We start from the raw sequence: 109,580 nt of genomic DNA on the forward strand, positions 1-109,580 counted from the left end.
ATCTACAAAATATTACGAACAAACAAAATTCAAAATATACATTTTGAAGGGAAATGATCTAGGAATATTCTAAACAGAAAATAAACAATCTGCATAAAGCCATTTTTCACACAGATCAAAAATACTGCAGACCGAAAACCTGCTTCACCGCTCGTGCCATGCGGTGAAGCACAGGTAGACGCCACAGGTTTCACAAAGAACGTTCGTTTTTTTTTTTTTTTTTTCAACTTTGCGTTCCTCATAGCACTTGCGGGCAGTTTTTCCTTTTCGGCATCTTTTGGGGTGGTGCTGCGCTTTTTTTGGCATACGTCGGCATACGTGGGCATCTTTTTCGGCATACGTCAGAAGGCCCAAGATATGCATCCAAGCAGTATTTGTTGGTATTTTCGCGGATGGTCCTGATGACCTCTGCTGTAAAAAACAGTAAAAAAAAAATCGCGCGCCGTCGTGAAAACGTTTTGCGCTGCTCCGGTGTGCCCGGCCGAGATGCGCGCCGGGCGGCCTTCTTGGTGAAATAAGCTTTCTGGCTGCCGGCGGCAGCACATCCTGTCCAAGCGCTGTGCGTATCGTGCAGATAACCAGGACATCTCAAAGGTCCGTGCACCGAGATCGGCAGATAAGCGCTTCCAACGGACGAGACCGCTCAAGGCCGAAAACGAAACTTATCGGTACACAGCTGAGGATGGCCCGGGCTGGCTCGAAGCATCGTCGCTGTCAGCGCTTGAAGATGAGCTGGTGTCGTCTTCGGACTCATAGCTCGACTCAGCTTCACTAATTCGTGAGCACGTTGAGCACGCTTTCCAGCGGAACGTATTTCCCGCGACACAGCCCCGCGGGTTGACAACGCCATGGGAGCGGCCGAGAGATTGCCGCGCGCGCCGACGCTAACGCCCGATGCGCCCCTCTCGCGTAGATAAGAGAAACGAAAACCAAAACTGCTGCAAACTGGCTAAAAAGGCCAGATCAACAAGTTAGAGACGCGACGGACCTTCAGAAACGAGCTGTATTTGAATAATATTGCGCAAACTCTGAAGCAAAGCTCGCTAGTGAGTAGCAGGTGTCGTTTTCATGTATTTATCACAGCCAAAAATTTATTACCTCGCAAAACTGACGACACAATTTGATAATTGACTTCTTAGGAATCGTGTGATACCAAAATGTTGATAATACGGAGCACAAACATGAGCTGCGCATTTTTTTCTCGAGTGTGGCAGCCACGCCCCCTTTTCCAGTAACACATGCGCAATTCGTTCGCGAAAACTTCGTCAAAAATCGCAACGTTGTCAGAGCGGGAAAATTTAAACGGATTGTAGAAGAGCAGTCCCAGAACTAAACGCGAGATGCTGCAGCATGCACGGGAAAAAATTTTTAACGCGTCGAAATCGGCAGCTTTTTCGTCGATCACCGGTGATCGATTTGAATAGGCCTGGTAACGAAAGAGTTAAGCCAGTTACACGCACCCATTGCATTGCAATGAAGGGCCCGGTCTCCAGATAATTAAACCTTTTATTGTGTATATATTTTTTTACCTGTACTTAGGAAGGCACGAAAGAGTGTCGCATATTTTGTTTAGGTTGAATAAATATCATTGACTCTGAGTCTGTGCTTTTTTTTTCTTCAAACGGTTGACAGGCACGAGCTGTGCAAGCACCCTCCTGGCAGAACTGCGTTCTGGCTTTTGTTTCGTATGTCAGGCCTTGCCCTCGAGTCAGCTGCATTGATGCAGGGTCATCTGCACTTAAGTGACTCACTTAATATTAATCAATCAACTACAAATTGCATTTGTTGTACCCATTCAATAAACGTGGCTACTTGGGTGCATAATGCAGGTGCATATATGTAATGCTTTGGTGACTGAGGGTAACAAAAATAAATAAAATATTAATCAAGCATTTGGCTACAGATCTTCGTTTCAAATCTAAACAATTTCCACAGTGTTCGAAAACAAGTGGGGTGGCTCACTCAAGTGCCGACAACCCTGTAGGTCTCCTGTGAACTTGCGTGACTAATATGCAAGAGTAAACAAGTTGCTGTCTGGAAAACTGAAATAATGGTTTCCCTGTTTGCTTTTTCGTTCTGTGGTGCTGATAGCATTGGCATATTTACCACCATGTGCTGTGTTGAAATACTTTGTTTATTAATCAATTGTATCGCATGGTGAAGCAGGCAATGGCGCGAATGCAGCAGAAAGCACCCAAGTGCGAGGAGTTGGTTGAGTGGTTACCGCAAGAAGGTACAAACTGGTATCGTTTCCGGTACCTCTTCCTGTAACTATGCATCTAACCTCCTGCACTTAGACACCTTGTGGTGCATTCACGCTGTGAACGCAAACCAGCTTGACCAAATCGCTGTCCTGATTTCAGTATAGGTGTTTTTTGCTGCGGTGTTTCAGGTGTAAATTTTGTTGATTTACAGGCATAGGCATTTCTGTTTGCTTAATTGATGTTGGCAATTTGAACGATAAGTGTGGCCTCTTCATGCAGGTGCATATCTTTTGCCAGCTATTCACGGTTCAGTGAGTGTGGAAATTCCTGGATTATTTAATGCTGCTTGTGTATATATGAAGATACAATCATTACATTACCCAGTGATCAGATGTTATTCAGTTGTCACGAAGGAAATGCGACGAGACGAGCTAGCACAAACGCCAGCTAGCACTAACGAAAGTATAAGCCGGTGTGGTCCCATTGTATGTTGTGTGTGTAATTTGACTGCTGTAAAATTTTCCTGCATTGTGTGAGCGACTGATGCAGTGATAATAAGGGGATATGACTGCTGCAAGTTTCTTCTTCAGTTGCTGTTTTTGTTTTGTGGCACTCAACAATAATAGTGTTGGCCAAATCGCGTTCATGATTCACTTGTTGTCACAAGTGTTTTTGTGGAAGAAATGTTGCAAAAGTGATGCCCAATAAAGAATAAAAAAACCTTTTGCATCGTCTGGACCCTTTGCTGCGAGGGGCTGTAGACTGGAAATGGTGGTCGTGGGCCCAGTAACAGGTTCAGTCTTTAGAAAGCTGCGTGTTGCATTGGTAATCGAGCCATCTGTTCTTTAGATTGCCAAAGTACGTACCATCGTTGTCTGGTCAAAAGAAAGCATCATGGGCGGCACCTCTGGTATGACTCTGCATGAATGGAATTGCCAACCTAGTAGTATCATGATGGTCGATGCATCTTGGAGCAAACATGGACTTCACAAGACCACACCAGCAAGGATCAGCGAGGAGACTGCATTGGCCTAATGTAGGATGCATGCATGCTTGAAACATGTGGCATGCTTGTTGATTGTTATTGCTTATTCAGGTGGGGAATTTCTTCCAGACCTGTGCGATCAGACGAATGTTCTGGTTGCCTTTTGCATGCCCCACTGCGCAGTTATGTGAATGCAAGATAGATTTTGTACACAGCATAACTAACCATGCAATGACTGCCTGCATGTGAGCAGTATCCTGTTGCCTCTGTTGACAGATCGAGACACCCGAGCCAATGCTGCTTGTGATAGGTAGAATGGTCTCGCAAATGCGCAAGACTTGGTCGAAGAAATGGAGGGGGGGGGGGGGGTGCTCGAGCCTAATCACAATGAGGCATGAAAGACCTAGATAGAGCATTCGTGGCTTCATTCAAGGCAAGTGTTGTCTATCGAAAAGTCGAGTCTTATTAATTGAGCAGCGGTGAACGAATGTCACGTCGAAAAAGAATGTCGGCACTTGGAAAACCAAGGACAGCTGCGCGTGAGGACACCAGCTGCAGAAAACTTGCGTCGCGTGTAAGGCAATAGTGAATGCACTGACTGCAACCTATACTTTTTCTGGATTACAACAGTAGACGACAAAATTTCTTTGCCGTACACTCCTTATTTCCCGTGGACTGTCTCAACAAAAACCTTATTTTACACCCAAACTGGCTCTTCGAATTATTACGCGGGGTGCGAACTGTAACCCGGGAAAATACGTGGCTCATACTGCTTACAAGTACTTAAAAAAAAAAAAGCGTCGTTTATTTATGCGCCTTAATTAAAGGCACTGCCGGCTACATCTCAATGTGTTGGCTTCACCACGACGCAAGACATTGCAAGAGGTGGGCGTCACCACGACACGGACCGTGGGAAAAATTTTTTGCCCCTTTCTGGCACCTTCGCACGAAAAAGATGGGAAGTAGCGCAATTCCTTTTAAATTGCCCGCCAACACAACTTGAAACGAGCGAATCTCTCGCGCTGTCTTGCGCTGTGCTGCGAAATGCACTATTAGAAGAGCGGGTTTAGAGACTGGAAATTTAAAATGCATCATGCTATTTCCCGTAGTTTTCGTCTCAATGTGCCAAAAACGTGCAAAAACTTTTCTCGCGGTCTGTGTCGTGGTGAAGCCAACCAGGGTCGTAGCCAGAAATTTTTTTCGCGGGGGGGGGGGGGGGGGGGGGGGTTTCAACCATGCTTTACGTATCTCCGTGCGTGCATTTGTATGTGCGCGCGCACATGCAAATTTGAAAAATTTCGGGGGCGGGGGTTTGAACCCCCCTCCCCCCCCTGGTGGCTATGCCCCTGAAGCCAATCTCTTGCAATGTCTTACGCTGTGGTGAAGCCAACACTCTTGACACGAGGAGAGCCGGTGTAGTGGCGGGAGCCCGGCTCCACAGGGGATTACGTTAATACATAATACGCCTCATTAAAAGAGCCAAAAAAAAAAAGATGAGATATTTTTGAGCTCATTGCATTTGCTTTTTGCCAAGCAGTCAAATAGTTGCAGGTTTCGAGTACCCGGTGTCAGAGCCGCTGTGCTCTCAAACATCGTCGCGATCACACAACGCAAGAGAGTCAAGAGACTGGCTTCACCACGACACAGACCGCGGGGCAATCGTTTTGACAGTTTCTGGGGCCTTCGGCCTAAAAATAAGGAGAAAAGCCTAACATACATTAAATTTTGCGCCACTACACCATCTGTCCCAATGTGAGCGTGTTGACTTCACCACAGATTAAAACATTGCGTGAAGTTGGCTTCACCACGACGCAGATGGTAGGCAATCTTTTTTTTTTTTTTTTTTGCCCATTCCTTGCACTTTCGAACGAAGAATAAGGGAAATAGTGTAATTCATTTAAAATTTCGCGCCACAAGCGCGTAAGACATTGCAAAAGGTGGGCTTCACTACTACACAGACCATCGGAAAACTTTTTTGCCCGTGTCTTGCACTTTCGAAAAATACGGCAAATAGCGTAATTCATTTTAAATTTCGCGCCACCTCAGCGTAAGACATTGCAAGAGGTTGGCTTCACCACTATACAGACCGTGGGAAAACTTTTTTGCTCGTTTGTGGCTCTTTCGAACGTAAAATAAGGTAAATAGCGTCATTCATTTGAAGTTTCCCGCCTTCACGAATGCTTTGTGGTACCACGTGACTCGCGCGTTCCGTTGCTTCTCCTCTATTGGACAAAAACTTGCCACGTGACCCCGCGCTTTTTAAAAGCGCGCGTTTTAAACCTTTTTTGTGCGTCATGCCCGTTTACATGATGCTAATTTTGTGCGAAAAGACACGTATTCACTTCGAATCTTTGGCATTCGTCAAAATGGCGCCTCTTCTTTTTCATCTGCCATTACTTCTGTTTCGATGAAGCCGCCTTACCGTGACTCAAGCTGAATACAACGAATGACGTCTCAGCGCACTTAGTTGGGGCGTCCTTCTTTTTCTTTTTTATTTTATCGATGAAGGCCACAGGTTAGGCACTACTCATGTTGTCTCATTTTATTAGAACGTGTACACTGCGGTCAGTCGTCGTCATGACAACATGATAAGGAGTCAGGGTCGCGCTGGATGTCGCAGGGCTGGAGGCTCACGGCACAGTGGAAGGTGCTTGGGTGCAAATCGGGCCTACAAAAGAGATAACAAGAAAGATAAGACCGTAAGCAATATTTCTCAATTTAAAGAAAAGGCAGGAGGAGGCGCTTCAACGCATTAATTAAGCAGATTAATTGCAGTTCTTAGTTCTTTTTTTATATATTTTTCACAAGATAGAGAGAGAAAGCACTTTATTGAAGAACAGAGAATTCTGCCGTCGTATATAAAGGCGCCTACATGCTAATCCGTATAGCTACCCCGTGGTGGGTTGAGTCATTCCTATAGAAACCAAATAACCAATCAGCCGTCGTTTCACTAGCCATAGGAAAAAGCATTTCGAAATTTTATTCAGAAACCCAAGACTTACTCTAATTCTCAAAGTATTCTTTCCCTTGAGGCGTCTTCTCGATCTGGGCTACAGCAACAGGATCATGTGCTTAGCCATATGCGAATTTCCCGGTGACATTAAGGTTATTTCAATCAATCAATAAGGAGAATTCCTTGTTTATTATTACCAATCAAATTTCGGTACTTCGGAATTATTTCACTAATTGATCGCATTCCATCTAATAGTATTATGGCTTATATCTATTCTATATAAACTAGTCAGGTCTTCTATTTTTGTTTATACCCTAGGCAACCAATTTATTCTTTATCCTTAGTTTCAAATTCAAAAATATTCCCTTATATTAACCGCCAGTTTGGTGGCCTATCCCCCGTAGTGGTTATGAGCCAAGAAGCAAGGCTCGAGCAAGCAAGCAAATTTGATTCTTATTCGATAAGAACTGATTCAACCCCCCTTTTTTGTTTTCAAAATAATAATTCTGAAAAAAAAAACCTTTTTATTATACAAAACGAGAAATTATTCTCTTTTCTATCTTTTAAGTATATTTTCTAAGCTACCCTATTCTCGGCCAATCCCCCAGGGTGGGTGTGAGCCAAAATTTTACGTCGGCACGGGCGCGCGTGCTCCCGGCCATTCCTTCCGGGCTGTGCGTCGCATTCTGGCAGTCGGTCTGGCGATTTCAGTATTCTTCTTTAAAGAATCATTTTTCTTCGAGACCGGTTAAGACAAAGTTCGAGTCCCCGAGGCGAAGTCCTCGGCGCCTTCTCAAGCATCCTGGCGTCGCATGCTACGGCAGAGAAGTCGCGTGAGTCTTTTTTTTTTTTTTTTTTGCGTTATGGGGCACGGTGTCTTCAATACTGCGCGGCGTTCAAAACGCACGCCCAACGTATTATCGCTTTGCTGCTGCAGCCACTCAAGGCAGTGCGTTAAAAGGTGCCCCTCCCCCCCCCCCCCCCCCCCCTCCCCCCCTCCCCCGGTCTTATTTATGTCCGTTTCATTTGTACGTCGTAGCCGCGTGCATGCATCGCTCAAATAAAATCGGCGAAGAAAGCATGACTGCATCGCAAACCTTGATTCTTGACAAAGTCAGCAATGGTTCGATCTTGTGCGTTTTCAGGCTTCGGGCGGTGTCGTTTGTAGCGACGTTTGCACCGTCTTAATCGCTGTATATTTTTGTTTAATTAGCACGATGTTTCGAATTTCAGTTTCGGAAGTGACCATATTGCTCGCTGGTTCATCCTGAGCGAAGATTTTATAGCGCGGGTCCCATTCCTGGCCCAGCGCGGACGCATGCGAAAACGCCCGCGTACGTAGACATTAGGTGCACGTTAAAGAATCCCAGGTGGTCCGAATCAATCCGCAGTACCGCTAAGGCGTGCCTCATAACCATATTGCCACGCGCGCTTATTTCTTTATTATTTGATCGAACTTCACAAAAAAAAAAACACCACTCGGCGCAGACCGCGCCTCAGTGTTTGTGAAATTTCGGGACTGTTCTAGACGGTTCCAATAAGATTGCGCGCAAAGCACGATTAGTCGAGTTCATTTTGGAGCTCTTGCGAGTCCCAGCGATAACGCTGGAATTTTCTATCATTCATGTATAAAACACCACGCGTTCCACCGAAAGTCAAACTACCGACGGCAGACTGCTACGATCGCCGCTATCAGAGTATACAGTATATATATTTACGTTGACTTTTTATTTCGTGGGCACAAGTCTTGCCCAATAAAGAGTTTCACCTTTGCAGCGTTACTGCCGCCATCCTTACTGCCACTACCAGGTGACAGTATCGTGGTTTTGGCACGTAAAACCATAGGGATTATTAATTATGAGTGACCTTTTTCCTGTGACCCGAAAAATATCATCTAACCATTTGATGCATGGGCGACATCATTTTTTTTTTCTCCCGCCTTCCACCTTTGGCTATAATTTTACGTCCCATCGAACTGGAAACCAAGCGTGGCATGGTAAAAAAATAAGCTATACATATTCATTTATTTATCTAACGCCGATTCGCGTACACGCAATGTCGTGCTTGCAGAAGCGTCTAATGCTACTCTCGCATTCTTTCTTTTCGCAGTCGTCGAAAAAGCCAAGCAGTCGTCAAAAACACTCACGACGCTGTTTCCGAGGGTGAGCCTCAAGACTCTTCAGTTGTAAGCGCGCTTAACATGTGTCAAGCGTTGCTATGTGACAGTTAAAACTCGATCTAACGAAACCTGATTTTACGAAGTTCTCGATCTAACGAAGAAATTTCTATTTCCTGACAGGTAGCCATAGAGTTCAGTGTTCTCATCAACTAGTGGTTGTGGTGCTCAAGTATATAATGACCCGAAGGTCGCGGGATCGAATGCCGGCCACGGCGGCCCCGTGTTCGATCGAGGCCGAGATGCCTGAGGCCCGTGTACTTAGATTTAGGTGCACATTAAAGAACACCAGGTGGTCGAAATTGCCGGAGCCCTCCGCTGCGGCGTCCCTCATAATCATATCACGGTTTTGGGACTGTTAAACCCCAACAATTATATTATTATTATTATTATTATTATTATTATTATTATTATTATTATTATTATTATTATTATTATTATTATTATTATTATTATTATTATTAAAACATGTACACAAGAAGAAGGCGTTAGGCACGGACGAACGCTGGACTTTCAACTGTGCTTTATTGGAAATATACAATGCCTGACAAGACCTCCCACGCATGCGCATTACACGCGCTGGCGTTCTGCTCGCTGGGCAGGTTAGGAGCACAGTAGGCCGTGTTTGAAACGCGCGAAATGTGCTTGACGTCACGGAAACGCGCAAATGCAATTGGATGGGGTATCTATGCGAAATTCTCTCTGGGATGGACAGCAATGCCTGTGAGCGGAGCTTATTCTTAGTTTGCGATCGACTGTATAGTTCACCACAGTTTCATGGAGAATGTGTGCCTTCGAAATAAGAGAGGGTGCAGGCGCATGCGCCTTCCCTCCTTCGCGGGGTCGTGAAGCTTTGGACTAAAAGCGGTCCGGAACAAATTGTGAGCGGCATCACCAAGTGGGATCGAGTGAGTTGTGGTCTACACGCTGCTACCTGAGGGAGAGAAAAATTAGAGAGTAAAGTTAACTTTTGAAGTAAAGAACCCGACGAGCTTTACGTTACCGAAACGCATTTCTATTCCTAGGTACTTTTTATTTAATGATGTGATACGCGAAGACGCGATTGGCTCTTGCTTTAGTAGTATGAAAGTCCCTTCTTAGTGGTGAAACATCGAAAAAGTATAAGAAAACGCCAGGTTTGCACATAACATGCAGCACAGTCACAGCGTAGGCTGGCAGCTTTCATAGACCGAGTCCATTGTAAACTCTCTTAGGGACACTATACTGCAAGTACAGTTGCGAGGCATCATCATTTTGCAAAGTAGGGAAGTACGCACTACGCGCAGGGAACGCCTACGTCCTTAAACACTGCTGCAGAAAAGAGCAATCGGAAAGATTAGTCTGATACGACACTCGCCCCTGAAATGCCGCGCTTTACTCGTCGACCTTATCTGAATTCACGCCGTGTTATCTGAATTACACGATTTCTGCAAGGCATTGATTGCTTGCTTGCTTGCTTGATTGATTGATTGATTGATTGATTGATTGATTGATTGATTGATTGATTGATTGATTGATTGATTGATTGATTGATTGATTGATTGCCTTGTCACTCTCCTCGCAGATTCCGAAGACGTGCACAACCCTTCTGGAGCAGCTCGTCAAGCGCGAGAGCAAGGTGTCGCTGCTGCGAGACCCGCTGACGCATTTCTGCGAGGAGCAGCTGGTGCTCCACGCCCAGGAGTGCCTGCTGAAGATCAACAAGCAGCTCATCACGTACCAGGACATCCGAAGCATGGTAGAGAACCTCATCGGCCTGCACACCATGGTGACGCTACTGCTCAGCTATATGCAGCTCGAACAACGCGCTTTCCATACGCATTCTAGAGCCTCTACACACAACGAACGCTTCCAAAGCGAGATTACCCGTGTAACGAAAAAATTCTTAAGTGCTATGAAGGTACCAAGCGCTCCTTCATAAATGTGTTTGATTGTAGTGCCGTATTTACACAAGCTGTATGTAGACCCGCTTTATGTAAATGTGAAATCTGAAGTTGGGGGGTCGACTTACGATCGAAACTAAAACTAGTACCGCCAGCTACGCCGGTACAAACGAGAAATCGAGGACGCCGTGGCATGGTTACAGCATTACGTCTGCGTTCCACTTGTACCTGTAACATAGACCGTATCCTGTCGCGTATAACACGCACCCTCAGTAACGATACGCGAAAAATTTTCAAAAAGAAAAAAAAAAGAAACCCGTGTATTGCCGCGAAGCTAGCTTCTCTGCATAACTGCGGAGCAGTGCCGTGAAGCCATCTTTGCCCGCCAATTGGTTTCTCCTAATGGTACGCGAAACTCACGCAAGGAGCCCCCATTTTTGCATTGAAACGGGAATGCTGAGGACGCACTTCAAGGCCAGCAGGGTCTGGGCATCAAAGTTCATGAAGATGATTGGCTTGACGATGACGAGTAAGCATGTGTGGCCATCGAGCGACTACGTAAAGAACTTCCTTTCTGAAATGCGCTCGCTCGTTTTTGCTTTTTTTTATTTTGCTGTAAGATTTTAGGGGGGTCGACCTACATTCGAGTCGACTTACAATTGTGCTAATAAGGTACATGCCACTTATTCGGGCGTTGCAAGTTATACGGATACAATCTACGACACGCGGGTTGGATTGCTCTCCACGGCAGCCGCATTTCAGCAAGGGTGATGTGCAAAATATAGCGTTTCGGAGAAGTCCTGGAGTGCTCGATATTTTGTTATAACCATATGATGAATTCATACTCAAGAGCACTAACACAAACACTCGCATAGTCTTAGAAGAATTTTTTCACGTGCTCTCCTGCACTCAAACTTTGACTTAAAAAAATAGTTCTTTCAAATGTGCAATACGCCACCTCAGTTTGGGACACTTTCCATGATAACCTAATTTAACGAAATTATTCAGAATAACTGTACGCGCTTCATTATGTCAAATTGTGCGCGAACTGCGAGTGTTACGGCGATCCCTAAATTACCATCGTTATCATCCCGCCGTAAAATTTGCCGCTTGTGTCTTTTTCACCGCCTATTTCATCATCGTTCATTACACGATGACTTCATCTCTCCTCCCTATTACGCATCGTAACGCATTCACCGACATAGGGTGGCCGTTCCTTTTAGGTACGTGGCACTTTAGGGGCCCGGCTGGTCGTCCATCCAGTGTCTCGTGTCGCATGGTCACGAAGTGGTCAATACAGGCCTAAAACAATGCTAACGATGCTCAAAACCAGAGCAAGATAAACTAACAAGGTATAAAATAATATAAACCACAGAAATAACGCAGAATTAATCGCAACGAGTTACCTAACATCGCGGAAAAAAAAAAAAAACGCTTCTGAAATATTCGGCTGATACCCGCGACGCGCAAGAGAGGGCGCCACCGCCTCGTTAAGCGCGCGATTGCCGATGTGGTGGGAAGCGCGCGATTTCCGAGGGAAATCGCTGGGTTGCCCGTGCTACGCGCTTCCTCAGGTTTCACGGTTGTGAAGCTACATTAGACGCAGGATTTAGAACTACACCAAGACCTACACAAAAAACATTAACGCAGGATTTAGCGCGGCATTTAGAAGTATACACCAGGGCCTACACAAAAAGCACATTAGCGCTACATTAACCGCATAATTAGAGATGAATTAAAGCAGCATTAGCGCTATATTTAAGCGCTGGATTTAGAATTGCCTTGTTTTTTTCTGTACTGATCTCTTGTTATCGCTGGTGCTGTTTTATCGTGAGTATGAACCAACTCGCGCAAAGATTCGTCTTGACCTGTGTTTTTTTAGTGTCTGATACCACTCTTTCCTTTAATGCCTCGGCCCTGGGGGCACAATAAATGAAATGAAATGAAACCAGGCAGTGAAGTCAGAGAAAGCATTTCAGAAGTTAACTGTTGTGTTGAATTGAAAAATCTGAATAAGTAGGAAAACTGAAATGAGTGAGGACGAAAAGATGTCTCGGCGCCGGTGGTGTAGCCGAAATTACATCTTCCACATTACGCGGGCGATGGTTCGTCAATAAAGCTGCGGCGACGGCTATATAATTGTCCAGCCTGTTGGGTGTTTGTACACAATGTTTACTGCATGCAATAAAGTGAGACAAATAAGTGAAACATGCAATATAAGGAAATCCGGAAATGTCGATGTTTGTCGCAATTTCCCAAGGACACTAACTAAACCTAGGGAAGACTCGTCGTTTTGGGCCTACTAACAGCGGATGGGAACAAACATTTAAATGGAGATTAAAGCGAAACAATGAATACATTTAGATTGATAAAGTATACTCCGAGAACTCTAATGTCGTTAATTTAACCACCATAGATGTATCATTAGAGGAGAAAACCAAGGTCAAAGTTTCATTTTTAAATTTCGCGTCGAAATCACCGCACGTGACGTCAAGCATTTAAAAGTGTTTTTCTTTTTTGCATTTTGGAGACATTGGCTCAACGAAAGTTCCTAAAACTCGGTATGTTATGTCTGGCCCCCTCAGAGGACAATGTACTTCCTTTTAGCCTATTAGGAACTACGTATGACCTACTGGATGCCATAGAAATCTATGACGTCACCACGTTTGGTGTGGGAATTTCAAGGAGGCGTGGCCACCCGCGTATTCTTTTTGCGCGCTTTTTCGTTGACCACGCGTCTTCTCGCGGCAAGCGTGCTGACTTTGTAATCGTGAAAGTAATTTACGAATACGAGAAGAATCGTTTTTCTCTTTGGTGTCCCCAGCATATATCTGTGTCCTCTCTTTGTACGCACGGCACTTGGCATTGTTCACAAACGCGCAGTTTGTCTGCGCCGTGTGGATGCGAACGTTTGATCTCGCATCTCTGATGGCGCGTGTTGAAAATATGCGCAGTGCATCAAGCGCGACCCTGACGTGGCGCGGACGCAGGGCGAGAACATGCGCAAGCTCGTCATCATCGTAAGCGAGCTGGCTGCAGCGCTAGGAACGCCTGTGCGACGTGCCCGTCACAGACTGGGTCAACATTGCCGACTCCATCAACAAGCGCATGGAAAAGGTATACGCGTGCTTTTCGGCCTTTCGAGAATAGAGATTCCTCGAGGCAGAGCTCCGCTGACATATTTACTTGGCGTTAGGGACCATAGGAATACTTTAAAGTGATACCAACGCTTTTAGAGGGCGTAAAAGAGCTGGACGGCTAGCTTACGACACTGTACACTATGACGCGGAAAAGACTCGGGGCGTCTTTCTGCCACACACTATAATAATCGTCTTTCTCGCCTGCTTGCCTTGCGTTATCTCCGCAAGCCCGGTATATTTCCCGGTCACGAACGCTATGCGGCTGTCAGTGCAATCGCTGATGTCACAGATGACGTCATGATGGTGTCATCTGTGATATTTGAGGTCGCAATGACGTCACAATGACGCCATGTAACAAGACATCACATGGCATCGTCGCTTGGTCAAAGGCAGGTCGATCCTGAAGTATGCACCACGTGAGGCGCCAAAATCTTCCATAAGGAGGGGGGGGGGATGTACAATGCGATCGACTAAAAACGTCAACGTGATTTAAGGCGTGTCTCTGACACTGCGGCTCACTATGCCTTGCAAGAAGTCTGGTCCCCGGCTGTATAACTTAACGCGTTACCAAGTACGCTGGACGCTTTCGCCTTCAAGTATTACAGAGCGTGCAACATGCCGCCAACATTTTCTCCTTGTGCTGGGAAATGTCTTATTTGCCACAGTTACATTCACTGATGATCAAATAACATATGTTAAGCTACTACAGCAATGCAATTAGTATGTCTCGAGCACAAGATACATATTTTATTTGAGGTGTGCATCGCCTTTCCTTTCTGTGGTAATGTCAGCGTAGGCGTGCGCACGGGTGGATTGGGGGGGGGGGGGAGAGGGGGGCGCAATTCTGCCCTATATCTTCTGTCATTGTTTTGGGTTCAGGATTATGGCCACAGAGGTTTCTGACTTCTGACAATACTGTCGGCCAAGGATCCCTGGTGTTGCATTCCAACAACCGTTTACGCCTCAGGTTTCTTTCTTTTTGTTTTTCTTTCTTCTGTACTCAATAAAATGTCATTATTTGTTAGGCGTAACTAACTTATATGATTCTATGACTGCAACAAGGTGACGCTGACGTTACCGTGCAAGAATAAATGTTACATTTACAAGTTACTCGTATGAAACGGTGACTTAAGCAGCAACTGGTTGCCGGTGAAGCGTAAGTAGTGAATGTACAGAGTCGTCCACATTTAAGCTGAACACCTCATTAGTATTCAAGACCTCATTGAAGCTGTTGTTTAATACATAATTGGGAAAATCATTACTGTGTTTGTCGACACCATGATTAGACGTTCTATAACGGGCATTGCACTTGTGAAGTATAAGAAACGTCCTAGTTTTACCGGTTTGAATACTAATGAGGTGTTCAGCTAAGATGTGGTCGACCCTGTACAGTTGCTTACAACTTATTTTAACAATAAATGCGAGCTCCGCCCCAAAAATGCGGCGTACCTGCCATTCATCCGCAAAACAGTCGTGCTAGGATATTTCCGTTGTAACCATAAGTAGTATTTTTTTTTTTGCTGCTGATGTAAACACTACGCGCATAAGCAATTAAAAGTTCACCACCCCCTTTTAAAATATTATGTTTCACTTAAAGTGATATCGGAATTTTTAGCTGAAACTTGGCAGGAAGTCTAGGCTTCCGACCGTAAATCAGTGACACTGACATGCGTCTATATGGAAAAATCACCTACTTGAAACACGCGAGACGTGCTTGACGTCATGGGAATGAGCAAATGTGGTTGGTTGGACAGGGCATCTATGTAAATTATCTCTAAGTGGGACAGCGACTGCTGTGGGCAGAGCTTACGTTTCTTAGGTTGTAACCGACTATAGTTGCACTGCCCGAGACAGTGATGATGTGACGTGGTTCTGTGTACGCATGCGCGACGTTGTCTTAACTCGTGCAGCTTAATCTGCCCAAGTCGCTCCCGTTTGCGACTTATATACCGAAGATACGGGACTTCGAGAACATCAGGATGCTTGGTGCCGGTGGATTTGGGTGAGTTATACATGCACGTATCGCTACATTAAACGCTAGCACGTTATGTTAAACTCAGTGGTTGCATTAAGTACCGGTACTTCGCGTTAAACGTAGTGGTTACACAAAACACTATAAAACTACTTTAAAGGCATCGCGGTTACACAAAAGACTAGTACATTACGTTATACGCAGTGGTTACATTAAACACTGGTACATTAGATTAAACGAAGTGGTTACCTTAAACGCGTTCGTACATTAGGGTCACAGAACTTCAAAACCTGTATCATGTGTATGTATTAGACACGACCTAAAACTTCGCACTTCACTGCTTATTAAAGGGGCCCTGCAACACTTCTTTAGCATGGTCAGAAATAGCTGCCGATCGGTAGTCGGGGCTCTCGAGAACACGCAAACATCCTAGCACGCGGCCTGGAATTAACAATTAATTCTCAAAGTCGGCTATGAATCGTTCCCTCTTCTCTCGACAAATGACGCCATAAACCCAAAGTCCACGACCATTGGCTGACTTGAGCACGGTGAGCTGCGTAGTTACCGTGGTCGCCGCGGGATGTCACCACGTGTCCGCTCGCCCGCTCGCGATCACACTGAAGGTAAATCGTGCGTACGAAGAAAAAAAAGTGCTAAAGTTCATGACGCGCGCTGCCAAAGAGACGCATCTTCTTGCCCCCTGTCATCAACACTACCTGCGTAGCTTTCAGCGCGCTCACTAGTACGAAAGGAGAGGGAAAGCGCTTAAAGCATGCGACGAATCCCTGTAACTCCACTCGTGCTTGACGGACTCGAAAATTTTTTGCGCCAGTTGATTTGTGAAGCAATAAACTCCTGTAATGAAGTCATTCGATGATTATTTGGAAAACTGCTGCAGGTCCCCTTTTAGGAACCGCGGTTACCTTGCGTACGTGCTACATGCCTTGCCCATGCCCATTTCTTCGCGATTTCGACTAAGGTGTCCTTAACAGCCGCTGGTTCCCTGACCCACTCTGCTCTCTTTTTGCCCCTTTAGGTTATACCTATCATTTTCATTTCCATGGCTCGCTGCGTCTTCCTCAATTTAACTTCCTTAACGCGCATGTTCATTAGAATTTCAGTGGCGGATAACCACGCGATAGGACACCACAATGTAATCGCTTTAGCATGTGCTTTTGTCACTCCGTGGCCCTTGTGAAGAGGTCACGACGTATAGTTAACGGCGTCACTGCTTTGCCGTATACTTCCCGACGCAGTGCTGTGTACTTGGCACGTTACAAGCCCGTGGGCTTCGAGGCCTCGCTGAAGCTGGTGAACATGGACCGCTTCTCCAGGCACAAGCAGGCCGCCATGGACAAGGTGGTCGCCTCGGTGATCCGCAACCCGTTCCTCGTCAAGTACTACTCTTGCTACTGCGTAAAGGTGCGCCGTCACCGCATGACCATATTATCCAGGAGCTTGTCCAGAATCACGATTTTGTGGGGGAGAAGGATGTTACCGGATCTAACAGGGACAGTTGGGCGAGTTATATATACGAGTCGTGTTACCAGAACGGGGGGTGAGAGGGGGGATGAGTGCCTGCATGAGCGTCAGCAGGATTTTGTCTATGGGGGAGGGGCGCTGGTGTGGCTTTGGCGGGGGGCAAGTGTTGGTATGGCTTGGAGGGGGGGGGGGTCAAGCGCCCCTTTTGTACCCCCCTGCCGACGCCCATGATCGCCTGTCTGTAAGATGGGAGGTGTGTGGGTGGCTTAGTGTGGAATCAATTTTTGTGTGGGGTTGGGGGGCGGGGGAGTGTCCGGAAGCGGTTATTAGGGGGGTGTTTGGGAATGGGTGCATAAATCCCTGCATATCATCAGACAGGCAACTGAATGTCTATACAGCGTGGCGCTGCATCGCACGGTGTCTCGCGTCGATCATTCATCTCTTAATTTCCAAGGCTGAAGACTGGGCGTGGTGGTATAGCATCACTGTAGATTGGTATAGCGCAACTAATTGACGGGACACAAGATGAAAGAAAGACGGGACACAAGAAAGCTCTGTTGCTTGCGTATCATTCGTGTGTCCCGTCGATTAGTTGCGCTACAAAATCTACAGTGATACTCTTAATTGCCGTAGTGTAGAATAGTACGCGAGGGCACACACCTGCGGTAAATTTCTATAGGACATTAAGTGTTCCTGCGCATATGTACGACATGATTCGTTGTTCCAGCTTGTGTCTTCCTGAGTATATATTATATATGTATAGCCGGTGTTCCATCTTGTGCCCGTTAGCGTGTCAAACACGGAGCAACATACCGCCCACGCGTCGGCCGCATTTTGGTCTGAACGGAATGCAAGAACGCGTTGCACGTCGAAGAATCCCTGGTAATCATAATTCACCCAGAGTCACGCATTGCGGTGTTCCTCGTAATCACTCTTGATTTTGGCATATGTAACACCAGAAATTAATCAATTATGTGCCTAAAGCGAAGTGGCCTTCATTTCAGAAACGCCAAGATTATAATTACAGTTTAATGGGAACGTACATAACTGGTAACAAATTGCCAGCGTGTTTCGAGCGTGAGAATTGATTATTTTGACACGAAAACATGACATTCCTGACTTCGGAATAAATAGGTATTTAGTTACGCACCATTTAGGATTAATTACTGAAAATGCGAAAATCGACACATTACTTCCTTCAATTTCTCGCAATGTAATATCAAGTGCCTTGGAATAAATTTGTGTAAATTTGACACACTTCTAGACAGTACATCACAATTCGTCTGAAGGGGATACAGATGTGCAGGCAGGGGAGAATGAGTGCCTTGGTAGGGCACAGTAGCACGCAACAGAGTTATATAGGCTCTCAACCCGCTGTGAATTGTTCGCTCCCTGACAGTCACGTGACAATCTGTGACGATAGCGTGTTTGTGGCGTACACAGGAGGCCTACGTGACCATCATGGAGTTCATACCCGGTCTGGACCTGCAGCGTGTGGTGACCAAGGCCGAGTACCTCAAGATCGAGGCCGTTCAGATAATCATGGCTCAGCTAATACTCGCCGTCGAGCACATGCACCTGCACGGGTGCCTGCACAGGGACATCAAGGTTTCCAAGTAAGCGCCGCATTTGACTCCACTTTTAAGGAAAAAAAAAAAAAACAGCGCGAACACTGGACACGAGAGCAGAAGCACACAACACGAGTACTGTGTAGTTCTTTCTTAGGGGCGAAGCACCGAGGCCGAGGCTTGTCCGTATGACGTCAGGTTTAGCAATAGACTAATATCAATCATAACTGTGACAGAACAGTACAAAGCACCAACAAGCACAAACCCTTTATACTAGTCGGCGACTTCAACGTAGACATTATGGACCTTAGGACATAGCTTCGTCGTCGATTCTTTGTCACTTTATGTGACTCAATTTACATTATATGGGGCAACGCTCGGGTAACGCACGGTTACTCACCCATTCGATACCCATAGCTTCGCCCACTTGTCATGATTCACTTCGTGGAGATGTGTGGTTTTTTTTTTTTTCTTTAATCTAGCGTGGTCTAGTGGTTATGGTGCTCGACTGCTGACCCAAAGGTCGCGGGGTCGAATCCCGGCCGTGGCGGTCGCATTTCGATGAAGGCGAAATGCTAGAGGCCCGTGCTCTTAGTTTCATGCGCACGTTAAAGAACCCGTGGTCGCAATTTCTGGAGCCCTCCACTACGGCGTCCCTCATAAGCATATCGTGATTTTGGGACGTGAAACCCCCAACAATTATTATTACTATAGTATTATTAATTACAACACGACCATTAGGGTTCACGGATTGATTTTGAGTGACAAGTAAAAGGTGGTGTGGTGTGCCAAAAGGGAAACGCAAACCCTGTATTAATATCTATTAAGTGACGGTACCTTCTCGATTTTCCCAGCTGTTTGCTTCTCCGGTATCCACACGTTTTTGCTTATTCTTTATTTTACTCTTTCCTTGCTGGCTCCGTGTGTGCGCTGTCCGGCAGCATGCTCATAATGCCTGGCGGAAGGGTCAAGGTAATCGACTTCGACACGACCAAGATCTGCCACGGCCACTGTGAGTGTCCTCGATGCATTACTCAAAACGCACATTCGAACACTACGAACATTCGAACACAAAACGCACATTCGTGTACACTAATTTGGCAAAGGGAAACTTTTCGGGCATCAAGAGGTGGGAAAAAAAAAGAAGAAAAATATTTTCGCAACTTATGAAGGAGGCAGATCGCAATAATGTATATTGGAAGGATAGGATAATGGAAAATAATGTAGATTACAAACGAAACGCTAGCCGCTGTTATGACAACACTGACTTCGGTTAAATACCAAAATGACTTCAGTAAATGTGTGCTATATTCCCGCTGTTACAATGACAACACTGTCTTCAGTTAATGTAGGCTACCTGCTGTTATAATGACAATCATGTCTTCGGTTCATGTAGGCTATCCGCTGTTATGAAAATGATGCATTCAGTTAATGTAGGCTGTATGTTGTTATAATGACAGCACTTTCTTCGGGTATGAACGCTACACGCTGCTATAGTGACAACACTGACTTCAGTCAATGTAGGCTAACGCTTTTATATTGACAACACTGACTTCGGTCAATGTAGGCAATCCGCTCTTATAATGGCAACACTGTCTCCAGTTAATGTGGGTTGTACGCTGCTAAAGTGACAACACTGTCTTCAGTTAATGTAGGCCACCCGCTTTTATAGTGACAGACGTGTCCCCGGTCTATGTAGGCTATCCGTTCTTATTATGACAACACTGCCTTCCCTCTGTCTCAGTGAAATGACGAGCTCGCATATACAAAGATGAAAACCCCGAGTTGGCTCTACGGGGATTTTTCTTTGCATTTGCGTAATGTGACTGGGCATCGAACCTGCGTTCCTCGTGATCGCTAGCGGAACGCGGTGTTCCGTGCACGTACGGCCGCAGTACCGACTGCAGACGTTCATACTCAAAATGCGCGGTGCTTTCATCCCGCAAAACCGCAGTTGCCAAGCACGTGCTGAGGCACTACTTCAAGAGGACGGCGTTCGAATTCAACGACGGCGAGTCGGCCGGTACCATACCTTACATGGCGCCGGAGATACTCAAGAGACGACCGTACGGTACGAACGAGACGATCTATCTTTCATTTTATTTTATTCAGGCGAAGGCCTCATCAAACGCGAAAGGTGACCATCGGCGTCAACACGACTGATGGAAAAAACCATCACGTGGTGACGTTACCCTATGTCACCCTATGACGTCGCATGTCACCTAAATTTGTGACGTCATAATGCCGCCATCATGACTTCATTATGACGTCGTATAACGTGGTCACGTGGTGACGTCATCACCTGACGTCGTAGCTTGGTCAAAGGCGGACCGATCCCGGCGGCACTGCAAGACCACGTGGCGTGCAGAAAGCTTGCAATGCCTCCGATCCTGGAGGCAGGCCAAAACTACGTTGGCTGCATAAAGCTTTCGGGGGTAGGAGAGATCAGTACTGTCGACTGAGTATAAGAAGATAGCTTTCGCCTTCGAGTCGTCTTAGGCAAATGCATGAGGGAGCTGGGTGACCTTTTTACCCTCAGAGTCTTGGGGAATTAGAGGGGGCGGGCGATTTCGACAAATCGGTCGCTTCTCGACCAACACTGACTCTACTCGGTCGCGTGACTTCTGCAACAATTGGTGGTGTGATTTGCCTCCCGTAATATATCCGAATGGAACACGCAGGTCGCTCCGTGGACTGGTGGTCGTCGGGCATCGTCATGTACAAGATGATGACGGGCAAGGTGCCGTTCCGAGGCAAGACGAAGCAAATGCTGCGCGAGCGCATCATCACGGCGCCGCTCAAGTGGCCCCGGGCCACGGACCAGCACGGACACTCGGCCACCACACCGGCCAAGGACATGACGTACCGCATGCTGCGCAAGAACCCCGCCGAGAGGCTCGGCTCGCGCATCTACTCCGACCTCAAGACGCACCCCTTCTTCGACGACTTCAACTGGAAGCAGCTGTACGTCAAGGAGGACCTCATCGATATACCCGCCATCAAGGTAATACACGTCCGCGGGAAATGCAACATCAGTGGCTTCAACCGCCATTATTGTCAACAACCTGCGTGGCCTAACCCTGTTCTTTAAACAATGACAATGGCGAAACAGTTTCGATCGAAAAAAACGTATGGGGCAGACTTTGCGCCCCCCTTTAGGTGTTTAGGGGGGGGGGGGGAGGGGGAGCTAATCACTTCAAGGGGGGCGCAAGGTCTCCGCTTCGCTGTTTCGACAGCGAGACAGTGAAGCACTCTCGTGCCTACTTCCGCTGCTGCTCGCGACGGGTGGCTTCTTACTTCGGAAAGGGCGCGGTGCACATAAACCTCCGCTCCCACACCCGTAGCCGGTCGCCTCGTCTCCAACGGGCCTCTCTCCTCGCGACCAGCGCGGCCTCTCATTGGTGGCTTCCTTCCACCGCCTCCTCTCGCTTCCTCCGCATCGGCACATTCGTTTCGCCAAGCTGCGTAACGACAATGGCGAAGATGTTAATACAACGTTTCTCGAGATGCAGCGCTCTGATTGCAGGAGCTGCAGGAGGAGGACAAGAAGAAGATCAAGGACGCCCCGGACGATGACGATGAACGGCGCCACCAGAAGATCGAAGACATGACCGACATCCTGCCCGAGATGCAGAAGCCGTTGCTTTGCTACGCCTCCAAGAGTTTCCGAAAACTCATGGTTGCGGTCAGTGCATGAACGATGTTATTTTTCACACATGGGTGCCGCCATTTTGGGGCTTTACGAGGAATGATTTTTCTATGTTTGCACGCAGTGGCGTCGAATGAACCAGGTCGTGAAACGCCGAACGCACTGCACTTGCAGTACGTTAGAAAATGGTGAGGGAGACATTAAGATGACCAGTATGTGGCAACGAACTCATTTGCGTAAGAGCATCTCGGTAAAAACAGAGACATTATCAACTTTCGAGAATCATTGAATGAATGATGCCAAATTTTGTTAGTATGAGTCAGCTGCATAGACCTGAGCTAGGTTCCCCATTGGGAAGGGGGGGGGGGGCACAAAACGCACACAAATTGGCCGAGTCCGAAAGACAAGTTTTGCAACGGAGGCAAAAAATGAAAATTAAGCGATGACGTCTTCCCAAAACGTCCTACCTTGGGTCCCCGGCTTTCTGGGGGTAAAACTGGGAAGTAACCAATTCTTGGAATGCAGATGCAGGGGCCCTTAGCCATATTATCGTCAAAAAGCTGCATGGACATAACCCCGGACCACGGCCGCTGAATGAAATTTCATTGAGTGGCCGTGCCCGGACTATAAGCAATGACGGGACAGGTCTGACTGAGTTAAGGTATGGCGCAGACTTGGCGGCACGTCGCTCCTTTTTTGTGAAGACCGCAAAGGACTGCAATACACTTCCCACAGACGCTGTGCTTTACTCCAAACCATGAAAACGATTTCAATGTTGTCATTGAATGTCACTAAATAAATAGCCCGTCCCTTAACGTGAAATCCCGTGGCTGCAGTATTTCGGTAATAAATAAATAAATAAATAAATAAATAAATAAATAAATAAATAAATAAATAAATAAATAAATAAATAAATAAATAAATAAATAAATAAATAAATAAATAAATAAATAAATAAATAAATTTTCACCTTAGATATCTCGAGGAATAGTTTATTTTGTCTAGCTCGCGGCTTGGCACAGTTGGCTATGGAATGACCCAATCTTTATTTTCCCGTCCACCGCAGCTGAAGGAGAAGCGTGGCAAAGTCACCGCGGACATGATCAACTCGGTCGGCGAAGAGAGCTCCGAGCTGAAATACGACCAGCCGAAACGCAACACCGACAGCATGGTTGACAGTGAGCTAACTTGATCAATTTTACATGGAAAGCACATCTATAGAGTGCATCGCGATGACCGCAACAATGTCGACGATAATTCCTGTTAAACATGTCACCAGTACCATACCAGTGTCATTCTAGTGCACTCTACCATTGCTCGCTAACGATGACTGACCCCCTGGCTATACGCTCTTTGAATAACGGCATCGTCCTCATTCAATAAAATGCAATCATTGAGGTAAACCAGCGCCTCCTCTGGCGCTGGTTAAGCCGATCTTTAAGCTATTATTGCGTAAGAATTCCTTATAATCTCAAATATCAACAGAAAGAAAGAGACAATACAGGAAAGGCAGGATGTTACTGTCCAGTTTGCTACCCTAAGACAGACAGACAGACAGACAGACAGACAGACAGACAGACAGACAGACAGACAGACAGACAGACAGACAGACAGACAGACAGACAGACAGACAGACAGACAGACAGACAGACTAGATAGACTAGATAGATAGATAGATAGATAGATACAGACAGACAGACAGACAGACAGACGAAGATAGATAGATAGATAGATAGATAGATAGATAGATAGATAGATAGATAGATAGATAGATAGATAGATAGATAGATAGATAGATAGATAGATAGATAGATAGATAGTCCGGATCTTTTCGCCCGCGGTGTATACACGTGCTCGGGCGCCAGCTCGGGAATTACGTTGCAATACAGCTCGCTTCGATTTCCTCGTATTCGCAGCCACCGAAGTCCGCGAGGGCCCCGATAAAGTCGACCTTCTTCTGTACAGGAAGAAGAAGTTCTACAAGTTCTGGGGCTACGGCTTCTCGCTGCGACGGGCAAAGGGCGAAGACGATGCCTACTACATCTACGTGGACGTAAGCTGTTTGTACAACCCTGACCTTGCATGTGCTCAGAACGAACCAAAGTTCCATGTTATGACCTAAAGGTGGCAGCCGACGGATAGAAACACAATGTGCGGATAGGTTGAAAGAACACGAGCAAGTGCCTCAGACAGGCTGGCCGACGTTTCGATACGGGGAACTACCTTTCTCAAATGCGCCTTGTCATCCTTGGCGTGCTTGTATTAAAGCGGGTACCGGCATAAATTAACGGGCATCGTCGCAGAAACTGGATAACAAAGGGGCCATATTCAGTGTGACAATCCCTTCTGAGCAGACGGTGACGGCGGACAGCCCAGCGGACAAGTCGACCGTTCTCCCGCTGGACGTCCTGCTGTACGTGAATGGCACGTCCGTGATGAACGAGTCCCTGTCCAAGGCGCGCAAGCTAATCTCGCGCTCGGGCGACACCCTGGTGCTGTCGGTGATGTCGTGCAGCCCCTACCGCATCCTCACCACGCGAAGGGACATGTTCACCATCATGCGCTCCGTGCCCAAGGAACAGGTGCGTGCGTAAACTAAAACAGGGTCCCTTATGCATTCGCCTAAGACGACTCGAAGGCGAAAGCCATCTTCTTTTCTTCTCAGTCGATGTACCAATCTAGCAACGAGACAGTTTTGTAGCATTAGCTACACTTGCCTAGCCGGGGTCGATTTCGCGTGGATCCTCATGAGCCATGCTGCGCATGCGCGAGGATCAGTGATGTCACACAGCTGGCTCACCGGAGCCGGCATCTCACGCGCTATCCGCCACCGCCGCGCGCGACTCGCCGCTGCTGGTCTGCGCGTTCGGGAGGAGTGGCGTCGTAGCCGCGGCAGACACACTGGCGCCGGCGCAGACTCCGCCACCGCCGCGCGCGACTCGCCGCTGCTGGTCTGCGCATTCGAGAGGAATGACGCCGTAGCCATGGCAGACACACTGGCGCCGGCGCGCGCGTAGCTATTCGCCTTCGCTGTGCAGTCGCCGTTTGACACTGCGCTGGAGCTGCTCGATAGCGCCTCTGACTGGCGTTTGCAGGAGGGTAACGCCATAGAGAAGGAGAGCGCAAATGCTGCTCAACGGCGCAGAAGAGCCGAGAAGCTTATCTCATCGGATCCCGAAGTAGTTGCCTGGAAATTAGCGGTTCAGCGTACGAAGAATGAACAGAAGAAGGCTAATAATCCTAGACAATCTGGAGAAAGCTAAGAATAATCAGCTGAACGGAAAGCTAAGAATAATCAGCTGAACCTTTGCTAACGCTACCTATATCCTGGCATAGCCGAGCTAAGCCTCTGCAATTTTTTTATTTGAATCTGCAGTGCATGCCGTTGTTGCTCAAATTACGCTGTTTAACTGCAACTCTGATTGTAGACGGGCCGGTTGGTACATGTGTGTACCATATGGTACATATGTTTACCGACCTTTCCCCCAGTACTGCCGCCATCACCTGCCCGACTTTATATCTGCAAAGTATAACACATTACCTGTTGCGCAATTAACATATGTGGTTACCATTTGTATAATTTACGTACATCCGCCCCTTATGTAACGCCCCTAGAGGGGTCATTGAGGAAATAAAATGAAATATGAACGTGAAAACAGCGCGTAAGGACGGACAACGTAATGAAGCACACAGACACAGCGCTGACTAAGCACTAAATTTATTATCGCTTGACAAGCTAATAATAGAAACAGACGCATGACGTCACAGACTCAGTTACGCTGTTGCTTCGCACGTGCTGATGCAATCAGTGGTGATAGTGTGGATATTGTCACGTGGTCGTGACGTCGACGTAGGTAGCATTCAGCGTGTCCAAGATGAAACCTTTATTTGGCCGAACTTGTGGCCGGGAAACGAAAAGTCAAACTACTGCAATGCACACTGTATCCTGATAGCGGCTAACAAAGCGTCGGCCGTCGATAATTTGCTCATGGCTGGGAGGCGCCGTCTACATCACGCATCGAACTTTCCAGTCTTATCACTGGTGGTCGCGCAAGCTCTGGAATAATCTAAACTATTCGCGTCATGCGCGCAATCTTAACAAAGGGATCTAATACAATCGTGAAGCTTCTCGAACACTGCGGCGCGGTCAGCGTCGAGCGTTGCTAACCGTCCTTGCTAGGTCAAACCCGAATACATCGAAATAAAACAAGAAGCGGGCGTGGCAATATATTTTTCTCTTTGATCTGATACATGATCTTGATACAAGTTCGCATCAATGGGTGGTCCCTTGGCGACAGCCTGTCTTTTGTTCTGCTGTTCTTTTCCCTCTGGGGTTGCCTCGCATTAAAACTCAGTTGAAAGTAGCGACTGTCATGCATGCTTCTTTCGTGGTGTCGTCGAAATTGCGCTTTCACAAGCCAGGCTGCATTCCGATAAATGTGGCGTCTATCCTCAATTTGAGCTCATATCTCGAGCGTTTCTCAATCTTCCTACCGTTCTATGCGGTCCGCGCCGCTGTTGCTTCTTTGCTGACCGGAGCAGCATGCGCGCGGCTCGTGTTCGTCACTTGTGATCTCTCTTGCTCTTATTTCGTGTTCAGCGACTGCTTTGATTTTGCACTGACTTCAACGCAGACCTGAGGAATTTACTTCTCTGCATGTGGTGCAATTGTGGATGCAGAGGCAAGTGTGTTTTTGTGGAGAGGCCGTTGGTTTGACCATCGTTAACTTTTGGTGCGGAAAAATGGACGCCTAAGCTTGCGTGCAAGTTTTCCTCGCATCTTCCTTTCTGAAAAGCTGTGCGGATAAGTGTGGTCGTCTTAAGTTGTGATTAAGTTCCTCTGGATTTACTGGCTCTGTACATCACAGCCTCTGCTAAATTTTAAGGTAAGTTTATCAGTTTTCATTGCCTTCTTACGCTGTACTCGAAAATTATGAAAACTCACAAAGCGTAGTGCATTGCATGTTTTGATTAGTATGTGACTGCATAATAATTGTGGTTACGTGATTCTAGCTATTTAATTTTAGCTATTTTAGCTATCGTATTCTAGCTATTTTATTTTTAAAACACCATTTTGTTTTGTTTTTTCTATTTCTTCCAGACATGACTCCCCCAAATTATCGGAAGCAAGCGCTGTACCAACTAAATTATGGCTTTCGTGTTATCGTAGTTTTCGTAAAAATAAAAAAAAAATATATATCTGGATATTTTTTTTATGCTTTGACATTTGAGAGAACACCAAAAGTCAATTACAACTTACGCAATTAACAAATGAAAAACAGTTGGCAATCCGCATCCCCAAGTATGTGTTATGATGATATTTATGTGCCCGCGTGTCCTAATTTGTCGGTTCTCGCCCAGCTTTTACCTTGTTTTTAGAATTACGCTTGTCTTGAAGATAAGTGCACACGGCTAAAACTTCTTGCGAGGGCAATTCTAGAAGACGGTGTACAGTACTCACGAATTGAAACGGGACAATTTAGGACCAGTTAACGCACATACTTTCGTCTCCACCGTCTTCAGTTCGGGTCATATCGGCGTAATTTAGACTCGAACGCGTAGACCAGAGCAACATTATATGCAGAGACCAGATTAGTTGTGATATGATGTGGTTATCTCGAGCGGTTAGCGCATACCAGTCGTTATACTAAAAAATGTGATGTCGCCTTTGAATCCCTGAGCACTGTACGTAATTTTGTACAAGTCGACAAATTAAACCCGACTGATCTGCTTAGGGCATGCAACTGATTAAAATATTAATGTTTTAGTAGCTGTATCAAAAGCAGGCAACGTTTTGAAAACACAATTTTTTAGCGTCTGGTTTTCAAGAAATGTCACTCCATTTCTACTCGCACAGAGACTTATAGCCGCCATTTTTTCCACTATACTTGCACATCACAAGCTTCCGTACCAGCCGCTATTGGTCGAACTCCATAAAGGTTAAATATCATGTCCCCTAAATCACTCAATGCACACGCAGTCCACATGGTCAGTGGCAAGTAGATAATTTAATTTGTCTCGCAAAAGAATCCCAATTGACACGCAAAAATATTCTCAATAAAAACACACTGGACGATGTGTTTATGAAACTGAATAGTAAAAATACGTTCTTTGTGCGCAAAACGTTTCAAAAAAGAGATAGGACAGAGCGCACTCCTATCTGTCTTTTCTGAAACGTTTTGCGCACAAAGAACGTATTTTTCCTTTTAGAATGCAGTACCAACCAGCCCAAGTAGTCATCCTGTTGAAACTGAATAGAATATGTCGATAAGCAGCTCAATTTAAACACAATGTATCTTTTCGTGAAAGTTGATATAGCCTGAATGAAATCACTAAAAAGAAACAAGAGAGCAACTTATTTGCATGCTTTTTAGCTACATGGGCACAGAATGCTTCGATCGTGCATGTTAAAAGAATATAACTGATCTGAATCTTAGCTGCCTTGCCAAACTGTTGTTGTGCAGTGAATGTCTCCATGCATTAAAATAACTTGACTAACAGTCATGTGCTGACCCCAAACAGTAATAAACAGCAAAATGACAGTTCTAGCAATAAAGCTTTGAGGATAACTTAATTTTTCTTGGGAGGGCAGTGAAACAGCTCACAACCCTCGTGTTGAAAACGCGACTGCTACTGCAGACCGTTGGGTGGCACCAATAATCATGGAGCATTAATTCTAGCTGTAGAATAATTTCTGTAGCTTTAATTTATGCCGTCCTCACAAGCGGAATTCATATGTAGCAGTCATCTATATATGGCTATATATAAAAGTACCCATATAAAGCCATATATGGCTTGCATTCATATATAGGCCTCATCCATATAGGGTATATCAGGAATTGGGCATATGAGGCCATATATGGCTATATATGGCACATATAATGGGCATATCAAGCCATATATGCTATATATGGGCACTGATATGCGCAATTCCTGATGTGGCCATATATGGTAATTTTTATATATGTCCATATAAGGGATTTTTGTAAGGGCATTTCCCAAAGCTGCAAAACACCACGGCATTCGGCGTGCAGGTGTCTGTCCGCCGCAGTGGCTTCTCGTGTGGCGGCTCGATGCCCTACGGTCTAGGCCTCATCGATGCCATGGTCTACGACGACAAGGCCAAGCAGTTCACTCGCTGCTTCGTGGTCACGGTAGGTTGATAATGTAGTATAGTACATACAGTCGAGAGGTCTCAAACGCACCTCAGCTAGCGGGCCGCAGTCATGAAATTTAGTCCCACAAAAGCGGGGACAGGGAAGAAGGTTGGAGGGCGAGGGGGGGACCAAATGTTAGCTAACGTTGCCATATTTGACAGGAAGGTATTTCTCATGCCTCATATATATAGGTCATTTCTGAAGAGGTGTGCCGTCATGATTCGAGAAACATGTCGATACCGATCTCCACCTATGACTAAAATCTGGTTGCTCTGACACAGCACGTGGCAGCAATCTCCGGAAGCCTTTCTTTCCAGTCGTCATTTTGACGTCAGAATGCCCGGCGGAGCACCAATAAATTTATTAAAATTGGTTGTAAGCATCCGTTAAATCACCACCATCATCAATTAACACCTTCGTATACTTGTCGAGTGATCTTAACAAAGCGAGACGGGTGGAAAAAGTCGAGAATGTCATGTCAGTACTTTCGTGTCATGTCAGTGTTAAGAGATGAACAATATTGGCAATGCATGCTAAGGAAACGCGAGGTTACCAAGCATACTTCGAGGCTACACATCCTCGAATGCGATAAACAAATGCCCTAAAATATCCTTCAGTATTACATCTCATTTACCTACCAGCATTTATGTTCTGCCACAAGAACTTCAGAGAAATGAAGCTTGTCCTTCGTTCTCTGCCCAAGAAACCAGTGGCGTTGTTCCCAATAAACTAAAAATGGCTCTGAAAGTGATTTACTCGTACAAACTGTTTTTTACAAGTAGTTCTCTTAAAACTGTAGCGTCTCCTTCAATTTTTTCGGGTTGACGAAAGAGGAAATCCTACAAATTTCCTCTTTGATGTTCAAGAGCGATCGACATGCTGTTTGGCGCGTACAGCGCGCCGACGTGACCGTGTCGGGCAAGGGCTCCCTGTACCCGGGCGACGTGGTCACCATGGCGGACGGCACGGCCCTGGAGACGCTGACCATGGAACAGGTCCTCCAGATGCTCGGAGTGGGCAAAGCCGAGGTCAACCTGTCCATTGTGCCGCTGTCGCCGTTGCGCTCCAACCGCGTCCTCATGAGCAAGATGCAGGAGCAGACCATCACCGACGCCAGCGTGCCCACGCGCTCGACGCACGCAGCTGAGGTCAACGTCTGAGGGGCGCCGCTCGAGTCGTGTTCGCGCCAAACTTCGTTACGCATGCGTCGTACACGTCGGGGCCCTCCCCACGCAGCAGTGGTTGCTCATGCCAGCAACTAACTCGACGCGTGCCGCGAACGCTTTCCTGTGGCTGTCACCCGTACGCATGCACCCGTACGCGTGCGCGCGTATGGTTTCGCAGTGGAAATCCTGCGACGCAATTCTTGTGTATACAATGAGCGATTTGTAACTGTTTCCTATTGTACGACTGTCGCGTAAGAATAAGAAAACCGAATTTTGTTGAGAACGTCACAAGCATCACTTATTAGGGGAGGGGGTTGGGGGGGGGGGGGGCAAGGGTGCGCTCGACACAGATACTCCCCGTACTTGCCCCTAGGGGGGCATCGCAAGCTGCCGCGGTGCGCAAGTGGTAACGGTGTTCGGCTGCTGACCCGGATGTCGCTGGTTCGAACCCGGCCGCGGCAGTCACACTTCAATGGAGGCGAAATGCTAGACGCTCGTGTACATAGATTTGAGCGCATGTTAAAAAACCCCAGGTGGTCGAAATTTTCGGAGCCCTCCACTTCGACGTGCCTCATTGTCATATCATGGTTTTGGCGCGTAAAACTCCAGATATTGTTTATATTAGGGGGCCTTGGCGCCCCCACCTGCCATCCCCGGCCGCATGCCTCAGCAGCCTCGATCACATTCGAGGAGGCTGTATATCCAGCTGATTTTTGTCGTAGACATTAGGTACACTGCTGGAATTAACCCATACGTAAATAGACTTCCGGATTTTGACTACGTCAATGGCGGTTTTCTTTCTGTGCCTCTGTCAATGCAGCGTTAGTTCGGTGGTGTACCACCTGTGCGCTCTATGCAATAGAGTATTAGTACTGGGGCCCCCGAGCAATGTGGAGCCCCAATACTAATTCCGTTGATTACGACCTCGTACTATGCACGTAGCACATAAGTCAGTTGCTTCCTAAGGCAGATCATACACGGAGCAGGTGGTCATTTATTTGCAGTGTCATTAGAAATGGCGAGGTATAGACACTGACTGCTCCAGGCGCCCAGCTATGCAAAATGGTTGGCAAGGAGGGTAAAGATATTCGCTAAATTTAGACGTTTCACCTCTTCACCGCGGTCTTTGAATGTAGCGAGGATGAGCAAACACGTGGACACTGCATGGCAGCGCCTGTATTCTCCCTCCCGAGGTGAGCGAGAAAAAGCGAGGAATGTAAAGATAACGTCAACCAGACGAACGTCCTGGTTTGATATCCTACGTTGGAGTAAGGGAATGGGGAATGGAGAGAGAAAGGGAGAGTACACGCACTGCACGCGCACAGGACGCACACCAGGACTACAATCGGTTGCGGATAGAACTGCGTTATAACGTACGAATAGTATAACGGGAGTGTAGCGCGCACATTGAGCGAGCTTGTGCCGGTGAGAGAGAGAGAGAGAGAGAGAAATTATTTGTACAAATATAAGCGACCTTCATCGTATGGTGGAGCCCTTAGTTCAGGGCCCCATTGGCTCGCGCCACTCCACGTGCCCGCTGGATCAGCCGACGCTGCTCCTGCGGCTCTGAGCATGGTCAGCGCAGTCTCCCAGGAGGAAAATGAGGGTGACGGAGTAGGGGGGTAGCCCGGTGGGTGTGGACATTCCCAGGTGCAGTGACACACTGTGAGCTTCGCTCCACAGTAGGGGCAGTTCGAGGGATAATGTGTAGGGTGGAAGAGATGAAGGAAGGAAAATTAGGGGAATGAATTAGTCTGAAGCTGCCGTCACGCAACAGCATCCTCTCGGTTGAGTGATTCACAAGCGTGGTGTTGAGTGATGTTGAGCGTGGTGGTGGGAGGCACGTACGGTTTTGTCTGTGATGTAGCGTTTCGGTGTAGTTTAAAGGGACTGTCTACCGTCCTTCATCGCTTTTCTGTTTTGTACCGTAAAAGAAAGCGTGCCGTCTGAAGTGCCCAACCTTGCAGCGGTTTCTCTGGAAAGTGAGTAGAAATTTTAAAAACACAATTTTTCGATGTGCGTTTGGTCTTCTTCCATTGGCGTCAAACATGCCCACAACGCTGGTTAGTGGAGGCGATGAAGATTGTAGCGCCGGTAAAAACTAAAAGCGAAAACACATGTGATTTCTGTAGGATTACTTTATTTTCGCTGAACACTAATGTAATCAATGTAACAGTCGTTTTCAACGCGCTGGCGGTTGAATGAAGCCTTATTATGCGATTACAGAACACTTGTTTTGCTGTAATCGCAGTATACGCGTTTATTTTAGCACTGCTGCCGCAATCCAAGCCAAGTTGATTCATCAAAGAGACGATAAATGCACGACTTCACAGCGCAGCACATGTGAGACATCCTAACAACAATACAGCGGCACATTGCGACCAGCGCGGTGAGCCGCGCATGACAGCGCATGAGTTGAAGCAGACGAAATCGAAGAAGACGATGATGATTTTGTGGCCAACCCTTCGCAACGGGTGGACGTGTAATCCCCGCCCTAACCAAACATGAAGCTCTACTTATTACCAGTTTTTTCAGTAAAACGGTAGGGAAAAAAAAGACAAAAAAGAAAAAAAAACCAAAAAGGGAGAGGAAGAACAAGAGCCGCTCTGACTAGGCAGCAGTCAAGAATGTCTCGCGGCAACAGCCGCTCGCCAGCATTCCAGGCGGCCCTTTGTTGCTGCGACCGCGGCTCTGTCCACACTACGCCGACCGTCGTCAGCCGTCGTCTTCGCCGGCCTGTTCGAAGCCCAGAGCAGTTTCCAGAGAGGCACCATCCGCCATCGCTGTGCCAATGCCCGCACACCGCAGCACCGCATGTTCGATAGTTTCGTCCTGTAGTCCACACACACGACACCGCACATCACTCACGTCCTTGCTAATAGCCTTTAAGGCGTACAAGTGTGCGGAGTGCACCAGCTCTCACCTCAAATAGTAGCTTGCTGCCAAGGGAGTTGTCGTACAGGTGTACCGAAAGAACAGGGAAATATCTAGGGACTTTAGGTGTACCATGCCAATACTGTTCTTGTGACACCGGTACACCGCTAGCGTCGACTTCTCCGACATGTTGTGGATCCAACGTGCCTCCTCCAACCTCCTTGGTCTCCTCTTCTTCCCGCACTCGTTCCCGCGCCTGTTTTGCCCACTCGGCGGATGAGTTTGCGCTGAGAGGGGCGCGAAAGAGGCCGAACTTGCTCTCGATGCGGTAGAGGCGCCTCGCCCACGGAGTGCGCATACATGTTGCAGACAGGTAGTCAAAAACACGCCGCGCCCATCCCTCTCTGGGCATGCAGAGCAAGCGGCCACGGCAGGCAATTTTGCTGACCGCCTCCCGAGCTTCAAAGCTCGACCAGCCGAGATCACCCTGAATAGCTTCGTTGGCCACAGCACCATGGCAGCCGAGAGCTATCCGGCCAACCTCCCGCTGTCGTCGCTCAAGCCAGTCCCGCGTGACTGCCGAAAGACATAGCACAGCATTCGCGAACGTCAACGCCGGCACATGCACTATATATCTTCCAAAGGTCCCGAACCATCACAAGTCGATTGCACCCCCAGAGACATTGTCGACGGAGGATGGACTGGGCCCGAAGTGCCTTCTGCCGGAGGATTTCCTCTTGTTGGCCAAACAGCTCCGGTCCACTGGAAAGCTGCACTCCCAGGTATCTGCACGTCGCACACACCATTAGGACATCATCTCCGAGCCTGAGAGTGACCTCATCCGCACATGTGCCAGTGAGGGGGACTACTGCAGATTTTTTACAATTGAAGCGGAGCCCAAGGCGCGTGATTTCCGCCTGGGAGATGTGAATGAGGTCCTGAAGGTCCTGAGCAGACTCCGCCATCAACACAAGGTCGTCAGCAAAGGTGAGCCCCGGTAGTCTGCACCTCTCGTCTACTCCCACTGTACTGTATTTCAGCTGGAAACCAAGACCACTACTCAGGAGCTCTCGCTCCATGTTTGCCATATAGAATGTACAGCAGTGGGGATAGCGGTCATCCCTGACGTAGACCTCTTGTGACTTTGACAGGCGAAGATTGCGCACTCCCGAAGTGAGCAATGGCCGCGCTGCTTGCGGCAGCGTCACCGGGCGCCTTTTTGGATGCGTGAGAAAAAGAAATAAAAAATTACTCTCTGACCCAACCGAACGCTGCCTCAAGTGCGTAAAGTACAATTTCAAGTTATACATGTTTGTTTTTAAGCAAAATGAGTCTACCTGCCAGGATAAATTTCTTGTCCTACCAGTAGATTGACCACATCGCTGTTGGGTGACGCTAGCGGTCATTATTTCACGATTTTCAACATCAAATTAAAAATATTTCTTTTTTATGGGGCGAAAGCATGCTTGTTGCCGCCGATGTGGCGAACGATCTTCTCATTTTCACCACAACCAGAAATTTTTTTTCCGAGCGGTAGACAGTCCCTTTAATTGTTCTGTTGGGGCGTCGTCTGGGTTGGACTGCTCTTCTGATGGCGCCCGATTTGTGAGCTCTCAAGCTAACGCATTAGCGCGTTCATTGACATGGAGAGAGGCGTGTCCAGATGATACGCACCCTGCGTAACAATGTGAGGTGTAATGATGTAGAACGCACGTATTCGGACAAATTCGGAAAGTTGTGAACCTGAGTTTACGTAATTTAATGGCCATGGGAAAGTTTTGGAGTTTGCTGCTCAATAAACACCGAGGTCCCGTTCCTTCGTCTGTGGTTTGTTTTACGCCGGTGGCTGCACCAATTATAATTTAATTCACGTTCGTAGCAGCCGAATAACTTTTCTTTATATCAGTTACATTCGCGTGACGTGTGCACGCGTGTGTGTGCTACGAGGTGTACGATTAATATAAATGTTGCACTAAGACGGCCGTTACAAATTAATTTCAGAACATGCCAAGCAGCCAAGGCGACGTTGACGTCTCTACAAAAGTAAATGTCCATGCATTAATATTCACACGAGGGAGAAATCCGCGGGGGACACGGGGAGATTGCGGATGACGTGACCGCGGCGTCACGGATTAGTGAGTGGGCCCCGTGTCCAGGGACTTTACCCGTGTCCTCCAAGGAGCGCCCCCCCCCCCCCCGCGCCTACTCGGAGGACACGGGGACCTTTTTCCCGACAGGACAAACGATCCGCCGGCGGTGGGGGATATAGCGGAATTTCAGGCTCTTGTTTGCCCACATTGTTGCACTTGCTCCTGCAGAGAGCGGCAGTGGGTGTCCAGTGTGCAGCTGGTCGTCTCAGCAGCTGGTGAAACGGGCGGTACAAGCCACTAGAGTAGTCTGGTAACATTGGTCTCCCCCTCCATTCGCCTCGTCCGGGTCAGTGGCGGACATTTGTGGGGAATTCTTCTCGCGAGCTGACGTCACTAACCTCCGCCTTTATCCCCCGAGAATTTGTCCCCCGCGTGAATACCGCTTTAACCGAGTTAACGCGCGCATCGAGTTCAGAATGCCGTCACGATCAGCAATACCAAACGCGGCACGAATTCCAAGAAACAATCACTTCACCTCTCCGGGCCTTTCGGCAATCCCCAGTGTTGGCCATGACGTCAGCATTCGCGTCTTGCATGTCATCCACAAAAAGGACCCGTTTGTCTGTTCGATACTCTTTCACGATACCAAAAACACCACGCTTGCTGCGAGAAGACTCTTAGTAAGCGAGAAATTGCGCAAAGAGAAAATGTTGGCGGCGACGCCACCTTGAAGTTTCCGCACCATTCGCCTTGACGTCACATATTTTGACGGCGCCTACTAGGGCCTACGTAGTTCCTAAACGGTAAAAATTAAGTACACTGTCTTCTGAGGGGGCGATAGAGTGAACATACCAAGTTTGAGGAAACTGTTGTTGAGCCAATGCGCCAAAATACGATAAGTACACTTTGAAATCCGTGACGTCACGCTTGGAGATTATGGCGCGAAATTTAAAAATGAAACTTTGAACTTCATTTTCTCCTTTATTAATGCACCTATGAGGCGCCCTTTCGGAGATGCGCCCTTTCGTCAGTGCGCGTCATGACCTTGAGCACGTTTTCTTTTTATATTCGAATGCGCGGCTTACATTCAGTGTGATGGCAGGCGCGGGAACGTGACGGCCTCCCTGCGCCACCGCAGAAACTATGCGACCCACGATCACGGCCGCCTGGATCACCGGCGCGCGATGCTCAAATATGCCAATGGCCCCTGGCCTTTGGGTTTATGGTGCCGTCATTTGAGTTTATGGCATCATTTGTCGAGAGAAAAGGGAACGGTTTCTAGCTGACTTTGAGAATTAATTGTAAATTCCAGGCCGCGTGTTGTGCTATAATATTTGGCTCGGGTATTCTCGGGAGCTTCGACTACCGATTAGCGGCGTTTTCTGACCATGCTGAGGAAGTGTTGCAGGGCTCCTTTAACACGAACGCTCCGCAGCGCTGCCTGAAGTGGCTTCACTGCCACTTCACTGCCAATGCTTCACTGCCAAAGCCGACACTCTCATTCTTTGTTGCGGCTAGTGTCTGCAAGCGACGCACTGCGTCCCTTGCGTTCTCTCAAATGCTGGAGCAGCGCCTACTATATATATATATATATATATATATATATATATATATATATATATACGGTGTTTTTTTAGACAATACAGATTTTTTATAAAAATGATATGGCAGTCGGGCCCCTGCCTTCTTCTCACACGATGTCTACGTCGAGGCGGGAAAACTACCGCACCTAAACTTACGTTCCATTGAGTAATTAACAAAAATTCGTTAAATAACCTTTTTTAATTATTAACTTCGGGGGCGTTGTTTATACGGAAGAGTAGCAGGACGTGACAATGTATGACATGCCCAAAATTTTAAAAATCGCGAGAAATGCACGTAATTTGAGGTAATAATCACCGAAATTCGAGACCCCGATCTAGGCGAAACCGAAACTGAGCGCGCAGGAAATTCGTCGTGCCTGTCACAGACCGGAAGCTCAAGTGACAATTTTTGAAAAAAAGGCGCGTCGCAGCAGAATGTGGTCAGGAAAAGCGCCAAGTCGTCCCAAATACCCAAATAGACCTCTTATTCTTTGCGTTTGGTGTGTATTGCTTATCTGTTTCTTTCGCGCCGTACCCAAGAAAACAGCACTTTCGACTTTTTCACTGTACAGCTTAAAACTAGGCGGCAGCCACTGCGGCGCTACTGCTCGCAGATAAGCGAACGAGTTCCTTGCAGTCCTTTCGAGTTTAACGAAGAAACAGATACGCATACAAACACACGCATGAACATACGTAGAGGGTGTTTGAACACCCCCCCCCCCTATCTTCCTCCTCCCGAAAAAAAAAAAAAAATCTTGCTGCGCCCCTGCTTCTCGCAAACTCGAAGAGCGAGATTTTGATTGCAGCAACCAATGATGGACTCTGTGTACGTCATTCACTGTACAATGACAATGAGTTGTAAAGTCCACACTTTGCAAGCTCATTTGTCATTACATAGAGCGAATGCCCGGTGGCCATCTCCTCGTTAGTATAGTGGTCAGTATCCCCGCCTGTCACGCGGGAGACCGGGGTTCGATTCCCCGACGGGGAGTCTTTTTTTTTTTTCCTCTTTTTTCTTTCTCGCGTTCTTTGAATTCGCTGTTCATTATCTCACAAAGCATACTGCACACTGGAAGTTCTAGCGTCTCGAAGAGGCGCACATTTCTCAGTGGTTTTCTCATGTGGCGTTTTTCATAAAAACACCGGCGTTCATTTCTTTTTTAGCCTTAGATGTCTTAGAGAAAAGCGTTAGATGTCTCATCAAACGTGAAAACTGACCGTCGGCGTCAACACAAGTGATGCAAAAAAATTGTTATGGCATCAACCTTTGACGTCATCGTGACGCCATAGGTCACCAACATATGTGACGTCATCATAGTCATTATGACGTCACATGTTGGTGTCATCACACGACATCCTCGATCGGTCAAAGGTGGGCCGATCACGGAGGCACTGCACGACCACGTTACCTGCAGAAAGCTTCCAATTCCTGCGATCCCGGAGGCAGTGCAAAACCACGTTGCGTGCAGAAAGCTTTCGGCCAGGATCAATACAATCGACTGAGAAGAAGAAGAAGGATTTCGCCTTCCAATCGTCTTAGGCAAATGCATACCATGTGATTATTTTTGCTTCTATTTTGCGTCGCGGTGAATCTCCGAATGGCTTGCTGTCAAAAAGTTTTCGTCGTATCTGACCTCTGAGATCCCCCCCCCCCAAAAAAAAAAACAAACAAACAAGAAAACCGCATCGTTGCTGTCGCACATTTCAGCCCACGATGTTTGTCGCGCCTGTCAACGTTTATCTATAAACGTTGGTGCCTGTCGCCGTCTGTGGTCAACGGTCTGTGATGGCCTCCTTGATTTTTGCGTCGGGAATCACGGAGGCCATGCTAGTGGTAGGGCTGGTAAAGGTCCCCACTTTAGATAGTGGCGCTACGGTAGCATTTCTTTGAACCACTTGGCGGGAAACGTCAGCTTCGCCGCTCAACGCTTTTACATAAAAAAAAAAAAGTAGTTCTGCCGTGATTCTGCCGAGTTACGCTAGCTGGTTTGCTGCCTTCTTAGATCTGTCGATCGAGGTGGCACTTCTGGATAGCTCTTGGCTCCCTTCTGCTCTGCAGCTTGCCCACAAGAAGCCGCAACCAAAAGTGCCCGCACCTGTCACAATCGCGCTGGTATGAAAAATTATATCTTTCATTTCTTTCGTATGCCCTTCCTGTCGCTTCCAGCTTGGCCAGACAGGTACTGCAAATGCAGAGAATGCAGCTTGAGCAGCTGAGTGTCATGATCCTTGAAGAGTCATAATTCCAGGGGTGGGCGCCCGTATTTTTACCTGGAGAGATCAGTTACTCTGAGAGAACTAGCTGGTTGTCAAGAGGACAGGCGCGTACTTGATGAATCCGCAGGGGGATGTTTCAGGGGTCCGCCGCCCCCACCCTTAACAGCGCCGCCCCTGCATGAGTCCCACACGAGTACTACGAACAAATAATTGTTCGGAAAGCAAACGTCGCCGTAGTTCACTAGCACGATTATTCTCTTAGCATATTTGTTTATCATAGCGGGTGTCGAAATGCTCCCAACAATGCCAACAAACTTTCACTCTTGTTGGTATAACAGCTGCAAGGCTTGCCCTGTGTGTTGTGATGCCATGTTCATTGGTGAAACTACATTGAGGAACGTCATGACAAGGAGGTCTTTGCTTCCACACCTTTATTTGTACAGAATTTTCGGCCACACCCAGAAGCCGTTTGAACCAATACCATTTTCCACTGAAATGCTTTGACAGCAGTCGAAGAACTGTCTTCAATTTCTTCAGTGTATCAATCAAGACACGTTAATGTAGCAGGATTTCTTTACTGAATCTTTCTCTGCGTGAAGTGTACGACTGTACGTACTCTTGTCACATGCAGGCAGTTATTGCCAAGTTTACTAGAGGAAAGTCAGAATTCCCATTTTGTTGCAACCATTGTAAACGAAACAACATAGTCATGTACTACCCATGTGGCCGTGAAACTTCAAGCACGACTATGCTGCATATGCACTGTGTCATTGTGATGACTACTCATAATGCACTTTGGTTAACTTTAACTAATCCTGCACACACATACTTTTCTATCTGCTCAAATAATTTGGACAGTATAACTGCTCTACTTGTGCAATGCTCTAGAAAGGATTAGTAGAGAGGAACTAGCATTTCTATACACTATTAGGTTAGTGGGCTTCACTATTCCATATCTCATTTTTCTCGTCAAGCATTCGGTGTATCACAAGAAGCCTAGCTGCACATATCTGCTGGGCATTTGTGTAGGCTGCTATTTACAAACATTTTACGACTTTACCATGACCTGCCAAATGGCACTTAGTCTATCAAGCCCAATCTGTGACCTTATAAGAACAAGTATACCTCTGGAAGCAAGTGAGCGTGAAAGACCTCGTGAAAAAGAGATACCAAGATGGACCCACAGTGATGATGACTACACAAGGTCACGTGCGTGCAATACTAGGCACAGACACTGTTTCTGACCGGTATCCTCAGATACAGATCAGCGGCAACACGTACTCCTTAATTCAGCCTGTAACGCAAACCTGTAGACTGTTCCTCTGAAGTCCATAGTTTTTCTTTATCCCACATTCCTGAGGCTGCTTGTCGACCTTGCAACATGATTTTGCACTGACATTTGGCAGGACTGCTTGGACTATGCATGCGGCACATGACGACTGAGGTGAAGCACCTTGCCCGGAAGTGCATGGCTGCGAGGGCAGTTGTGACGCGTGGCAGAGCCTGAGACATGTTCGTTGTAGAACCCAGCTCATCAGTGCTTGGCTCTTTTGGCAGTTGTGAGGCACAATAGAATCCTGCAACAGTTGCTCTTGGCACATACGATGTGTTTGAACGTGCTAAGCTAACGTGTGCGGATTATCATTAGTTTCCTTTGAGTGCTACCTCCTTTCATGTATAGTGCATACGCTATAACTCTATGTACCGTCTGTGGTTTGCGGTTAGCACTGTCTCAGTGCAGCTATGTAGTAGCAATAGTACCACAGGCAAATAAACTGCGGTACAGTTTGCAGAGTTTTGCCCCAGCCTTTGAGGTGGTGTGCACCGTGTGGTTGTCGAGGCTGTAGCCTATTGTGCGGTTAAGTAAGATAGCAAGTCATACACGCAGAAAAAACAAAAGGGAGTGGTTCTTCTGCAGCAGCAGAAATGCATTTGACACATTCGTATGCCTTCTCACATCAACATTGACTTCATCAGCCAGAAATTGCAAGTAACTCAAAGAACACTGCCTCACCACAATAGCACACCTGCATTTTCGCTGTTTTACTGTTGCAAGCAGTTTGCAAAGCCTGAGAATATTTCCTGCCACACAAACTCGTGTTGCAGGTTTTGAGTGAGTTGCAGGTACATTGCGTAGTGCACCAGGTGTTGACAAGTTGAGCAGCACGCATTACTGCTTTTCGGTGGCAAGTGTCGTGGTGCCTCTAGCACACACCAAAATGCAGCCGTAACAACGTGAACAGTTCGTGAAGTGTATAGGTGCACGTGACATGGGAAAACAAAAATCTGCACTACACCCGACTGACCTCCAGGTGCACCATTTGTGTGGGTGTGAAGCTTGATGGCTCACGGCCTTGCCACCACAACGCAGATGCAGGCAAGCCCGATGAACCCGCGGGCATATCTCGGCACCTCGTTGCTGCGGCCATCCAAAGTAAGCCTAAATAAGTCATTCGGTAGCCATTGGGTTTTCGATGACTGTGACAGAGACGCCGAAGCTTCGAACAAGCCGAGCGGTCATCAAGATGTCAAATCGCACGTCAGCACCGGCACGCCCGATGGACCCGCAGGCGTGCCTTGGCTCGGGCACTTCACGACTGCAGCACTGCAAGTTCACTGAACAGTTCGCTGTGGCCCTTCCAGTTCATGCCGCCAACTGGCGCATTCACTTGGGTGCCCCAGTGTACTCTGGGTTGCTGTAGTCCACAAACACTCGCACCACCTCGCCAGAGTAGCGACGCTGGTGTGGCATGAAGTAGAAGTCGGGATTCATCTCTTGCGGCTGCCGCCTTTGGGCAGTAGCGTACGGGTTGGTGGCGGGGGGTGGCACGCGGGCGGGCCCACGGTCGTAGGTGACGCTGGCAGCGCGCGGTGCGCCCGCAGGGGGCCCCAGGTCTTCGTCAGGCCGCAGGGCAAAGTTCTCGTAACTGTAGTTGCTGCTGGCTGTGGTGGAGTAGTCCTTCCAGTGGGAGCTTGTCAGCAACTTTTCCTGCAAGGCCATTAAGAATGCAGGCTTTATTACATGTGACAACCAATGCATAGAGTCTCGGAAAGAACCAATAAGCATGTGCGCATACCACGGTCAAAGGGATTACGTGTTTTTTCTCAGGAAAAAAAAAAGTAAGGAAACAAAGCTTATGTCATTTCATGTGCTGCATAATGTAGCGTAATATATAGCAAGTGTTTCAGCCGTTGAAGGGCAGTTAATGTTCAAAGCAACATTCAGTGTTTATAAGACAGGTTATGCCTTTGTATTTAATCTGCCGTTTCTCTAACGCTTACATTTGCCACCTACAAATTTTACGAAGTCATATTCCTAATGCAATGTTTTCTCACTTCTTGTTGTGCAATTTGCGTTACATTGTGTTTATTGCATGCACAGCATTGACAGCAGTATGCACTAAAGTACAGTTTCCTGTATTGGATCTATATGAACCATGACAAGGTTCACGGGCAGTAAACATTGAATATCTTAGCTTTAGTATAGCCACCATCATCCGAAAATATGGTGAGCCACGGCCTCGTCGGTTTTATTTTAGTTTTGTCGTGGCTTTCTCCCGTTTTAGAAGGAAAGGAAATGAACTTAATTCTACTATTTCACCATCTTGGATCACTTGGAAGCTGTGCTTAGCACTGCGAATTTGCAGTCTTACTGTTACTTTGCTCAAACGCTTAAGCAGTTACATAACATCAACTGTGTTTACCCTGTTGGGAGGAGGTGGTTGGGTGCGCAGTTTCCTCCGACAGGCCATAGAAGCTGCTTGTACCAGCAGCAGGAAAACGAGGGCAGCCACAGCACCAACAATGGCGTACAGCTTGATCTGTTCGCTAGACGACTCTTCACCTGATGCGTCAGAACCTGGTTCAACAAAGCGGGGGATACATGTCATTGCTGTGGCACTTATAGGACCTTTGAGATGTGTTGGCATCATGTGCACTGTTACCGCTGTTGGGCATTCATGGTAATCAAACTTTGATATAGTGAACATGGACATAATGAATTATCGGTTATAACGAAGTAAATGAATAGTATTCACATTAAAACAATGCGACAAATATTGTTTATAACAAGTTATCTGTATAAGTAAGCTATTTTTATGTCAGATGTACTTTGCTATGATGAGTTTTGACAGTAATGCAAATGTAGCTGTGGCTATAAAAGACAATGTTCTAAATGAACGTGCCACCATGATTTGTGCCTGCATTAGATGTTGGCCCATTCAAGTTCATTGCAGATATACAGAGTACTTCAGCTAAATTGGTATTGAAAAAACAGACATATGTTCTACGCATGTCGAATTGGCCAAGTATTATTCTGAGCCGTGTGCAGCATGTCAGGACTTTTTTACAATCTGCCAATCTGGGTAATTAACAAAGATTGTTTAATTAACTTTGTAACTATTAACTCTAGCGAAATTTCTACAATACAAAAGTTGCAACACTTGTTCTGAAATGTCGGAATATTTCATCCATGCTAATTTAACTGCCAATCCTCCAAGCTGGGTAATTAGCAAAGATTGCTTAGTTAACCTTTATTATAGTAACTGTAGTGAGAAATATTCAATAGAAAAGTTGTAACGCTTGTTAAACAATGCTGGATTATTTCATTTATGCTAAGATAACTGCCTAGTTTAATATTTTTTCAGCTTTTCTTTAGAGTGCGCGAAATTAAAAATTATAATTGGCGCAAGTTAGTTGAAACATCCTGTATGTATATGCATGTATGCACGTGAGCATGCGTCATGGTGAGAACTCACGTGCTCTGCTATGTTGCAAGGTTGCAGTCACAGTAGCAACGGCTGATGCTGCTACTCTTGCACAAAAACTTTATTTGTAGCTTCAGATCGCTTTTTCACATACTGCCCACTCATTTTGGCCATGGTCAGTGCACAAGAGCACGGGCTACACTTATAAATTAAAGCAGGAAGCTTTCATCATAAACTTGCCTGGGAGGGAGGACTGGCGCACACGTGACTCTGGCGCATCACCCACGTGCAGCTGAAGAGATGCTGGGTTTACGCGCAAGCCTCCGAGAAGCTGTCCCGGCAACAGGGCAGTGCGCAGGCTCTCCTCTACAGCCCGGGAATCGTGATCCGTTGGCAACAGCAGCTGCATTTCGGCCACCACACCATCAGGCTCCCTGTACAGAAAGAAAGCGGTGTGAGATGTGCCTCGGTTGTTATGATGCCCCTACATGTCACCTTGACCTGACGTGGTCTCTCTGCACGTCACTTTTGAATGACGAATGATTTGAACTGCTGCTCACATTGAGCTAAAACTGCTACGAACTAGTCTCAGGGTGTCTACCGACCGGGAAAATCGGGAAAACCGGGAATTCTCAGGGATTTTGGGTAGTCTGGAAATTCTCAGGGAAAACTCAGGGAAATTGTGCTCCCATCAGGGAAAATTCACAGTAACTTTATTGAAAGGCAACGAAAGTCGCGGTAGCGCTGGCTCGATATTTTGTGAACGCATTTTTCAAATCAAACGGCCGCTGCGGCTGCGGGGGAGTGGGGCACCTCGATGCTGTCATCGCCTTCGGAGCGGTGGAGTGGGAGAGAATCAGGCTAATGCGCGGCATGCGGGAACCATGAACCACGACACATTGTATCGCGCAATGTTGTCAGGGTGTTGTGTGACTACGCGGTGTAGTTCTGTATTCTTTCTCGCGCGTGCTGTACGTTAGCGCCCGATATGGTGTTTTTGTTATCGCCGCGTGTCAAGTAACAAGCATGATTAGTTGTAGAAGCGGTAGCAGTAGATGTAACGAGCTTGAGTTATCTTGCAAGCGATCGCGATAGTTCAGCAAGCGGATGTCTTCGACAAGGCTGGTATCTGGCAAGCCATCCCGATCGGCGAGAAAAAAGACGACGCTTGTTGGCTGTTATCGGAGAGCTCACTCGCTCGGATCCCGAGCTTCAAAGATGCTATTTAGGACTCCGTGAAGAATAGAATAAATTTCCAGGCAAGAGCTAGCGTAACTCACAGCAAGTGAAAGCTTTTTTTTTTCTTCTTTTCCCGATGAGGGCACATGCTGAAACAAGTTTTAGTCAGTCGACCGATATTTTGGGGGGGCTGCAGCTCGCAATTACCAGCCACACCACGTGGATGTTTGCTACAAAGCCGAATTACAAAACTTTTCAGAGCCAAGGCATAGCGGCGACCGAAATTCGCGACCCCAGCACGGGTCCCATTGGCTTGATTCGGCGCGCAATGTCGGAAAACAGTAACGTTTCCACCATAATCGGATGTGCCGTAATTCAGGCTGTTACCGTGCTTTCATGAGATCTTAGCCCGCAGCTATATTGGTTTCTTTTTTTGCGATAGCAATTGTATAGACACTCCGACGCGAATTTTATGCCTTCGCCATGGTCTTCCTTATCAAGTCCAAATCGCGATTACATCACCCCGCGCGTCATATGCTCCATGCGCGAGTGAAAGCGCGCGAGCGCTGCCGACGAACGGGGCTTAAGCAGAGATGAAACGAGCCGACCGTCTCGTTCGCGTGATGGGCACATGGAGATAGGAGCCGGCGGGTTGGGGGGGGGGGGGCTGCGTGAGTCCGACAGGAAGTGCGTACTTTGTACCAGCGGGCGTGGTCGCATGTGCCGCGGTATCTTTAGTGGGGATCAGCAGACGGCTCATACCTTTGCAGGTATTGTGCTCTAATTGCAAAACTTCCGTTGAAGCCATAGCAGTGGCGGATCCAGGGGGGGGGGACGTAGCGGCGATCCCCCCCCCCTTAAGCCAGCCCCCGCCCCCTCCCTTCAGTGCCTGTCGTCCACCTCCTTTATCAGGCTGCCTGTTGAGTTTGCCTCCCTTTTGAGGTTGCTTTGCCTGCCACTGCCCAAAAGGGGTAAAGAGAATCTTGTCCCTGCTCTCTACCTCTCTCATCGCTCTACCTTTTCCTGCTTCCCTATGCACATTTACAACGAAGGCTTCTTACGCACCGCCATAATCCCCTCTGGACTGTTCTAAATAGGCGTGACCCACCAAAATGCACTGCTGAGCGGGGGCTTCAGCCTTTGTAACACCCCCCCCCCCCCATTAGGTACCTGAATCCGCCCCTGAGCCATAGATAGCGCACTTCTCTCAGTGCAGCGGCTGCATTTTCTGAAGGAGCGAGCTGCCAGCCTACATTCATATAAAATTCCTCTTTGTTGCTATCGGATTTACTGTTTTGCTCTCGCGGTGAAACTGTGACTTTTTTTCTAACGTGGGATGGTTTTCGATGTTTTGCATTCCTGGAGAGCAAATGGTTCGGCTGGGCAACATGGTAGCAAAGGCGTTGCATTGCTCTGGGCAACGCGCGAGGATTTGACAACAACCCGCAACAGCGGAACAAGCGCAATTCCACAGTATATTAAACCCGCATTTGTTTCGTATATACATGTGACACTCGGCAAGGCATTTAACTGTGATTGCTGCACTTCAGGCTCAACAAAATTGATTTTTTTTCACGCAAAAAATAAAAAAAAGTTTTTTCATGTTGCCATATTAGTTGAGCATTCTTGTGGAATTTTCAGTTTTAATCCTTCAGTAACTATGCCTTGCATGAAAGGTCGAATTTCAGTTTAACGAAGTTTCGATATAACGAAGTGAGTTGCCGCTTTTACCAACTTCGCTATATTGAGGTTTAACTGTTCTATGTACTATTCAAATGGGATTAAGTCGTTTTTATTTTCTAACGTGCGTATTAGAGAGTGACATCACCGAGCGATATGGTCTCTATCCATCTTGACATAAAACAAAGTTCTGCTTCACTCAGGGAATTTTAGCAAAAACACTCAGGGAAAACCTGGAAAACTCAGGGAATTTAGAAAAGTCAACTCGGTAGACACCCTGAGTCTTCTTTTCAACCCAGGTAGACAAACCACTAATCCAGCCTTTTCATATCTCACTGACACACTTAAGGAAAGAAAGGAAGGGGTGACAGAAAGCACACTGGTGTCTCCCCTGGCCTGTCCAGCTTTCCTTCTGCCTTGCCTTCTCATTATTTTCTTAGAAGGGCTTGATGTAATGTCATGTACGGCACGGCTAATCTTTCTTAATTAACTATAAAGCCCGAATTTGCAAATGTCTTGTGTGGTTCAAATTCTTCTGTATAATAAAGCAGCTTGAAAAAAATCTCAAAACTACAGCCAGGACTCTGTCAGGAGGAGTGGAAAAGATGAATAAATGATACAGGAAAGATTACAGTGTAATGGATTTTTAGAAAAAATGTGAGCACATGATATTGCATTTTAGACTGAGCAGAAAGAACGAAGCTGAGTAGATCTATGAAGTGTTTGGAGAAGTGAAGAACATAAGAGTTGTAGAGGGTTAGATGCAGCAATGTGATAAAGAAATTTGCAGGCATGTGTTGGGTTTGCTTGATCCCTGGAAGGGTAGTCTTGGATATCTGACAGGCAACTCTATCCAGCGCAGGAGTTAAAAAAGGCCAATGATAACTTACTTTAATTCAATTTCCTTCACCTCTGGTACTCTTAAAATGCTCTATTTCTCTAAAGATTCTTGCAGCTGCATTTGGATGGACGTTGCTTACTTTCACTTTTATGGAATCTCTCGACACATTAAATACACTAAATGTCTGCACTGTCCTTTCTTATTAAGATAGGCGTAGGTTAGGCCATTGGTGTAGGTTCTATATCTGCACTGATAATGTAACCTTGTCTGTTTTTGACAATAGTGATACAGTGCTGCTGAATATAAATGTGAATGATGTGTAAAATTAAAACATATTTGTTCACAAATGTCACAAGACCCTATTCAGGGTATTGTGAATCCAAGCTATTTTTACTTATGTCACTGTCATCCTTTTTTTGTTGAAGAACTTACCTTATGAGGCGTTTGAGCTTGATCTGATGCTTCTCAGACACTTCGTTCAGGGCAGGTTCCAGCTGAAATCAATAAAGTAATAATCAATAAATTGATAGCTACAACTAGGTTTCGCCAAATTTTCGAAATTTTAACATATTGAATCCGCTCCCCTTCTTTGGTGAATACCACCCTGACAATAGCCACAAGTGTTTTGGAATTTGGGCCTTGTTTAAATGTGACTGCTGCTGCCAAAATTGAGCCCTCAGTATACAGCACGACACCATGGCCATAACGATGCTGCAGCATGGTAATAATCTATTTGCTGAACAAATGACATGTACATCACCATCGATTTCCTGTGTGGGTAAACGAGCCGACATAACTACTTTGAGTATGCCCAAGTGACTTAAATGGACATCAACAACACCTTTAATTGACATGGTCACAACAAAGGCAGGGCAACCAAAGTGGGCAGACATTGTGTGTGGAAAGTGGTGAAAACATCATTGCCAAGTGGGAATGACTGGCAGAAAACCAGGTGGTGAGTGCGATTGCTCTGGCAGGACAGATCTTTTGTCCTGCCAGAGCTTCCTGCTTTGCTGCAGCCAATCTGAACGCGAGGTGAAGAGCCAGCTGGAAATGGCATTTGAGCTTCGGTGATCAGGTAGATTTTCTACTGTACTATTCATAGAAACAATGAAGATCTACTCTGTACCACATGACAAGTCGCACAGTAGAATGCCAACTATCTTCTATTACGAGCTGATCATCTTTCAGACAGAGCTAGCGGGTGGTTGAGAGCTAACATCTGATAGTTACAGGAATAGCTGCGAGATGTCAGGATGCTTGTTAAAGTGCAAGGTGTACTGCTTTTGGGGCGGTATAGGAAGCCAGGCTAGCTGGGTGGTCTGAACCACCTCGCATGCCCACTGCCTCGTCACATTGAAAATCTGCCTGATTTTTGATGCTATCCACTTTCCTGGTTGGCCGACATGAACATGGCTTAAAATGTCGTTGTTTGGCATTGTACCAAATTTTCAAGAGGTACCGTGAGCAACAGATGTCTGTGTCTGAAATAATGTAATAAATTCCCATTTCGTATTTTGTCTGATCGTTAGACAACAGCTGATACTGAATAAATTAATTAAAAGAACAATTTTGGCTTTCGTTAAGGATACTGTATGTGCTGTGAACACTGTGCACGTGTGTTGCGAGGGCAGCATACACATGCAGCAGGCACTTCTGATTGCGACTTTGCTCGGTCGAGATCTAATTCATTGTTCACCTTGCAACAAGCACTGAAGATAGCATCATCTGGGGCACAAATGTAGATCAGTGAATGCAATAGGATAGGCTTCTTATGTTGCTTGAGGCACTAGCACATGTAAATGTTGTGTTTGTAGTGCTCACCCCTTTAGTCAGCTGCTGAGAGAGAAGCGAGTAAGGCCGTGATCCACGCACGCCGTAGCTGGCCTGCCAAGGTTCCAGAACTTGCAATCGCAGGTGGTACTCTTCCAGACTGGGTGGTGCGGGAGTCGTCGGCTTCCGCGGTGGCCCGCCTTTTGGCGTGTACCGTGGTGGAGTGATGCTTGGGCCTTCGCCTCCATCCTCTGCTGGCGTTGAGGCCTTGGTGCCTCCTCCCGGCGATGGGCGGGGTCTAGTACCGGCTATACCAGAACCAACGAAAGTGTTTAGAAACATGACCAAACTGATGCATTGTAAAATGCATACATTTACCATGCTTGCACAAATACTGTGTAAGCTTTGTAACCTTGTACATCAGGCCCTCAACATTTCACATTTATCACTGGCTATAGTCATGGTACGATGAAATAACCCAAGCTGGTACTAATATTTGTGACTGACTGGGGGTGTAAAAATGTCATGCATATAATTCATGGTGGCTGCTTCATAAACTGGTGTGTACATGCAGGTTATACTGGTAATTTATTATAATAATCGCAAAAGTACTGACTGGGTAGGTAAAAATTACATTTTTCATAAAAATGCGCAGAAAAACATGTGGTTTTTAAAATGATAGCATACCTTATACAAAGTAATTTTATTTGTCATCAACAGGTGGTGCTTCAGATCTGTCACTTGGGCTGCAATACTGCCACCTCTTAGTGACAAGTGCAGTTGCTCTGGCTATATTCTATTTTCTGTACTTCGGAATCTATACATTTTTTTTTGCTATTACCTCAGGATTCACCTTCTATGCACAGTTAATGAGAATGAACTGTGCCAAGTGAAAAATCAAGCGGATCCCTTACCTTGTGGATGGCAAGCTGTGAAGCAAACAGGTTCACTAGAAATGAGGGGCCGCTGCTCGTGCTTTCTGATCTTCTTTGAAACGGCATTGAATACACCGCCATGAGTTGGAAATACCAAGTACAGGCATTGGTCTAGGTCCAGGTCGTAGCCGACGTCGTCGGAGTAGCGCTGTCGCGCAAAGCTCAGCGTGGTGCGGCCATCACGGCGATGCCCCGACATGTTGGCCACATCTTGAACTGGGTCCAGCAGAGGAGGCTCGTATCCTTCCATCCAACTGTGCAGTGACAATTTGGCTATCAGCTGTTGTAAAATAATTCGGTTAGTAGGCTTGTGCGAATAGTAAATTTTAGGTTCGAAGCGAATTCGAAGCGAATAGTGATATGGTCGAATAATTTCGAATTGAATTTGAATAGTATATATCACATATTATTAAAAATAAATGAGCATACTTATCATGACCCAGCTAACCCGCACAATTTTTTTTTAATTGAGACAAAGCATGTGCAAATATTCTTTTTGGTTCAAAGGGAAGTGGAAGCAACTTTGAATAGTAGGCAGGATTTAACTTTCGTTAGAATGCAGTGATAACCTGTAAAATACATTACGTTGTAAAATTTACTATACTTAGAGCATATAAGCCGGTATAACGAGCTTTTAACCTTAAAAAATTGTGAATCGATGTGAGGGTAATTTGTTCGTTTAACCCTGAAGTGGGGCTTCCCGGCAGCGCGGATTTCTCCTGGATAGATGTATTCACGGCATAGCACCCCTTCACTGCAGTGAAACCACCTTCACAGGGGGTTACGTGCACTTTATATATTGTCTATTCAAATTTAGAATAATTTCAATTCGTTTCGAAGCGAATTCGAATACTGTAATATTCGTTCGAATATTCGAACTGATTGAATATTCGCACAAGCCTGTCAGTTAGTCTAATTAGAGCAGATTAATTGCTACTGGAACGCAGCATGGCAGAAGAGCAGATATGAAAAGAATAGAAAGGAAAAGATGAGTGCCGTGTCTTGAGTGAAAAATAAGTAAAAACAACACAAAACAAAACAAGGAAAGATCGTGAGTTTTATACCTCTAACAATGAAGCTATGCACATGTGCCACTGATGAAGCCATGCTACAGATTGAACATTTAACAAAGCACAAAGAGAAAGAGGAGAACAAGAGCATTATGTTTCTTTACTGTGCTGTGTGATCAAATAGACAGGCGACGGCCCAATGAAATTTCATATACTTGTCCAAAGTGCTTCACATATATTAATACCCCCTGTGACTGTCTCAGTTGTAGCTACTGACCATGTTTTGCTGATCTATGACAACGTCAATTTGCTTCCAGTATGCCTGAGGTATTTTTGGCCTAGGATAGTACACTTTGCTAGAAATTGTAAGATATTGTGTAGTATATAAGCACGAAAATATTTGAGAATTACAGCATGTTTAACAAGTAGCTCATACTGATAAGAGCAACTGTGAGCTGGTTTACTATGTTACAATTCCTCGCAGCGATTGCTGACAAAGCGCTTTCGTTTGATGCTGTCAGTTCTGTGCTGCTAACTTAAAGGCCACTCACACGTCCATGATGAAGTAACGTCCAGTCTCTTCAACCCAGCCAAGGATAGCATCTGTTTTGGGCTGCAGGAGAGAAATACAACATAGTTATTTGCTGGCTCTTAATAAAATACCCCACGATAAAAGGAGATGTCATGAGACAGAATATTTTAATTTTTTTTCTTGCGTGTAATTTTCAGTTCCAAGGTTTGTTGATCCAATGAAACGTCATTGGGGAAAAAGTGATCATGTGAAGTTTGAATTAATGCGACATTTTCGCGTATTCCAACTGTGCCATACCCTTGCACTTACAGACGTAGAATGCCATCCCTTCAGTAAAGAAATTTATTTATTCATTTATCTCAGAACGGAATGTGATTGAATGATGGACGATTGGGCTTCAACAGCACATTGACTTTAACGTCTCAAAGCTTTGCTGGAGACAGCAAGGAATGCTGTATTAGAGAACTTAGCATAGTCTTCATTACCAGTTAGGATGGTGGAAGTTTCGAGGAGTCCCAGATGATGGCAAAAAACTCATCTTTTAGGGTACTATGCACATACGCCATAGACAAAAGTCTGAGTAATCAATCACCACCAAAGTGTGGTCATTGCAGCCAGAAATTGAAGTGGTGACTTCTTGTTGAACATTATAACCCACTAGGGCAGTTGTGAGATGTTAAATGGAGGTTTTAAAGTGAGACGTGTAATGGTTTTGCAGCACCTACCATGGCCTTGTTTGTAGAGAAACCAATGCCTGTCCACTTGTTGCTACGTGTGGTGATTGTGAAGAACACCTGGTCTGAGGAAGCCTGGTAGTGCCAGCTGGCCGTGTACTCACAGTCGTCAGCAGCGCACGAATCGGGAAAACGCCAGGAGCCCGAGCAAGCATCTGAGCTTCCACCTGCGACAACGGTGAGCCATGTGTTTCAGTGAATCATGCCGTTTGCAGCTTTTGTTATCCAACACACTGATTCTGCAACCATTGGTCACAACTATGGTCACAACCATCACTCACACCTGCTGGTCACAACTATTGGTCACAGCCGTTTGTTCACAACATTTGTCACTACCATTGGTCAGCTGTTTGTCAAAGCTATTCTTAACAGCCATTGGTCACAGCTGTTGGCTATCATCATGACCGTTTGCTACAAGAATTGGTCACGACCACAGCCGTTCGTCACAAACATTGGTCGCAACCGTAGAACACAGTTGTTAGTCACAACTACCAACCGCACAATATTAGAGCAGCACATAAACCAGGGAAGTGCTGGGACCCTGAACAAATGCCATAATGGCTACTGAAGTCACGGCAAGCTGCACTTTAGACAACAGTGCTGGTGGTCACTTTTATTTTCTGACACACTGAATGCCGCAACTGTTAATCACAAAAGCTGGTCACGCGATATTAGGCCACAACGTGTGGTCACGCAGTTGTTGGCCATAGAGCTTGAAGACTTGCAACTTGTGAGAGTGGCAAATTTTTGGGGGAATATTATTGCAACATTGTCAGTGAATGGTGATATGCAAATTTAGCGAATGTTGGGCCTCACTGTTCACCACTGTGTGCTTTCAGATAACTTGAGTTACTAGATTTTGCCATTACTATTAGGAATGGTCAACTATCTTGTTGTACTACTCACTTCTGTCAGGCATGCACTTATGAGTTCACATAAAATGGGTCCTTGCTGACATTATCCAGAGTACAGCACTAAGGTTTGCCTCATAATTGTGTGATAGTTGTGGCACCAAAGCTGCATGATTTAACGTCTCTAGATAAAGAAGTGTTGAAAGGCCATGTTGCCAGGCGGCTCTTTGCAACAGAGGCTTTCTTCTATTTCTTTTAACAGCTATCACATGCAACACTGTTGCACAAGCTGTGACCGTTTTCACTGGTTACATGTACCATAACACACAGATTAAGTTGTTCCAAAAAGACTTGCCATTTGGCCCTTGTTCTGCTGGCGGCAAAGATGGGGGTGGAGGTGGAGGCCTCTTTGGTGGTGGCTCGCGGCAGCCATGCAGGCACAGTGTCGTCTTCGAGATAGCCGGATTTTGTGCGTGACGGCCAATTTTGCGCAGGACACTGTTGTAGGTGCCACCCGCGACAGGGAACACTAGGTGGAGGCAGTGGCCTTCGGTGAAGGCAAGATCGTGTACCTTGTCGCCAGTGTCGAACTTCCGTGCAAAGCGAAGCGTGGTCATGCCGTCTGCATGCTCGCCACTCACGTTGAACAGGTCTGACCGAACGTCATTTGATGGTTCCTTATAGCCGGACAGCCACCTGCAATTAATGTTCAGGATAAGTGCATTGTACTGTACCTTGCATGTGGGACAGCATCACTTCAGTAAAATGATAACAAGGCAGAACTTCAGGGTAGATGCAGGCTTGAAGTGAAGTGAAATCATCAGACAAGTAATGTCGCTGGATCCAACACGTCAACACGTCAAGAAGATGAGTACCGTTGTCAATACGCTGGCTCCAGCGACATTCCTTGCTTGATGATTTATTATCAGGCCTGTGCTGAGACGTGCACGTGCATCTTAATAATGCTCAGTACAACAATGCTTAGTCACTGTGGCAGGTATTATTTGTATTGGTGTACTTTCATGGCATTGGAAATCAATAACTTGCAGTATGGTTGGTTTTACATTTTCATTGTCTGAAAAAAAAAAAGCAATCTGTTATTGTAAATAATTTAAGCCATATGAGGTGCTGCTTTACTTGATCTCAAATGTGTCGTTCATCGCTATTTAATTCAATCAGTACAAGCAAGGAAGGAATATAGTTGTCAGTATACTACAAAAAGAACCTGCCACAGTATTTTAGTTACTGGGGCTCAGCACGAGGTTGTGAGTTTGACTGTGACTGTGATAGCCAAACTTCAATGAAGACAAAATGCAAAAGTGATATTGTACTTAGATTTCAGTGTTTCTTAATTAAATATAATCCCAAACAGTCTAAGTTAATTTAGAGTCTGTCTGTGCCTCATGGTGGTTTTTGCGCATAAAATCTAAGAAGGTACTGTAATAATAAAAAAAAAATTCAAGACATAAGGACCTATCGATATTCATACACAGCTGTGCTGCATTGTTTTCGGTAGCAATTTGAAACACATTGTCACAGACACTTACATGTCATATACGAAGAACCGGCCATTCTTTTCCACCCATCCAATGACAGCATCTGTGTTGGGCTGAAATGGAGATAAAAGGACATTGATAAGAAGAATGACTACAAGTTTAGCGGCTGTTGTGCTATCTGTGAAACACATTTTGGCTGCGTACTCCTCGTAATGGATTGTTACGGGAGCATACGTAGATGTGGTACTTTAGCAGATTCATTCTGTTCCCCACTAAACTTAAACAGCAAATACCTTTCACATTTTTCTCCTTCATAATGTCTACTGAAGAATCTGCTTATACTTTTTATGTCTTTAGAAGCGAAAGCAGTAGATTGAACAAAAAAAAAGCACTTTTTACAATGCAGGGTATTTCATGGAAAATACACTGAAGTTTCAGAAGCATTTCTTAGATCCCATAAAAATAGATGTTTCCAAACTAAAATTTAAACAAATACCTCTCCAGTGATATAAAGTAGGTTTTACAAAATATCATAGAAAACTGTAATCAGGATGAAATACACGATGGGACATTAGTTAATTTTTAAAACACGTGTAGTTTATATGAGACCTACTATATTTGCTCACATAAAACAAGCACTGGAATGCTGGCTAATACTGGCTATTGTTGGCAACCTGCTCTATAACGATGTAATAAAATCACAAACACGTAATGCTATGCCCCCTGACCTCATAAAATACTTCGAACACATCACAGCTTCTTTCGAGGGAATTTTCCCCAAATCGTTTTGACCTTTTTTTGCAATCACTGCTCATAACCGAAACTGAAATTTCACTGCTATGGCTTTGGCTTGCCTGAGACCTACCATGCGGCGGTCCTCCGAAAACCCGAGTCCGGTCCACCGGTCGGCAATCTTTGATCGGATTTCAAAGGACACTTCTTCCGTGTGTGGATTTGCCAACCAGCTAGCGGAATATGTGCAGCTGTCGCCCCGACATGTTGACGGGTAGCGCCATTCACCCTGGCATGGGTCCCGTCGCGTCTCTCCTGCATGATGTTAGTAGTTGCCACACTGGTTGTTACAATGCTTCAGTGCTATTTCCATATCAACTCCATGGAGCAACGCATTATTATCAATATCCATTATTGTTATTGCATTAAAACAGATAAACACCAAACAAAAGAAAGAAAAACAGGTTAGCATTTGTCTCCTAGAAGAAACGTCACGTCCTTCGTCACACGAAGGTCACATCGACACTATGTCAAACTGCGTCACTTCGGATGGAGACGGGATTTATTTCGAGAACATGCACTCAATTAGTCAGGTGTTTCATGTAACAAATTAAGAAAGCCTTGGGAGCAGGCTTGTTGCTATTTCATAAACAGTGTATAAGTGTGAAATTGCAAAAAGGGAACTGTAAACCACTAAGGACAAGTGCAAACTTCCAACTAAGTTTATTCAGAAGTAATTAAGAAAGACTGGGGAAGAGAAAGCACCACACATTATTTTTCTTCAAATGAACATAGTTGAACACTGCTTAATTAACCTATAGTTGGATACAACTTTAGAGGTGCGCAGCATTTCCTCCTCAAAGGTGGATGCATACAAGCCTGCACCAATGGACGCACACACCAGTCTGACATCATGAGCCGGACGGTCGGTGACCACGCTTTCGGAGAACGTTGCCAAGTGCTTGAGCAGGACTATTTCCCTAATCGCGGAGGCGATCGGACACCATGCTTCGGTCGTCTGGGCGGGGCCTCTCCGGACTTCTTAAGTTGTATCCGACTATCGTTGGAAGTTTTCATTTGTCGTTTTTAGTTCTCCGTCCCCTTGTTACAATTTCATACTTCTACACTACTTAAATAATGCTTCAGTCAAAATGGCCCTACATTTATGTATAATATGAAAGTGCACATTGACATAAAAGTTCAAGAAAATGTATTTGGAGACTAACAGTAAGATATGAAAGCCGCACTTTCTCCTTATCCAAACACAACTAGGTTTTAATTTGCGCTGAGCTTTCAAATGTGAGTAATTTTATACATCAACAGAAACATGCCATGGTGAAAATGTTTTTCTAGTTGCTAAGCTACATTTCTTCACAGCTTACTTTATCACAAATATGGGCCTGAGTGAGCCTCCACTCAGGTTCACTGAATGAGGGAAACGTAACCATTACGTGAGAAGTTACTCACCGTGAAAGTTGATGACGGTACTTCCCCTTTGGTCCTTGTGGCCATGGTATTTGAGTTCATCAGTTCGGTAAAAGTCAAGCACGCTAGCGTGGCCTTCGTCAAGGCCTGTCTTGGGCGAGTGCACATAGTTTCCATGTTCCTGTCCTTGTGCCCAGATCAGCAGGGTTGGCGCATTCTTGAGTGGTTGATCTGGTAGTTCGTTGGCTGCAGGAAATTAAAATAACAGATTTTACTTCACCCATTTTAGAGTTTGAGTTTTAGTTTATTGGTGACATAAGGGTTAGTTACATAATACGTGTATGCAGATATGTGAACCAGTCTTACTCACATTTGAAGTTTCTTTCTTCCTTGTTTACCATTGAAAATTAGTCTCAATTGATGCACATGTAAAACACGCTTTTTCTTGGTGCATAAAATTTGTTGCAATTTCCATTCATTTCAATTCCACATGAAAGAAAGTTAGAAAATGTTGGTACTAATATACATATATTATACACATATAGTATATACATATAGTAGTATATACACATAGTATAAACATAGTGATGTCTCGAGGCTATTGCTGAAAGTTTGGAGTAATCAGTAGATGTTAATTTCAGCCAGTTGGCCTTGTCACTAAAGCGGTACTGTTTTGGAAAAAATTATCCTGCAAGCTGTTTGCGAGATCAGTTTTTCATTAATTACTATAGGCTGTTTTTTAAAACTGTTGAAATTCAGTGGCTTACATTATCATGAGATAACAGATTGGTTCACATATCAAAAACAAAAGCTAGTTCAAGCAGTTGATGCTTGATGCTAAATCAGTATTGCTGTTCTGCGTAATATGAGATGAATGATTAAAAGTGTTATGTTTACATGCTTTATGCACATTTTTTCGTGACGCTATTAATCTTCTCACTCGCGGTACTAATGTTATCATGATTACATTTGTCTCCACTATTCATTAAAGCCTCATATCTTTTCCTCTCTATTACCATTCGGTTTGATCTGAGCATTGTAGAATATCTATAACTTGCATTGTATCTTGTAGTTATTGTATATGCCAAGTATTATTATTATTTAACTTCTGCATTCTTCCATTGTATTAATGATATTCATGTCCTGTTATTATGCTTGTACGTGTTTGCTTCTAACTATGTTTCTTTTTTGTTTAAATTTTTGTGAAAAATCATTGTACTGCCACACCCTCGAAGAACAGTAACATTATCGTAAATAAATAAATAAATAAATAAATAAATAAATCTCAAGAAGAACACAGCATGCACCACTGCATGCTGGTCAAGCCGGCACACACACACCCGCTGTTTTACAAGGTACTAAATTAGTGCTTTCACAAGTCATAAAAAAAGAGCATGAATGTTCTTGTGTTACATCATTTACTAGTTAACAGAGAGAAGGTGATTAGATCAAGGGCTCGTTTGTTTGTTAGACACAGCACACTTTTACTTAGCAGAGATAAAACAGCTGCACCAATTGCGCTGAAGTGCTCTTTTACAGCTTTCTGCAACCAAACTGTGCCGAAGCCGTACAGATACCTCAGAGTTCTGACTGTGCCTGAGCTTCTACAATGCAATCAGCATGACCAACAAGTGTTTGTGTTCAGGCAAATTGTGTTCAGGCAAATTCTCTGATACTATGAGGTATCAATGGCCTAGCTGTCACCTCCCTGTCCTTCCGTCTATTTCTTCCTCCTCTGTCAAGAATTTGCCTGAACACGAGCACTTATTGGTAGGGGTGTGCGAATAGTGAAATTTCATCTCGAATCAAATTCGATTCGAATAGCGTCGAATAGTGGCCAAAAATATAGAATATCGAATACAAAAGATTTTATAGAAAATTGAAAGGAAGAACAAAGAATGAAATCTGCTAATGTCTCCGAGCCTACAGACGCTACGATGTGGTGACAGCTTTATTACGCGCTTGTTCGGAAGATGTTTCTTTTTGTTTCACCATTTTTTGGGCGCGCAGGTACGTTGACAGAAGAGCCGCTGTTCCAGTCAGCAGCGACGCTCCTAACCTCTTAGCGGCTAACAGAGAGTGTTGCAGGTTACGGTACCTAGATTTTTGCCCTATGGTCACGCAATATGGCTCATCTGACAATGGTAATGTGCTTCATGGTCATGAGTCCTCCGGGCCCAAAAATCTTCGGGTGCTCGTTCACAGCAGTTTTTAAAATGTGCGCCGGAACGATGGGAGTTTCTGAACGAGTGGTGCAGTATGGCAGCGGCAACTGCACAGCGTGAACAAATTTTCACATGTGAAGCTAATCACCGAGAGTTTCGCGGGCTAAAGTCGGGACGTTTTAAGGCGCTTGTGGCATACGTGACGGAACTATGCAAGTCCGTGCCTTCGTTTCGAAAGCACGGTTCTGAAGGGCTTGAGTTTTCTCATGTGTGTTTTTTATGTGCGGACATGACAGAATCTCTTTTAATAAAGACATGTGCTTGTTTTTGAAACAGGATATCAGGTGGAAGTTTTAACGAAAGGCCTACTGTAACAACGTTAGCATTAGTTTTAGCTGCCCCTTCCTAACCAAGTTGCACCATTGGCCTTTGTCGCCTTTTAACTATTCGTCCTGTCGAATTATTCAAAACTTCGAATGCTAGCTGTCTGAAAGTTATTCGTTTCGTTATTAGTTATTATTCGTTTCGAATTCACTCGAATATTTGCACACCCCTACTTATTGGTCAATCTGAGTGCATTGTAGAAGCGTGGGCACAGTCAGAACTCCAAGGTATCTGAGGTATCTATACCTCAGCATGACCCACAAATGTTTGTGTCCTGGCACATTCTTGAGAGAGGAGGAAGAAATAGATGGAAGGACAGGTAGGTGACAGCTAGGCAAGAGGCCTGGTTTTGATTAACTTGGGAGTTGAACATCCAAGATGTTGTTTGAGCTATCCATTATTTTGAACGAAAAATTTTAGATCTATAGGGATTTCATTGTACCTGGTAGACACTAGAAAATGCAGCGTGACACTATTTTGCACGCTCGATAGTTAGGTCTACAACTCCAGGTGCTATAGCAGAAAGGAACGACCAGAGTAAAGATTGTAGTCACTTCATTGAGCATCTACAGACTTGGAGGGTTGTTTTAAATTAGCTGCACCAATGTTAAAGTTTGCAGCTCCAAAACTGTCCTTTTCTTGCTCAAGTTTGGAGAGGGCATTAAAAATATACTGTTCTAAAAGCAAAATATTTATGCTTAGAAGTACAGCTCCAAAAACTGTTCAAGTTGTCCCACTCCTGATACCAGTTGCCATAATGCAGTCACACTGAGAAAAACATAGGTCACTTAACGAAAACGGCGTGGCAGCATTGCAGTTAGCTTTACATGCTGTACTTAAATGACAACTCACAGGCAAATGTTCAAAGATTCTGCATTAGCCTGGTACATCTCAGGATATGTGCATAAACTATCTAAGTATATGACTCACCTGCCAGTGGCTTGCGAAAGAAGACCACAGTTGTGCCATCCTCTTCGTATGCAAATGCAGCCGAGAGGTCGTCTTTACCACCATAAAATGCATCTGTACGTGGGGTGGACCGGTCTCGAGTGTACATATCCAGGACACGGCTCAGGTTTCCTCTCGCTGCTCCCACTACGATGTCTGTGCAGTCCATCGGATGGAAGTCTGCACGCGGTGTGTAAGGCCCAACAGGAGGGTATCGACCCGTACCCACGTTCAGGCTACGGCCTTCAGCTTTGCCACCTGGTGCTTTCGTTGACCCTTTGGCTCCTGGTTTTGGTTCTGGCTCTGGCTTTGGTTCCGGTTCAGGCTTGGGTTCTGGTTCTGGTTTCGGTGCTGGCTCCGGTGCTGGCTCTGGCTCTGGTTTTGGCTCTGGTTCTGGCTTTGGCTCTGCAGATGGCTCCGGCTCTGGTTCAGGTTTTGGTGTTGGCTCAGCTTTTGGTTCGGGTGCTGGTTCAGGTGCTGGCTCTGGTGCTGGCTCAGGGGCTGGTTCTGGGGATGGCTCAGCAGTTGGTTCTGGCGCTGGCTCTGGTGCTGGCTCAGGGGTGGGCTCTGCAGCGGGCTCTGGCTCGGGTTTTGGGGCACCTTCTGGTTCTGATCGAGGTTCAGGCTTGGGCGTCGGTTCTGCAGTTGGTTCTGGGGCAGGTTCTGGCGTTGGTTCTGGAGCGGGCTTGTGCTCTGAACTCTGTGCTGACTCAGCCTCATGGTGTGAAGATGATGTGGGCTCGGGCTCTGGCGTTGGCTCTGGGGATGGCTCAGGTTCTGGCTTAGGCTCTGGTGTGGGCTCAGGGGTAGCCTGATGCTCCTTCGCATTAGACGCTGCTGGTTCTGGTGTTGGTTCAGCAGTTGGCTCGGGTGTTGGTTCAGGAGCTGGTTCCGGCGTTGGTTGGGGCTCTTGCTTTTGGGTTGGCTCACTGGACTCCTCGTCTGCATAATCGTCATAATGGGTGTCGGCAGGAGCCTGACGCTTAGAGCGCTTTTCTTGGATTGGCAAAGATGGGAAAGCCTTGCAAGCATTTGTGGTGTCCTTGGGCCTCCATCCAACAGCAACATAGGACGTGCCCTTGACTTTCATGACCATCTCAATTTCTGAGCTTTGCTGTAAAATAAAAGTTCATTCTTTAGCAGAGTTGTGTACATGACAGAACTAAAGAAGTTAATGATGTCATAAAAGAAGGTCACTAAAACAAGGTCACTAAAACAAATTGTTTCTACTTTTCTTTATTTTGCTTTTCCTACTTAGGGGTAATGTCCCCTGAAGTCTTTTTTTTTTATATGAGAGGTCATTACCTCTAGATTAATTTCTGCTTGCTTTGTGACCTATGCTCTTACCTAATAGCTTTTATAATTAATATGCAATCATTGAAAAAGGCAAAGCATTAGTATGACAATCATTTTACAGAAGCGGCACTTCATAAAATGATTGCTAATTTATATAAAAGCACTCACTCACATGTGATACATGGAAGAAAGATTTAAGTTAATTCTGAGCACACATAGTAGCATTAATACCCTTATTAGGCAGGCAAACTTCATGGCACCTTAGTCGAGTGAACATTGCCATTAGTGTCATTTGAAAGCTGTCAGATGTCAAGGTTTGGCAAAGCAGTTGCAGGCACGGTTGCCCATCGAACTCTATTTTCTGCATTGTAGCATGTAGCATTGATACCAACACTTGAAAAGTAATTACCAGTGCAGAACTGCTGCTAATTCTTAAAGCACCTCTTTGTGATTTTTAATGTTATAATTCAGTGTTCCTGGGCATAGAAACTTTTATTCTTCTATTGCCATAGAAAGCTGCCTCATTACCAAGGTACTGTTGCTTTGCCATTCTTTGAAGCTTTTAACATGCAACACGTCTTTTGAATTTTGGACGCAATGTTATGTTGTTTTTTCTCATGACAATCAATTATGTTAATATCACTTGCTGACATTGCATAATATAATGAATATACAGTACATTGGTTGATCTGCAAATCTACAGTGCCATCAATTCTTGATGGCACTTTTCTTTTCCATCTAGAAGCAGTGCAGCAAAGTGCACTCGCTATTTTATTCTTATGTTTCTATTCAAGTCTATTCTTATGATTCTGCGTCATCCTCGTTTTTGACACACGCTGCCATAAGCTGTCATGACTAGCCGACCAACCCTCCAGCACGTCTGAAGCACGCTCAAAACGTCATTAAAATTTGTTGATCTGACTGCATGGGGCATTACTGTTATCCAACAGTGCACAAGTATTTCTGATTTGTATTTCACTATGAATCAACATTTTGTCCTTAAGCATAGCTCAGGAAGATGCTACTTACTGGTAGGATTTTCCAATATAAGCTGAATGTGTCAGAAAGTTTCTTGCTTCGGTACGCTGACCACTTCAGGCCTTCACGAGTGACCGGTGACTCTGTTGACAGAGAGAGAGCACAAAGGACGCTCACAAACTGAGCCGATATATCACTAATGAAGTACTACTTAACATAACACTTTGTCGCAACGAAGCTTTGCGATACTTAAACGCTCATTGGCTTTGATACATTCGATTGGTATGGCTTCTTGGTGGCAATAAAGCATATTAATGAATTGGGGCTAGTCAGTAAAAATCCACTGCTGGCAACATCTTGAAAGATTTATTGTGTTTATTCCACTTTAATACACACTTTTGTTTACTCATAATTTACATGAGCACCAGACCTACTAAAGTACAACACCAAAACTACAAAAGTGACAAGCTGTTGTCATTTGCATGAAAATATTTGTGTAATTTTATCCAATACACAATTAGCTGGAGCTTTGCTCTTCTCGATACCGCAAAATATGACCATATTGGTCAAACCCACCATCTTGCCATCTCTGATTCAGTCAAAGAGCAGCTACGCCTCCTCCGATTGGCTAAAATGCAGATAGGACAGAATCTGACAACACAGCCAAAATTGACACTAGTCACTAGAATAGCATTCAAGGTGTATGAGCTGTGTGGTTGCTTTACGAATGCTCCTCTTGTCTGTCATGCTGCTATGGTGTGTAGAGTGCTTAAAAGATGTTTCTCAAGTGCCATGAACGGTGCTGAAGAAAAAGTGTTTGGGGCTGTGGGTGATGATGGACGAATGAAGTCAATGATAGTGATGATGAATGAAGACACAATCTAAGTCAAAACAAATGTCCACCACTCTCTCTCTCTCTTAAACAAGAAAATTTGGTGGCAAATTTCCATAAGAGCAGTGTAGTGGAGTCTGTAATGGGTTTAGTGAAATGAGGCAGAAGCACAGCAATAGACATGTTATTTTATTGAACTATTAGAACAGTGGCATGATTAACTTACATAGAGAAGAAACCAAATGCCTGAACAGTTATTTCTCATGTAGACCTTCACGCGTGCCGTATTCATAGATGTTGCCTCTTGTCTGGGCATGCGCAGTTAAGTGTTTGTGTTTACTTTCTTTTCCTGCGCTGTATGCCTTTTCAGTTGTTAGCATTTGTGTTGTCCTGACTTCTCTCTTATGTCCTTGTTAGCATGCCTACCACCTTTTATCATGAATCCCTACCAACTAGCTCAGCATTCTGTCATCTTAGAACAGTGGATAGGCAACATTAGCCGACATTAGCCAAGACAAGCAAAAATTAGCCAATGATGGCATTATGCGAGTAAATGAGGTAGGCTTCAAGTAAGCTATCCATTTTTGTCAACATCAAACATAGGCCTATATTTTGTCTGGATGGCAGTTTTATGGATAAGTTTTATATGCTGCTTTACATCGCCAGAGTTCTTTTCCAAACTTTACTGTGAAAAAAATTTTTTTCAGGTGAAATGAAAAAATTACCGATCCATAATGTTTCACACTTACTAGCTCTTCAGCTCTGTATGTTTGCATGACATAGTAGTACTAAATTATAATTAATATAGACAAAATGAAATTCCATTGCCGTGAACATTTAAGTTGAATCACAAACTGTAAGCAATGCACACTGTTTAAAAAGAAGTTATTAGAGATGATTTGGTGACATGCATCGCATGCCTCAATATTCACTCATATACATAGGCAGCATACTTTCTCTGCCAAGGTGTTGCACTTTAAGGGACACTGAAATGAAACAATGAATCGGTTTTAATTTATAAATTGTACTCTGAGAAATCTAATTTCGTTAATTTCACCATCATATGTTTATTAATAGAACAGAAAATCAAGGTCAAAGTTTCATTCTTTGTTGCCCACCAAAATCTCCATGCATGACGTCACTAATTTCAAAGTCTATTTTTCGTATTTTCAATGAACTTTCCCGGAACTTGGTATTTTAAGTCTGTGGCCCCCTCAGAAGACAATGTATTCTATTTTTACCGATTAGGAACTACGTTTGACCTAGCAGACGGCGTCAAAATCTATGACGTCACGGCATTTGGTGCGGGAATTTCAAGGTGGCATCACCACCCACATTTTCTCTTTGCGCATTTTCTCGCTTACCAAGCATTTTCTCGCAGTAAGAGTGGTGTTTTTGGTACTGTGAAACTGTAATTTACTAATACTTGAAAGATCGTTTTTCACTTCAGTGTCCTTTTAGATATTGAACAAGTAAACTTACGTTTTAGGCATCCTTCTCCAAACCAGCCCATCTCGCAAAAGCACTGTGTTCGTGGATACGAGGTGGCGTCAATGTTCACGCAGCGGCCGTGAGGTCCACAATCCGGGTCAATCCAGCACTCATCTGCACCGAAATATTTACAATTACTGTGCAATCAGCATTTGAGCAGCATTGACTGGGCCACAAGTAGCATTTGCATAGAAGGGCGATGAGACAGGTTGAAAAAACAATGCAAATAAATTGCCGAGGCTTGTCAACTTCTCAACAACACAACTGGATGTTTTGCAGACTTAGTAAATTCGCCGCTGATCGATTAAAGTGATAAGTTCACCGAACTCAGTTTGTAGTGAGTGTTTGTATATGTTGGCATGAGTTCATTTGTTAATTTATAGTGGTTGAAATCAAGAAAAGTTGGAAAGGGTGTTGCTAGACATTTTTATTGTGGACATTGCTTATTTTCTTTCTTCCTGGGTTACAAAGTACTGCATTAATGAACAGCGCATACACCATCAGTATGTGCAATTATCAATAAACAAGAAAATTTGGAAAAGTTGGCGCAGGATTAGTGCTCACCTTGCTCCTTTCCCCTGCTGTTTTCATTGTTTCGTGCAAAGTGACCACAGTTTTATGGTCAGTACACAGTATGAACCAACTAGCCCAACAGCAAGTATTTCTGTGTATCAATAAACAGTAGGACTGTGTGAATATTGAAGTTTTCAAACATGAATAAGGAGAAGAGTGGTCTCTGAATATAGCATTGAATGTCGAATATGTGTATATGATTAAAAAGTAGCAAAACAGGAAGTAACAATAGCTTTTCTTGCCCCTTTAAAATAAGTTAATGAAACTGCATTTCACTAGGCCGCAGCCCGCTGAAGAGACTCCTGGTTGTGCACTCATTACAAATGATCATTCTGAAAAACTAACTGTTTGATACGATCTGAAATTAAGCTTTCACTCTCCATGCGTCGTTACAACACATCTTTAGGTGGGAAAGACCCTTTCACTTGGAATTGAGGTCACATTGTGAAATGTAATGCTTGCACAGAATGCAGAGGCACAGTTAACTTTTATGCGACAAATTGTGATCACTGTACGCACTGACCGGTAGGTGCAGGACAATCTGCTACGACTGCGAATACATCACGCTCTATGATATCTTGGTTGTGGATCCATCACAGCTGAGCTTTCACTATTATAAGTGTGAATTGAGTACATATTAGTAGTGATGTTTTGCTGGCATAGATATCTTTTTAAATTTAAATTGCATTTATTTTTTGCCCAACTCCACCTGAATGCAATGTAAAAATAAGAATTTGTAGCACTTGTTATTCGTTGCTTGTTCAAATATTCAAATTTATGTAAATATTTGCCTCTTAACTGCATATTCAGCCATGGCGAAATATTTGGGAAAATCCGAATATGCATTTCTATAATGGAATATGCTTCGAATAAGGAAAATACTCTATTCGTATTTGAAGTTTAGAATATTCACACACCCCAAATAAACAGGTACGCAATATTCGTGAATATATTACAGTCAAGATCGCAAATGTCATACAAGAGGTCACATATACATGAACTTGCCATGACAATCCATATGCACAGGCTGTATGTAAACAATAATGCTTGTCCATACTAAAAGTTTCGAATGCAATTGTAAGTTATGTGCATGTAACTTGATCTCACCTTTGTACTGGCACACATTGCCAGAGTAGAGATGGTCACAATGGCATCTCCCGCCATCAATTCTTCCATGGCCAGAGCAGATGACGTTGAATTCTGGCACTGCATGTTTCAGAGCCGGATGTTTCAAATGTCTTTCTCACAACTTGCTTCTCAAAGGGTAAGTTGTCACTTTAGGTGCAGTGGTTAGATTAAAGTTATATAAGCTAGGGCAGGTGTAAAATGTATTACTATACCTGGAACTAGGTCAACGTCGGCGCAACTCCAGAAAAGGTACTTTCCACCCCACTCCGACGCCTGTCGCAGGAGGCGAATCGAACAGCCGCGGCAGGCGACAGACCCGGGTAGACGCACAGTTGAGCTCTGGGCCCTGGACATGTTTAAATTTGAAGCAGGAAATTATCGGTACCGTACACTGCAATAAGTCCCCTGCAACCTGGGCAACACAGATATGCACAAAAACATTGGTTTCATTTAAATTGCAGTGTTGAACGACACTATCTGCACACATTATTATTGTCATGACTTCGAATATCGTTCAAGCATCAAACATTGAAGCATTTTCACCATTTCAATCTACGCCAGTAAAAGGTTAACTAAAGTGCCAAGTATTCATTGCCTCATCACTGTCCTCGGTATTGTCTGTAGGCATCACAAACAAAGTGATCGATCGATCAATCAATCAATCAATCAATCAATCAATCAATCAATCAATCAATCAATCAATCAATCAATCAATCAATCAATCAATCAATCAATCAATCAATCAATCACATTATACTTTTAGCTGTATGCCCATGCAAGATGAAATTGGTGAGAGAGCACGTACGTAGCGTCACCCAAGCCAAGGAATTCTGAAGATGGTGTCAGATCTTGTATGTGCTTCTCCTCGGCATCAAGCAGTTCTAACTTGAAGCCCCCCTGCAAGGCAGAAAACGAAATTAGAAGAAACATGCGAATGAGCACTGATTGGAAGATTTGAATGCTTGAACCTCACCAATGTGGCTGTAATACATAAGCGAAGATTAAAAATGCCGTATATAGCAAGGCAAGGTGCATATTGTATAGCACTGCAACTCATATTGACATTCCTTTTTGTTCTGTACCTATCTTACACTCCTTTTTTGTGTTAAGTATATGTCATTGGCACAATATGCTGATCCATGATTTTTAAATTTATTTGTTCATGGCAAATAGCATTGCACTGAATACACTTCAGTGATATGGTCACAAAAAATGACTGTAAAAATAATGATGCCACACTCTCCTATTGGAGTAAAACATTGGGAGATCTGTATTCTCCGTCTGTTTTCTTAAGGATGTAGTTGGGCTTTAAATAAGTAGCTAGTGGCACTGTTGCTTGATTTTTGCACGGGTTTCTGCTGCAGATTAAGCTTAGGCATCACCATCACGTTACTTTTTGTTCTTGGCTTGCATACTTTTAAGCTCCACTGCATGCCTATAACATAGTTCCATGCAGTGGCTGATGTAGCGATGACTACTGTTTCATACAGTTTCAACTGCCATAAAATCCTGAGCAAGCGCCCCCCCCCCCCTATGGCGAAAAACTATCCGACCAGATTTGGAGGGGGGGCCCTTGCTTGTTCGTGGGTCAAAATTCAAGGTGGCGGCGGAAGATCTGCTCAGAATCATAAAGGCACAACCATGCTTCTAATGAAATGCTTTCTTGAACACAAAGGCATTCACTGTTTTTATTGACCTCATCGGATAAATAAAAAGAGTGACAGCAAAAATGGTGGGAGGGGAGGGCACTTGCTCAGTCATTGGTGCATATTTCAAATTTCCCAAAAAAGGAAGGGGGCACTTGCTCGGGGTTTTATGGTAGCCATATCAATCAATTTTTTTCTTATCTATATCTGCAATACAATATATTGCACTATCATTATGCTCTTGCTTCTTATATGTAATCCAGCTGCCTCTGAACTTGAGTATGTTGTGCAAAGCTTAATAGTTTATAGAAAAGATTTTCTGGCACATTCTTCAGATGCTGTGCTGCAACTTCTTTGATGAGTTCATAATCTGCTGCTCAAAATTTTGTAAATTTGAAATTTTTTGTGCTCACCTTATGCGGATAGGCCAAGTGCCATGTAACGTTGATTGTGGCACCGACAGGTAGTGTTGTGATTATGTCACCTGAAATGAAAAAAAGAGGAAAAACATGTCAAATGATAAATGCACTGTTCTCTTGCCCGTGCTGAGCTGTAACCAGTCTCACATGGATGAAAAAGCTTCTTTAACAAACTGCTTACCTGTAGAGATTGCTATTTGACAAAACTGAATTGTAATGGAAGTATTTTGCAACTGTTTCGTGCCTGATGCAAGGTCTAGTCAGCACAGTCATTTTCCTTATCAACTGCATTGCGAAATCCAGTGAAGCTGCCAGTATTGCAAGCACAGTGGCAGCACATTGTTATGAGCATTGAAAGAGGAAATATGTTCTGCAACAAGCAATAAGAAAGTAAAGAATGAAATAACGATGGCTCATTATGTCTGAAACATGTCATCATGCAGTTAAGAAGTAATGGAAATTTTTATGTGGGGGCTCATGTGCTAAGTGACATGGAAACTTCAGTGTTATTTGCACCGCCTATGGGTTTTTTCCAATGCTTATTGATTACAGGAATAAGCTGTTTCAAGGTAGCACTTAGGCTGAAAGAAGAATCGTATTAGGGCCAATCAATTTTGATCACTTGGGTTAGAATTGATTGGCCCTAATGAAGGTGCAACTAAATTTAGGTGGATGAACATTTTTACATGCCCCGCTATTGTAATCAGAGTGTCTGCTGCACTGGCCTTTCAGAATTTCCTGACATTGGTGTTTGCCCTGTCTGTTGTAGAAAAAATACTTGACAGCTTAGGATCGATGCTTGAGGTACTGAAGTAAAAAAAAGACACCGATATTTGCATAGGTTCATCTGAAGGCTTCATTTCCACCTCGCATATCACGGTTTTACCAAAACTACCTAACACCTATATCTAACACTGTCTGGGTACAGGTGGTACCTGTTTTACATGCACTTCACAATTTACCCCGATTCAACGGAACCACCGAGGTGAAAATTCTGTCACTTCCCCGAATTTTTCATTACTGATAAGTTCCACGGAAATTGTGTGCTTTCCAGCTGCTCTCCTCTTTGATAGACACCCCGTGGAATGGGGCAGCCATGGCAGGTAATCGAACCCGTGACCACCTGCCCGCTTAACACCACTCCCATCCCCGTTACTGACTCGGGAGGGCTTGGAGGAATGGCAGGCTGGGTGTGGGTGAGGCAGGCGAGCCATGGTCTAATTCTTACGACCTCGCGGCCACTACCCCGTATATTCGCGCGCTTGTAGAGTGTACAAACGTACGCGCCTCCGTTAATCAGAATAACAAATTGAGGAAAAAAGTTCGATAAATCTAAGGGGCATTCGATCGAGGTGACGTAAGTGGAAGGAACCTGTCCCCCTTTCGGCCGTCGACTTATCCTCCTTTGTGGCGATAAATTGAATGGGGGAAGGAGGCGGCAGAACTGTGCAACAATAAAATGTGCGCGCGGACCCTCGCTGGCGGCCGGCACGCGCCCCGTCTCCTTAATGGCTCCAACGGGATCCGGTGCCAATACACAATCGCTCGCCGAGGCATTCCGTGGAGAGTAGGCGCGGTACGTGCCTGCTTTTTCGCGCGTCCTTGGGCCCGCTTCGCGGCGTTGCTCCTCATCGAGGTCAGCGCTTACGCGGTGGTCAGCAGCGCGGCTCTCTAGCGGCTGCGGTGGACCCCCCCCTACGCAATGTGCGCTGCGCGCCCGATCCTCGTGGACCGATAGTTCCGTGCAGTACTGCAAACATTGGGCGCACGCGAGTGTGCGTTGTTTTTCTGGCTAGCATTGGCGACCTGATTCGGCATCGCTGCGCGCGAGCCAGGCTCCTCTCTTTCCACGTGCTGGCTTCATCAGTCTCACTTAATGTATAGTTCTATAATTGTTGAGCTGCGAATACCCCTTTCTCCGCCTCGGCGAAAGACGATCCGCGTTGCGCGTGCGCAACTGCGCTTGTTTGACGAGTGCTGGCTGGAAGACGCATGAACTGCAGACAAAGGTTTTATAGTTTCGATTTCGCAATTCGAGATACCGAAAAACGTAGGAACATTCTTTCCCCTCGTATACTCGTGGCTGTATAACCAGGAACGGTTAGAAGTCCGAAAACAGCACTCCAAAATCGTTTCCAGTAGACATTGTTGTCACATGCGTAGCCGGCAGTGGGGCTTGAAACCCCCCGAAAATTCTGTGTATATATGCACATACACACGCCTGCACGCACGTACGGGGTCGGACCCCCCGTCCCTTTCGCCAGATTGTTTCTGGCTGGGTGCGCTTTTGATTGTTGCACCTACTGCCCAAACAATGTAACCAATATTGTTGTAGGCTGGTGTTCTCATTCACGTCTATATAATGCGCTATGTGATTAATATGTAGTCGTGATTTACAAGCCGCTGAAGGCAATATGACTGCTGTGGGATTTTAGGCTTTTTACATTAGTATATAGGCATCGCCAGAGAGGTGAAAGCGCACGCACGGCCATACATAAAAGGGGTCGCAAACTCCCCCTTCCCCCTTTCCAAACAAAATCCTGAATGCGCCCTTGGTTTTGTGAAAAATATAGAAACTTGAGTGTTTTTCGATGAACATCTGCATGTATACACGGATTTTATTCGTGTTCTATTTCTTTCATCGTCCATAGCAACTTGTGTTACACCAGTCTAATTGGATCTGGCATTTAAGAGTGCTCCGGACTGCACTGGCCTTAGCGGCATCGAATTGCGTCACATCTTGGATGGGCGGCTCCATCTCAGCACCAAGTCGTTGCGACAGCGCTTGGTGACGGAATATTTGGCGTCCTCGACAGGATCGATCGAAATTAGCTTAGGCGTGCCTCTAATCAAGTATGCTGGTCTCGGGTTGGTGAAATGGCTCAATCTGCTTTGGTGCTAGGCGTCAACTGCGAAGCCCTAGAAGACATGCCGCTGCTGCTGCCTTTCATTATGCGTCGTGCACAGACTTCCACCGCTACGCACCTTCTCGGCGCGTGACGGTGGCTCAGCGCCAAAACGTAGTCTGCACGAATTCTGGTAACGAAAGCCGTAAAAAAGAAAAGAAAAAAAAGACAGTGTGGAGACGAAGCTGGAGCACCGTCAGGATTGTGTCGAAACTTCGTTCACGCGCTTCCCAACTCGCATTCGGAATGCGCGTGTCTTTTTCTGGCGTCATGTATGCGGTCGTGTCATTTTAGCACTACGGGTTTGATAACGTCACGTGTAGGACTTTCCGTGCATGATATAGGTGGTGAGTTCACATTCCTGCATGCAATAATACGACGAGAGATGAGAAAAAAAAAAGCCGCGACGACGACGACGTTTAGGCTCACAGGAGGCCTTGGCACGTAGGGGCCGGATCACTTTTTCTCGCGTTTAGTAGAGAGCGCACGCGCGCATTTTATGCATCTTTAAACGTCCGTCCCAACTTTTCCAAGGCGATGCACGTAACAACGACTCGACGGCGAATAAATCGTCACACCGCGCTGACCGAGAATTCCGATGTATAATAAAAACACGAAGCGAATATAAAACTGCGAGGAGCACGGTGAATGCAGTGCGGGCGGACCCTCCACGCATACGAGCGCGCGTTCCGTTCCCTTATACTGCAGGCCTGAATCATCGCTCTCGCTTCGAAGCGACAACAATGGAAAGGCTTGCGTCGACGACTGACGCGTCGTCGCCGACGACGACGCCTTCGCAACACAATGAAAAGAACGGGGCGCACGCGCTCTTGCTAGCTGGCTGCCCTATTATATATATTGCATCGCTTGTGTGGCAGTGAATTTCTAAACAGCGTGCGCAGACGCTCGCTTGCTTGGAAGAGAAAAAAAAATAAAGAAAGGTGTTTGAACAGGCCCGCGCGCACTTTTTTGTATCGCGAGAACCGGACCCATTTTTCTCTTTCTTTTTTCTTGGAGCTTCTCGTAATCTACACGCCGCCCGTTCAGTCTATATAAGCGGCTCGAGGTATCCGTGACAGTGACTGAGGGAAAATGTTGGTATGTCGACTAAGGCTAGTGTTTCGAAACGACGGCGTTCCTTGACAGACCGACTGCCAAAGCCACGCAGGTGGAGTAGCGGTGGTCATAGGCGTGCCAAGGGGGTGTGGGGGTGGCAGGGGGGGGGGGGTGCCACCTAATCATATAAGGGGGGGGCGAATTCTACCCAACACCCTTACCCATTCGGACCTTTCACGCCATTTTTTTTTAAATGCGTAGTGTTGTAGCTGCGCATGTTGTTTGGTGATAATGGCGACCAAGCACTAGTGATGCGAAACTATCGGCAAATCGACTATCGATTGCATCGATAGTTTTTTTTTAAACTATCGATAGTGTAAGGAAACTAGCGAAAGTACTACTATCAATAAACTACTTATAGTATCGATAGTGCAATCGACATTACCGTCGGGAAATGACATGCTGCGGGAAATCTTGCCCCCCTCCCTTCCTTTAACGGAGAACCTGGCGCACGCCTATGGTGGTGGTGATCGTGCTCTTTCACTCCCGCGCCGCATGGACATGTCGAAAGCGAGACCTATTTCTCAGCCCGCGCGGTGCATGACGGGCGCTGGACTCGTGGCGGGGACGCCCAGGGCTTTCTTCTCGCCGTTTAGCGGCGCTGAAGACAATTGCCCCGCCGGCAGTGATTAAATCTCTGGCAGTGTTATAGTGGTACGAAGTGTCGCGCTTGAAACAAAAGGAACTGGTGCGCTCTCGCAGCAAGGTCACTTCGCATTTCGACTCCTTATCGAGCAACTTAAAGGGACGTTAAAGTGAAACAATGAATCAGTTTAGAGTGGTAAATTGTACTACGAAAACCTTATTGTCGTTAATTTCGCCGCCCATAAGCTCACTAATAGAAGGGAAAATGAAGATCAAAGTTTCATTTTTAAATTTCTCGCCGAAATCTCCACACGTGACGTCACAGATTTCAAAATGTCTTATTGCGTATTTCGGCCACACTGGCTGAACAAAATTTTCTGAAACTTGGTATGCGAAGTCTCTGGCACCCTCAGAGGACAATGTACTTCGTTTTACCGATTAAGAAATACGTAAGCCTTAGTAGACGCCGTCAAGATCATTGACGTCACGGCGATTATTGCTGGAACTTCAAGGTGGCGTCGCCACCTGCATATTCTTTTTGCGCGTTTTCACGCTTATCAAGCGTCTTATCGGGACGAGGCTGGTGATATCAGTATTCTGGAAAAGCAGTTTACTAATGCGAGAAAAATCGTTTTTCTCTTTAGTGTCGCTTTGAGTGTTTATGGCGTCACGTTGTCATTGTGGGCTGGCAGCTCCGGTAATTACGAAATGAGCTCTCGCACCTTCTATTTCAGTTGCCATGTGTAGAGCACGTGATTCGTGCAACGTGCGTCTGGTCGGTCGGAAACTAACTCAGCCACCAGTCATGGAAATTGTTGTTTTTCGGATGACTCGGCCTGTTAGATAATTCTCCACATCTTTTTTGTCTTTTTTGCTAGGCACGCCCTTTAGCCTACGCTTTACGAATGAGCTTCCTATCATTGATCAAGGTCGCTAAGAGCAGCGCAGCATTTTCAATATTCAATAACCCGCCATGGCGGGTTATTGAATATTGAATTGAATACGCCCCTGCTCCCTGGTTAAAATTATAGTACGATTGCTCATGCATAAACAATCGTACTAGAATTTTTGCCAAGGAGCGTGGGCGTAGTCACCTAGGATTGTATTTCGGGGTGGGTCTGAATCTCATTTTTTGTATGTTCGTGCGTGTTTGTATGTGTGTACGTATATATACATACGAATTGTAAAAATTAGCGGGGTAGAGGGTGTTGAATCCTCCATTCTCCCTCCTGGACACTCCAATGCCAGGATGTTTTACTCTGGACGCTGTTGATGACCTGTGATTGGCTCACAAGGTCCAAGGTTGGGCCAAGGAACGAACACGAATGGATTCGATGGCATCGGGAATGACACCTGCATACTTCGTTCATTCACATTATACGGGTTGATGTTGTACATTATATTGGACATATTAGGTTTAGTTCAGTTATTTTTCATTTAACGTGTATGGAGGAGATCCCACTAAGGAACGACTTCTTCTGACAGTTGCACTGCGTCGTTCTGCACGACAGCCCACAACTTAAACGGCCTGTAATGATGTGGTGTCACAGAATATATCTGAAACTCACAGGGTCCCTTATGCATTCGCCTAAGACGACTTGAAGGCGAAAGCCATGCTCTTGTTCTTCGCAGTCTACGTGTTGATCCTGCCACGCCACCCTTCGAAAGCTTTCTGCACCTAACGTGGTTTTGCACTGCCTCCAAGATCGGAGGCATTTCAAGTTTTCTGCACCTCGCCTGCTTTTGCACTGCCTCCGTGATCGGCCCCCCCCTGTGACCAGGCGACGCTGTCGTGTGATGACGTCATCACGTGCCGTCATAGTGGCGTCATGATGACGTCACAAACTTTGTTGTCGACTTGTGACGACATATATACGGTGACTTCATCGCCTGATGATGCTTTTTGTTGCCGCCGACGCCGCAGGACGAAGATCGACGCCGACGGTCAATTTTCGCGTTTGATGAAGCATTCAAGGCTTTCGCCTTAATTAATGCTGTATCATACGCGTCCACTAAGCACTGCAGTGAATTTGTAGGATTAGACGCCAGCGCGCGCGACACAATAAAACGGCAGCTGTCAGGCGTGTCCGTGAACAGTTCAAGGCATGACATAAATAAATGTTTCTTCTCTCTCTCTCTCTCTCCGTGAACAGGACGCTATAAAGCTGCTACTTTCCTCAGGCCGAGGCCGTCCGGCGGAAACAGGGAAACCCCGTTTTTTTTTTCGCTTTTTACGCAAACTCCTCGATTGCGTACGACGTGAAATGGATCACTTTCCGGCTCCCACTGGCTGCTCGCTTAAGATTCCCGACAGTTCCGTTTGAATGATGAAAGAACTTAAAATAACCTGGCATACGTCAAGCGGAAACAATGTGAAGAATGCAGCACATATTAGGGGCGTAGCCGGGGCCGTATTCTGAGGTGTCGCCAGAATATCGCTTTCAGTGCGCGCTGATTGCTGATTGAGGAAAAGCGGTCAATGTAGTCGAATTAATCATTGGACACACGAGGTTTTACTTGTGCGTCCAATGACTGAAGTGCTGTGAAGACCCCGAAAATTAATCGTGGCTGTGCCAATGCTGAACTAAGACACAAAAAAGACATTGTAAATTGGCATTGTGAATTGGTAGAGCATCGGACACGTAATTCGAAGGTTGTGGGTTCAGATCCCACCGACGGAAAGGGTGATTTTTCGTCCACTTCAATCCCTTTCAATTTACGTAAAAAATCATTACACTGCAGTTAAATAAGCAACAAATAACGTCCCCAACGCTTTCTTTGGCTGAATTGTCTGTTGGTTTCATTAGGTATGTCTAACAAAAGATACGAAACCCTCGAACAATTCCCCTTCTTTTGTGAATGCACGGTCACATTGTGTCGTTCGGTCCGTTGTCTCTAGGAAACCGCAGCAGGCAATGCAGGTAGGCAGGTAGGCAATGCAGGTAGATAGCAGGCAGACTGCTACCAGAGTCATTGAATGACTCTGCTGCTACCTAAAGCTCAAGGCTAACTGCCGGAGTCGAGACCTTCGACATCAGACTTAGATGCAGCTGCAGTAATTCAATTATATTGATTAAATTATTTCTCGCCGTATTGAGCAGTGTGATGAATTACATGTGTGGAGCGGTAATTTAGTAACGTAACGAATTACTTTAACCGAATAATTTAAAAAAATTACTGGTTACTTTCTCAGTTACTTCTGACTAAAATATAGCATGTCCCTGTAAAAATTCGACCAAGAAAGGAAATAAGACAAGTTAGTCTGAGTGCCTAACCTCAAGCATGGGCACGAGGCAGGTCCTCAGAAAAACCGCGCAGCATTCGAACCCCAAGCCTTGAATAGCATGACTTGAATAACTTTTGTTAATGTAATTTCAAAGTAATTTCACTATACTCTTCAAAAGTAATAGTAATGTAATGTCATTACCTTCAGCCAGCTGTAATTTGTAATGTAGTCTGATTACATTTAAGAATTATAGAAAACTAACTGGCAATGTAATTTCATTACCTTTTTAAGGAATATATGCTCGGGATGCAACGAACAAGAATAACAATAATTGTTGGGGTTTAACGTCCCAAAACAACGATGTGATTATGAGAGACGCCGTAGTGGAGGGCTTCGGAAATTTCGGCCATCTGGCGTTCTTTAACGTGCAGCTATATCTAAGTACACGGGCCTCTAGCATTTCGCCTCCATCGAAATGCGGCCGCCGCGGCCGAGATTCGATCCCGCGACCTTCGGGTCACCAAATGAAAAAGGGTAACAGAGGGGCTAAATCTGCTTTGTTATAGACCCAACCTAGCGGCGTCCATGAAGTGTCGAACCAAAATACTTTCTCTGAAGTAAACAGCAATTGCTTCCTTGTCATCTATAGGTCTGTAGAGGTATAATCATGTTTCCTGGCATTAGCGTTCGATGTTAATAGCATATGTGAAAAAAAAGGAAATAAATACATTCGCCGCTGTTCAGAGCTGCAGAAAGACAGGTGAAAGAAGGAAAAAAAGAAAAATCTGCACAGTGCCGAAAGTGCAGCGCGTCCTTATGAATGACGGCCGGATACGCCTTCCGCATGTCCCCAGCCGACGTGGAAAGCTGTCAACAGGAAGGCTGTCTGCGGCAAGCACGCCTTTATCAGGTACATTCGTGAAACCAAGGTCATCAATATTCTCCGGGAGAAAAAAAAAATCGTCAAAAACCGCCCTTTATACTCGCTTCAGAACGGAAACAATACGAATAAGATTAAGTGATGATATGTGGGGTTTTAATGGCGGAAGGGCCATGCTTGGCCAAAGAGCGCTATGAACAGTAAATAAGACTGAGTGAGTGAGTGAGTGAGTGAGTGAGTGAGTGAGTGAGTGAGTGAGTGAGTGAGTGAGTGAGTGAGTGAGTGAGTGAGTGAGTGAGTGAGTGAGTGAGTGAGTGAGTGAGTGAGCGAGTGAGTGAGTGAAAGCTTTATTTAAAAAAGCCAAGGTATTTCGTAAAAGAACTTGATGTTGGGCTAGGTGGTAGATCATTTCCTGAAACTTAATTAGAGCGCAAACACACGACACATTCACACCCACACACACACACGTGGTTGATGCCTGGATGTGTGGGTGTGAATGTGTCGTGTGTTTGCGCTCTAATTAAGTTTTTGGAAACGAGGTATTTCGGTGCGCGACTTTGTGGTTAGACGGCTACGAGCCCCTGGGCCCGGACGCCATCTTTTGCTCTCTTGATAACCCTGGCCTGCAGGTCAGGGCCAGAGCTGCGCATCACAACCTCCCTCTGCTCAGCGTTATTATTTACCTCCTGATTCTCCAGGTGTACTGCTGGGCACGACCTCATAATGGGAAATAAATGCGCTCTTTGACTGCACCGCTCGCATGTGTTTGGATATTGGTCCGGGTACTAGTAGCGATAGGCGGGGTTCAGGTTCATATTTTTCTGAAGTCGCCTCCAAGCTATACTTCACCGCGAAGATCATAAAGACGCTGTCGCTGTGTTCATCGTTAATTGAACCAATTTCAGTTTTTTTTTATACGCGATGTTGTTGCTTTGTTTTCCTGCTCATTGTTTCATATTTTGTGCACAGATCCAGCGCATCACCTGCACTTAGTAACCATAGTGTTCGAAACCCGCCACGGTGGTCTAGTGGTTAATGTGCTCGGCTGCTGAACTGAAGCTCGCGGGATCGAATCCCGGCAGCGGCGTTCGCATTTCGATGGAGGCGAAATGCTTCAACCGTGCAGCGCGATACCCTTCCCAGCAGTTTGGTATAAATGACCAGGCGTCGGCAGGTCGTGAATTCCTTCACACTTTCAGGCGTACAGCTGAGTCTCTGAATGTAGCGCCAATCTCGGCCCGCTGGACACTAATTATGTTCGAAGAATTTATTTTACACAGCAACGTACACGCATGCTCAGGGTCCCGCATTTGATTATTATTAATAATAATAATAATAATAATAATAATAATAATAATAATAATAATAATAATAATAATAATAATAATTGTCGTTTTTGTTGTTTGGTTTTATACCATATGTTGTTTATCCCTTCGCGAGTCATTAGCGTCAAGTATATTTAGTAGCTAACAAAGTAAAACATCGTTTGTCAACCGTTACGCGCTTGTTTTTTTTTTTTTCGTGTTTGTTCCACCAACCAAATAATTAGGGTAGTGCGTGAGTATAACCTTCGTTTCAGTCTTTTTTAATGCGCCTGCTAAAATGCAGATTAACCGGCGAAAAAAAAAAAAAAAGAACCTGCATCTATTGGCTAAGCCAGTGAACGGCTAATCGATAATCAATTTAAAAAATTTTCGGTGATCTCTATAGACCAGGACGTATACAACTTTTTCAACGAAGGAAAGCTCCCTGTGTGACGCCATAATCCCTTCTGGGCTGTGTTAAATATGAGTGACCCCCCCCCCCCCCATAAAAAGAAACACTGCTGAGGCAGCGTCGTCAACGTGCGTCAGCGTTTGTACGCTTGGGCCGTAGTCCAGAAAGGAGGTGCTCCCTCATGGGTTTCGGTGCCGCCATAATGGGCTGTTAACCTTGACGTATTGTGTCTTGAACAACAACCGTTTTTATGCGCATGCGCATGATACGGTTGGGTTGGTGCATTCGACGTTTCGTAACCTTAAAAATTCACGTGGCGATGTACAAAAAAAAAAAAAAAACGAAAGCATTCGTTTAACAGCCCTAGGTGGCGGCGTCCGGGTGTCCTACGTAAAATCGTCTTATAGGCTCGCTCTGCCTTCGTTCGGTAGTCCGAACGCTCCTTTTCTGAACATTGGGTTTTAGAACAACCACGTACACGCCCCACGCCCTCGAAGATGACGTAATTTATTTTCCGTTTTTCTGCCATGGCTTCGTGGCATGAGCAAGGTGGCACAAATGAGCAGCCAGGTAGGGCTGTCGCACTACAGTATCACGGCCGTTACATATGTAGCGGCCGTGACAGTATAGACAATTTACAGCATTACGCAGACGACAGCGAGAGACTAGTAAGCTAGCTTGTCCCTCATGGTGTGTATCGAATGTGTTTAGAATAAAATGTGAACGATTTAGCGTACTCCATTACGCCTGCGTATCAACTGCAGATGGAGCCAAATCTGCGAAGGCACACGTAGTTTAACGTCATCTCGAAAAGCCTTCGTGGTCGATCTGGTTACATTTCAGTGTTCGGCTGCCTACCCCAGTAGCTCTTCTAGTAACCTACACAATGCAAAGTACTCAAAATAAGTAATTAACCTGCCGTGTTATCCTTTAAAGGGGCCCTGCAACACTTTTCGAGCATGCTCAAAAAGCGCTGCCGATCGGTAGTCGAGGCTCCCGAGAACACGCGAGCCAAATATTACAGCGATGCGCGCGGCCTGGAATTTACAATAAATTCTCAAAGTCAGCTGAAAATCGCTCCCTCTTCTCTCGCAAATGATGTATTAGTCCGCAAAATATGACGCGATTGTCGGCAGTTCCACCATTGGCTGATGTTATAATCACGATAACACCCTCATTATTACTTTCGTTGTTAATTTTGAGTTCAATAAGTAGATAATATGTATGTTTATATTCTGTTATCGCGTTAAAAACACCGAACAAACATTAATATTAGCACTTCCGGTCTCACCGACAGCTCGTCTGCTCGTAGTTGCGTGGTTCCGTTTTCTTCGCCATGCGCAGTGCCGAAAACGTGAATATTTCTGTGCTTTTGACCATCGCCGGTTGCCGTTGAGAGTGGCATGAGCCGTTCGAGTGTTGCCTCGTCAGCTGAGAACTGCATCGTCGGCACGTTCTCACGACCGACCGAGGCAGGGGCGCAGCGTGTCTCCGATAACAATGCTGGCGTCCGGTAATGGCGGCGCTTCGGGGTCGTCTGCCAGTGCCGTCTTACGAGGCGGTGTATCGGAGTATGGGCCGAAACCGATCTCAGCTGTCATTCGTTCCAAACGAGCGCGCAGGTTTGCTTTCATGGTTGGCAGAGCGATGAAAACACTACGGCGTTCGAGGTGCACACCCAACATTACCAAACCGACGCGCAGTTTTCAAGCACGCGCGATACACAGCGCGATCGACTCCGCTCGACGAGAACGACGCAAGCCGACCGGAAGTGGCGGCACAGACCACGTGGTTGCGCCCAGACGTCAGAGAGAAAAAAATGAAGAAAAAAACTCCGCCGGCGCTCTTGGGCGGAGCCTCGCTCCTCTGCGCTCGCTTGCGGCCTGAATGTCCAACGAGACGGAATGTACAACGAGACTGAATGTCCAACAGTGGACATTCAGTCTCGTTGAACATTTCGTCTCGTTGGACATTCCGTCTCGGTTGGACATTCCGTCTCGTTGGACATTCCGTCCCGGTCACAAATTTCACTTTTCCGTTTTCGTTCCACACATCCCAATATTTGCTGTGAAAATTTTCCGAATGTGCCCTAACATTTGCGACGTGAGTGAAAATTCGTTTCGTCGTGATAGGACGTGGCGCTGAGACTGCGTATTACGCACGGCGCGTAATACTGCTCGATACCCAGTCTTGTACAAATGGCAGGGATATATATATATATATATATATATATATATATATATATATATATATATATATATATATATATATATATATATATATATATATATATATAGACAGAGAGAGAGTGAGAGAAAGCGCAAGGACACGAGGGAATAAAATAAGGACACAAGAAGCAAAAAAAAGTATTTAAAAATAAGAAAAAAAATTTAAAGAACTCCCTTTTGCACCCGTTTGCTCGTGTTCATATAGCTTGATGCCTTTTCAACAAATCGAGTTGAAAGTTTGCGCTTTTCATGCTTTTGTTATATGCGTCCTCCCTAAAAATATGTACCTGTAACTTTAGTACAGTTTAACAACTATGCAAAACCAAATAGCCCGGTACCTCACCTTGTTGAGTAATCGATTAGCTTTCAGTTTTTTCTCCGTAATCCGTTAGATTTTTTTAAAAAGTAATTGTAATCGCTGACGCTCTTTCACTGTAATGCGTCCAAGTCTGTTCCCGACCCAGTTTTTTTTTTTTTTTCACTTGAGCTTCACAGCACTAATATCGACGTCATTGGAAGAGTAATAGAAAAGCTCGTGTTCAGGCCGGTTCTGAAAAGTCCTCAAATGATTTTAAACATCATAAAAACGGTTTTATTGTCGCCAACGATTACCTGTATGCTATGTGTTGTAATGAAAAATTATTCACGCGAAGCACTTCGCAAAACGCGAGCAGGTTTGCCTACTTCGGCGATAAGCTTAGAAAAAAAACGCCAGGCCTGCGCTGAAACCGCAGCACAGTCACAGCGAAAGCTGGAAGAGCAGCGTTTATAGAGCCCGTTAAGCTCTCTTGGGGCTACAAAGCAAGTACACTAGAAAGGTACCCACTACGCCATAAATCACAATTTTTGTGAAGTTGGGAAGCACCTACTAAGCCATTATTCGTCATTCTGCGGAGAAGCGAGGCACCAGCTACACGTCAGTAAGGCATCATGTGCACTTTGTTGACGCGACGACTGATGACGATGAAGAATTATGGCTGAGCCCTTTGTAATGGGTTGGAATCTTTAAACGGCCCACCAGTTATGTCATTGGCATTGGGTGACGCCCGGTCACTATTTCCCTCTCCCGTCATGCTGTATAACATACGTTGACGTGGGAGAGAGACGGGGGGGGGGGGGGGGGGGGTTGAAGAACTTTACTGAGACCCCGAGGAAATGGATCATGCGCTTATGGGCTTCCTTGGCAACCAATACAAGTGCACTTGCGAGGAACCCACTACGCTATAAATCAGTGTAATTTTACTGAGACCCCGAGGAAGTGGATCATGCGCTTATGGGCTTCCTTGGCAACCAATACAAGTGCACTTGTGAGGAACCCACTACGCTATAAATCATTGTAATTTTTGAGAAGTAGGGCAGCAGGCACTGTGCCATTTTTCGTCATTCTACGGTGAGCGTTGGTACCTACTATACGCATGTAAGGCATTATGCGCACTTTGTTGATGCTGTGCCTGATGACGATGAAGAATTATGGCAGAGTCCTTTGTAATGGGTTGGAAGCATTCAACAACCTACTCGTTGCGCAATTCGCATTGTGTGACGCCTGGTTACAGAATTCGCGTTGTGCGACGCTTGGTGCTTATTTTACTCTTCTACCACGCTATATTGCATATGCTAATGTGGTTCCTTTCCGACATGAAGCCTGTATAGGACCTTTTTGCAAAGCAGTTTCAAGCACCGGCATGGCTCAGAGGTTGAATACTGGGCTCCCACGCAGAGGGCCCAGGTTCGAACCTCGTTCCATCCTGGAGTTTTTTTCTTATTTCGTTTTTTTTCTTATTTCGAGCGATACTGGTTACGGACACCGGCGGCGGCGGCGGCGGCGGCGGACAACTACGGCGCCAAAAACGGCCGGTGAAATGATCTCATAACAGCTTTCGCTGTAAAATTTAGCAGTTCGCAGCCGATGGCCTGATGCTCTCTTGACTGGCCCGGTGCAGCGGAGCTGTAGGTCACGGCTCATTGCACGTCACTCTAATGTGGTGTGACGTCACTAAAACTTTCGTTACGCTTCCTACACAGTGACGTCGGTGTCAGTCGCGCTAGCGATGGGTCTCGATCGCGAGAATGAGCATTTATACAGACTTTGGAAGTAAATTAAAATATATTCTAAACGTTTGCTGCGTGCAATACTTCGTGCTGAGCGTCCTTGCTTACAGAGAAAGCCTACAGCAGGCTTTTTATAGCCTCAAAATTTGGTGACACCACCTCTTTAACGGCATGGTCTTTCCTAGACCGGCCTGCAGTTCTCTTGTAGCCGAAATGCCATGACATGTTTCCATGAAGGTAGTCAAAACTAAAACTGATATCTCACACTCTGCATGCTTCATAATCATTTCGTGGTTCTGGCGCGTAAATCCCAAGAATTTAATTTTAAAAGAAAATTTCCTCCCTTAGCTTCTTCGACCCGCATTCTTTAAGAGGAAAGAAGAATTGTTCTAGGGGCTCGTAGAAAGCCAACAATCAAACCAAGGAAAGCATAGGTACGTTATTTGTTGATTTTTTTTTACTGTAGTGTAATGAATATGACCTAAATTGAAAGGACCTAAATGGCACGAAAAAGCACACTTTCTTTCGGTGGGATTCAAACCCACAACTTTCGCATTACGCGTCTGATGCTCTAACAATTAAGCTACGACGGGGGGCGCTCCCTCGTCCACTTTGTTTGGTATTTACGTGAGCTTGATCCCTGGGAGTGTTAGCAAGCGCAAATCGTCGCTGTAATTAAAAGGTTGCGGGTTCGGATCCCACCGATGGAAAGGGTACTTTTTCGTCTACTTGGATTGCTTTGAATATGGGTTATAATTATTACATTGCAGTTAAAAAAGCCCCAAATAATGTCCCCAATGTTTTATTTGGCTTAATTGGCTGTTGGTTTTTTAACAAATAAGCGAGCTCCTCAAACAATTCTTCTTTCGCACTTTCATAGCAAGGGCTTCGGCCTGCCTCGTGACGCTTTCTGGCAAAAATAGTGTTTCACACTCGCCGCCTATATGAAAACCATATGAAAACTAAAAATACAAAATAGAAATAAAACGAACAAAACTTGAAATTATGATAAATGCAGTAAAGCGAATACGGAAACGAAAATACGATGTCCGACGCCACAGACAGTCAATATTTGCAAAACACACACAAAAAATGCGATCTTCCGTTAGGCTATCTTAACCCAATGAATCAGTTGTCTGAGGAATTTCAAACGAGGGCACGTTTATCTCTTCTAAATTGGACATTCCGTCTCGTTGGACATTCAGTCTCGTTGGACATTCCGTCTCGGTTGTACATTCCGTCTCGTTGGACATTCCGTCTCGTTGGACATTCCGTCTCGGTTGTACATTCCGTCTCGTTGGACATTCAGTCTCGATGGACATTCCGTCTCGGTTGGACATTCCGTCTCGTTGGACATTCAGTCTCGCCGGTCACGTGACCCATTGGACATTCAGTCTCGTTGTACATTCCGTCTCGTTGGACATTCAGGCTCTGAATCCTCTGCGCTGCGCTCGCGGCGTTGAGTTGAGGGAGAAAGCTGCGGAACGTGATCTCTATAATTTGGTAACACCACTTAGACTTGACGGATTCGAAAAATTTTTGCGTCATATGACTCGCGAAGAGTCATACGTCAATAATGAGACTATTCCAATATAACTAAGAAAGGTGTTGCAGGGCCCCTTTAAGCAAACCACTACAAGATAAAAAAAAAAGGTGCTTAGAATGGCGCCGTTTAATTGTCTGCTATCTACAAATTCTTCACCAAGCGAAGGGCAGGTTCAACCCAAGGAGGTTAAAAACAAATGGTGGAGTGGAAGCTGTCGTATCGCTTTACCGGCTAAAGTGAAGCCAACCTTTGTCCACCCTTTATCTCGCAAACATGCTCTCGGCGGGTGGTGCCCGCGTAGAGATAACGCTGTTTCACTCTGTTAATGTAGAAGCTAGGTTAATTCTAAAATACAAAATCGTTGTTCCCGACGAAAGTGACTTATCGATGATAGTATTGACGACTTGATCATCAATAAAATTTGCAAGCACTTCGAGGTTTCTTGAGGAAACCAGTAACACAACGACACATATTGACCAGTATCTGCCGGATGTTAAAACTTGTAGGGCGTGGGAAGAAAATGCTCCCTTTTCCACGCTGTACGCTGGCGTTTTATCCTGCCCCTACTAAGATGGCGGCCGCGGCCGCCATCTTACAGTGGGTACGACTTCACTTTCTTTTTTTTTTTTCCTTTTTAATCCTCCTTGGTTCAACCTAGAAGCGCTGATAGCCCTAGCAATGGATGAAGGCATGAATGAACGAACGAAAAATCCTGTAAAAGTAAAAAAAAAATCGTTCAGCTCTGATTAGATCGCACAGCTTCGATTGGCTCGAGGCTCACAAACAGTGCGGAATCCGAACCTCACAAACATGGCGGAATTCGCACGCCACGCGCGTGCCGGAAATAGCTCGCGCAGGCAGTCTCGGAATAGGTCTATAGACCAATCTGGGAGTACGGGTCCGCGCGGGTAACGCGGCACCGCTATCTACTTCCTATTTGAGCCTGTAACGCACCAAAACTGCGTCTTAAAAAAGAAAAAAAAAATCTCGGTAGGCGCCTGTCTGCAGTTTGCGAGGCTTCGCAATACTGCAGACAGACAAGAGGAACTACTGGTCTTGAGTTTCCTGCATTCTGTGGCTCTCACGGCGTTGCGCATTTCACGCGGGCGAGTGATTTTGACAGGAAACGAAAGTTTCAACGCGAAAACAAACAAACAGGCAAACAAGAAAACGTCTAGATGAAGAGAGAGAGAGAAAGAGAGGGCGAACGGCACGCGTCGACAGCCGTGTGCGTACATACGATGCACAGGGTGTACAGCGTGCACCGCAAAGGCGTTAACAGTACGTGCGTGTGCGCGTACGAGCGCGTGCACTCCACCGTCGTTTCGCAGAGCTGTAAAACGCCCGAGGTGTAAAGAAAAAAGAAACTGGTGAATTCCGTGGTCAGGAAAGAGGAAGCGCACTTCACAGGCAAGCAGCTGCGACGACGGCGTTCTCGCCACTAGACGCTTTCTTCCCATTTCCTGTTCCTCGCTCGTTTTATCTATTTATTTATTTGATTTTTTTCTCGAAAGTACATCGGTCTGGCTTCGTACGCGCGTCCGCCCACATGCCATCTCGCCGAGATGTCTAACTCCTTGCCGTTTTTTTATTTGTTCGTTTATGTTTTTGGTTTGTCGGGACTGTAGAGTGGTGTTTGCGATGCAGTACACTCTGGACTATGGAATGGGAGTCGAGAGGAGAGCATAGAAGGGGGGGGGGGGGGGGGGGGCTCGCCTTTCGTTGCTTGCTTCCTTCCTGGTGGCTGGCTTTTATGTCGTCACGGTGCGTTTGGTTTAGAACGTTCCGCGCGTTTTACTTTTTTTTTTCCTACGAAGCGTCAAACTGAATTTTTCGCGACTTCGCGCTGCGTTATAAAACTTGCTGCTCGACCACCGCTCGCTCACGAAGCGCATTTTTTAAAAAATTGCTTTCGGCATTTTCCTTGATATACGAGGGGCGTGTTGGTCGCATACTTGGTCCCTCCCCCGTCCTCGGGGTTGAATGTACCGAAGAAATATATATTTTTTTTATACACGCTAAGTTACGTTCAGCTCGCTATACCCACAACGTGACGAATGAGAGAAGGTTGTTTTTATGAAACGCGGGTGCATCCCAGTCCTTCCGGGTTACGTGTAGACTTCCACGAGGTACTTAGCATAGGCATGAACGAAAGAAGGGTCAACACTTCTTGCGCAAAATCATGGAGTACCGACATGGAGCACCAATCATGATCGTAGAGTACCAACTAGCTCGAACCCACATCTTGTTACGAAAGAAGGGGATTGGATGAAGCGCTCGTTTCTTTGTTAGACACGGCCAAAGGTAACCGAGAGACAGTGAAGCCAGGTAAGGTATAAGTGACATGGACATTATTTGTAGTCTCTAACTGTAGTGTTGTAATGTTATAATTACTGCACCGCAGTTAAATACTACAAATAATGTCCCATATAGTTTCCTTGGTTCATTGTCCGATGGTCGCGTAGGGTAGCAAACCGGCTGCAACCTGGTTAACCTCCCTGCCTTTCCTTTGCCTTCGCCTTTCTCTTCCTCTCTATCTCTCTTTCTTGTTGGTTTCATTAGATTTAGCACAGCCGGCTATATAGATGATAGAAGATACAAGAGAAGGAGGGAAGAAGCAGGAAAGGAGAAAAAACCAGATGCCAGAAGTAGAATATAAATGCATGGGTATAGGTGAAGGCACCGCCTCAAATGCAAGTGGTTCTGGGTTCGATTCCCAGTGCCGCCGGGCACCCGCCCGGTTTGTCCTGATGGGGAGAGATGTACAATGGCTTGGCGCACGGTATTGTGGGTACTCATTTCGAAAGGTGCGCTCTGTGGTCTTCGCTATCACACTTTTCCCGCCATTCCCACGGCGCTCCGCCGTGCTGTCTTATGTTGGTTGCACTAATTAGCGTCTTTCTTAACCTCAAGCCACAAACGTTACTGCGGAATGGTGACTCCGCTTCTTAGTCGAATGCACCGCATTTTTACTTCTCACGTTACAGTGGCCCTGAGAACACCAAGGGAACATTACGCAATATCGTTATGTCGATGGGTTCCAGCAGTGTTTCTGATATGGGAGATTAAAAAAAAAACACCTTGTCGTAGAACCGATCTCCATCGTTCTCGAAAAAGAAAACATCGTAATCTATATCGTCGTTCGCGCGCGCGAAGTTGGTTCAAGAAAACGCTTACACCGGAGGCGTGTTATAGTCAGCGAACGTGTGACCGGCAACGGTTGTCGTAATAGCAAGACAAATTAAGTGCCAGTGTACATAAAAGTAAGCAAGGATAACTAAAAAAAAATGTATTTCTCCAACGTAACCGTTACTTAGAAGCATTCGCGCGCTGTAGTAGCATTGCCTCTTCGACCAGCGATTTGTTCGTGTCAAAGAGCATTTGTCATACATAATTCTCGGCTGCATTGTCAGTAAGCGTGCTCCTTTTGGATGGGGCTGTGTAAACCTAACGCTACCGATAACAAATGAGTCCATTGTGCTGGCGAAAGAAAGAAACAACGTATGACAGCGATGATAAGTTACCGTTCGCGGGCCTGAATCCATTTCCTAGGGCGCAAATTGTCAGAAACGTGTGCACTCTATCTTGGAAAACCAACACACTAAGGGCGTGGCCAGAAATTTTCTTCGGGGAGGGATTTGAACCATACTTTATGCACATTTGTGCTTACATCTGTATGTGTGCGTGTATATATATGCGCATGCAAAATTGAAAAATTTCGGTGTGCGGGGGGGGGGGGGGGGTTGGAGAATAGAGGCGGATTTCATTGTCGCTGTCGTCCGCCATCTTTTCCTTTCGACCTCTCGGGCTTTTTCGCGGACGTCGCTTTTGCCCATACCGCGACAACGTTTCCACGAAACGGCATGATGCAGCTCCGCGCCGCCCGGCAAGACTTTCTGCGCTAAGCGTTCGTTCGGTGTTGGTGCACTTGCTGTGGTTGCATACTGGAACGCATCGCGCACCGAGCGTCCGTCTAGTATATGGATCAATCTTCGTTCACTGACGATCGCTTCGCCGTGGCTAACAGACGTCACGGAGCAGGGATTTGCAGCCCAGGGTTATTCAGTCGTTTAATCAAATAACTCTGGAGCCTTACTGTTATACCATTTCACGGTTGCTGCCGCAGTTCCGTATAGAAGTGACTACTCTGCTTCTTCCTCTGCCAAGACACCACGTAGGTGGAAATGTCACTTGGCAAAGGCGGGCTTCCCAACGCCCGTCTGTAATTTTCAGTCTTTTCTTTTTAGCAAGAGTAGAGTTCATCTTTTAATTTTTGTGCCTCGACCTCAACGACTGACGGTATGGGTGTCACCGTCCTGCGAAGCAAGTACAGCGACCGACTCCCGAAACGTGTTGGGCAGAAGCAGCATGCGCGGCGGCCCTCCGTTGTCGCCCGCCCTTCGTGATACTCTAATGACATCCACCGCAAGTAATCAGGCATCAGGTGAGCATGTTCATTCTGTAGACCGCAAAGAAGATGATCAAGCAAGAAAAGACTGCGTGAAGATGACGCTGATTCAAGGGCGTCTACAGAAGACAACGAAGAGATGGACCAGACAGGAAATGAACTGGGGGAGGCCAATTCGTGAGAGAGACCAACGCGGCCTTTGACCTCTGTGCCTTAATAATAATATATGAAGCTTAACGTCCCAAAACCGCGATATGATTATGAGGGACGCCGTAGTGGAGGGCTCCGGAAAATTTCGACTACCTGGGGTTCCTTAACGTGCACCTGAATCTAAGTACACGGGCCTCAAACATTTTCGTCTCCATCGGAAATGCAGCCGCCGCGGCCGGGATTCGATCCCGCGACCTTCGGGTCAGTAGTCGAGCGCCATGCCCACTGCAGGACCACTGTGGCGGGGCCCTCTGTGCCTTGCCCCGGGGTAGTCTGTCCTTGGTAATGTATCATTTACTGCTGCAGGGGGGCTGTATACGGGGACAAATCAAGAAAGGCTTGTGTCCTCTTAGGCTGAGCACGTGACCACTGAACGGTGATTGGATCAGCGCGTCACTTGACGGCTAGCCTCCTTTCCTCTCTTCCTTCCATAGATCGACGATCGCCAATCACGTAAGAGCAAAGGTTATTTACTACAGGACGAATTCTTGACTCAGAGAGGGTGAAGTGCAAACCTGTTTGCTTAGAATGTTCCTTCCATGTAAATATTCAAAGTAAATACACGTGTTTTCATATAGCATATATGGTCGAGAATTAAATACAATGAAAACAAAATATTCTGTAGTTGACTAGAGGAATATCTCGCTAGTGTGAAGGTGTAGTTATATTCTTGCTATAGTTTATGACGTTGGAAAGTATATCGCATGAACTTATGCTGTCCGCGTAACACTACACATAACTGCAGGGTGTGCCGCACATGCCTGGTTACTCAACACACCAGCTCGTGTACATACGTCTCACTTTGTATGTGAGAGCGTTCCCTGTACTTTGCATGCGCGCCTGATGACGTGTATTCTGCGCAAGGGTAATTTGCACCTTGGCAAACGCTCGGTGCAGACGCACCGACGTGAAAATTGTCGGCGGGACTGCAGTGCAGCGCACCGCGACCGCTCAGGTTTCAGCGATACGTAACTCAGCGAACAATGGCCGGTGCCGACCATGCCCCTCATTTGTATACAGCCAGGCAACTGAGGTTCATCTTACACTCTGGAAACATTCCGCCAGGACGCATACCCAGCGCATTATGCATGCCTGTGCTGCACTGTCGTGGTGTATTGCTCGACATGGCGTTATAGTGCCTCGAGACTGAAGACTAACGCATTGTGGGAGTCGAGAGCGCCGTAAAGACAAAAGTCACACGCTCCCTTATGCATTTGCCTAAGACGACTGGAGTACGAAATTCATATTCTTCTTTTTCTTCTCGGTGGACTGTATTTATCTCCCGAAAGCTTTTTGCTTCCAACGTTGTTTTGCCTTGCCTCCTGGATCGGAGGTACTGAAAGCTTTCTGCACCTCGCGTGGTTTTGCAGTGCCTCCGGGATCGGCTCACCTCTGACCAACCGACGATGTCATCTAACGACGTCATTAAGTGACAACACGTTATGTGACGGCACAAATTTTGGCGGCCTGTGACGTCATGATGTCACATGGCGACGTCATCACCTGATGGTTACTCGTGCGCGCATGCGACAGGGCGTAGCGAACGCTTGTATCGACCAGGTGTAGAGCCATAGGAGACTGACTGGTGTGTTTGTTGAGCCGGTAACGTTGAAGGCTGAAGCAGTTGCCGAGCGAGCTTGTCCTAACAACCACTCGGCCTTGTCTCGATTTTAGTGCGACTGATGTTGATTGGCGAGGATGAAAAGATGGGAGAAGCAGGAAAAGATGACAGGACAGGCTATTTTCACTTAGCATGAGTCGCGCTAAGGATAAGATGAAGTAGCCGGCCATCAGGACAAGCACACTGTCTGCGCACATTTCCTTTGAACGTTTCGAAGACCGTACCAAATGCGCACTAGGCAATACCCGCCATCCTCGTGTCTTCGTGCTTGCAGCGTTTTCTTATAGACTCCACAGTCTATATAGATAGACCCCTGTGATGTCTGTCTGCGAGCATCTCACGATGCTTTGCTTCATTGTGCATACTTTCAAAGAAACGTTGTTTAACCCTGCGATCGCTTGGGTGCCCGGCTTTGTGCAATTGTGTAATTCGGTGCGAATGCACGCCCGGCCACTTTTTGCTCGGCCACCCAGGTCATTACCTCTCTTCAGCATCGCGAACGGACACAATACGAGAGCTACGTATAAGAAGAAAAACGTAGACGCAACAAATAATGGTGGTCTCCGCGCTATCCACCTCGGATGGAAGCCGAGCTGGTACGGCGACATTCTCCGGAAAGGTATCAACGAAAGAAAGACACACACACACACAAAAAGTCAACTACAGGAAGACTTGATCGAATAAAGTCGAAATGCGCCTCGAATCCCGCCAATGTATACAGCATGCCTCGTCATCCCAAACCCATTTCCCGTGCAACGACTCGGGCATTGTGGGCAGTTCCTCTTTTTTTTTTTACCTGTGGGCATAGTTGACCGCACACAGACAGCACGGCCTCGGCGCGCGGTCAAGTCAGCGGACTCACACGCTCCATTCGAGGCGGCTCGGCGTCTCGACCCGCCGCCTTTTCGGCGGGCCGGCCCAACCGTTACACAACATCGATCAGAACGCGAGCGAGATAGCCTCGCATAGCCGTCCGGCGACGGCCATGATGTATAATACAACGGCCGCATGAAGCCAGCTTTAGTAATAAGCGAGCTCGCGCCAGGCGTGACCCACGAGATGGGAGGAGGGTGGGAGCGATGGAGCTAAGCCTACTACGTAACGCGCGCACTATTTGCGGCAGCCTGCGCTGCGCAGGCGAGTATGCGTGTAGTACATGTAGGAAGAAGAGGCACGATGCTCCCAGCCGGCCGGCTTCACTCACACGCGAATCGGTGAAACGGAAAGAACGCAAGGGTGAAAATGCAAAGAAACAACGACGGCAGGAGGGGAGAAGGGGGGAAGGGGGGCGTTTGAAAAAAAAGGGGGCGTCTCGGTAACGGCGGTGTGTGTACGCCGCCGACGGACCCGGAAGTGGCCGGAAGCCTCTTCTTTTTCTTCTTCACTGGAGCGCCTCGCGGTGCGAGCATCTTGTATCTTCCCATATGCTTCTCTTTCCTTTCTCTCTCTCACGTGATGCTGCGCGACGTTTCGGCTTTCCGGCCGACGTTTCGGACCAACTCACTGCACCGGTCGAGCGCGCGTTTTTTTTTTTTCTTTTAATATAGAGTCTCCGACCCGCCCGCATCATTCGGGTCCGCGATGTATATACAGACATAAAACGCGTGCGCTCGGCTCCCTGCCGGCTTTTTTTTTATTTTCGCTGTTTGTGAGTTCATTGGATTGTTTGTTCGCAGTGTTGGTTTTCCGTTCGTAACTAGTCAAGCTGTTTAACACAGCTTTTTTTTCACAGTCCTTTCTTTCTGTACGACAGAATGGAAAATAAACTTTGACTTTGACTTTGACTTTGACTTACTCGCTCGTTCCGCTGGCAGCTCGCCGTCGGAGCGTCGTTCGAAAGACCGTTATTGCTAAGAGAAATAGGCGCAGGAAATGAAGTACTCGGACGTCATGCCAATGAAATGAAGAGGCACGCGACGGAAATTTTATGCGGCTCGTGTCAGGCCGCGCAACGACGGGGAAGGAAGCAGCGATGAACTATCACTCAGAAACGGAGGAAAAAACTTGGCCGCACTTTATTTTGCGGTTGATGCGCTTCCTGTGGAATGGTCGAGACGGATGCACGAATGTCTTAACGAGGAACTACTGCCAAGAAGATCCCTCCTGGCGATTGTGGCGGTTGGCAAACACTGCATGTGGGGTTGGTGGTGCATATCAAGAAGCGTCCGGTTCAGAAGGTCTTCCGGAGACCTTGTGTAACGGGCAGGTAGCGCACGGGAAAAGCTGTCCATTCTATGACTAGTGCAAGAAACACCCACGCTTGCGATAAGCTGTGTCCCGCGTAGGAATACCAAGAGGTGAGTGCAGGGAGTAGAGCAAGTTAAAAACTCAAGGTAACCTGAGAAGTTCACTGCAGCGTACGCAGTGCTTGCAGTCGGTGTGCTACAGTAAAATATCTCGCTTGAAAACGGCTGCTTTCTATGCGACCTCCTTAAGCGTGAACATTTCAGAGAAACCTCCGATTGGGAGGACGCTAGCTTGACATGAAGGACACCGACCGAAAATTTTTTTAAAGAGAACGTTTAGGGACGAATATCCAATTCAGCAGAGGTGCCTCGGAGGCACGAGCTGGGGCAATCACGTTGGGTTTTGCTCCTACCCTTTGACACGATATGTACACAATTGTGTACACCACTTGTTCTCGCTATTTGTATCGACTAGGGGCTAAGAAAGAGCAAGATATATGGAGCTTTGGATAAATTGAATCTCCTGCATAATAAATTTGTCTGCATTTAACTTAATTTTGCAGTGTACTGATGCATATGATCACTTTGCTGAACGCACTACCACGTTCGACGAGTCGTTCAACGTGCCGCTTCCTGCGAGCCATGTGAAATGTATAATATTTCTTTGCTCAAAATGGACATAACCAAAAATGAACTTGCACTATATTTCTAGCCCGAGATTTCATTCTAGTTATGCCAAAACAGAGTTTCAATGACTTCAGGATAAGTCGATATTTAATTACAACTTAATTAGGATTAGTTGCTATAACACACATAAATGAACATATTCTGACATTATTTTTGTTGCAATGGAATATCGAGTGCCTTGAAGTAACGTTGTATCGATTTGACACATTTACAGGCAGTTCTTCAGAGGTGGCGTGTCAAAGGGTTAAAGTAGAAAAAAAAAAGGTTCTGTTTGCCTAAAGATTTGTTGGTATCCTTTATTTCAAACTACGACATCCTTGTTACACTCCCAACGGCCAGCATTGCCAGAGTGATCGATTATCGGTTACATTCGGCTGGGTTTTGACACCTCTGGTCTCGATATTCTGGCCTCGACTGTTCCGATAGTTCTTGTGCTCCATAGGCGTGCGCAGGGTTCCCCTTCATGGGGGGGGGGGGGGGGTCGAAGGTTCATCACGGCGCCCCCCTCCCCGTTAAATCAATGTATGGGGCAGACTTTGCGCCCCCGTCTTCTTAGGTGATTAAGAGGGGCGACCGCCACCCTGCCCCCCCCCCCCCCCCGCCTGCGCACGCCTTTGTTGTGCTCTACGTATGATCAACAAAATCAAACTTCTGCCGCGTCAGTTGACGATGCGCGGAAATGTTCTGCTAGTCTGTCGTCGAGGTTATTTGGTTGTAAAAAAAAATTAGCGCAGCTTGTACTAAGTCGCGCAAGGCTCGGTCACAGCAGAGCTCGTGGGCACCTAGCTGGTCCTGGCTTGGCTACGCTTTTACACCTCTCACCTGTCTCCCACCCATTGCTATACTATACAATACATGGCTATGCTTGCTCTCTCTCTTTTTTAACCTTCTTTTTTAGTCTGTGTCTTTCTATCTCTTGCTCTCGATGTCTATTTGTTTCTCTGTCTTTCTTCCCTTTCTTTCTATTTCCCTATTTCTCTCTTTCTCTCTCAATCTCTCTTTCTCTGTACTCATTCTCCCCTCCCCCTTTTCTTCATCCTCACATATGGCCTCCTCACTTCCCTCTTCCACCCCCTTGATATATACTATACTATACTATACTATACTATACTATACTATACTATACTATACTATACTATACTATACCATACTATACTATGCTATGCTATGCTATGCTATGCTATACTATGCTCTGCTATACTATACTATACTATACTATACTATACTATACTATACTATACTATACTATACTATACTATACTATACTATGCTATGCTATGCTATGCTATGCTATACTATGCTCTGCTATACTATACTATACTATACTATACTATACTATACTATACTGTACTGTACTGTACTGTACTGTACTGTACTGTACTGTACTATACTATACTATACTAACAAGCGTATGCTATGCTCTGCTAGCGTGCACAGATAGCCGAGAGGTTACGGCGCTCGCCTTCGGATCGTGGGGACGCGGGTTCGAATCTCGCCTCACCAAGAATTTTTCTTTTTCTCTGTTATTCTCTCGCTTTCTTTCTCTCTCTCTCTCTCTGTACGCGTTCTGTCGCCCATCAGAGTTATTGCGTCCCACGCCGGACGAATCGGCGCGCGTGTTCTGGGAGCGCAGCAGACGAGGAAGTAGGGGAAGGCGATGCAGAGAAGGACAAAGAGAGCGCGTGCCGGTTCATGATGATGATAATTTTCTATCTACGACACGCGGCAAGCCTTGACCACAACGGCTCTGCTGTAAAAATACTTGCTCGCGCACGCGCAGTGACATTATGGAAAGTTAAATCCGAAAGCTGCGTGGCGGTCAGTTTTACGAAGTGAAGCTATCAGTTAACGCCGCCAATGTACTGATTGTCGGACCAGTTTTAAGTACGATAGTTTTATTCCGTTCGTAAGTGTAGACCTTTTAGGGTGTCAACGGCAGCAGCCGCGCAGCTAGTGACATCGAGTGGATCTGTGTTTAACCTGAACGCGTTATAAACGGATTTTGCTTATGACGACTGTCCAGTGCAGATTAATGACATTATTGAAAAATATTAACACCCGGCGTACAGCTGTGGAAATTAGCGTGCCTGTTAAGACTTCAGAAAAACGATATAGTCAAACGTAAGGACGACGGTATCGTGAAAAAGTGATATAGCTGAGCAACTGTTTCACTATGCTGCGATGTAAGAATTCTCCAGCAGCAGTCGTTGTCGCGTGACAAAGAGGATTTTACGCAGTCAGAAACACTCGGGAAAAACAAGGATTATTGCGACAAAATCGAAAGCTGGAAGATAAGCTATGCGCTACTAATCCGCACGTGGATTTGACTCTATGCAGCGGCATTACTTCGGCGCATTATACGTCTTAAAGGGGTCATGAACCACTTTTCCAAGTAATGATCTAATGGCCTCAGTATCGGAGTGTACTGCCTCCCGAATCGATTGCCGCAAAAATTTCTCGAATCCGTCAAGAATCAGCGGAGTTACGGGGGTTTGGCGCACGCTCCCAGCGCTTTCTCTCTTTTCTCGTGCCGGCGAGCGCACTGGAAGCTAGACAGGGAGGGATGGCATGGGGGAAAGAAGTTACGCCAGCGCGCGTCATGAAACACGATCGCTCTCCCGCTGTGATTCGCTTGCGCGAGTGCGGCTACCGTGTACTGAGGAGTGGGGCGCCGGCAAGTGGCGGCACCCCGCGGCAAGAAGCGCATCTGATCCGAACGCCGCTCTCGATTTACGTCGGCTATCGGCCAATAAGCATGCTATGTCTCTTGCGACGTACAGCGGACAGACGCCCCGCCCACCGACGAGAGTGAGAACCGGCCTCTGTTTGAAAAGAGGGTGCCTGGGGAAACGGCAACCTCGCGCTCCGCTTGTGGCCATTACGCGGCGCGCACGACTGTAATATTTGGCAGAGCAGTTCATAGCCGTGTCAGCTTTCCGCAGGATGTGTTTTTTCAATCAGCCCAAGGGGTGCTTCATGACCCCTTTAAGCTCCTTATTCGACGCAAAGGATGCCGAGCCGAGGGCATGGCACACTCCAAACTTGTGATTAAAAGGAAATACTGCCGGGCAGTCGCGCGTAACTGCGGCGACCGAGGAATTCAATCCCAGCTATCCACTTTCCTGGTACTCTCGCGCATAGCCTCCGAGATTCTTCGGAGAGAAGTTGTCTCCGCGCACGGCCCGATTTCGGAGGCCATTATGAGCTCGAAGTTTCTTATCGCTATTCAGGTGCTTCAGGCGATGGGTGTAGGGCGTTAGCTTGTCTAATCTTTGTGATCTTGTATCAGACGCTCTTGTGGCGTTTCCTTTTTGATACATCGAATTTCATATTACGAAATTTCCGAAATATCACGATTGTGCGATCGCATGAAACTACGTTATTATTTCTACGCACTTAATGATAGCAAATGAATTAGAATTGTTGCGTTTAAAGCGTAGTATTCTGTTGAACCCGATAAGTTTTGCAATTATTCAAAGTAGACTCAAACCTCAAATAACGAACTTCGGTATAACGAAATTTTTGATATAACGAAATATTTGGAATTTTCGCAACTTAATGTCCATAGAACACCATGAATTTTGAACCTCAGTATAACAAAGCGTGTTTATACGTGACTTCGATAACGTAACGAAGTTTCAGTGCTGGCGCTGAGGAAGACGTTGAGATCACTGGTCCCGTCGACCCACCACCACAAGATTTTTCCGTAGTGTAAGTATTGTGTTTAAAAAAGAAAAAAAGAAACAGTGGTTCTAAGAAGCCGTAAACGAAACTATAACCAAGATGGTGTCATCGCACTCGCCGCTTGGAGACTAAGGAGGATATATATCTGCCCAGCGATCGCACGGCACTGCGCGGCAGAAGCGCAGAATTCCAATGACGCACTTTCCAGGTACACACACTCTCGCGGCACCCATCGAAGGTCGAGCTCACGGCGAGCGCTCACACCACTACAGCACTGTGGTGAATCCGGATTTTGGCGCGCGCCATTGCTCTCTCTACACAGCGCAGGCGGCGCGACTTTTACCCGTTCCGAAGTCATCGTGCTCTTTATTTTTGTACACGCGAGTTGCTCTTTCCTCGCTTATGCGCCGAACGCGATGCCGATCCGCATTCTTCTCTGCGGATGGCGCGACGTTTTCAGGTTGCGTCCTTGGAGCGTATCTCGAGAACAAGGGCACGTGAATCGCGATCCACTGGAAGGGCACGAAACGTCATCGACGCTTAGGGACGGTGATCTATGGACGATCTTACATTTCAAGCCCTTCCCGGTTTCGGGCGAGCGCAGCTTGTCCTTGCCGAGTTATTTGCACCCAAACGGTTTTGGATCAGCGTATGTATATAAACGCCCGCTTCACGGGAAAGCTTTTCGTTGGTGTCAGAACCATGAAACAATTCTCTGAATGCTGATAATTTCCAACAGCATTCTCGTTCTTATTTTACTTTTTATTAATTACTAGCAAGTAGCCGGCTTTTTTTTCCCCACGAGTACTTAACGATAAACTTCATGAATCTGATTTCACTTCGCATGTTCTTCAATTTCTTTTCAACGGCAACAACTTGCTTGATTTGAAGAGAAAATTTTCAACAAGGATTAAAAAAATATATACTTTAAGGAAAAAGCCATTTTAAAACGGTGAAAGGCCTAAGACGAAATCCTTGCATGGCTCATCGGTCGGAAAACGCGACTTAAGAGAACGGGAATTTCAGCAAGTTGGTTTGCATTCATTATAAAAACAGCGCGAGGACAGAAAAAAAGAAACAACGGGACGGGCAGCGCCCGTCCCGCTTCCTGTCCCGTTGTTTGAAAACCCGGCGTCCGGTTTCGTGAAATGAAAATCTCGGCGTCCGGCTTCGTGAGGCGGTGTTGTGAACACAAGTGATCCCAAAATTGCGGCGACATTTAAATACAGATGTAATGATGCTAAATGGTTAGGAATATGACTTAAAGCGAATTCAAAGTGAATTTAAGATCAATCAACGCAAATGCAAGTGATTTGACGTACGTTAATGTGAATCAAGAGTGATTCAAAGTAGATTAAAGTGAATAAAGTGAACCAAGTGTCAAGTAAGAATGAATCGAATGCATTAAGTGTAAATCAACGTGCATTAAAACTAATCAACAGGGAATTAGAGTACATTCAATTGAACCAAGGATGAACCAAATGACTCGCTGATTCGCGGGCGCCGCCATCTTGAGCTACCACACGAATGAATTCAGTTTTGTACGTCGCCGCGTGAATTTAACGAGGTCATTGAACGCCTTTCTTGTATACAACGTATGACTTTTCATTCAGCTCCCTCTTTGGTCCTGTGGTCGTACACCTTAATCTACTGATGCTTCATATGGTCCATAACGACTCATTTACCGCCCGAAATGCACGAACTTTTCGAAAAAGGCAATCTACTGTTATAGCTGGCCTACTGTGTTTCTCATTGCTCATGTTTTCAAGAAGCTAAATGCCTTGCAATCTTAACCTAGTTTATAGATTTGCACACATTGCCATATCTCGTAGAGCCCGATGCGTCATTCTAAAGGTCCATGCTGTCCGCTTCTCGTCCTTTTGGGTGTATACACCCTAAAAACTGTTTGTACCATTTGAAGACTTTGTGCTTCACAACAATAATCGTCCTATAGGTTGCTTGCGTTTCCTTTCCTGAAAACGCGGTGCTCGCCAACTTTCCCATCGATAACCGCATGTCAGCTGACAGTGCGCACGCCGCTGGTGACCTAAATCTACTGGGCGCAAGGCGTTAAAGGAAACAGAGGCACGGATGACAGATGGCAGTTATTACAGTGGGACAAAAAGATGCCCCAAGGGGATGCAACTGTTGCTATAGTCTATACACCAAACGCATTTATAATGGCGCGTGCATGACCACTAATATTTTACGTTATAGAGGGCGCTTTCTTATAAAGGCCGTCTTCTTTACACCGATAAGTAATAAAAATACAATATAACCCGCATATAACGAATTATTGTGTATATCGAACAGTTGTAACATCCCGTTGAATATAGTTTTGATACATAAAGTATTTTATGTATCGACTTGCCTATATAATAACTCTTTTGTGACCCCCTTCAGGTTCGATATATCCGGGTTCGACTATGTAAGCGTTCTGCAAGCAAACTTTATTCCAACTACGCTGAGGTGTTTCTCTTGGAAGAACCAACACGGGGTCCCGTTTACTGAGCTGCCTTGTAGTTTACGCCCGCAGGAATTGGCAGCTTCGCGTTTCAGGGCAGAATTGCGGACACCCCTTGCTTGTCCTTGTCATCTGCAGTTTAGCAATAACGACTCGACTTGCACGTTGTCAACGCAAGGTTGCAACAAGTAGCCCGCATGGACGCCTTGGCGCTACTTCTTTCCTGAAGGCTGAAAACATTAGCAGGGGCGCTTAAACGATCTCGTTAAGAGTGACAACAGCGCGAGAAACAGGGACAAACGAAGAAAGACGCGCTCCGGGTGTCTGCTATCGTTTGCCTACCTGTCTCTCGCGCTGTTTTAATTTTTGACGTAAAATACCAACACGTCGAAGTATCCACCCATCATGAACGATCTCGTCAGGCAGGAAAATTCGGCATAAAGAAAACTTGATTATTCAGTGGCGCCCGCGAACCTGTGCAATGAAGAAATTCGCCCAGGTCATGGGTCGTTTGGTTGTAAAGGCGCTTCATTGTAACGAACTATGTTTAGTCTATAGACGAAAGTTGCTAACAAGCATACTTTTATTATGGTAGACGGTTGTCTTAGATGGTTGTCCACCGCAATCGCGTGCAAGATAGAAAATTGGCCAGGCTTTTCGTGATAAAGATGGTTTTGTTGTAACGGCGTTTCATCGCAGTGAATTAAGAGGAGTCTATAGACGAAAGTTACTAAGAAGCATGCTTTCATTAGTGTATAGTCGGCCATCCCTCATTGCCGCACAAGATAGGAAATTCGTCAGGCCATGGCGCTCATTTCGTTTTAGAGGTCGCTTCGTTATAATGGAGCTTCAACGTAATAAACTTAAAGGCCAACTCCGGCGATTTTTTGGCCATGTCAAAGTAATGGTGCTTTTATGTTCCTGAGACGCTCCTGTTACGGGCCCGATAGCAGAAATACTCGGCAAATTGGAGAATAATTTTAAATAAGCAAAAAAGCGCAACGCCGAAACCGAAACCCAACCGAGTGTACTGTCTACGTATGACGTAGACGTTGTTACGAACGAACCGGAAGTCGTGCAAGGCATGCCGGTCACGCCGGCGCGGAGTATGAAAACTGTGACAGCCGGGACGAGCAGGCGCACAGTGGAAAGGTGAGCACGCCGCGCACAGCTGTAATGTCTGCGACTGACAGTGCCGCGTCTGATAATGACAGTGTCTCGGCCAGCACAGCAGACGCTCGCTGTAGCGGCCGAAGTTAGCGGTGCCCTCGGCTGCGTCACTTCCGCCGCCTTCCCACAACTGACGTCACAGACGCAATGTTGCCAGTAATTGTGGGAAGCCAGGAGGGCGTTTGCAGACAATCGTTAAAATTCATTTGCAAACAATCTGCGCATGTCTCAAGCCTGTAATTTGGCATAAATGGCGGAAACGTGCAAAGGAACGTACCCAGCGAATTTCATTGAGATCCATCGACCTCGAAAAATCGCCGGAGTAAGTGTAGTTTATCGACGAGAGTTGCTAACAAGCATGTTTTCGTTGGTCATCCACAATGTTCCTGATGATCCAGTGGCGTAGGCATAAATTTGCTTCAAGGAGGGAGGCACGTCCTGGATCTGAAGTAGGGGCCCGGCAAGCAAGTGCGGTTTCGAGTGTCATATTGTGCTCTATATCCCACGGCAGAAAGAAGCATTTTTTTTAGGGGGGTGGGGGGCACGTGCCTGGTGTGCGACACCCAGGCAACGCCACTTTTACGAGCTGTTAGCGAAATTCCCATACGGCCGCATCACACAAACTGCAATAATGGGAGTTCCAACCAGTTTTCGTTTCCTTTCTGCTATCTCTGCATCGCGAACATTCTTCGAGCTTTGTGCGGAATATTCATGCGTATATTTGTGAAGGAGACGGAGCGCTCAAGGGGATGCGGCAAGGGCGAATACTTGGCAGGCTGACGTACATCCTTTAATACGAGCGACGAAGTGGTTGCAAACACAAATTGCGCGTTGCAAATGCTCTCTCTCTCTCTCTCTCTCTCGCATTATACACTTAGCTTCAGATATGCACACTAGCGTCCTTGAGAGCGAAATTCTCGAATTATTAAGTGGCCCGCTCGAGCAACATCTCTCAAGCAAGTGATCCGATCGTAGAGCCGTAGACGATATCTGATCGCTTTCGCTAGATCACCATTTTCTTCCTTGTCAGCATTCCGCACCTGAAGACATTGCATACACGAGGCTGGGGATAAACGGCCGGTGTTGTTGAGCGATAAATAATCTCGCAGCGCGATCTGACCTGGCTTCTTCGACGAAGCAAGTTTTTTTGCTCCCGGGACTCGTAAAACGAGACTGCTGCTTCTGACTCGCCTGAAAGACCAACTGTCTTAGAATGGGAAGATCGAGAACCAAGCAATAACTGTCGAAAGAGAGAATCGCGGTCGAACGCGCGTGGTATTACCGAACGAAATGTTCAGCCACCAGAATACGGGAGAGCTGTGTGATCTTCGGATCACTGAGGCGGTAAAATGTAAAACCGTATGCGAGCATGACCGCACAGTCCGAGTGCATGTGCGCATAGGTGCATGGCAACTATGCTGACGAAAAATTGAGTTTTCTTGGGCATGGTGCAGTTGCGATAAGCATAGCGCGTTTCTCGGCAACTCATTGGAATAACCGTAGCGAACAACGTAAATCGCTTGTCTATGATTGATTACTGAAGCGAGGAGGTATTGATTTTCAATGTTCCAATTTCAAAAACCCTGCGGCGCTTGTATGGTTTCCGAATGGTACTCAAAACGAGGGTTGTATACTGTGTACTTCGATGAGTGAAGCGTACGTCTGTTCTATAATAACTTTATTTAAGTGTACGTGCTCAAGTGGGCCCCTATTCACAAAAGCATCCTACGCTAAAAATTTTCGTAAGAGAATATTTCAGCAAATCACGATGCGGGACATATCGTTAGCGAACCTGACTGACCAATGGGAAAACGCACTTACGAAAGAGCAGTTTAGTGAATTCGGCCCTTGTTTCCGACCTTCTTTTGACATGTAAGTTTGATCACATATCGCCTGAGTGTGTTTACAGGAAAGTTACCAGGTATGTTATATACGCTCGTTCTTCCTTCGTCCCGCGCATGCTGGACACGATTGGCAAGCGAAGTTGTTGGATACAATAGCGAAGTTGTTGGATACAACGGTATCGCAAAATCCATTCAGCTGCATGGCGCTGGCTGTCTGCTTCACGAGTGAGAGCTGGCATTGGACGAACTTGATATATCTTGGTGGTGATTGTTTCTTTAAGTCACGTACGTCTGTCCGGATTCCAGCGCCTGATCGACGAAATGGCTCGCATCCGACGTGACGGCGAGGGCATTGTATTCAAGCTCCGGCTTTGTCCACCACGCCTGCATAAACACACTTGGGATTCTACGAAGCCCCGGAAGTCGCATCTCGGATCGTTTGGACGCGGCTTCTCAATCTCGCGTGGCTGTCAGTTCTGTCGTTTTCCTCCACATCGTGCTTCCGACGCGCGTTCTCGCGTCTTCATTGCAAAATAGCCCGCCCGGAAGGCTGAATTACCGTAGCAACGCGGGACCGCTGAATCGACTTGTACAAATAATGCCCGTATCGCCGGTAGCAGTGGGCGGCTTGACAGGTTAGACATTCGTCGCATGCGATGTTTCGCAGGCCACGATTCGCAGACCACGTTGGCGATGCGTACGCACGCTGTCACGCACGCTAGCCGAAGGGAGTGACGCCACGCACTCGTGAGAAAGAAACGAAACGAGCGAAACAAGTTGCCCGTAGGAACGCCGCAGAAGAAATCGACGAGGCTTTACCGATTCCTCGGCGAAACGCGGTTTGAAACCGCTTATGTAAGAACACGTTCACGCGCCTCTCGAAGTCGTGCACGACTCGCTTCTTCGACGTCACACGGTGCGGGACGGCCACGCTCCTCCGCACACAACGCGGCCGATCGCTTTTGCATAATCGGTACACACAGCGTTCGCCGGTATGCATTGGCGCCGTGACGTGTGGCAAGTGCAATTTCCGCGCTGACGGGCGATGCCGAAGCGTTGGCCGGGGACCCCTTCAGCGAGAGGCGCGCAGGACCGTCCATCATCTCGAATATACTCGACTGCTGACCCAAAGGTCGCGGGATCGAATCCCCAGCCGCGGCGGCCGCATTTCGGTGGAGGCGAAAATGCTTGAGGCCCGCTCGTGTGCTTAGATTTAGGTGCTCGTTAAAGAACCCCGGGTGGTCGAAATTTCCGCAGCCCTAGATAACACTATATAGCCATTCGGACGTTGTAGTTGGCAGAACGAGTCGACCTAACTCCGATGACCATTCCTGCTCGCAACTGGTTTCTACGCGGTTTTCATGCCTCCATTTGCTATAAATGGTGCTTCGTGTACGTATGGCGAGGGTCTTTGTACCGGTTATTGGTATGGCTGTCCATCCCACCGACCCACATGCACGGATAGCATGTGTGCGTGCGTGTGTGTGTTACGGGGGATGCGTATGTATGCGTGCGTCTGATTATCAACCAAACGGAAGGGGGTTGGAGAACTCAATTTTTTATAAGGCCTAGCCCCACCGGTCTTAAGCAGCCCTTGTACAGTACGGTCCGCTCTTAAACACAACTAAAGAAGGTATTTCATCACCGTTCATCATACACATCTAATACACTAAGGTTTGCAAGCTATATCTGTACGCTGAGATAATTCTTACGAGTCGTATGGATAAGTCTTCTTCCTACAAAGCCTGTCCGTCACGGCGGCTCAGCGCTCGTAGCGTTCTGCGACAGTGCACGAAGGTAACGGATTCGAATCCCGGTTGAGGCATTGCTTATGGATGAGGGTTTTAAGAACGTTAATGTGCCGTTTATTCTGTATAACTGTGCAGAATCCAGTTGTTCAGGCCCCAAATTACTATCTTGATTTTAAAGTTCAACGAGTCTTGCAGTTGTGAGGGTCGGAGTGACATATCGGTTCAAACTTGACAAGGAAGGCGAAACAATATCGGTTTTGATGAGCTGCTTTCGTAAGGTACGCTTCTGGCAAAAAGTAAAACGGCCACTTCTGTCGTCAAATGGTGCCTGGTATAGACAAACAGCGCAGAAACAAAACACGAATGGAGGCATCGCTCACTCAGAAATTTTCACGCCGTATTGTCATGACGCCATCGATTCTGAGAATGGCCACTTGAGTTTAGTTCTTTACTAGCGTACGGCAAAGGAGCTACGTTGTTTCTTATAAAAACATCTAAACGCTACACTTTGAAGGCGAGTTTCGAAAACTTTCGCTGCTCCAAAAACAGCGCAAATAACAGCAAATACTTTAATATATATCCCTAGTAGCACTCACTGTTGCCACAACGTTGAAGCAACTTTCTCAATGCGGCGGCAACGTTGTGTCAACATTTGGTGCTACTAGAGATCTCGGACGTCACACTGCCGAGCCCCCCCACTACGGCTTCCGTCATAATCATATCGTGGTTATGGGACGTACAACCTCAACAATAATTATTATTGACGTAACCTTGCTCTGGTTTTTGCGCGAAAGAAAAAATGAAGTTCAGTTTTGGTTTGCATTCTTTGGAATCCACCGTTTTAATCCAAATGAACAATTAAATAATGGTGTTACTAAAAGACACTAACACTATAGTCCAAGCAGTGCTCATTTAATGTGAATAAACCTAAACGCTTATCTGCACAGCTGAACCTCGTTGTAGCGAAGTAACATGGGGGCCATAAATTAGTTCGTTATATCCGATGTTCGTTGTAACAGTAGAGATAAAAATTGGCTCTATCCAATCGGCACTATGGCTCGCGCAAAAGTCCTAGATACAAAATGCATTATTATAGGCCTTAAACCCACTATAAACGTGGTAATCCTTATCCGTCTGCATGTGGTATTTCAAACTAAAGAGAGAACATGAGAAGGCGACATTACAACAACAAAATTAGTTAGACGATGCAGGCCTTATTTGAAGAAGGATGTGATCTTCGACTGGTGGCCTATTACAGAAATCCACAACCACCTAAAAAAAAGATGTGGTTGTGAACTGTTTTTCAATATATGTTTTGCTTTTTATGGAAGCTTTCGAGTTTGGAGCCTCGCGCGAACCAATATTTCTTCGTTACAGCCGATATCACGGCAGCTCTCGCGTTTTCGGTTTCTTTATATAAAGAATAACTGTCACTGAAATGAAGCGTGACCAACCAAAGTTCGTATTCAGTTCGCTATAACCGATAATTCGCTATATCTGTGATCATTATAACTAGTTTCAACTGTACAAACTTGACAGAGGTTCACAGAAAGATCTGGCTTGACGCGATTAACGTTCGTGGAATTAAGCAATGCCTCTGGGGCATTATACTTCGACAATGGGGCGTTTCCTCGTTACAACTCTGACAAGTCATCTTGTCGAAACATTGGGTTCAGACTTTTCTTTGTCAGAGGGTCGTTGAAGACAATAGCGATCGCTGGGACGCTGGCTTCATCGACATTTCGTTGTTCGACAACTATTAATCACAGTGACTAGCACGAAGAACAGATTATATTTCTTTTTGCGCCGAAAGCAAATACTGATTGTTCGGCAGTTGAGCGGAGTTGCAAATATAGCACTAGGCAAATTTAAGCGAATGAGGTGCGAGATCACAATTCCGCAGTAATCATTGCTTGGATTACGATGTAGTGTTTGCTTTAACAAGAGCAAGCCCTAAACTCAACTCATTCTCTTTCGAGGACATGCGATCTTGCTTTTAGCTTTTCCCAGCTGCCCCTGCCTCTTGACAAAATTACACCAGCAATGTTGACAGGCTCGTCTTGGTTGCGATGGTTCTGAATGTTACCTCAAGAATCAGTCATGAACTATACAGTGATGGGAATGATAATTCCGCTTATATTAAACCACATATAGGTAGATCGACATATTCATTCTGTTGAGATTGCGGCCCAGTGTTATACGATATATACTTGCCGTGCTGTTAAACTGAGCACGTGAAATTGCCGTCGACGTCATTTTAGACCATGCACTCTACTGGTACATGCACAGGCAATGGTGCAGCCACAGGTTTCTTTCGAAATCCCACCTGAAGTTCGATATATATGCAGACACGTGGCTGACTAAACTTTACAGGAGATTTGAAGTGAGAAACGGCACGCCCCCTTCCCCCTCCCAATCCCAGTGCTTGCTTCGGCACTGGGCACGGTATTGTCAATAAAAAGCAATACTGGTTTGATGCATTCATCCTTATGACCAATCGGGCCCAACCGCCTTCGTGGAATCGCCAGCGAAATTGGCTAAGGAAACTTTCATCCAGCCAGCCAATTAGCCTGCGCTATTGTTTCCAGAGTGACTCGTCCCAAGGACAAGCCGCGGCTTCCGTGGTGCACTATGGTAGTCCTCTAGACGCTGCGTCATACAAACGTTACCATTGTTCATTCAGTGGAAGATGCCTGCAAAACCGCATGTTTACCAAACCGCCTTGACTGTAACGCGATTTCTCGCTGTATCCCAGCCAGGCCTGGCGCTACCAGCTGACCTCGTACTACCTCGTACCCACGAGTCACTCGTTCACTCACTTTTGGGCATTCCGCAGGGCCCTTTGGTTCGGCCGTTGTCGAGGAAGTCCAGGTCGTACCGCCTCGCCGGCGGGAAGGTTAGGGCTACGTGCCCCAGGCAGGGAGGTAGCACCAGGGCCGCCGCGAAGGCGGCGGCGATCACCAACGTTGGCCCACGCATGACTGCGGCCAACCGATCGACCGAAACGACGAGCCGCCGCTGCGGCTTCCAGCCGTGTCTATCACACTTTCGACGAACGGCAGCAGTGGCAGCAGATGGACGCAGACCACAAGCAGTTGACGCGCTTCTAGATCACAGCGGCCGGTGGCGCGCAGACCGGCATGGTGCCGAGACACTGCTACCAGGCGGGCACGGTGAACCGCACTCGTTGCGAGGAGACACACACTTCGGAAACGTATCGGCACTGTCTGCTGGTATCTCGAACAGCTCGTGGTCTTCGCTGCTAACTTGAGTCGTTGCTCGCAGACACTCGGTCTTCTTAACTCTAGTTTCGTTGTTGTCGGGGGTCGTCGTGGCAGGCTCCGCGGAGAGCAAGCGCACTGGGAAAGGAGGCGGTACACCTGCGAACCACCGACCGATCCGCTCGCTCCCAAGACTGGTCGTCGAGGGCTTCGTCGGCGTTTCACCGTCGGTCGCTCGCTAGGGCCCGGCGAAGAAAAAGGTGGCGAGAAGAGGACGGGGGAAGGCCCGGAAAGTGCGCTTTCCTTCTCGTCCTCTTACACCGGCTTGGCCGGCAGCGTGGCGAACGAGCTTGCAAAGCGATGACGAAGACTGCGAAGTACAAGAGGGAGAAGGCGCGCCGCCGTGCGTCGAGCCACCAGGGGCACAGGCAAACAAACACACAGAAAAGACAAGCCCCTGCGCGCGAGAACCTGTCCTCTACGTCGCAGCGGTGGTGGAGGGCCGCATTCCTCGGATGGCGAGCAGGTAGGCAGGCAGGCTGGCTCGCGGGTGGGCATGCGAAGCGGAGCGCCGTCGACGTCGGCCTGGTTGGAGCGAGCTGTCGGCGCCGGAAGGACAGGGCGAAACGGGTGAAAATGCGCGGAGAGAAAACTGACGGCGGCGGCCGCGAGAAGAAGACGACGTGGTCGAGCGAAAGCAAAGAAGAATTAACGGAGAAGACGAAGAGTAACGGCAAATGTATGCCGCCCGCCCGAGGCGACGTGTATACGACACGTTACACACGAGGAAGGCCGAGTAGCGGTTCGCTTCCCAGCGTGTGTATACATACGTGGCTTTAGGGGTGTACACGAGCGCGGGATCAAAGGAGGAAGAGGAGCGTGCCATGGTTGACACCCCCCAGTGACCTTTGGAACCAGTCCTTCGCTCGCATCGTGCGGCCATTATAACGGGCAGGCCGCATATCTTGGCCCGAGTGGCCGGAGGCGATAATATCGATCGGCAGTGATCGCACAACGGGGGACGATCCCCGCTCAACGTTCCAGGAAGTACGCTGCTGCTGGTCACAAAGGCCTTGGGTGGCCAAGAGTCCTCGAGCTGACGGTGGTGATTGCATCATGGGAGGGGGACGTCGATCGACTCGAGGAATTTTCGAAGAGTGGGCGCGTGAATCGACTTTGAATCGTTGATCGTACTGCGCTTATCGAAGCCGCTCGACTAACGGGCAATA

General features: G+C 46.2%; 2 protein-coding genes and 1 non-coding gene across 3 annotated transcripts; 2 read left to right on the forward strand and 1 right to left on the reverse strand.

The window, feature by feature from the left end:
* The first annotated feature begins 18,118 nt into the window (after positions 1-18,118).
* LOC119404778 (microtubule-associated serine/threonine-protein kinase 4-like) lies at positions 18,119-30,329 on the forward strand. Its single transcript, XM_049419382.1, has 10 exons — positions 18,119-18,411; positions 19,305-19,375; positions 20,318-20,434; positions 21,045-21,367; positions 21,890-22,048; positions 23,079-23,190; positions 23,929-24,065; positions 24,367-24,602; positions 29,064-29,166; positions 30,066-30,329. The coding sequence occupies exons 1-10, from the start codon at positions 18,257-18,259 to the stop codon at positions 30,327-30,329; spliced, it is 1,677 nt and encodes a 558-aa protein (XP_049275339.1). The 5' UTR covers positions 18,119-18,256.
* Positions 30,330-37,801: 7,472 nt separating this feature from the next.
* Trnad-guc (transfer RNA aspartic acid (anticodon GUC)) lies at positions 37,802-37,873 on the forward strand. The gene has a single exon. It is a non-coding gene; the product is annotated as a tRNA-Asp (tRNA).
* Positions 37,874-40,068: 2,195 nt separating this feature from the next.
* Positions 40,069-108,336, reverse strand: LOC119404777 (uncharacterized). The gene is made up of 21 exons (XM_049419015.1): positions 107,950-108,336; positions 68,848-68,918; positions 67,594-67,685; positions 67,001-67,134; positions 66,768-66,866; positions 65,079-65,201; positions 62,816-62,907; positions 60,473-61,604; positions 57,036-57,239; positions 55,702-55,883; positions 54,888-54,949; positions 53,699-54,036; positions 52,481-52,671; positions 51,775-51,836; positions 50,193-50,467; positions 49,330-49,586; positions 47,938-47,999; positions 44,046-44,239; positions 42,804-42,958; positions 40,861-42,088; positions 40,069-40,751 (listed from the first exon to the last, which is right to left on the reverse strand). Exons 1-20 carry the CDS (start codon positions 108,107-108,109, stop codon positions 41,765-41,767), a joined length of 4,209 nt encoding a protein of 1,402 aa, XP_049274972.1. The 5' UTR covers positions 108,110-108,336; the 3' UTR covers positions 40,069-40,751; positions 40,861-41,764.
* Between the last annotated feature and the right edge of the window lie 1,244 nt (positions 108,337-109,580).

Source organism: Rhipicephalus sanguineus, chromosome 9 (assembly GCF_013339695.2).
Source record: "Rhipicephalus sanguineus isolate Rsan-2018 chromosome 9, BIME_Rsan_1.4, whole genome shotgun sequence".
Lineage (NCBI taxonomy): Eukaryota > Metazoa > Arthropoda > Arachnida > Ixodida > Ixodidae > Rhipicephalus > Rhipicephalus sanguineus.

Bases quoted from the DNA above. Each gene is read 5' to 3' on its own strand.
- LOC119404778 (XM_049419382.1), top strand. From the start codon at position 18,257: ATGGAGTTCATACCCGGTCTGGACCTGCAGCGTGTGGTGACCAAGGCC. The intron at 21,368-21,889 runs GTAATACACGTC...CTCTGATTGCAG, and splicing joins TCGATATACCCGCCATCAAG to GAGCTGCAGGAGGAGGACAA. The intron at 23,191-23,928 runs GTGAGCTAACTT...TCGTATTCGCAG, and splicing joins CACCGACAGCATGGTTGACA to CCACCGAAGTCCGCGAGGGC.
- LOC119404777 (XM_049419015.1), bottom strand. From the start codon at position 108,109: ATGCGTGGGCCAACGTTGGTGATCGCCGCCGCCTTCGCGGCGGCCCTG. The intron at 67,135-67,593 runs GTACGTGCTCTC...AAACATGTCCAG, and splicing joins CTTGGCTTGGGTGACGCTAC to GGCCCAGAGCTCAACTGTGC. The intron at 62,908-65,078 runs GTAAGTTTACTT...CTCTGTCAACAG, and splicing joins TGGAGAAGGATGCCTAAAAC to AGTCACCGGTCACTCGTGAA.